The sequence below is a fragment of the Rhinoderma darwinii genome, chromosome 6 (assembly GCF_050947455.1).
Source record: "Rhinoderma darwinii isolate aRhiDar2 chromosome 6, aRhiDar2.hap1, whole genome shotgun sequence".
NCBI lineage: Eukaryota > Metazoa > Chordata > Amphibia > Anura > Rhinodermatidae > Rhinoderma > Rhinoderma darwinii.
Window position 1 is genome coordinate 39,581,227 of NC_134692.1, and position 125,954 is coordinate 39,707,180.

General features: G+C 41.6%; 1 protein-coding gene across 2 annotated transcripts; it reads left to right on the forward strand.

The window, feature by feature from the left end:
• Positions 1–44,970: 44,970 nt before the first annotated feature.
• Positions 44,971–118,539, forward strand: ITPRID2 (ITPR interacting domain containing 2). 2 transcript variants are annotated; one of them, XM_075829540.1, is made up of 19 exons: positions 44,971–45,062; positions 45,746–45,974; positions 58,220–58,265; positions 63,495–63,550; positions 67,632–67,688; positions 70,644–70,686; positions 70,780–70,878; positions 73,762–73,970; positions 75,840–76,525; positions 94,166–94,238; positions 95,474–95,565; positions 98,093–99,289; positions 99,822–99,896; positions 99,976–100,103; positions 100,813–100,963; positions 101,589–101,657; positions 101,884–102,312; positions 109,595–109,708; positions 116,249–118,539. In XM_075829540.1, the coding sequence occupies exons 2-18, from the start codon at positions 45,803–45,805 to the stop codon at positions 109,703–109,705; spliced, it is 3,693 nt and encodes a 1,230-aa protein (XP_075685655.1). In that variant the 5' UTR covers positions 44,971–45,062; positions 45,746–45,802; the 3' UTR covers positions 109,706–109,708; positions 116,249–118,539. The 2 variants fall into 2 exon arrangements, with proteins under 2 accessions (XP_075685655.1, XP_075685654.1); XM_075829539.1 differs by lacking the exon at positions 44,971–45,062 and adding an exon at positions 45,202–45,640.
• The last annotated feature ends 7,415 nt before the right edge of the window (positions 118,540–125,954 follow it).

Here is a 125,954-nt window from a genome sequence, read left to right on the forward strand (position 1 = left end):
CCTGCATCGTGTCGGCCACATCGGCACCAGAGGCTACAGTTGATTCTGCAGCAGCATCAGCGTTTGCAGGTAAGTAGCTACATCGACTTACCTGCTAACGCCGATGCTGCTGCAGAATCAACTGAAGCCTCTGGTGCCGATGTGTCCTCGCTCGTCTGACACGATGCAGGACCTGTGAGTGACGTCACAGCGTGATCTGGCAGAAGCTGGGCGTTCTGAAGAGAAGTGGATGATACTTCTCTTCAGAGCGCCCAGCTAGTAAAAGTATTAAAAACGCCCCGATGTACGCACATAATACACGCCCAGTTGGACTTTTACTTTTAAACACACCCACTTGGACTTTTGCAAGCCTCATTTGCATAACTACAAAAATGGTCATAACTTGGCCAAAAATGCTCGTTTTTTAAAAATAAAAACGTTACTGTCATCTACATTGCAGCGCCTATCTGCTGCAATAGCAGATAGGGGTTGCAAAATCTGGTGACAGAGCCTCTTTAAGGACAAGAAACATGACTTACCTCTAGGATAGTATGTAACGTAAAGCTCCATGTGGAGTCACTTAAATAATGAACAAAAAAATATACAAATTTGCAATGAAGCAAAATGGATGCCTTTATTTCCAGTCAAGCTATAAGAATATGTGATGTATATGTAAATAAAATATAACTTTTAATGGTTAGGATTAAATATAATTAGAACAAAGACAAGAATCAAAATCTAAAATTTAGCCAGAGTTCACTGACAGGTGGATTTGTATCGATCAGATGCAAACAGTGTGTAGTGTAAACTGTCTGCCTTTGTGTCTCCTGCGGCGTCTGCAGAACACCGGGCGACACAATTGAGTGGCGTATATATCTTAGTCAGTGGAGACTCTGAAGTTAAAAATATTATGGAGGCCCCCCCGACATGTTTCGCTGCATACGCAGCGTCTTCAGGGGTTCAAATGGGGCATCTAACGGCGCGTGAAAGGTCCGTCCCTCTTAAGCCCTCGGGCCGCCATGACAGTGGGCGTGGCCAATAATAGGCCAATTGGAGAGGTCAACACAGTCTGGCCGTGATGTGTATGACTGACATCCAAGTCAGCCATACAGTAGTTAGAAAAGAATGCACCAATCACGCAGGGGCAAGCGCGCCTGCGTGATTGATGTTAGAATGCGATGAAGGAGAAATTAAACTAAGTGTGGGGAAACGCGACTGCGCATGTCACCACACTTAGAAGATAGAGAGGTAAATACTGATTGTCAGCGGAGCATTTAACAAAAGGTGAGCGAGAGGGTACATTCCCTATGTGTCTAGGAGATGTATAGGAGGGACCATATAGTAGATAAGAATAGTTAAAAGTGGGAATGTGAAAGATTTAAAGTATTAGAACTGTGAGCGCTAAAAGAATATTAAACAACGTTAAAGGTGTGAGTGAGACATGACTATCATGTATGTATAAACATGACAGAAATTCAGTGGCTAGGGTGAAAAATAAACATAGTGAGAGGAAGGGGAGAAAGAGGGAGAACCATGATATATGGTATATGCTAGGGAAATGATAAAAATGTGTGGTGCTGGGGAATAAGGGATGTGGTGGCTAGAGTGAGGACATGAAGTGAATATATGAAAATAAGGGGAAGGGGAGGGAAAGGGGGATAAAGTATCGTGTATTGTAAATATATGGTCCTGAAAGAAATACAAGGGATATATTGCTGGCATAAGCGAAAAGTAATTTTGATGTAAAAGAAATTTTTGAATGGTAATGGTGCTAAAAATAAAATCAGATGATAATGAAAATAAGATTAAACATGAAATAATAAGAATAACTAAAGTTGAGAAACGGAACATTGTAAATAATACATAAAGCTTAGTAGCATATGAAATACGCCGTATAAATAAGTAAATAAATTTATTTAAGAAAAATGTCCAAGTTGTCAGAGTATTAATTCATAAGTATCAGTATTTTTTAACTATAGAGTCACACATATAAATAGAAATGTGTAAAGTGGCGATCTGAAGAAAATTATCCAAGACTGAAGTAAATATTAAATAGAAGGTATAGTACCTATTGAAGAAAAGCTGTGTAAGTGAAGCCTTCATTAAGACCAAGGGGACTCAATGAGCTCAACCTATGGATCCAACGGGCCTCTTCTTGAAGTAATTTCCTATCAAGATTACCAGCTCTGGGTCCCAATTGTAATTGGGTAATACCCCAAATTTGGAGATTCTTGGTATTACCATCATGTATGGATCTGATGTGTCTGGCGAGTGGAGTGTCCTCATCATTAACAACTGTACTCAAATGTTTTGAAATACGTCTTCGTAGTTGCTGTATGGTTTTACCTACATATAATTTCGGACAGGGGCATTGTATAGCATAAACAACTCCACTGCTTAGTTTAATTTCTCCTTCATCGCATTCTAACATCAATCACGCAGGCGCGCTTGCCCCTGCGTGATTGGTGCATTCTTTTCTAACTACTGTATGGCTGACTTGGATGTCAGTCATACACATCACGGCCAGACTGTGTTGACCTCTCCAATTGGCCTATTATTGGCCACGCCCACTGTCATGGCGGCCCGAGGGCTTAAGAGGGACGGACCTTTCACGCGCCGTTAGATGCCCCATTTGAACCCCTGAAGACGCTGCGTATGCAGCGAAACATGTCGGGGGGGCCTCCATAATATTTTTAACTTCAGAGTCTCCACTGACTAAGATATATACGCCACTCAATTGTGTCGCCCGGTGTTCTGCAGACGCCGCAGGAGACACAAAGGCAGACAGTTTACACTACACACTGTTTGCATCTGATCGATACAAATCCACCTGTCAGTGAACTCTGGCTAAATTTTAGATTTTGATTCTTGTCTTTGTTCTAATTATATTTAATCCTAACCATTAAAAGTTATATTTTATTTACATATACATCACATATTCTTATAGCTTGACTGGAAATAAAGGCATCCATTTTGCTTCATTGCAAATTTGTATATTTTTTTGTGACAATTTAATGCCTGCCAGCCTGCTGGGTCTCTTCTCATTCATACCTGCCACTTAAATAATGAAATCACTTAACAAACGATTACCTGATATTTTTATTATCAGCATCCGTTCCTATATAAGCAGGTGCAATGGAGCTATTGAATAAGAGCCACTGAAGGGTATTTTACGCAAACACCATTTTACAGTTTCCATATGGAATTAATCTACACAACAATTAGTAAGTTTGTAAATACATTACTTATGTTGTATTGATCTTTTCTGAATTACAGCCTGTATTATAGTCCAGTGCAGCATTTACAATTCTGCAGGCTTTAGAGCTGAAATGCTCAGACATTCCTTACTGACTCAAAGCCTGTATAAAGCTTGCTCTACGGACTTGCATTCTGCAACTTTTCTGTTGCATTACAGTTGCACTGTTAGGGATGTGTCTGGCTACAAGCTTATTGACGGTTTCCAAAAACAGCCAGCAGAGTTATGAATGCAGCTCTGGAATAATATACAGACTGTATATCATGATCAGTGCAAGTTAAGAAGTGTAATGATTTTACAAAGTTACACAATTCACTACGTAGATTGTAATATTAAGTTCCAATGTGAACAAACTCTTTAAAGTAGCTCCAACTTTGTGTGCCCTTGGACACTGTGTATGAAAACAGCCAAGATTTATATTTATCCCTTTGATACTGTCGTGCGTTATTATCTAACACCTACAACTACTGCCAGAATGTTAGTGATACAGTTAGCATACTCCAATTTCAGTGCTGGCCTAGACACTTGCCTACATTGCCTATACAAACCTACTTACCTATAAACAGATCTTAAGCAAATTAACTAAAACATCTTGTGAGTTAGTACTTTGCATTTCTTTCATATGTACAGTATTTCAATGCATTAAACATATTCTTGTGTATGATCTTTATCATGCAAACAACATTCCAGTCTGTTAAGTTACTCTGGCGGACTGTTTAATGCTTCGTATTGTTTGTATGGCATACATATAGACACACAGGGATTATGACCTTGCATTAATGTCCACAACTGTGGAATCTTACTTTATTTGCCAATGACTGTTTGTAGACAGTACGTTTCATGTGACGCAAGTTCTCGGTTATTTGTTCTAGTTATAGCTGAAAGTTAGCCAGAGGCTAATTTACCTGTTACTTGAGATACTGATCTGTAGACTATAAAACACTTTCCCTTTGTTAAATGAATGTTATCATTGTGAATCTATATAATATGTTACTTAAAGGATGCTGAATTCTCTTCCTAGTTTTGTTCAAATGAGGCTGTGTTCAATCCCTCTTTTCCCCAATGGCAGAGAGATCATTGATTAGACCCCACAGATATGAGATTGTTGCCAGTTCCAGATAAAAATCAAAAATTTGAATCTCATGTGTATGGATAATTTAAAGTGGAACTTAACTCACACCTGAAATGTTGTAAAATGTTATCTAGTTACATTATCTGCCAAGAAAGGATAACCTATGCTTATCCCTTACTTGTTAAAAAAATTACATCATATTTAATAGCATTCAGATCTGGTGCGTAGGAGATGAGGACGTAACTGGGAGTGGGGCTGATGTGGGTCTAACATATTCATTCTTTTAACATCCCATTGTCGACATTTTAACATCCAAAAGAATGTACAGCTGGATATTTCCTTTACCACATAAGTGCTCTATTTGCATATAAAAATATCATACACATATAGATGTGCTCAAAACATCATGCACATACAGTAGTAAATGTTCAACTTATATCTGGTGCCTTCATTAAGCAATTTTAAATATTATTAAATAAACCTCTGGACATCCTGTTTTACAAGTTTGACCACTCAGCACTAAGTTGGCCAGGGGGTATCCATCTGCTGGAAGACTTCACGATCGCCTGAATATGGCGTATATATGTTGCGGCATAAAAGGGGTTTCAAACTCATAACAATTCCATTCTACAAGCTTGCAATGTAACAAAAAACTTTATAATATGCTTTATCATTTATTATATAGTTTTACAATTCATTGCCATTCCTGCGCTACCAGTCATTGGGGTCCCCTGCTTGACATTACAACATTATGATGGCATATCAGATGACCGAGGCAGCCAAAACCTTTCCATTTACTTGGTTAGGGTATGTTCGCACGCACTAATTACGGACGTAATTCGGGCGTTTTTGCCCCGAATTACGTCCAAAAATGTGCCTCGATAGCGCTGACAAACATCTGCCCATTGAAAGCAATGGGCTGACGTTTGTCTGTTCACACGAGGCGTATATTTACGCGCCGCTGTCAAAGAAGTGACCTGTCACTTCTTGGGGCGTAATTGGAGCCGTTATTCATTGACTCCAATGAAAAGCAGCGCCAATTATGTCCGTAATGGACGCGGCGTTCAAGCGCCTGCACATGCCGTTACGGCTGAAATTACGGGGATGTTTCCTCCTGAAAACATCCCCGTAATTTCAGCCGTTACGGACGCTGTCGTGTGAACATACCCTTACAGCTAAAAAGCCAAACCTACACCTAAGCAAATGAATTAACACGCTTTCATAACAGTGTTTAATAATATGTTTGTGTGTATCCGTAATGAACATAAAATACTCATGTCTTAAAATCTAAATTTGCTTGCCAACGGTGGCCCAATAGCAAGAACAAAACATGGCCATTTTTGTTTGAAGGTTCCTAAGTGGACAAACAAATCTCACCCTATCCCACTTGTCCCTTGGCTAGCTGATAATTTCCAGAAGATATTGACAGACAGAGACATAACAAGGGTGACCTGGGGCAAAAGCCCAACCACCCATGGGCTAAGGTTGGGAATGAGGAACCAGTGTTTTACGAAGCTCCAGCTTGACGTCGGGCCACTCTTGCTTGTATATTTTATGTAACTTGATTCAAATGACTTGGATTTCTGTTTATCCTGGTACAATACTGCTGTACACACAAGATAACTGTGAGGCTCTTACGTCAGTTAGGAATTATCATAAGTATATCTCAGTAGACATATGTCGGCTTCACCAGCTGTTCATCTTAAATCAAAAATATAAAACGATCATTTACAGTAGCTGGTTTATAGCATTTAAAATAGCAATACTGTAATAAATGGAGCAGTCATTAAGAAAAAAACTTTAGAATAAGATTCAGGCATTGGTGCAAATTCAAAATATCATTTGTGATGAGGAAATACACTACTGTTAAATAGGATTTTACTATTTCTGAAGTAGCTGAATAAATTTGTTTATATTAAGAACCCAAAATTTGAGGCATGTACCGATGGAGTATTCTGGTTCCACCAAACAAATATTACAAATAAATGTAACTTTATATTATACAAAAAATAACATTTATTTGCGTAGGTTGGAATACATCTTTAAGGAGAAGGTATGGCACCCAGAAAAAAGCTGTGTAGTGACTATAAAACAGGTAATCCATGAAGTGCTAGATAGGTGTGCCCCTCTTATTTGATATACACTACCGTTCAAAACTTCAGGGTCACTTAGAAATTTCCTTATTTTTGAAAGAAAAGCACAGTTTTTTTCAATGAAGATAGCATTAAATTAATCAGAAATACACTCTATACATTGTTAATGTGCTAAATGACTATTCTAGCTGAAAACGTCTGGTTTTTAATGGAATATCTACATAGGTGTATAGAGGCCCATTTCCAGCAACCATCACTCCAGTGTTCTAATGGTACCTTGTGTTTGCTAACTGTGTTAGAAGGCTAATGGATGATTAGAAAACACTTGAAACCCCTTGTGCAATTATGTTAGCACCGCTGTAAACAGTTTTGCTGTTTAGAGGAGCTATAAAACTGACCTTCCTTTGAGCTAGTTGAGAATCTGGAGCATTACATTTGTGGGTTCGATTAAACTTTCAAAATGGCTAGAAAAAGAGAGCTTTCATGTGAAACTCGACAGTCTATTCTTGTTCTTAGAAATGAAGGCTATTCCATGCGAGAAATTGCCAAGAAACTGAAGATTTCCTACAACGGTGTGTACTACTCCCTTCAGAGGACAGCACAAACAGGCTCTAACCAGAGTAGAAAGTGGGAGGCCCCGCTGCACAACTGAGCAACAAGACAAGTACATTAGAGTCTCTAGTTTGAGAAATAGACGCCTCACAGGTCCTCAACTGGCAGCTTCATTAAATAGTACCCGCAAAACGCCAGTGTCAACGTCTACAGTGAAGAGGCGACTCCGGGATGCTGGCCTTCAGGGCAGAGTGGCAAAGAAAAAGCCATATCTGAGACTGGCTAATAAAAGGAAAAGATTGATATGGGCAAAAGCACACAGACATTGGACAGAGGAAGATTGGAAAAAAGTGTTATGGATAGACGAATCAAAGTTTGAGGTGTTTGGATCACACAGAAGAACATTTGTGAGACGCAGAACAACTGAAAAGATGCTGGAAGAGTGCATGACGCCATCTTTCAAGCATGGTGGAGGTAATGTGATGGTCTGGGGTTGCTTTGGTGCAGGTAATGTGGGAGATTTGTACAAGGTAAAAGGGATTTTGAATAAGGACGGCTATCACTCCATTTTGCAACGCCATGCCATACCCTCTGGACAGCGCTTGATTGGAGCCAATTTCATCCTACAACAGGACAATGACCCAAAGCACACCTCCAAATTATGCAAGAACTATTTAGGGAGGAAGAAGGCAGCTGGTATTCTATCTGTAATGAAGTGGCCAGCGCAGTCACCAGATCTCAACCCCATAGAGCTGTTGTGGGAGCAGCTTGACCGTATGGTACGCAAGAAGTGCCCATCAAGCCAATCCAACTTGTGGGAGGGGCTTCTGGAAGCATGGGGTGAAATTTCTCCCGATTACCTCAGCAAATTAACAGCTAGAATGCCAAAGGTCTGCAATGCTGTAATTGCTGCAAATGGAGCATTCTTTGACGAAAGCAAAGTTTGAAGGAGAAAATTATTATTTCTAATAAAAATCATTATTTCTAACCTTGTCAATGTCTTGACTATATTTTCTAGTCATTTTGCAACTAATTTCATAAATATAAGTGTGAGTTTTCATGGAAAACACAAAATTGTCTGGGTGACCCCAAACTTTTGAACGGTAGTGTATATATATATATATATATATATATATATATATATATATATATATATATATATATTATTATTTTTTTTAATTATTTTTTTTAACAATATTTTGTCATTTTTATTGAAAGAAAGAAAAGTTGACATAACAGATCGTTTTTACAGAAATTGATCTGATTGTACATCGGTTTACATGTCATGCGGATACAATCAACAAGAAAAATATAATTCACATATCTGTTCCAACAATTCAGTTTTATATACTAATATACAGAGCTATGTAAAGCAGGAACGGATATTATATATGCATGTCATACGGTTGCACTGTTAGTTTAGAATACAGATAGGTTTTTTTTCCTTTTCCAAAGAACACGTAAATTCCATTGTCTCTTGAGAGTAAATTGAACAAATCTACGAACTACAATAAACAAATTTAACGGAGGTTGTTTCTCATTTATGCAATAAATGATAGTATATATATTGAGTATTTTCTTTAGTGTTTTTAATCAGTACCACTTTCTATAATGGGTCTGCTAAGCCTGAGTCAGTCCAAATATCCCAATTATTTTTGAATTTATGTACTGTTTGTTTGTTTGTTTGTTTGTTTGTTTGTTTCTAGCTTATTTGACATATTTTTAAGGGGACATTTGGATCAGGAAAAGGCTGACTAATAGGTTTATTCATGTTATGTGTTAATAACTATGACTAAGGCCCCATGCACACGAACGTAAAAACGCCCGTAATTACGGGCCGTAATTACGGCACGTTTTTACGGGCCCATGGACTTCTATTGGCCACGGGTACCTCCCTGTATGCTTACGGGAAGGTGCCCGTGCCGTTGAAAAATATAGAACATGTCCTATTTCAGGCCATAATTACGGCACTGGCAGGCCCATAGAAGTCTATGGGGCTCCCGTAATTACGGGATACTACGTGTGTGCACCCGTAATTACGGGAGCGTTGCTAGGCGACGTCAGTAAATAGTCACTGTCCAGGGTGCTGAAAGAGTTAACGATCGGCAGTAACTGTTTCAGCACCCTGGACAGTGACTTCCGATCACAATATAGAGCTACCTGTAAAAAAAAAAAAGACGTTCATACTTACCCAGAACTCCCTGCTCCTTCCTCCAGTCCTGCCTCCTGGGATGACGTTTCAGCCCATGTGGCCGCTGCAGCCAATCACAGGCCAATCACAGGCTGCAGCGGTCAAATGGACTGCCGCGTCATCCAGGGAGGTCGGTCTGGATGTCAAGAGAGGGACGCGTCACCAAGGCAACGGCCGGGTTGTATGAATTTCTCTTACTTTTTCTGCGGAAAGGGCTGTCCTTTCTCTCTATCTTGCACTGATAGAGAGAAGGGGCTGCCGATTACTTTTGCAGCGAAAACGTGCCCATAAATACTGGTGGAATACAGGTGACACCGGACCCGTATTTACGGGCACGGGTCCATAAATACTGGTGCAATATGGGTCGAATACGTGTGACCAAAGACCCGTATTTACGCCAGTATTTACGGGTGGACAAAAATACGGTCGTTTGCATGGGGCCTAAGGGTGAGTTCACACGTACAGTAAATACTGCGGATTTTCCGCAATGGATTTAGTTGTGGAAATACCACAGCATTATACAGTAGAGGCAGAGTGGATGAGGTTTGAACAAATCTCATCCACACGCTGCGTAAATGATGAGTGGAATAAATGCTCAGAAATTGACCCGCGGTGCGTTTTTTTGATCCGCAGCATGTCAATTGTATTTGTGTAAACGCTGCTTATTTGTTACGGGTTTTCCCCATTGAATTCAATGGGGAGGTAAATCCCGCAACAAATAGCAGATGTTGCGTTTTTTTTGTGTGGTGGAAAATCAGCGATTCCATTGCAAAAAAACGCAACTCCGAAAAAAATTATCTTGTGCTTACCCAGAATTCTGTGTTTCCTCGTCCAGGGCAACCACATGGGATGAAACATCACCCCAGGTGGCCAGGTTGCTGGACGGCGGAGGGTTGCGTTGCTATGGCTATGTAGGTCTAAAACTTTTTTTTTATGTGCAGTTTTCCACAGTGGACATTCTGACCGAAAAACTGCACCACAATTTGGTGCGGTTTTTCTGCCAAAATTCCCTGCGGCGCACAGGGCGGATACGCTGTGTGATTTTACGCAGCATATCCGCCCTGTGTGAACATAGCCTAAGAATACTTGTCAATTTTCAAAATGCTATGTGTTGGTCCAAGAAGCATAAGGAATTGGAAATGCCATTTATTAGATTACTGGCAAGGCAGACATAGTATAGAAGCAGTTCCTGGAGCTGCTATAAGGCTTGGCATTTTGAGAGGAGGGCACCAACTCAGGTTGGCACCTTCTTCATGGGTGGGCTAATTTCCACAGGGATTCTCTTTGTTAGCAAACAAGAGAGGTAAGTGGGGGAGGGGCAGTGTGAGTCCTTCTGCTATTGTTTCTAATGATGAGAAGGTAACATAAGGGCTGGGAACAGGCAACAATGCCCTGCACCCAGGGTGATAATATTGGTGGTGGGTGATCATTTTGATATTCACTATAATACTAGCCTAACTTGTATTGACTGAAATGAAATAACTTTCTGTAGAAGTGGATTTGATGAGTAATAAATGCTTATAAATTTAATGTGAGTAAAATACAGCATTATGTGCACTATATAATCACCAGGTTTATAACATAGCACATATTAATTGCGAGGAAAGTATTAAAGCATTTGTGCAGGACGTGTCTGAGCGAAACACTGTGAGAACTGAATTATCAGATGTGATATGACAATAGTCTAGTCTAAAAAGCCTCCACCTATATCTGGCAAAAGCCATAAAACATCAACACCCATTAAAATAGACCTTAAAATAGCTTTTGGCTCAGCCCTATTCATGAAAACATTCTAATAATCATTTTTAAGGTGCAGAGAATCATTATCATAATTATAAAAACAATCACATCAACAGGAGAAAATTTGCATTGTGTGTGACAGACCGAGGAACAACACTGGAACAATTGTGTTATTAAGTGATTACTTGCTCGGTGGCAGAGACACAACTGTACCAAGCCTATTATACACTTAATCTCTACTGTTCGCTCTAATAATAAAGTGTCAAAGTTACTGCTGTTTATTATAAAAAATCAATCTTTATTCAAAATTATAATCCTATTTCTTTTTAAATATACCCTCAGGTTATGGAGATTTTAATATGATAACTTGTTGGAGCAACACTCTGGTATTATACTACTGGGATCACAAAAGTCACGTTCACAATTTCCTTTTTTTAAACAAAAAAAACCTAAATGCAGGTCCTTGAAATGTCCTCCCCTGCCAATTTGTTAAACATTAAGGGTATGTGCACACACACTAATTACGTCCGTAATTGACGGACGTATTTCGGCCGCAAGTACCGGACCGAACACAGTGCAGGGAGCCGGGCTCCTAGCACCATAGTTATGTACGACGCTAGGAGTCCCTGCCTCGCTGCAGGACAACTGTCCCGTATTGTAATCATGTTTTCAGTACGGGACAGTAGTTCCACGGAGAGGCAGGGACTCCTAGCATCGTACATAACTATGATGCTAGGAGCCCGGCTCCCTGCAGTGTGTTCGGTCCGGGACTTGCGGCCGAAATACGTCCGTCAATTACGGACGTAATTAGTGTGTGTGCACATACCCTAAGACTGCAGAGAACATTATACCTAGTCTTCTATGCTCCCTAAACTAGGGCCACCAATAGCATATTGACACCTAGTAGTCCATGTTGACTTTCACATGTAAACAAAAACATTTTTCATCCATACTTTCACTTTATTTTAAAAAAAATATATAATAATAATAAAAATAAATAAAAAAATGAAATACAAAATAAATATATATTTTTTTTTCTCGTGTGCTGTATATATATATATATATATATATATATATATATATATATATATATATATAGTCTCCTTTTTATTTATATATTTTGTTAAAAAGTAAACAATCAGTAAAAAAATACAACAATAAAGGACACATAATGGGGGAATGGTAGGCAGGCAATTATACGGCTGGCTTTAAAAAAAAAGACCAGCCAACTAATCAGGGGCACTTAGGGTATGTTCACACGGCAGCGTCCGTAACGGCCGAAATTACGTGGCTGTTTTCAGGAGAAAACAGCCCCGTCATTTCAGCCGTAACGGCATGTGCAGGCGCTTGAACGCCGCGTCCATTACGGACGTAATTGGCCCTGCTTTTCATTGGAGTCAATTAATAACGGCTCCAATTACGCCCCAAGAAGTGACAGGTCACTTCTTTGATGCGGGCGTCTATTTACGCGCCGTCTTTTGACAGCAGCGCGTAAATATACGTCTCGTGTGAACAGACAAACGTCAGCCCATTGCTTTCAATGGGCAGATGTTTGTCAACGCATTCAAGCCGTAATTTCGGACATAATTCGGGGCTTAATACACCCGATTTACGTCCGTAATTAGTGTGTGTGAACATACCCTCAAAGCTACTAAGGTAACTCAATCTGACCCCACCCCAGCTAACCACGGAATGGGCTTTCCACCAGCTCTCCTGTTAAACCCTCCATGGTCATACACATCAGATGTATGTCGGCCGATTTAGCCGGGACTGGCCGACCATCTAATGTGTATGGCGGTGTCCCGATTCTCCTCCGACGGCAGATTGTTTTGCTCGTTATGAGATAAATCGCTGCCAGAGGAGTATGGCAGCAGCTTTCTCTCTGAGAACATATGCACACTCAGCTGAGCCGAGCATACATGTGTATGGGAGTAGTCGGGCAGAATAGCTGACGCCAAACAGCTATTCAAAATGTATGGTCAGCCTTATCCCCCACAAATTTAGCCATTTCTTAGTTTACATGATTTTTGGTAAAGTTCGGTGGCAAACGATACGTCTGCAGTTATAGCTTCTACATGAGTTATCATCTAACTTCCCTGAATAGTTCATTACCTTCAAATGAAAAAGTCATAGATGAATGCTGCTCTAATGCAAGTTGTTAACCTGACTCAAGTGCATGATAACTATGATGGTTTGTAATATTTCCCAGACATGCAGACCATTCTACGTCTACACATGCATGCAGTACTTGTGTATTTTGGATGGAACTTTCTAGCAATGGCTCGTACTTTCACTTCCCACTACCCCTAAACTAATCATATATTCTTCATCTTTATGAAAATTAAGCTTTTAGCTGTTGTTGATTTACAATGTGCTGGGACATAAAGTGTATTCAGTTCACATGTTATTATTGGAACATTTCAGCTAAAGGGATTGTTTTCAATAATAACATTGCACTGAGGACGGCTAATTATGCAATCCCCTAATACAGCGGGTTATGGAAAACCCCAGTGTTTCTTCAAGGGTTTCAGTGCTTGCCTACACAACCATGATCCATGATATTTCCCAATCTACAAGTAAGGCTTCGTTCACATCTGTGTCGGGACTCAGTTCATGGGTTCCGTCTGAGCTTTCTGTCAGGGGAATCCATGAACGGGATCCAAACGGAAACAAATAAAAACAATAGGTTTCTGTTTGCATCATCATTGATTTCAATTGTGACGAATCCAGCACATATGGCTTCTGTTTGTCACCGTTGGGTAAGGGTTCCGTAGTCGACTGCGCTATTCATTCCATCAAAACGACGGAACCCTTACACAACGGTGACCAACGGAAACCATTTGCACCGGATCCGTCACCATTGAAGTCAATGGTGATGCAAACGGAAGCCTATGGTGTCCGTTTAGATTCCGTTAATTTGTTAATGGCTCAGACGAAACCCAGGAACGGAGGCCCGACGCAGATGTGAACGAAGCCTAACTCTGACACCACTATGCAGCTCCACATTGGTGTGATATACAGTATGACTATTAATCCAAACTCCATCACAGTAACCAGGTTGATTTATAAGAGTTGTGCTGTAATTTGCTGCCATTAAAAGGGCTTGTCTCATGAAGATAATCCATCTTTAAAAAGAAACCCCAGCCATGTGTGGCAGAAAAACATTCACGCTGTTGAAGATTTTAAACAGGCAATAGCTCGCTCCTCAACGCGATCATATTGTAGTTACATAGTAAGGGTCCTCTTACACAGCCCGACGTGGGCCGTGTAAACGAGCGCTGATCAATGAGACAGCTCGTTGATCGGTGCTCGTTTGCTACTTTCACAAGGAGCTAGTATGCGGACGAGCGATTGTTACTACGATTGCTTGTCCCCATACATTTCTATCATGTCAGCAGCACGTCTCCCTGTGTTATAATATTTTCGGCTGGATAAGCGATACAATCAGTTGATGAACGAGCGTTTACACAGGGCAACGATCGGTAATTGGCCGAATAATTGGCCCATGTAAAAGGGCCTTTACACAGTTAGTTTGGTTGACAAAAGACACATGTCCATCATGTTTAACCTGGAGATGATTGAATTAAGGTGTAGTGTACATTTTAATTGGATCAATTGGTACTATGTTAAATCTAATTTTAATTGGATCATGATGAATGAACACCTCTTAGTCATTCGTCTTGATAAGAACAAACAATATGAATTTGATAAATATGGTCTATTTGGATTTTATGTCTAAAGCTTTTCATAGACATGAGACTTTTGACAGCAGATCCTTTGAATTTGACTTTATCCACCAACAATCTTGTGACTTTAGTGACCAGTAGTAATGCCATAGGTACATGACAGTCGCTTATCTCTGCTCCAGCTATAGGAACGACTTGCCATTTGTTTGACCTATCTAAGCCATGTTTATGAGAAAGACAGCAGAGATAGCTGTCGGACAATTCGAACAATCTCATGTCTATAGCCGGCTTCGTTACAGACTGTGGGTTCTCCCCAGCCTGTGGCCTCTCCTCCACTCTCCTCCCATGTTTTGTTATTTGTCACTTTTACCTCCGTACCAATTCCCTACCCAAAGTACCCTCTAATGCTAGGTACCCTACTTTGGTGTCTATCCTTCCTCTTGAAACATTTATGATATCGGTCTATTACTGAGGTGTTTTTTTCCCCCTTCTTTTACGTTCTATTGCTGTGATTGGATGTAAACCTTTGGTGATTTTTTTTTTATTGTTGATCAACTTAGATTTGATCAGTATTAGGGTTATATTGTGTCAGAGGCACACAGTAGCTGCAGTAGGTCGTGCCGTCATTCAGCTCACTGACGTATTCGGTTTACAGCAGCGTGATGCAGCTTTTATGTAAAGTAGATAGATAGAAGTGTCAGTGCTAAAACGGTCTAACATTTTGAATAAATGTATATTAGAAAAGTGTTTACAATCACAATATACATTACAATAAAACATGTCAGCATAGGTTTACATAGCCTTTAAACCTCCTAAATCTCAAATTAAAACATAATCTAATGTGCGATGTGTGATCACGCTCTTTACATCTCTTTAGAAACGAGCACATCAACACATATTTCATCTCTATTAAGTAAAGTTCATCCACAAGACTGAATAGCCATGGTGTCAAATAAGTAAACTAAAATGCGTGAGAGATCAGGCTTGGTTCAGTACTGTTTATTTACGCAAGAAATGATATAATAAATGCTGTGTCCACAACAGAAAAGCACTCAGGATATGCAGAAAGAATACATAATGCCATGTTTTCCCCATTACAGACCGAAAATAATGTGCGTCACAGGAGTGTACATTTCTATTGTAAGGCTACACACACGAGACAATAACTGTTTGCATCGTAACATTCCATGCACTCCCTCTACATTAGGCAGGAATAAAAGGGAACCTGTACTGAGATCATGTTGCCGTATCTGAGGTCAGTATGAGCTATTGACAAGGACGTGCAACATAGGCAGTAAGGTTTTTTAAATTTTTCAAAGACGAGACGTTTTTCCTCAGCACATCCGCAAAATATGGTATTAAAAAAGAGCTTTACTTCATCATCTTAAAAAGTCCATAGAGGACACGGGTAAGGCGTGTCACAGCTTACTGAAGGTTTTTTTTAAGCCCTTATTGCAGAATCACGCGCATGTACGTCATTTACAGAGGTTAGTTGCTGCAGAATCCCATACATGCACGTCCTTCTGATTGTGTAAGCACGATCGCTGCGGGAGCCCCTTAAACCCCCTTAAATGCTGCGGTCAGTAGCAACCACTGCATTTAAGTGGTTTGTCAGAGGGAGGTGGCTCAATCTGTCACTTATCGGCGGCGCACGAAAGCGAATGTGGGTCGCCAATAAAATGCCCATGGCAGCCGGAGGCCTAGCAAAGGCCCCCAGGCCTGCCATTACTCTATGCATCAGCAGGGTCTAAAATAGGTTGACAGACAATAATGCTTGGGTATACTATGTATGCAGAAGCAGTATAAAAGTGAACAAAAGATCGCACTGTGACGTTTTCTAGTGAGACTTTATTAATTGAAGTAAAATGAAATTTATTACAAGAAAAGTTCACACAAAAAGTGCTTGAGCGCAAGATACATCTTCTATGTATACAGGAGACGTAGAAGCTGTATCTGAAAAAGTAAAAACTTTTTTAATAAAAAACAATAAAAAAGTTGCTTAAAACACCATGATCCATTGTTTTAATTAAAAAAAAAAAGTGTTCAAAAGTTTACATCTAAAGCCAAAATAGGCCTGGTCATTAAGGGGTTAAAGATCACACCGGTGCCATATATAAATTATTTCATACTTTGTACACTGGATTGGGTTTAATGCAATTTGCTGGCCTCGGATCTATCTGATGGGCAGTTCTCCCCTGCCTTTCCTTTCCCTCTTCCCTGTGATTGATATATTTCTCCCCCTATCTATGTAATGTACAGATAAAGATCTGTCAATCACAGGTGGATAAGTATTGGGGTGGGGATTGTAGATCCCTATCGGACACATTTCCCTAAGGCCTCATGCACACGACCGTATTTTTTCCCACCCGTAAATACTGGCGTAAATACGGGTCCGGTGTCACACGTATTCCACCCGTTTTGCACCAGTATTTACGAACCCGTGCCCGTAAATATGGGTCCGGTGTCACCCGTATTACACCCGTATTTACGGGCACGTTTTTGGCGGCAAAATAGCGCTGCACTAATCGGCAGCCCCTTCTCTCTATCAGTGCAGGATAGAGAGAAGGGACAGCCTTTTCTGTAATAAAAGTTAAAGAAATTCATACTTACCCGGCCGTTGTCTTGGTGACGCGTCCCTCTCTTCACATCCAGCCCGACATCCCTGGATGACGCGGCAGTCCATGTGACCGCTGCAGCCTGTGATTGACCTGTGATTGGCTGCAGCGGTCACATGGCCTGAAACGTCATCCAGGACTTCGGGCCGGATGTCGCGAGGGACGCGTCACCAAGGCAACGGGCGGGAGACCGGACTGGAGGAAGCAGGAAGTTCTCGGTAAGTATGAACGTCTTTTATTTTTTACAGGTTTATACTGATCGGTAGTCACTGTCCAGGGTGCTGAAAGAGTTACTGCCGATCAGTTAACTCTTTCAGCTCCCTGGACAGTGACTATTTACTGACGTCGCTTAGCAACGCTGCCGTAATGACGGGTGCACACATGTAGCCACCCGTCATTACGAGAGCTCCATAGACTTCTATGGACTGTCCGTGCCGTTATTACGGCCTGAAATAGGACATGTTCTATCTTTTTCAACGGCACGGGCACCTTCCCGTGAGAAAACGGGAAGGCACCCGTCGCCAATAGAAGTCTATGAGCCCGTTATTACGGGTCGTGATTACGACCCGTAATAACGGGCGTTTTTACGGTCGTGTGCATGAGGCGGTTAGAAAAATTTCAATAGGCTTATAGGCTTCTACAGTTTATCTCTGTCTAGCAGCAGCCTTTATTCATTTGATGGGATTGTTGACAGGATAGACCTGGGAAATTTGACAATCCCCACAGTCCTACAGGTTATTTTCAGGTCACACCACAGTATTAAGGATGCACTTATAATATAATCTCCATGATATGCCCTAAAACACTAAGCCAAAGGGTGCAACTTAATGGCCCTCGAAATACCTGATCAAGGAGCTGTCATTGGCCTTGTCCTGTGTGTAAAACAGAATCTCCGTCTTGCTGAGTTTATTCAATTGTCCTGGGGTGTCAGTGTAGAAGAAATGCTACATTTAAATCAATGGGCTGGTGTTCATTTAAATCAACTGGCTGCCCATGAAATGCATGGACATGCTGGGTCTTCCAGAGTCCTAAAAAGGCTTTCCTTCGCCTGGGGCAAAAAATCAGTTTGTTGCCCTAGCTGCACTGTATTTAAATACCTGGCCAAGGTAGAATATTATTTTGGAACCCCCTTTGCACGTGCCCCACCCCTTAGCTAAACCCCTGCTTCAGAGTGAGAGATGAACTTATGCCACCTCATTGTTGCCCTAATATAGAGGTCTGTCTGTTGGCAGATTTTCTTTAAATATACTTTGTAATCATCATTAATAGCTCATTAATTACAGTTTCTGAGATGTGTCACCTAAAACAGTTAAATATTATTGCCGAAATTAACTAAATCAGTTACATTTACTGTATGTGCAAACTATTTATGAAAGTAGGTCCATATTTTTACTAAGTGGCACTTGTAGTGCAAGCACTGGGTAAGTAAAAAAATGTCTAAAAAATGTGGACATTTCATTGTATTTTGACATAGTACATTCCTTAAACCATTATTCATTCCAAGAAGGTTTTGACTGTTTTAGGAAATGGATGGACATGCTGGCAAGTGCTGCTGTTATAATTAAGTTGTACCATCCTGAAGAAAGATGTTTTTCATTGTTGATGCATTTAACGGTCTAAATGTCTGGCTTTTTTCCACAGTATAATTTATTAGGATAGGAATTCATATGTCAAACCATTGTAATATCTTTCTTTGCCTCAAATGATCATTTACCAGGTAACTATTAAACTTGATATTTGCATTTCATCTTTGTATATGGATTAAAAGCTCTGTTGCTGCCCAAGGTGGGGGTTTTAGAATGCGGCACACCACCCCTGGTCGCTGAAGCTCAGATGGACTATAATTTATTTAATTGCCCCCGAATGCACATTTCCTCACCAATTTCTAGTTTTCTTATTTATACAGGGAAACACTAAAAAGGCAGAACATTGTTTAACATAAACTGCCCTTAATGGTGCCTTAGCTGACTGCCTACTCCACCTTCCTCTTGTACCGTTCCTACCACCAAAAATTTCAGATGGTTGAAGTGGAAGTCTTTAGCTAAACGCTAAGTAATCTTGGACACTCGACTTAGGCACTAGAACTAGACACAGATACAGGATTCAAGATACGAGATACAGGATACAGCTAAGGAACCATTTGCTAGACAAACATAGGAAAGACACAACATTGCTCAGGCACTGGGGAATAGGGCAGGCCAGATTATATATACCAGGGTGTACAGGGATAGGTTAGGGAAACTTTTAGTGGTGCGCGAGCTGGCCCTTTAAGAGACCACCTGAGCGCGCGTTCACCCTACGGGAGCGAGGACCAGGGGGCAACACATGGCGGCGTCCCTGGGGAGGAGGGAGACGCTGGCATAGGGTTGAGAGGCGCCAGCGGCTGCCAGGGTAGGTAGGATGGTGCTGGTCGGCGGGCGTCAGCATTACAGTAGGTAGCCTTCTCCTGGCATCCTCCAAAACCTGATTTGTCCATCACACTGCCAAACATTGAAGCATGATTCATCACTCTAGAGAACATATTTCCACTACTCCAGGGTCCAGTGACGGCATGCTTTACACCTCTCCATCTGACGCATGGCATTGCACATGAGGATCTTAGACTTGTATGCAGCTGCTCGTGCATGAAAACATGTTTTATGAAGCTCACGACGCACAGATCTTGTGCTGATGTCACTTCCTGAGGCAGTTTAGAACTCTGTAGTGAGTGATGTAACAGAGGATAGGGGATTTTTACAGGCCACGCGCTTCAGCACTTGGAGGACCTTATATGTAAGTTTGAGTGGTGTACCGCTTCGTGGCTGAGCTGTCGTGGCTGAGCTGCTGCTTCTCCTAGACGCTTGCACTTCACAATAATAGCACAAAAATCTAGCAGATCAGAAATTTCACAAACTGACTTTGTAGCAAATGCGGTATCCCTGAGCTCTTCAGTATGACCCATACTACTACCAATGTTTATTTATAGACATTGCATGGCTGTGTGCTTGATTTTATGCATCTGTTTCCAATGGGTGTGGCTGTAACACCTGAACGCAATAATATAGAGGGGTGTCCAGATACTTTAGGCCATATGGTCTAAGTTAATATGAGAAAATAAATATTCAAGCCCAGGTTTTGTGTCATCTGCAAATACACTTATTGAGGTATTGTTATTGGCTTTATTGCGCTGCTTCTCAATTTCGAAATAACAAAGTCAATGGTACTTATTATAGTATTAACTGTTTGAATCAAACAAGCATTGCAGTCAGAATTTCCTGTGGCATTATCTAATTATGAAATTACAAATACAAATGGCTGAGAAAATAAAACAAGGAAAGCTTTCCAGACAAAGTAAATATGATTGCACAAAAAAGGAAGAATAAAATCCTCAAAGACCCAAAGCAATAAGACTTATGAATCATAAAGATTAAATCGTCTTGCTGTGTTCTCCCCTCTAGCTATAAATACTTAGATCATGGATAAACTTTTCCTGTGTAGGTAATTTGCCTAAACAAAACATGTTTTGATGAAAAAAACTAGTTTACTCGAAGTAATGATTAATGTAAGATTTTGTACATTGAAACGGAAATCCGTTTTGTGCTTCGTTCACATCTGCATTTGTCGTCCCTGTCAGTACTTTTGTCTCTTTTGATGGCAAGACTAACGTAGCCATCAAACCACGACTCCAACGAACTCTTTTGCAAGTCAACGCCGTACGACAGATTTTCCCTGTGCTATGGCGGCAGTTGTGGCTCCCTGTGCATAGGAAGAAAGCCATAGAGCGGCAGGTTAGCAGGAATAGCGACGGGTGGGCAGGAATAGCCACTGCTTATGAACATTGAGGACTACACAGCACGCTCCTTGTAGTCCTCGATATTCATGATACGCACAGTATTTACTTTACCTCTCTAACGGTCCATATAACTAGGAATGTCCAACCTACCCCTTCCGATTTTATTATGATCTGTACTCCACCAGCAACAAGTGGATGTGCAGCAGTACACATATTTTTTTTCTGTTTGTAATCCTGCTGGGACTTGTAGTTCCAACTAGAGCTTTCCTTCCAGATGCGATGTCCACTCCCAACAGTATGTCATGTACCTTTAAAGATTAACAATACATAGAGCAATGCTGCAAGATGGTTTTAGTAAAAAAAAAAAAAAAATTGAGTTTTATCCCCCCAAAAAATACTGATCATTGAAAAGTAAGTAATATAGCGATGGAATCAGGATCTCTGTAACTCTTTAACGCAGATCGTGTAGCATAAACCTGGTGACAGATTCCCTTAAATATCTTTTTGTGTGCAGGATGCTGGAAGGAGGCGCACCGTGTAAAAAGTGAAATGTTTTAACTTCTTTTATGAAGTCAACGGTATTGTGGCATAAATACACTTCTGCTATGTTTGAGATCTATTTTACACCATTCAGAAGTTAACATTGCTTTTAGTTTTTGTTTGCTCTGTTGGAAATGTTAGGATCTGGCGTGGAAAAAGCATAAACAAAGTCGTAGACAGTGTTCATCTGGTATAAACAGTCACTCCAGGTGCAAGGGACATGTTCACTGCATGAGAAACACAGAAAGATATGCAAACCCAGACCATTTTAACCAGTGGCACAGCTATAGGGGTCGCAACGGTTGCAGTTGCGACTGGGCCCCTAAGCCCCGATACCTTAGGATGCAGATACAGTTGAATTCAATGCTGGAGCAAGGAGCTGACAGCTCCTTCCTCCAGCATTCACTGTGCCGTGAGCCATGACCAGCTCGGCGCAGACAGGCGTGATGTAGTGACGTCATTGCGCCTGTCTGTGCCGAATCTCTCACAGCACAGGCCAAAGGAGGAGAAGGATCTCCTCCACTCGTCGTGGGAACGGGGATAGGTAAGTTATTATTTTATTATTTTTCTATTAGGCACACATGGGAGCATTATACTGGGTATATGAGGTGGGCTGATATGGTGGCAGCTATGGAAGCATTATACTGTATGGGGCAGCTATGGGAACATTATACAGGTGTGGGAGATTTATACTGTATGAGGGGCATTATACTGTATGGCGGGCATTATATTGTATGGGGCAGCTATGGCTGGCATTATACTGTGGGGGCAGCTATGGGAGGCATTATACTGTGGGGGCAGCTATGAGGAGCATTATACTGTGGGGGCAGCTATGGGGGGCATTATACTGTATGGGGCAGCTATGGGGAGCCTTATACTGTGTGGTGGCATTATACTGTGGGGGCAGCTATGAGGGGCATATTACTGTGGGGGCAGCTATTGGTGGCAATCTACAATGGGGGCTGCTATGGGAGGCATTATACTGTGGGGGCAGCTATGGAGGGCATTATACTGCGGTGGTCAGCTATGGGGCATTATACTGTGTGGGGGACATTATACTGTGTGGGGGGCAGCTATGGGGGAGCATTATACTGTTTGGGGCATTATACTGTGGAGGCAGCTATGGGGGGCATTATACAGTGGGAACGGCATCCATGGTGGCTGTTGGGCAAGGCGGCTGGGCATAGGTGCATGCAGGGGTCTGGTGGTGTTGGGGAGGGGAAGGGGGCCCAAGCTGAATTCTTGCACCACGGCCCATGAGCCTTTAGCTACGCCCCTGATTTTAATGTATGTATATACTGTACTGATGACATTTACTTTTCTCCTACAACCTGGAGGCAATAAGATGGGGGTGTCTGCCTTGGGGTTACTGCCGTACATGGTTCTTTTATTCATTACAATTGATGGACCTGCTGTGAGATAAAAATAAAGTTGTGACGTAGAGCTCTTCTTGCTGACTGAATTGTGGGGTCATATCATTTTAAACAAAAAACATCAAATGATGGCATCTGCACAGTATTCTAGCCACATTACAGAACAGGAAATCCACAAAGCAGTTGGCCAAGAACTGATATACTGTCCAAAGTCATAAAGCCAGTAACTGACACAAGCAGGAAGTTATTTAAGACTTCGATAATGCAAGTATCCCACAGCACACAATTAATATACTGAGTATTTTGGTGTAAAATATATAAAATATCATTGATATGACAAAGAGAGGATAAAAAAACGAAGATGTAATGAGATATGGCTGAGATATATCTTCAGATGACTTGCCGTCAAAACATTTGAAATGTACACCTAAAAAATTATATATGTAAATAGGTAGTGTTTTCCTGCAATTTCATTTTTTTGGTGTTGAATACTTGGCTTTTATTTAGTTTCTTTCCTGCATTAGGGCAAGATCAATAACTACAGCTGAGATGCAATGGAAGTTTTTAAGGGGTTTTTCGGGACTTTGATATTGATAGCCTATTCTAAGGATATGCCATCAATATCAAATTGGTGAGGGACCGAATCCTGGCACCACTCCGATCAGCTGACTGAAGGGGCGGCAGTGCTCTGATGAATGCCACCTCCCTTCATTGTTTACAAGGAACAGCGCCGTACATTTACATATATTGGCTGTGCCTGGTATTTTATTTGAATGGGACTCAGCTGCTACAAAGTATACAGTGCTGTACCTGGTAAACAACGAAGGGAATGCGTCGCTGTTGATCCTCGGGGTGCGAGTAGTCAGACCCCCACTGATCTAATATTGATGGCCTATCCTACAGATAGACCATCAATATCAAAGCCCCCGAAAACTGAATCCATTGAGGCCAAATCAAGGGATAAGAGAGGTAGACAACTGTCTTACTAGCCTGGAGATGTACATCATAATTCACTCTAATACTCTCCTGCCAATAAACGATCGCCTCACATATACTCCAGAGATGTGACAGGTCAAGAGTAGGTTGGTGGGCAGCAGCAAGAGAAGAAAGAGAGAGCAGGAGTGGTCAGAAAATGCCATCTTTTGTGCAAACTAAAAAAGTGCATCCCTGTATACTGCAGCAAACAGAACCACCAGCTGACCACCATTAAGGATTGGGTATGTAATATATTAAATGTCTGGAGGCACAATAAATGGGCAAAAGTATTGGGACAGACCTCTTAATCATTGAATTCAGGTGTTTCATTCAGTCCCACAGGTGTATAAAATCCAGCATTTAGCCACGCAGTCCGCCTTTACATAAATTTGTGAAAAAATGGGTCGTTCTTTAGTGCTCACTAAATGCGAGCATGGTAGTGTAATAATATGCCACCATTGCAACAAGTCAGTTTTTGAGATTTCTTCTCTCTTAGGTTTTTCACAATCAACTGTGAGTGGTATTACTGCAAAGTTGAAGTGTTTAGTAACCACAGTAACTTGGCCATGAAGAGTACGTAACGTTAAAGAGAGGAGTCACAGAGTTCTGAGGCGCATACTGCATAAAAGTCGCCAACGATCTGCTGACTCAATAACTGCAGAGTTCCAAACCTTCTCTGGCATTAACATCAGCAAAAAAACTGCACCGGGAGCTTCATGGCATGGGTTTCCATGGCCGAACAGCTGCATGTAAGCCTTACATCACCAAGCACATTCCCTAGGGTCAGATGGAGTGGTGGTAAGAGAACGCCACCAGTGGACTCTGGAGCAGTGGGAACATTCTGTGGAGTGACAAATCACCCTTCTCTATCTGGCAGTCTGATGGACGAATCTGGATTTGGCGAATGCCAGGAGAATGTTATCTGTCTGACTGCATTGTGCCAATTGTAAAGTTTGCTGAAGGAGTGATAATGCTATGGAGTGGTTTTTCAGGATTGGCCTAGGCCCCTTAGTTCCAGTGAAGGTAAATCTTAATGCTTTAGCATACCAAGACATTTTGGAGAATTGTATGCTTCTAACTTTGCGGGAACAGTTTAGGGAAGGCCCTTTTCTGTTCCAACATGACTGTGCCCCAGTGCACAATGCAAGGTCCATAAAAGCATGGTTGGGTGAGTTTAGTGTGGAAGAACTTGACTGGCTCGCACAGAGCCCTGACCACAACCCCATTGAACAGCTTTGGGATGAAGTAGAATGAAGATTGCGAGCCAGACCCTCTCCTCCAAGATCAGTGTCTGACCTCACAAATGCTCTTCTGGATGAATGAACAACAATACCCACAGTCACACTCCATAATCTTGTAGAAAGCCTTCCCAGAATTGGAAGCTATTTTAGCTGCAAAGGGGGGACCTATTCCATATTAATGCCTATGGATTTAGAATAGGATGTCATAAAAGCTCCTGTAGATGTAATGTAAATCTACTTGTTCAGACTGGCTGTTGTGTATTAAGGCAGAATGTAAGCACCAGGGTAGCAGGCATACATGTTGAGGGGGTCTTCCTTTTGTGTTAACCCCTTCCCGTCTTTATTTTTCCATCGATATAGTACTATGAGGGCTTCATTTTTGCGGGACGAGTTGTAGTTTTTCGTAGCTCCATTTATTTTTCCGTACTAGGAAACGGGAAAAAAATATTTGTAGGACAGAAAATGAAAAAAACAGCGATTCCTCCATGTTTTTTTGTGCGCCGTTTTTACGGAATTCACTGTGCAATTAAAACAACATGTTAACTTTATTCTGTGGGTCAATACGATTATGGCGATACCAAATATATATAGTTTTTTCTATATTTTACTACTTTTACAGTGTAAAAAAGAAAATTTATTTTGCATTGCCAAATTCCGAGAGCCATAAGTTTTTGATTTTTCCGTCGATTACGTGGTATGAGGGCTTATTTTTTGCGGGATAAGCTGTAGTTTTCAATAATACCATTTGGTGTACATGCGACGGTTTGATCACTTTTTATTTAATTTTTTGTGGGAGATTAGGTGACGAAAAAATAGACATTCTGGTGTTTGCATATTTAGTTTTTACGGCGTTCACCGTGCAGGTTAAATAATGATATATTGTAATAGTTCAGACTTTTACGGACGCGGCGATACCAATTATGTTTATTTATTTCTTTTTTTACTATGCTCTAGGGGGAAAATAGGAAAAGGGGGGTTGTTTTGAACTTTTAATTTATTTTTTTTACACAAAGAAAAACTTTATTTAACTCATTTTTACTTTTTTTATTAGTCCCTCCTCTTTCTGATGATTTAAATGCTGCGGTCGGTATTGACCGCAGTATTTAACTAAACTAGCGGGATCGCGCTCAAGCGCGATGCCGCTAGTTACTCTGAAGTGTCGGCTGTAACATACAGCCGACACCGGCATCGTATGGAGCGAGCTCACTGCGTGAGCTTGCTCCATACTTCCCCTACCCGACTTTGGCATATGGATACGTCAAATGTCGGGAAGGGGTTAAAGGAGCAAAAAACATAAACATAAAGGTAAAGGGAGTACGGTGAGAGAGAGCCTAAGAGCACAAGGAAAAAGGATAAGTGAGATTTTAAGCGAGAGGGAAAAACAATCAAAGGACTAAATCATCGGTCAGTGTATGGAGAGCTGATTTCCATTACAACACGTACAGAATATTAATATTCATGACAAGCAGCTCAGTCAGTGCGAGAAAAATGTAAATATATATATATATATATATATACATATATGAAATACATATATTAGAGGAAGTCAAGAAGCGCTACTCCATCCGGAGGTGGAAAGAAATTGAGTTAAGTATTTAAGGAGTATTTATTAAGATAACACGTTTCAACGCCGGACTGGCACCTTCATCAGACCTAATACATATAATGAGCACACATGAACCTCAACTTGAAAACACTGGGACCCAAAGCTGTCTCAGAGAAAAGGGACTTAGTTGCCCAACCAATCAAAGCCCATCTTTTCCAATGAAGTTTAGAAAGCAGAAGATGACCTTTTATTGGTTGCTCTGGTCCATATGGCCATGATGCTCAAGGATGAACCAGACAGGCTGCTGCTGTAAAATTTTACTCATTCATATTAATGAACATAGGGTGAGAAGCTATCATAAAAGCCAAATCGGTAGTCTAAGTTGTTGTACTGCACTAGGAGGCGCCACATCTTTTTCTTTAGTTATTTGGATATGGTTTTGCCTGGCCCGCTAGTGCTCTCTCTACCCTCACCCTGCAGCCTTACCTGTTTTATAAATGTACTACGACCTTCCTTCTAACCAGGCACCTAATTAAACAGCGCTCCATGTAGGCTGCAGGAAAATGGTTAAATTCAGGTGACAAGCCTTTTATTACTGTGAGAACTGTGAATCTGTGGAATAGCCTAGCGCAGGAGCTGTCACAGCAGCAACAGCAGATGGCTTCAAAAAAGTCTTCGATAATTTCCTAGAACTAAAATATAGCAGCTCCTTTGTTAATGTGTAGAATTCTTGTTTGAATGTTGATCCAGTCAAATTGACACCTGGGATCAGGAGGGAATTTTTCATTTTTAGGGAAGATTGGTTAATGCCTTATGGGTAATATTTATTTATTTAATATATATAGATATATATATTTAAATATATATATTATTTTTTTTAAACCTTCCTCTGGATCAATAGGGGTAAAATAAAAGTCTATAATTTCTCCCATCCCTTCCCCTTCTCCAATCCCTTGGTTGAGCTTGATGGACATATGCCTTTTTTCAACTGTGCTAACTATGTAACTATGTGATTAGGTAACATGGAATATGACATGCTCCATACACACTGTTTTGTGTGTAATACAAAGTCTATGAAGCATGTCTCTTTAAAAGAGCATCCCTGGTCACAATTTAAAAAAAAATCTTTACATTCATATGTATCTTAGATAACATAAATACAAGTATTGCCATGCTGCCAGATTACCAGTAAATAGTGTCTTACTTTGGTTTCTGTCCAACATAAAACTGGATCTGAAAATGATTACTGACTTTATATTGTTTCCATATATGTTTCACTGTAGCAAAAATGCAAGCAGTTCATTCTGCACCTCAACATTTGGTATTTCTAGCCCTACGTGACAAATATTTGCACCAAAAAGTAATTTGTATTCTTCCATATTACACAAGCTTTCCATATGTTTATAGTGAATACACTGCTGTGTCTTAAGTGATATTTTCAAGTGGACAGTCTCCATACAATCTCAGCACAATATAAACTGTAATCCAGACTCTGCTGATAGTAGATTTTGCTCTAGAGTTTTTCGTTTGGTTAAGTGTGAGTGTTCACTGAGTGAGTGTTCACTAGACCTGCTAAACCCATGTTCTACAGACATAAGATAGCAAAGTAATTGAAAGCTAGAAAGAGGAAGCAAATTTTCGTTATTTTGCTTTTACATTAGCTTACAATATCCCATTGTTTTATGCCACAACGTCACTACTCAGTCTGTTATTAATTTATTAACCAATAGGCAATATTTACACTGAAAAGTGTGTCACTAAAACACATATTCTAACAACTTGTTACTGCTATATATACTATTGCTTGTATGTTACAGGTCTATCTACATTTGCAACTATTTTCTATTGCAGCCATACCTCCCAACCGTTTCGGATTCAGCGGGTCAGTCCCAGATTTCGGGCAGTGTCCCACTGTCTCGGGTGGCTGGTGGTATATCCCAAACTCCCGGTGTGAACTGTGTCTGCGTTCTCAGGACGCAGATACAGTTGAACCCAATGCTGAAGCAGGGAACCGTCAGCTCCCTGCTTAATCATTAGAAGAGAGGACTCTCCGGGCACAGCGCTACTTTAAGTGCTGAGCCCGGGGAAGCCCTTGACATCACTGCCCACATATTGACAGTGTAGTGGCTCCTCCTGTAGCAGAATCCCCGGCCAGAGCATTGCCGATGCTATTGTCGAGGATTCCGCTTCTAGAGGGAATCCGTGACATCACTGTCCATATATGAACAGTGACGTCAGTTTCTTCTCCTGGAGTGGAATCCCCGGCCATGGCGTTGTCGACGCTCTGGCTGGGGATTACACCCCTAAAGGGAGTCCCTATGGCTACAGGGGGGTGGGATCGCAATCTACAGGGGGGTGGCACTGTATTTAAGGGGGGTGTGGCACTATCTACATGGGCACTGTGGCACTATCTACAGGGGACACTGTAGCGCTATCTACATGGGCACTGGGTGTGGCACTATCTACATGGGCACTGTGGTACTATGTGGGCACTGGCACTTTATATGTGGGCACAGGCACTAGGGGCAGATAAGGGGGCATTATACTGTATGGGGGCAGCTATGGGGCATTATACTGTATGGTGGGAGCTAAAGGGCATTATAATGTATGGGGCAGCTAGAGGGGCATTATACTGTATGAGGGCAGCTATGGGGCATTATACTGTATGGGAAAGCTACAGGGGCATTATAGTGTATGGGGCAGCTAAGGGAGCATTATAGTGTATTGTGGTAGCTATGGGGGCATTATACTGTATGGGGAAATCTATAGGGGCATTATACTGTATGGGGCAGCTGTGGGGGCATTATACTGTATAAGAGCATTATACTGTATGGGTCAGCTATGGAGGCATTATGCTGTATGGGGGCACCTATGCGGCATTATACTGTATGGGGGCAGCTATGGGGCATTATACTGTATGGGGGCATCTGTGTGGGCATTATACTGTATGTGGACATCTGTGTGGGCATTATATTGTATGGGTGCATCTATGGGGGCATTATACTGTGTGGGGGCAGCTATTTGGCATTATAATGTGTGGGAGGCACTATGGGAGCATGATACTGTGTGGGTTGAAACGGGTGTGTATTGGCGGGGATTGGGCAGGATTAGAGGCGAGGCTTAAAAGGGAAAAAAATTGCCTGAGGACGCAGATACAATTGAATAAGGCAGTTGCCGGGACACGTCCGGGACAGTAATTTGCTGGGACTGTCTCTGTAAATTCGGGACAGTCTCAGCAAATTCGGGACTGTTGGCAACTGTGTACATTGGATTTGGGGCTATACTGCGACTGCTCCTGTATGGCAAGAGAAAACATGCAATGATCATAGCCTGTTGTGGCCATTTACTAACAGTGGTTAGCACTGTTGGCTTGTAGCATTGGGGTCCTCAGTTTGAATTTGACCAATGGCGACATCTGCATGGAGTTTGTATGTTCTTCCTTGTATTTTCATGGGTTTCCTCCTAGTACTCTGGTTTCCTCCCACACTCCAAAAAAAACCCACATACAGATAAAGAATTTAAATTGTGGGGACAGTGAGTGATAACTTCTAAAAATAGCGCTGTGGAATACATTGACGCTATATAAGAAACTTAAGGACTTTTAGGCCGGGACCTTTCACTGATCGCAAGAACATGGAGATGTGGCACAGATTGATTTTGTATGATGTACATTCTAAATGTAAATCCCTCTCAGTTTAAAACGTTGTTGTTCAGCAATTGCTGTGTGTATTATATGGTACTATACCCCAGCTGCTGCAGAACATCATCATACCTCAGGTGTTACAGACCTTCTTTATGAAAAGTAGGGCCTTTAATATCTATCACTATTGGACAGGAATATTAATCTCACTCCCTAAAAATAGTTTGTGCAGCAGCTGAGATGTGTATGATACGGGATAATGTACTTCCTACTATAAATTATTCAAAAACTTACAAGTGACCTTGGAATTTCATGATCTGTATAAATGTACATATACTGTATAGTATGTAACAGCAGATCCTTTAAGTCCTGAGTTGTAAGGTTGGGCCTCCGTGGAACGAACTTGTTTTTCCAGCACGTCCCACAGATACTTGATCAGATTGGGATCTGTGGAAATTAAGGCTGTCAGCACCTTGATCACGTTCCTCAAATCATTCATGAACTATTTTTGCATTGTGGCAGGGTGCATTATTTTGCTGAAAGAGAATAGGGAATACCATTGTCATGAAGGGATGTACTTGGTCAGGTAGGTGGTACGTGTCAAAGTAACATCCATGAATGCCAGTAACCAAGGTTTCCTAGCAGAACATTGCCTAGAGCATCACACTGCCTCTGCCGATTTGCCTTCTTCCCATAGTTCATCCTGGTGCCATCTCTTCCCCAGATAAGCAATGCACTCGCACCTGGCTGTTCACATGACGTAAAAAAAAACATGATTCATTGGACGAGGGCACTTCCTTCCATTGCTCAATCGTCCAGTTCTGATGCTCACGTGCTCATTTTAGGCACTTTTGGAAGTGGACAGGGATCTGCATGGGCACTATGACCAGTCTGCAGCTACACAACCCCAAATGTAGCAAGCTGCAATGCACTGCATGCTCTGATGCCTTTCCATGATAGCCAGCATTATTTTTTTTCAGCAATTTGTGCTACAGCAGCTCTTTTGTGGTATCAGACCAGATGGACTAGACTTCACTCCACACGCGCATTAATGTGCCTTGTGCGCTTATGACCCTGTTGCCGATTCAACGACTGTCTTTCCTTGGACCAATTTTTGTAGGTACAAACCACTGTGTGCCGCAAACATCCCACAAGACCTGCCATTTTGAGGATGCTCTGACCCAGTCATCTATCCATCACATTTTGGTCCTTATTAGCAAGCTGTGTGGCAATGGCTTAGGGGCCCGGTCGCAACTACGACCCCTATAGCTACGCCACTATAGAGACGCATTAATCTTGAAAAGGCTTCATGAGCATTGCTACAGACAGGGGTGTACATCAATCCGCAGTTAGACAAATTGTCTACAAATAGAGACTGTTGCTACTCTCGTTAGGAGTGGGTGTCCTGTTAAGATCACTCCAAGAGCACAAATGACAATCCTGGAAAAGGTGAGAAAGAACCCAAGGGTAACAGCAAAATGCCTACTGAAGACTGAAGACCTCTGTTCATGTGTCCAATATTAGAAAATTACTGGACAAGAATGGTGTTTAGGGAAGGAAATCACAAAAAAGCCGCTGCTGTGCAAAACAAATCATTGCGGTCTGTCTCAAGTTTGCCCGAGACCACCTGGATGTTCCACAATGCTTCTAAGAAAATGTTCTATGGAGAGATGAGACAAAAGTGGCACTTTTTAGTACAAATGCAAAACGATATGTTTGAAAGAAAAAGAACGCTACACACCAACACCAAAACCTCATACCAAATGTTAAAGGAACAGTGTCATCACAAATTATTTTTTTATATGTTAAAGATGTTAGTGCTTTATTAAAAACGTTTATATTTATTTGTGTGTTTGTGTTTTACTTTTTCTTATTTTTACACTTTTTCTTCCCTATGGGGGCTGCCATTTTTTGCTCCATTTCTGTATGTGTCGATTAACGACACATACAGACATGGAATACGGCAGCCACAGTCCCATAGGGACTGCGAACGGCTCCCGTCCCATTCACTTGTGTGTACGGCGTCTGTGTGGGAACTGCGCATGCGCCGCTCCCACACAGTCCAATTTGAAATTGGCGCCGTCCGGCGCCATTTTCCTGTGGACCGGAAGTCGCGGCCGGACAGTAATATTACTACTTCCGGTCGCGGCTTCCGGACTTGTGCACTTGGACCAGCGGCAGCAGACGGAGCGGACGGGCCGGAGGGAGCCGCGGCGGCAGGAGCAGGTAAGAGATTTCAATGTATGTTCGTGTTTGTGTGTGTTTACTACTGTATGTAAACCTACTACACTGTGTGTTAGCTCAAAAAATGGCGACACACAGTGTAGGAGGTTACACCGTTCAAACCCCTCGTTTATCCCGGCACTAGCCAGGATAAAGGAGGGGGGGGATGCTGAGAGCTCACTAGAGCGAGGGCTTTTTACCCAATTTTGCAATGCTGCAATTTTGGGAATAGCTCCATCTAGTGACCAGAAATGGGAAATATTATAAATTAGAATTAATTTATAATATTTCCTGACTCGTGAAAAAAAATAAAAAAATTTGAACAATGTTTAATCACCCACACACTAAATGTTTAATTAAAAAAAAACAAAACATGTTTTTCTGGCAACACATTCCCTTTAAGCATCAGGACGGGAGCATCATTGTTTGGGGTTGCTTTTCTGCCTCAGGGCCAGGACGCTGCGATCATTGAGGGAACAATGAATTTACAGGTGTATCAAAACATTTTACAGGATAATGTAAGGACAGCAGTCCATGACCTCAAGCTGAAGAGATGCTGGGTGATGCAACAAGACAATGACCCAAAGCACACAAGTAAATTAACTAAAGAATAGTTAAAAAAAAAAGTTGATTTTTGTTCTAGAATGGCCTAGTCCTGACCTTAAGGGGGTTCTTCTGGACTTTATATTTATGTCCTATTCTTAGAATAAGTCACCAATATCAGATCGTTGGGGGTCTGACTGCCGGCACCGTCCCCAATCAGCTGACTCTTTTTCGTTTACCCAGCACAGCGCTGTACACTTCTGTAGCGGTTTTGCCTGAGATTGCATCTTTCTACTGCCTGGTCCCCTTTACTTTAATGGTACTGGAACAGCCAGGGCCGCCATCAGGAATTTCAGGGCCCCATACAGCTCAATTTTCTGGGCCCCCCTACCGTGGCACCGCCTGTTAACGGTACTCCGTCCAGCACTATATCATGCTACCCCTTCATTTCTACTTGCTCTCTGAGAATCGTCGACACAGATGTAGTGCAAATCAGAGTATTGCAGCCTTCTCACATTCACTTCATTGTGAGAAGGCTGCAATACTGTGAATCGCCGCTACATCCGTGACGACGATTCACAGTGAGCAAGTAGAAATGAAGAGGAAGCAGCGCTCGGATCGACCCATCAGCTATTGATGGCCTATCCTGAGGATGTAACTACATTGTACTGAGACACACGCCACACGAACGTATTTCGGCCGCAAGTCCCGGACCGAATGCACTGCAGGGAGCCGGGCTCCTAGCATCATAGTTATGTACGACGCTAGGAGTCCCTGCCTCGCTGCCAGACAACTGTCCCGTACTGAAAACATGTTTTCAGTATGGGACAGTAGTTCCACGGAGAGGCCGGGACTCCTAGCATCGTACATAACTATGATGCTAGGAGCCCGGCTCCCTGCAGTGTGTTCGGTCCGGGACTGGCGGCCGAAATACGTTCCGTCCTTTACGGACCGAACATGCTCGTGTGAATCCAGCAGCCTCACACAAAAGTTTTGTATTTTTTTTAAGCTGGTTCACAGAAAAAAATAATTGCAAATTCTACAGGACCAACTGCCTATGTAGAGACAGGCAGCAGCTCCAGGAGCACATCATAAGGAACACACTAGGCGGATACGCTGAGTAAAACTCCACAGCTTATCCGCCGCGCTAGCCGCAGGGAATTCCGTGAGCAAAACCGCACCAAATAGTGGCGCAGGTTTCGTGAGGCATGTCCGCTGCGGGAATCCTGCAGGGAAAAAAAAGTTTAGACTTGCCCCGGCCGTAGTCTAGGCGACGCGTCTCTCTTCTGAACGAAGCCCGGCCTCCTGGGATGACGCTGTAGACCATGTGACCGCTGCAGCAGTCACATGGGATGAAACGTCATGACAGGAGGCCGGGCTGCGCTAAGAATAGAGGATCGCGTCGCCAGGACTACGGTCTAAACTTTTTTATAAATTAAAAAAAATACCTTTTTTTTTCTCATTTGTGATTTTTGCGGCAGAACCGCAGCATTTCCGCAACAGAGGAGCAGCGATTCTGCAGCATAAATTGACTTAAAAAACCACACCGCAGGTCAATTTTTTTGCAGCGTGTGGATGAGATTTGTTCAAATCTCATCCACTCTGCTGCGACTGTAATACGCTGCGGATTTTCCGCAATAAAACGTGTTGCATAAAATCTGCAGTGTTCACGCCTAGTGTGTTCCTACCCTAACAATAAAGCCCAGTTCACAGAGTTTTTGGGCCTTGATATTGACTCGGACACTGCGTCGGAATCAGGGCCACAAAACATCCAAAACCGCCTCACATTGATTTAATCTGAAATCAATGGGAGCCAGTCGCGGAAAAAATAAAAAGCGGCATGTCCTTTCTTGCCGCGGTTCCGCCTCTGACCTCCCATCGAAATCAATGGGAGGCAGAAAATGCATTTTTCGCTGCGTTTTTTGTCTGCTGTCCTCAATCGCCGCAGGCAAAAAACGCAGCAAAAAACGCAGCAAGATAGTGTGGGCAGGTCAAAATCTGCCTCAAAATTCTTTAAGGAATATTGAGGCAGATTTTTTCTGCCTGCAAAATACTCTGTGTGAAAAGGGCCATACATAATCAGCCCTTTCTGACACTTTACTCACTGTGTCAGAAGAGCTGCTGGCTCCCACTCCAGTCCTCGTTATCAGGCGATGTCTTCCAGGCGATGTCTTCGGTCCAGACGTTCAGTCCTTCACTGCCAGCGAGGCTCCAGAAATGGCGGGGATCGTAGAACGCCTGCCGCCGCGCTACATTTGGACTCCCCCCCCTCTCCTTACACAGCTACGCGGAGGAGGAGGAGGTGGAGGCGGAGGAGGACGAGGAGGAGGCGGCTTAGGAGGCGGAGAAGGACGAAGAAGGCGAGGCAAGGAGGACGAGGCGGAGTCGGACGAGGCGGAGGACGAGGAGGACGAGGCGGCGGAGGAGGACGAGGCGGCGGAGGAGGACGAGGCTTAGGAGGACGAGGCGGAGGAGGAGGACAAGGCTTAGGAGGCGGAGGAAGACGAGGCGGAGGAGGCGGCGGAGGAGGCGGAGGAGGACGAGGCTTAGGAGGCGGAGGAGGAGGCTTAGGAGTACGAGGCGGAGGAGGACGAGGCTTAGGAGGTGGAGGAGGACGAGGCGGCGGAGGAGGACGAGGTGGCGGAGGCAGAGGAGGAGGCTTAGGAGGACGAGGCGGAGGAGGACGAGGCGGAGGAGGACGAGGCTTAGGAGGCGGAGGAGGATGAGGCTTAGGAGGCGGAGGACGAAGCTTAGGAGGACGAGGCTTAGGAGGACGAGGAGGAGGACGAGGCTTAGGAGGCGGAAGAGGACGAAGCTTAGGAGGCGGAGGACGAGGCTTAGGAGGACGAGGCTTAGGAGGACGAGGCGGAGGAGGAGGACGAGGCTTAGGAGGCGGAGGAGGATGAGGCTTAGGAGGACGAGGCTTAGGAGTCGGAGGAGGAGGAGGAGGCGGAGGAGGAGGCTTAGGAGGAGGCTTAGGAGGACGAGGCGGAGGAGGACGAGGCTTAGGAGGCGGCGGAGGACGAGGCTTAGGAGGCGGAGGCGGAGGAGGAGGCTTAGGAGGACAAGGCGGAGGAGGACGAGGCTTAGGAGGCGGAGGAGGACAAGGCTTAGGAGGCTTAGGAGGACGAGGCGGAGGAGGACGAGGCTTAGGAGGCGGAGGAGGACGAGGCTTAGGAGGCGGAGGACGAGGCTTAGGTGGACGAGGCGGAGGAGGACGAGGCTTAGGAGGCGGAGGAGGAGGCGGTGGAGCACGAAGCTTAGGAGGCGGAGGAGGACGAGGCTTAGGAGGCGGAGGAGGACGAGGAGGAGGAGGCGGCGGAGGAGGCGGCGGAGGAGGCGGCGGAGGAGGAAGAGGCTTAGGAGGAGGAGGAGGACGAGGCTTAGGAGGAGGCGGAGGAGAAGGAGGCTTAGGAGGCAGAGGAGGACGAGGAGGAGGAGGAGGCAGAGGAGGACGAGGAGGAGGAGGAGGAGGAGGAGGCAGAGGAGGAGGAGGAGGCAGAGGAGGACAAGGAGGACGAGGCTTAGGAGGAGGAGGAGGACGAGGCTTAGGAGGAGGAGGAGGCTTAGGAGGAGGAGGCGGCCCAGGTAAGCTGTCTCTGCGTCGCTGTCCATGTGTGCCCGTTGGTGCGTCTCGCTCGCGGGTGTGCGCTCCGGCGCTCGCGGACACGCGGGCGGGCACGCGCGCAAGCGGGCGGTGTTTGACGGCCCCCACGACGAGAGGGGGGGCCCGCAGCTCACGACATTACTTTGGTGAAAAAAACAGGCCCCATTACAGGGGCCTGTTTTTTCTACCAAATGCAAGTCGTGGCAGTTGCCGGGCCCCCCTTTCAATTAGGTTTGGCCGGGCCCCTTACAGAAGTACCCCTAATAGCCCCCTGATGGCGGCCCTGGGAACAGCAATCCCAGGCACAGCTGCTACGGAAATGTATGGTGCAGTGTGGTGAACTATAAAGACACCACGGCCCCTTTAGTCAGCTGAATGATGGGAGTGCCAGGAGCTGGACCACCCCTGATGTGATATCCTAAGGATAGGCCATCAATATTAAAGACCTGGAGATCCCCTTTAACCCCATCGAGAAGCTGTGGCATGACCTGAAGAGGGCTGTGCAGTGTGCACACAAGGCAGCCCAGAAATATTGAGGAACTGAAACACATTTGCAGAGAGAATGGTTCAAAATTCCTCCTCAACGTTGTGCAAATGTTATTTTCAGATACAGGAAACATTTGATGGAGGTGATTGCTGCTAAAGAGGGATCTACCTAAATTCATGTACGTTTATTACCTGCACTTCGGATGTTTACTCAATGTGCTCAATAAAATACATTAACAGTACAACTGTGTGTGTGTTATTAGTTTAGTTAGATTGTGCTTGTCTATAATGGTGACTTGGATAACGATCAGACCACATTTTATTAGTAATCAATGCAGAAATCCAGGGAATTCTAAAAGGTTCTCCTCTATCTCTCTTGTACCAGTCTCCTTAATCGCATCTCCATTTATGATTCATCAGCAGCTGTTGATCAAATAGAATCTACATGCCCCTCCTGAAAATAATCTATGATTCTTAAAGAACATTTACCCGTAGAATTAAAATGTCATCAAGGTATACAGGACACTGGAATGAAGATATCAGAAACAGGTCCCTATAAGCTTGAGGGAGCTCCATAGTCATGGACAGACATGCTATTAATAAAGAAAGCTGTGCCCCGGTGTAAGGTTTATTTGAACCCTTTTACGTCCCCCTTTTAGAGTCACAAGGTTCAGGGGTTTTCCCAAAATCATTTTTTATCACCCACTCATAGGATTGGTGAGAAATATCTGATAGGTGGGGGACCGACCGTTGGGACCCCCAACGATCACGAGAACGGGCTTACCTTGTTATTCCAGAGAGCCCCTTAGGAATGGAGCAGTATGTGCATGCTCGACCACTGCTCCATTCATTTCTATGGGGCTGCCGCTACGCTATCTTTGGGAGCCCCATAGAAATGGATGGAGTGCTGGCCAGAATGCGCACTACTGCTCGATTCCTATGGGGCTCCAAGGAACGGCAAGGTAAGCCCGTTCTCATGATCAGTGAGGGGCCCGCGGTCGGACCCCACCGATCATATATATTTCACCTATCCTGTGGATGGGTGATAAAAATTGATTATGAGAAAACACCTTTAATAGCAGCTGCATCTACAATTGTAGTTACATGTACATGTACACTACTGTTCAAAAGTTTAGGGTCACTTTCCTTATTTTTGAAAGAGAAGCACAGTTTTTTTCAATGAAGATAACATTAAATTAATCAGAAATACACTCTTTACATTGTTAATGTGCTAAATCACTATTCTAGCTGCAAACGTCTGGTTTTTAATGCAATATCTACATAGGTGTATAGAGGCCCATTTCCAGCAACCATTACTCCAGTGTTCTAATGGTACATTGTGTTTGCTAACTGTGTTAGAAGGCTAATGGATGATTAGAAAACACTTGAAAACCCTTGTGCAATTATGTTAGCACCGCTGTAAACAGTTTTGCTGTTTAGAGGAGTTATAAAACTGACTTTCCTTTGAGCTAGTTGAGAATCTGGAGCATTACATTTGTGAGTTCGATTAAACTCTCAAAATGGCTAGAAAAAGAGAGCTTTCATGTGAAACTCAACAGTCTATTCTTGTTCTTAGAAATGAAGGCTATTCCATGCGAGAAATTGCCAAGAAACTGAAGATTTCCTACAACGGTGTGTATTACTCCCTTCAGAGGACAGCACAAACAGGCTCTAACCAGAGTAGAAAGAGAAGTGGGAGGCCCCGCTGCACAACTGAGCAACAAGACAAGTACATTAGAGTCTCTAGTTTGAGAAATAGACGCCTCACAGGTCCTCAACTGGCAGCTTCATTAAATAGTACCCGCAAAACGCCAGTGTCAACGTCTACAGTGAAGAGGCGACTCCGGGATGCTGGCCTTCAGGGCAGAGTGGCAAAGAAAAAGCCATATCTGAGACTGGTTAATAAAAGGAAAAGATTAATATGGGCAAAAGCACACAGACATTGGACAGAGGAAGATTGGAAAAAAGTGTTATGGACAGACGAATCGAAGTTTGAGGTGTTTGGATCACACAGAAGAGCATTTGTGAGACGCAGAACAACTGAAAAGATGCTGGAAGAGTGCCTGACGCTATCTGTCAAGCATGGTGGAGGTAATGTGATGGTCTGGGGTTGCTTTGGTGCTGGTAAAGTGGGAGATTTGTACAAGGTAAAAGGGATTTTGAATAAGGAAGGCTATCACTCCATTTTGCAACGCCATGCCATACCCTGTGGACAGCGCTTGATTGGAGCCAATTTCATCCTACAACAGGACAATGACCCAAAGCACACCTCCAAATTATGCAAGAACTATTTAGGGAAGAAGCAGGCAGCTGGTATTCTATCTGTAATGGAGTGGCCAGCGCAGTCACCAGATCTCAACCCCATAGAGCTGTTGTGGGAGCAGCTTGACTGTATGATACGTAAGAAGTGCCCATCAAGCCAATCCAACTTGTGGGAGGGGCTTCTGGAAGCATGAGGTGAAATTTCTCCCGATTACCTCAGCAAATTAACAGCTAAAATGCCAAAGCTATGCAATGCTGTAATTGCTGCAAATGGAGCATTCTTTGACGAAAGCAAAGTTTGAAAGAGAAAATTATTATTTCAAATAAAAATCATTATTTCTAACCTTGTCAATGTCTTGACTATATTTTCTAGTCATTTTGCAACTCATTTGATAAATATAAGTGTGAGTTTTCATGGAAAACACAAAATTGTCTGGGTGACCCCAAACTTTTGAACGGTAGTGTAACTGTAAAGGAATCAGTACTTGAGCAATTCCCAAGAGTGCAAGTTTATGGAATTGCTATACAAGCAATTCCCGAAAGACAGCTAGAGACTGTCTGGATCAACATGCAGGAAAATCAGCTACCTCAAGTCCATCACCACTCTGGTCAGCAGAGTCTAAGGCTACTCTATGGTCTTCACCAGAGCCCACCGCAAGGCAGGTTGGATTTGGCTGCATAGAACCCAGGTTGCTTTTGCAGAATATGGTGTTGGGCAGGAGGTGCAACTGCAGGCAATACTAGAACAGATAACCAGACAAGTCAGAGGAGTAATCAGCAAGCAGAGTAAAAAAACAGGGGATACTAAAAGTCCAAATAGTCAAGGTGATACAGGGAGTAACCAGGAGCTTGATCAGACACATGAATACACAAGAAATCACAAGCAACAATGAGAAAACTGAACAGATTCAAATACTCTAACCTTGGCCCTGATAGATGCAGAATGAGAAATAGGAGTGGCTCTGCAACTCAAACCAGGGCCACCCAGAAGCTTGACTAGTAGTCATGACAACCTAAAAGTGACAGACGTTTCCTAACAGTAACAATGCACACAGTACGAACCGGTATTGCAGTCTGTGCTCCACAGTATTCGGCATGCATGAGAATATAATAATAATTTTAAAAAACTCTGTGTACCACCATGTGAAAATCAGAGGCACAAGAAGACTGGGGACAACAGAATACAATGGGCCGTGTGTTTTCGAGCCATACAGCTCACGTCCTGATATTGCTTATATACATAAGGTCTAATCATCATTTACCTAAATGACTTTATGATGGATGTTCTGAAAGGAAACAAAATTATACTAAAGTATGACCTCCCCCGCCCCCCACAAAAAGCACTTACGGTTAGGTCCAGAATTATTTGGACAGTGACACAAGTTTTGCCATTCTAGCTGTTTACCAAAAAAAAATTAATAAACAGTTATATAATCAATATGGGTTTAAAGTGTAGATTCTCAGCTTTAATTTAAGGGTATTCACATCCTAAATTGAAGAAGGGTTTAGGAATTACAGCTCTTTAATATGTAGCTGCCTCTTTTTCAAGGGACCAAAAGTAATTGGACAATTATCTCAAAAGCTATTTAATGGGCTGCAGGGTCTATCCCCTCGTTAATCCATCATCAATTAAGCAGGTACAAGGTCTGCAGTTCATTCCGGGTGTGGCATTTGAATTTGGAAGCTGTTGCTGTGAACCCACAACATGAGGTCAAAGGAGCTCTCAATGCAAGTGAAACAGACCATCGTTAGGCTGAAAAAAATGAAGAAATCCATCAGAGAGATAGCACAAACGTTAGGAGTGGCCAAATCAACAGTTTGGTACATTCTTGAAAAAAAAGAGCGCACTGCTGATCCACGAAAGACAACAGTGGTGGATGATCACAGAATCCTTTCCATGGTGAAGAAAATCCCCTTCACAACATCTACCCAAATGAAGAATAATCTCCTGGAAGTAGGTGTATCTATCTAAGTCTACCATAAAGAGAAGACTTCATGAGAGCAAATACAGAGGGTTCACCACAAAGTGCAAACCATAAATCAGCCTAAAAAATAAAAAGGCCAGATTAGACTTTGCCAAACAACATCTAAAGAAGCCAGCCCAGTTCTGGAACAGCATTCTATGGACAGAAGAAACTAATATCAACCTGTACCAGAATGATGGGAGGAAGAAAGTATGAAGAAGGCTTGGAACGGCCCATGATCCAAAGCACACCACATCATCTATAAAACATGGTGGACGTAGTGTGATGGCATGGGCATGCATGGCTGCCAAAGGCACTGGGTCACTAGTGTTTATTGATGATGTGACTGAAGACAGAAGCAGCCGGATGAATCTGAAGTGTTCAGGGATATACTTTCTGCTCAGATTCAACCAAATGCAGCAAGGTTGATTGGACGTCGCTTCACAGTACAGATGGACGATGACCCAAAACATGCTGCGAAAGCAACCCAGGAATTTTTTAAGGCAAAGAAGTGGAATATTCTGCAATGGCCAAGTCAATCACCAGATCTCAACCCAATCGAGCATGCATTTCACTTGCTTAAGACAAAACTTAAGGCAGAAAGACCCACAAACAAGCAACAACTGAAGACGCCACAGTAAAGGCCGGGCAAAGCATCACAAAGGAGGAAACCCAGCGTTTGGGGATGTCCATGGGTTCCAGACTTCAGGCAGTCATTGCCTGCAAAGGATTCTCTACAAAATATTTTTAAAAAAAAACATTTTATTTATGGTAATGTTAATTTGTTCAATTACTTTTGAGCCCCTGAAATGAGGAGGCTGTGTAGAAAAATGGTTGCAATTCCTAAACGTTTTACAGGATATTTTTGTTCAACCCCTTGAATTAAACTTGAAAGTTTACAATTCAATTGCATCTCAGTTGTTTAATTTCAAATCCAATGTGGTGGCAGCGGAGCCCAAATCATGAAGATTGTGTCACTGCCCAAATAATTCTGGACCTAACTGTATGTCAAGCTTGGCCATCACCCTAGTCCTAGAAATTTTGCGCCAAATATCGCACATTATTTACTAAAAAAATAAAAGATCATGGTGAACACATATTTAATGGGGTTGTCTGATTTGGACAACTCTTTCCTGTATTTCAGTTACTCCAACGATGAGTTTTTATGAAGCCGCCAGTGAGTCCTCAATAAAGGGTTAAATGGGTTTTCCCATCCCCAAGAACGGTAGATCACTAGTATCCTGAGAATGAAGGGGCCACAGTGGTGCGGCCCCATCACACTTCCCTTTACAGCGGGTTCCCTTTTGCCATGCAGAGAAAAACTTTGAAGGGAATGCAGCGCCTTTTATCAAGAGCCAGGACTCCTTTATTTAGGATATTGATGTAGGACCCAGAATCAGGAATGCAAAAGATATAGTCATTAGAGACTGTTGGCTGCTCTATATCTGCATGTATACACGGCAGTCATCAGACATTGGGGAGAGGGGCAGAGGAGCGCACCCCTCATGAATACAGTGGACGGTGAACTAGGAGTCTGCTGTACTCTTTGTTAGTTGCTATGAGTCCAATTGCACACTATTTTGTGCCGTTTTGGCTTATAGTGCAGTGGACCTGTCCTCATGCTATGTTGCCCTTAAACAGTGTACCATAGTATGATGACAAATCCGCTTTAAAGCTTTGTAGCAATAACCACCATGTCCGTGGTACCAAAAATACATATCACAAGGGTTCAGTTTGGTTGCCAGTCTTTACTACTAGTATTGCAGCGACAAAATTCAGATGAAAATTTCTCAATGGCAGGTAATGATTTTTGCAATAATGAGAGATTCCGTTGGAAAATGACTCCCATCATATAAATTTACTCTTGCATGTTTGCCCTTACAGAAGATCCGGTCTGATAATAAATGGGCAACATTTTGTTTCTACACAACAATAATTTGGTTCCTTACATCTATATCATACTTTCCCAGATTGTCCAGTAGTCTCTATAAATTGGGGAAATCTCCCAGGTTCTGGCCATGATGACTGCCCCTAATTTCACCCTCCAATCACCCTGGCACCAGCCGTGGACGAAAGCAGGAGAGCCATACCAATAAGAGTTACATCAAAAGTAACCTACCATATCTGATCTTAAGGGGGTTTTCCCCTACCAGACAACTGATGACCTATCCACCGGATAGGACATCAGTACATCACCGGTGCGGGTCCAACACCTGGACCTCGCACCGATCAGCTTCTCCGGCTGCCTCCGGGCACCGGATGTCATTGCACACTATGCAGTGTACGGAGCCGGAAGCAGTTGGCTCCGTACATTGCATAGCGGCCCTGCTGCAGAACTGCAGCCCTGCTCCTATTCACTTGAAAAGGAACAGAGCTGCAGTACAACAGCTCAGCCGCTATTCCGTGTCTGGAGCCATCTGCTTACGGCATGGACGTCCGGTGCCTGGAGGCAGCCGGAGCAGCTGATCAGTGCGGGTGTCGGACACGTACCGATCGTATAGTGATGTCGACCTATCCGCTGCATAGGTCATCGGTTGTCTGGTAGTGGAAAACCCCTTTAAATTGTTCCCTTGAAGTAATGTAATATTGACATACACAAGAGAGATGTAACAATCTTTATGTTCTCATCTAATGGTATTTACAGTAACTGCAACATTATCGTAGTCCTGTCTTTCTTTGGCTATGTTCACACTGTGCATTTTAAAGGGGTTGTCTGGTTTAATCAAATATTATTTTTTTAAGTTATCAAATTTCCCATTATACTTTCCGCATTAATTCCTCACGGTTTTCAAGATCTCTACTTGCTGTTATTCAGAAGGAAAATTCATTGTTTACTTCCAGCGGATAAAATTCTGTCCATGGTCATGTGATGATCACACAGGTGCACGACTTGTTACAATACACAGCTCTGATCCACATACTGTAACGAGCCCTGCACCTGCGTGTCCATCACATGACCATGGACAGAACTTTATCCACTGGAAATAACTAAATGTTCCTACTGAATAACAAGAAGCAGAGATCTTAAAACTGTGAGGAATTAATACAGAAAGTATATTGGAAAATTATATAACTTTCACTTATATTAAAATTAATATTAATTTGCGGTAAGCGGACAAACCCTCTAACGTTTTTTTGTTTTGATTGATGAGTTGCCATTGAAGTTTATCTATCAAAACAAAAAAATTGAATGTTAAAAACGTAACAAAAACGAACAGTGTGAACCCAGATACTCTGTGAGTACTATGGTTTATTGGGGCACCCTGATGGTCCTTTCAGAACAGGCCCGGCTTCCATCACCCACCAGCAAGAGGCCAGTTTTGCCAGGGGAAGCCATGTTCAGCCAGGTGTATTAATTGCATACTATTCAGATGAATGACGGTGTATGTAATATAGATGGCTCGAGATCGCCACAACAGGAGCCGCTACTACAGCGCTCTGAATCGTGGCTCATAAAGGGGGTCCTGAGTGAGGGAACCCCCCTCTACCACATCCATTGGGCATATAGACAGGGGTGGTCTTTAGGAGGCAGCATTTTGGGGGTGTGGCCTGTACATTTGGGGGCGGGATTTACAGTGAAAAAACTTTGCATCTCAAGTCTACCTGCAAAAACCGCTAATATAGGGACGTCGCACACTCGTGGCAGTTATGGCAGACGTCCTCATCAGCCATTACTACCTGCATTGTCATCTACTGTAATTCTCAGGTAAAACAAAAAGTGACTCACAGAATATACAGTCCACACCCAACTACTCATTAACTTCTTATTTGCGAAAACTGCAGGTTATTAGGTGTGTATTGCAGATAACTAGCACAACTTGGCTTCAATTAAGACACATAGGCTCCATAATGTAACGCCCTCATTAAATACTGCACATAATCTCTGATACTGGACGGCTCCTGAGCTAAAACCGCATTTTTCTTGCTGCAGAGCCGCCCTCCCTGTGGACGTACATTCCTAGTCTGACCCTTATTCTGTCACTGAGCCCGAGGAGAGGGGCGGGTCACACATCTCTGCCCCCTCCTATTTCAGGTGTTGTTTTAATATACTCCAGACAAGGAGCGCCTGCGCGCTAGTTTCCTCTCTGTGATGGCTTCGTAAAAAAAAAGTTTTAGTTGCTGCAGTTTAACAATTGATAAAAAAAAGCTGAGTGGAAAAGGCGGGGGCGAGCGGAGCAGGAAAGCAAAAAAAGACGCTTGGCCGGGAACGTTACACAAACTAAAGTGCGGGCTGAGACGGGTCAGTAAAGTTTTCAGCGCCGCGCAGTATGGAATGATTGACATGTAAGTATCTGGAGTAATGGTACAGACTGGTGGGTTTTGTGTTTGGCGTTACTTCCGCTGCTCGGGATACAGGCAGGGGGTCATGTTTCTACTTTGACTCTACAGGTTGCTTGAGTGCTAAGAAGGCGACGAGGAAGAGGCTGAATAAGAGCGGCGCTCGCTATGGATGAAGCAGCCCTGGAGGAGGCTCAGAACAGGGCGATAGTGACTGAGAAGAGGAAGGCCTGGGCGAAAAGCAGAGATTCCTGGCAAGCATCGGAGGATGTCTCAGCGGAAGCCAGACACATTTCCCAGGCTGTACAGGGGAAGCTACAGCTGGGAGGAGAGGGCTCCGGTCAGTGATCACTTGTTCTTATAAGTTCTGCAAACTTTCCAGCTCTAGTAATGTGACAGGCGGGCAGTAACCTTCAGGAAATCAGTAGCCCCCATACTTCCTCATTCTGCTCCTGCAAGTGCTTGCTCAATAGTTATGTTATTATATAGTACTATACATGTCACTATGGTGCCGGTCCCCCACTAGGATCGGTATGTGCCCAATTTATGCCATTGATGGTTCCACCATTTTTCTGGGGTATATGTTAAAGTATTGACAGACTGAGGGAGAGCTACAAAACTGGTGTTACAGTTGCCCCTAGCAACCAATCATGTGCAAGCTCTCATTTTTCAGAAGCCCTTTGGAAAATGAAAGCCGCAACCTGATTGGTTGCGTTGGGCATCTACTACCCCTTTTCCTTTTGTAGTAATTTTTATTAATCTCACCCATTGCCAGTTGTTGCCCCCACATGAGACCGACTGTTAGGGTGTGCCAGGGCACTGACAGTCCCCAACATTGATTAAAATGTCCCTTCTAAAGTCTGTTCTCAATAATCTGTGTTGGGGTACACTGTACCCACATACTTATACTAGTGATAGTTTTGATGGATGGTGCCCTGGTGCGGAGTCCGTCGTGTAAAACCTGAAAATCCAAAGGTGTTGTATATGTTTATATAAATGTGGCTTGTTTTGAAACATGTCCATATAAACTGATCTACATGGATACAATATAGTGTATTATTAATATATATTTTGGATTTGTAAAACTGTGTTGATCTCTTGTGTGTATTGAGTTTTTGTAAAAACCCTTTTACAACCAGATCAGTAGTAAGGGATCAAATTATGCCGTTATTGCTCTACATGTGTATAAACCTATTACACCACTCTGTAATGCATCTAATAAGGCTGCCTGTAGGATTTTATATTCCTTAGATTATTGGGTGGTAGAAATAATTTTTAGGACTTTATGGCTTGTAGTGTTCTTCACTCTGGGACATGTTGGCACCACTTAACTATGGACCGTCATTAACGCCTACCTGCTGTGTGCTTGACTCTCGTGGGCACCAGTTAAATATATATATATATACTTCTCCTAGGCTGATTTCTATAGGCTTTAAAGTCTCCTGAGTGATCCGTTCATTAATCCCCTTCATGTTTGGGACAGTTTGTTTATGTTCACCCAGTTTGTATTTGTTTTTTTGTTTCTTCATTAGGTTATGTTGTTGCATATGCTGTTGTTTTGAGAATAATAACGTATTAAAACTGGCACAGCGGGAGGAATCTGGATTGAAAGAAGCTTGTGTAGTAGAAATCAGTTGTGCGACCGTGCACTTGGCAAAGCGTATTCAAGTATATGGCAAAGAGCTTGTATATGTTCTACGGAGCTTATAGACTGATGGAGAACGGTGCTGAACTAATGTCTCAGATTATGATTATTTTTTTTCTTTATGAGAAACTGTATTATGCAGGAATTGTCCTCTAGAATCTCTGCTTCCTGGTGGTAATACATCGCCTCCTGAGAGGCACCATACAGTGCACACGGAATGATTACGGTTCCGTAATTCAAAATCATATGGACTATGTGCCGCCGCATAGATTTTGTGTGCCCGACTTAGGGTATGTTCACACGCAGTGACCAGAAACGTCAGAAAATATTTTCAGAAGTTTTTTTTTAACAACTCCCATTTTTCGCAGCATTTTTTACGGCAGTTTTTGGAGCTGTTTTTCAATGGAGTCAATGAAAAACGCCTCCAAAAACATCCCAAGAAGTGTCCTGCACTTCTTTTGACGTGCCGTCATTTTACGTGCCGTATTTTGACAGCGACGCGTAAAATAAAGGCTCGTGGGAACAGAACATCGTAATTCCCATTGAAAGCAATGGGCAGATGTTTGTAGGCGTATTAGGGGCGTTTTTTCAGCCGTAATTCGATGCGTAAAACGCCCGAATTACGTCTGAAACCACTGCGTGTGAACATACCTTTATAAGGCCACACGTACACAGCTGATATAGACTGAAAAGGATCAAACTCTTAGGTCCCCTGCACATTTCTTTGACCGAAAATCTGTTGCATTCATCTGAATGGGAGGGTTTCTGCTTTATATGGATTTCTGCAAAAGAAAATTCTGCAGTGTGTGCAGGGAGTCTTGCTGTGCAGGTGGTGCTGCCAGAACAGCAGTGAATATGATTCCAGTGAGATGTTATACCCCCCCCCCCCCCCCCCCAGAAGGCTATAACCCCCAAATGATGTGGACTAAGGCATCTTGCGCACACATGGGATTCTCTTCAGCATTTCTTCAATGTTTCTGCAGCAAAATCTGTGCTTCGTGCAGATTTCACCCCTTCTGCATTGAAATGGGGTGAAATTCACAGTGAACATCCAGAACCGTATGAGCATGCGCACTGGGATGAGATTTTTGTTTGCAGCTTTCTTCCGTTGGGGATTTTACACCTGCAAATCTGGACAGAAAATCCACAACAAATCCACTGCGTGTGACGGGGGCTTTAAATGATGTTCACTGCAATTATTTGGGGTTCAGCAGAAGACCATCATAGACTTCAGTATCTTGACCATGTTATATAAAAGTGCCCATGTCTCTTCCCATATTACCGAACTTTTATGTACAATGTGTACTTGGGACGACCTATTTAGTGATACGGGAACGTGCGCAAATTAATTTTCTACCACTACTTTTTACCACTGATAATTAGTTTATATAGTGGGAAATATTTGCATTTTTGTTCTCCCCTCACACAATTAAATAGACACTACAATCTTGAGGTTAAACTGATCACAACTTGTCATTTTTATCATATATATATCGTTTTTTTGGTTGTACCACCCAGGACCCTTATTATCACTGTAAATTTGTTTGTATTGTTAAAGGGGTATTCCCATCTTCTAAAGTGATGTGATATGCCATTGTGTTATGAACGTGGGGATCTGAACTCGGGAACCCCTACAGGTCCTGAAAATGAAGGGGCCACTGTGCAGGGAACTGCATTCAAGCCCGGTGGCTGCTGTGCAGGGAAAACTTTGAAGGGGGTGCAGCACTAAATCAGCACTGCAGCCCTTTTTATATATGGGATCAGTGGGGGTCCCAGAATTTGGACCCTACAGATCATAATGTGAAGGCATATCCTAACTTTATAATATGGGAATAACCCTTTAATTATAGTTTCTGCGTCTAACTGGTTTTGAGACCATACGCTCTTGTTGCAAAGGGAGTAAAAAAAAAAAAAAAAAAAGTTTTTCAAAAAATTGAGGAATTACAAAACAAGAAAAAAGTGGCAATCTAATAAAAAGAGGGGAAAAAAAAGTAGTCTAGGAACCTGACTTTAAGACAACTGCATATTTGGGTTTCCTGTTAGGGTATTCTGAGTCTTCTGGTCAGTACCCCCTGAGGCCAGAGCAGAAAAAACTGCTACAAGTGGGGTACGTTAAATGAGCCTTTACATTGCAGGGCCCACATGATGGTAGCTTCCCATTAGAAAGGGGGTTGGTCCAATAATGTATAGAAGTTTGTCAATGTGATACACTTGTGGAGAGGAGCCCCACGGTGCGGCATTGACCCGACCACGATGCGTCCAGGAAACCATGCCAACTCGTCCATTTATACAATGAATACATTCAAATACGGGACTTATGTTAATCTTGTAAGGCAGTACATGTGTTGGCACAATTAAAATACATTATACAATTTGTTTTAAGAAATTTGCTTTATTGAAATAGATTGTTAGATCGATGTGTTTTATAAATGATGTGACCTTGCTGAAAACTGGGCATACTCAGTCATTGTAGTTTAGGGAGGGTCCTATAACCCGCTGAGTAGTTAGTGTATACTATATAATGCCCCATGGGGCAATATGATGTCTAGACGACTTGTAGCCCCTGTGTACAATGCATCTGCATGTAGTCTCCTTGTATTATTTAGAAATGCCTTGTCTGTGTTTTTTGTTTTTTGTCTTTTTCCTGCATGACCAGTTGGTACGGCAGCCACAGGGTGGTACTTTTTAGTATATCCTATTATACAGACTTTTACATCATAAATATCTTACTGGTTTTCTTTCTCAGCCAGATTTACAAGATAAACAGGAAGATGTGTCACAAATTTAGATTCCTTGGAAAAGGCATATAAACCTGTGTGACCCCTGGAGCAAAAGTAATGGGCGAATTTACATTTTTGAGAAGGATTGTGGATATGTTGGGAAAATAAATTTCAGCGCTCATGCACCAAGCAATGTCATGTGCGTGGACCCTATAGGGTGGCAAACCAATTCCCTATAGGTTCATATTATGGACGTGTGTGCTTCTGTATGGTGACACCCTGAGGCACCATACTCTCCCCTACAAGCAATGCTTCTAGGGGAGAAATCCTCCATAATAGTGTTTGTGTTGACAAACAAATTATATTTGTTTGCTCCTGAATGTATACAGAATAGCAAGCTATGGCATTACAGGGTTGTCTCTACTAGGCAGCCCTTGTCCATGTGTCCTATTATGGCATATATACGTCATGGGGGCGGTGGGTACCCTAGTTCAAGTCCCCCTTCTATTTAGCCACAGTGGAGAGCCATTGTTTCAGGACTGTGGTCTTTGCCCCATTCACAGACAACTCTAAATGTTGGCCTGTGTTATGCAAGTCAATGGAGGAGAATATGAAATTCCATGTGCATCTCTATTTGCTATATTTGTGACCGTCGCCACCTGCCCCCAACCCTTTACTTCAATATGTCACATTACCTTGTTAATAAATGTAGCACATTTCTTTTTTTAAAGTGTCCCTGTTTAAACGGAGATCTGATAATTGACCATAAACTGTTATATAATTGTTAAAAAAAAAAAGTATTGACTTAGTCATCCTTATACATAAATCCTCATATCATCTTTTATCCTAGCCAGTGTGTATAGCTGAAGGTAGTTTCCAAAGCGGACATTATAGTTGACCTGTCGGGCCCTGTGGTGTCTGTTATGTGATTTGATCCAGCCTGTCGTTATCTTTGTTTTTTTGCTTTCTGTGATGGAACAGAAAAAGGAAAATATGAGTTGAACCTAGCCTATTGAATGCGATTTAACACACAAGTCTCTATTCACATCTGCATCTGTCATTTCCGTTCTACTGTCACCGGCACCAACTGAGCCTATTGACTATAAGCGGGTCCATCAGGTTTCAGTCATGGTGTCTGTCAAGTTACCGGAGAATTATTTTTTTCTTGGTTTCTACCATGCCGTACTCTCTCTTTGCTGCATCTTTCAGCGGCAAATGAAAATGTGGAAAAGTTAAGTTTCTGCAATTTTATTGGTAAAATGTTTTTATTTTTATTACCATGTACTCATGGTAATTTAACCCCTTAGTGACCAGCCCATTTTAGGCCCTAATGACCAAGCTATTTTATTCGTTTTTCTATAGTCTCATTCAAAGAGCTATAACTTTTTTTTATTTTTTTAGTCTACATAGCTGTATGAGGACTTGTTTTTTGCGGGATTAGTTGTAATTTTTAATAGCACCATTTTTTGGTACATATAATTTTTTGGGGGGATTATAAAAAAAAAAAACCTGAAATGTCACCATTGTTATATGCGTTTTTAAATTGACGCCGTTCACTATGCGACGTAAATAACATGTTACCTTTATTCTATTGGTCGGTACGATTACGGCGATACCACATATGTAGAAGTTTTGTTATGTTTTACGACTTTTGCACAATAAAAACACTTTTGAACTAAAATTATTTGTTTTTGCATCGTTGCTTTCCAAGAGCCGTAACTTTTTTATTTTTCATCAATGTAGTGATTTTTTTGGGCTTGTTTTTTTGCGGGACAAGACGTAGTTTTAATTGATACTGTTTTGGGGTGCATGAGACTTATTGATTTTTATTATGACTTTTTTTGGGGAGCGATGGAAAAAAAATTGCAATTTCGCCATTGTTTTTTTTACGGTGTTCACTTTGCGGTTTAAATTACATATTAACTTTATTAATTGAGTAATTACTGTTGCGGCGATACCATATATGTGTACTTTTTATTTATTTTTTTACACTTTTACTAAGACCACTTTTTATGGAAGAAAATAGTTTTATTTATTTTACTGTCATTTTTATTAGTAATCTTTATTTCACATTTATTACTTATTTTATTAGTCCCACTAGGCGACTTTACTGTGCGATCTTCAGATCGCTGCTATAATGCTTTGGTATACTTCGTATACCAGAGCATTATTGCCTGTCAGTGTAAATCTGACAGGCAATCTATTAGGACGTGCCTCTGGTGCGTCCTAGCAGGCATATGTCCAGGGCAGACCTGGGGGCTTTTATCAAGCCCCCGGCTGCCATGACACCCCATCGGAGACCCGCGATTGCATTTGCGGGCCGCCGATGGGTGACAGAGGGAGCTCACTCACTCTGTAAACAAGTTAAATGCCGCGGTCGCTATTGACGGCGGCATTTAACAGGTTAAACGGCCGCGATCGAAGTAAACTTCGATCGCGGGTGTTGGAGCAGGAGCCCAGCTGTCATCAGACAGCAGAGCCCCGGCACCAGCCTGCACGGGAGACCCGAGCAGGACTTAGACTAGGCCAACGTGAAAAGGCGTCAGCCTAGCCTAAGGCCCCTTAGTGACGAACATGAAAAGGCGTATTGGTGGTGACTGAGGGGTTAAATGCTGACATTTGGTCCTTTTAGACCAAATCTGGTCATCGCTTCTAAGACACATTCCTGCTGTACTGGTTTATCAACTAGTTAATTACTTTTTTTTTTTTTTCTTTCCAGGTGTTTAGTCTGCGGACATTTTTCTTTGCCATTTGTTTTGTAAACATGCTAAATATATAGGTTGACCGGCCTGTAGTAACTACTTTCTGCAGATTCGGAAATCTTTTATGAATGTACAGTGGGAAACACATATCCATGACTTGTATTTATTTTACTGTCCTGCATATACAAGTGGCCGTCCACATGGCTAGGTTATTCTCCTCATTACAGATGGCTAACATATGCCACAGTTCATAAGATACTACAGACAGTGTTTTTCGGTAGAAATGGAGTTGAAAATGGTACAAACCCACGTGCCAAAGTTAAAGAGTCTCTGTCACCACATTATAAGTGCCCTATCTTGTAAATAATGTGATCGACGCTGTAATGTAGAAAACAGCAGTGGTTTTTATTTAGAAAAACTATCTATTTTCACCAAGGTATGACCTATTTTAGCTTTATGCTAATGACTTTCTTAAAAGACAACTGGGTGTGTTTTTACTTTTGACCAAGTGGACATTGTGGAGAGAAGTGTATGACACTGACCAATCGGCGTCATACACTTCACCCCATTCATTTACACCGCACATAGTGAATCTGTGTTGTTCACTATGTGCAGTCACATACACAAATACATTAACGTTACTGAAGTGTCCTGACAGTGAATAGACATCACTATCAGCCAGGACGATGTCTATTCACAATCCTGACACATCACTAACATTTGTGTGTGACTTACTCACACAGCACATCGAGATCACGCTGTGCTGTCATTTACAGCGAGATTACGCTTGCTGTGCTGTAAGTCACACACAAACGTTACCGAAGTGTCTGGATTGTGAATAGACATCCCGTCCTGGCTGGAAGTGATGTCTATTTACTGTCAAGACACTTCATTAACGTTAATGTGTGAGTATGTGATGCACATAGTGATCCTGCATTGTTCACGATGTGCAGAGTAAATGAATGGAGAGAAGTGTATGATGCTGATTGGTCACTGATTGGTCAGCGTCATGCACTTCTCTCCACAACGCCCACTTGGTCAAAAAGTAAAACGCCCAGTGGTCTATTAAGAAAGTAATTAGCATAAAGCTAAAATAGGTCATAACTTGGTGAAAATAGATTGTTTTTCTAAATAAAAAACACTGCTGTAATCTACATTACGGCGCCGATCACATTATATACAAGATAGGGCACTTATAATGTGGTGACAGAGCCTCTTTAAGAAGCACCAGGCCAACTGGCTTCAGTTTCAGCATGTGGCCTTATGTTTGCACCAAATTTGAAAAGCAAATGCTACATTTTCTAAGCTAACGAGGTCTGTCTGACCCAGAAGTGTCTCTTGAAGAAATATTGTTGTGCAAAATTTACAACTGCCGAAGTGACTTTGGTGCACCTAATCAACAATAGCGCCATTTTTGCAAAATGACTACATAACAATGTAGAGAGAGGGCAAAAACCACGGCGCCACTTGGTGTGGATCAAAGAAGGTGTAGGTGAGAAATAAAAATAATAAATGCTCACCGTGAGGTTAGAGGAGTTGAATGTAGAAATCCACGTATTAGCTGCTGCCAGATCCGATGCCGGTTGCCGAGGTAACCGCTTGATTGTGATGAGTGCAGAGGAAATAAAATTAGGATCTATGTTGGCGCTGCTGCGTGGTGTAGAAAGGATGAAGATCCAAAAGCCAGATAAAAGTAAAATGATTTATTGCTATGCAACGCGTTTCAACGCCGAACTGGCGTTTTCATCAGGCATGGGGAACATAAAAGAAAGGGCATGCCTGATGAAAACGCCAGTTCGGCGTTGAAACGCATTGCATAGCAATAAATCATTTTACTTTTATCTGGCTTTTGGATCTTCATCCTTTCTACACCACGCAGCAGCGCCAACATAGATCCTAATTTTATTTCCTCTGCACTCATTACATAACAATGTATCATCATGATGTGATGTTATAGGGAGAGCCTCATTGTGCCTTTTACCTCTACTAGAAGAAAAAGGGAAACTGTTCCTTATTTCCATAAATTTGTTTAGATCACAGTAATGTTTACTGGAGCTGGTTGAGCACGTTCTAGAGAACCTGTCACCAGCATTTCACCTATTAAACCAGCAATACCTGGTGGTAGTGGGTGAAAAATCATTTCTATATAACCTATAATTGTCGTCTTAGTTGGCTCTGTAGCTTTAGTATTCAGCTTTTTAGTATTCCCGCACCGTATGCTAATGAGCATAAGAGTCAAATCTTTATTCTTCAAGTCTTTCCGAGTTTACCCCGCCTCCTTACTTTTGATTGACAGCTCCTCGCCTTCCCCCAGCACACACAATCCTGCGCTTGTGCATTGATGTCCTCTTCTGGGGTGTGAGCATAAAGTGACACCGGATTATTACGATAAAAGGCGCAAAATATTTGCAGACCGTTATTTACAGTCGGAGGAGTTTAGGAGAGGGGATAACGGCAATGAACTTTTGATAGCAGCGGCCAGTGAGGGATATGTAAAGTTCAATAGGTGAAATGCTGGTGACAGGTTCCTTTTAAAGTATCTCTCAACTAGGGATGCACGATGCATCGAAACCTCGATACTGGGCATCCCCAAACGATTCGATACCGTTATTTCAGGTATTTCGATACTAAGCTGTGCGGCCACATAGCTAAGTATAGTAATACATGAATGTATGAGAGCGGGGCTGCATCTATGTAATACAGCCATTGCCCCACTCCGGAGCACTGACAAGTGCGCGCTGGCAGGATGATGCGATGCGGCCAGCGCTGCACTAATGAGCGGCGGCACTGGAGACAGAGAACATGGCGGGCACGCTATAAAACACCCCCATGTTCTGTCCTCAGTGCCTGAACCGACGCTCATTAGTGCAGCGCCGGCCACATCTCCTCATGCTGACAACGCACTTACAGTCATTGTCCAGCTCCTGACATTATTACACAGCTGCAGCCCCGCTCTATAACGGCGGAGATCAGAGAAACCTCTTATTTCCGCCATTATTCCACTGAATGCTGTGATCAAAGCTGAATGCAGCATTCAAGAGGAAGTGAGAAGGGGGGATGCCCCTTGGATCGCATCACAGGAATCCCTATGACACGATTGAGAGACACCATATATGGGCAGACAGCCCAGGGTCCATTGAAGGACGCCAGGGCTGTCTTACCATATTTCCTGTTGTTGGGGCATACTTGGGTATGTCCTAACAACTGCCTGTGTACTATCCGTGCATGGGTAATGTACTAGCATATAGATATATGCCAGTACATTAAAGTAAAAACATAAAGTAATATTAAATTTAAAAAAACACACCTTTTTTTTTTACAATAAATATTAAAATAAGTCTCAATACATAAAATACACACATTCGGTATTGGTGCGGCCGTAATAACCTGCACAACTATTTTTTTGCATCATTTATGTGTACGCTGTAAAATAAAATAAAAACTGCATTCTTTCACTCATTAATGTGAGGCACGAGGTGTGATAGAATTTAACCTCCATGTGCCTCACATTAATAGTAATTAACCCCATCATGTACCTTACACATTAACCCATTAGGACTGACAAACATGATGGGGTTAATTACTATTAATGTGAGGCACATTCAAAATTCATCACACGTCGCGCCTCACATCAGAAAATGGAAGAACTTTTTTTTTAATTTTTTTTTATTATAACTGTTGGCAAAGTATCGTTATGGTATCGACATGGCAATACTACACGAAGTATCGGAATCAAAGCCCAAATTCTGGTATCGTGACAACCCTACTCTCAACTCTTTTGGGCGTTCAGCAAAATATTGTATAATTAGTCCATGGGGTTATATTGAAATCTGTTTATGCTTCACATTAGTTCCGTTTAGAAATGTCTTAGCATTTAAAAGGATGGTGGGGATTCCTGTGATGGAAAGCTTCAAAAGTTATCAGGTGGGTTTGGCTACTCTATACCAACCCAGAAGGCAGGTTCAGTGTTAATGCTGAGACGTTGCAGATTTTTTTTATTTTTCTGTGGGACAACACATGTTTGTCCTCTCACCCCTGCTCTTTGCCCTGGCAATTGAGCCTTTGGCAATAATAGATTGAGCAGGAGGGAGAAATGACAAAATATCCCTGTACACCGGTTACTTTTTGCCATTCTTAGAGTATGGTCCCATCAGGTGGCGTCCACATGGCAGCCAAAACCCTGCTCACTTGCATTGGCCAATGGCTGCACAACTTTGCTAGTATTTACACCAAAATTGTGATGCCATTAGCCCCTGCAAGACAGCGGAGTTTAGTCCGCACGTGGACGTCTCTCTATGTGGGACCGTACCCTTAGAGTACCTGAATAATGCAGTGGGCAGGGTTCAGGGCTTATAGAAACTGGAGATGAAAAGGTAAAATAAGTACAGCTACTACTTTTATTGAGAAAATTTTTAAATTACTCCAACCAGATGATGGCTTTAAACATTTCTGGATTGAAGTAATCTGCGAGAAACTGGACTAAAGGGTGCCTAATTTCTCTCCACAGGTTGGAGAAAATTTTAGGGTATGGGTTGGCCTCCCCATCTCAAGAGCAGATTAAATTGCTATTGTCAAGACAATCATTTTGCCCAAAAAGTTTTCCTTTCTGCACAAAGGTCATGTAGAAAAAATAATTTAAACTCTGAACTCAAATGGGGACAAATAAGGGTCGAAATGAAGCCGTAGTACTTGAGCTTCCCGGCAGAGACAGGTGGAATAGACCTCGTGGACAGAATGCATTTTTATTTCTTCAAGTCCAATATCTAATCAATGGTGATAGCGATACGTTAATCGAGGTCTATGTACATACTTACCAATTTTAATGTAGCATTGTGGGGAGTATAATCAAGGTTTATTAAACAAGAACCTTTTAGTAAATTCTTGCATTACAACTAAACAAAAGACCATGCACGTTTTCTTAGAACTCTGCTGTTCCTCTGTCATTCCTCCTGAAAATGTATGAATATCTTGACAATTGAGGGGTTACCATTCTCCTTGTCTTGTGGATATGCCATAAGTGTGAATACCCCTTTTAAAGTAGAGGTTTTACATTGTATGGCACAGGTTCCGATTTTATTAGCCAAAGCATATTCAAGAGAACATGGTAATACAGCAAATATGTATCCTGGAGGGGTCTGTCAGGAGTTGTTTCAGTGGTTAGAGTAGGACAAGCTACTGTCAAACACCTGGCATTTTTTTTTTTTTTGGGCAGTGGGGAGGGTTTGTACAGGATCCGATATCAAACCTGTGTTCTCTAATAAGATATTGGGAGTTTTCTGCTTCTTATCCTGATGATCTTGGCCGTGGTCTGCCACCATAACCGTCCTGCTGGCAAATATGTCATGTCAATGACCAGCCTAATACAGTGGTTCTCCTAAATTATATTCTGAATTGAGTAGCTAGGCCGTCTTATCTGGGAGGAAGTTCTAGGACTAATGTACTTGTTTCCGTAATGATTCTATCAGCAAATTAGTCATAAATTGGGTGTATTTTATGTTGTTTTTTTTTCTATTTGCAGGTCACATACCTAATGAAAAGATTGCAATATGGTTAAATGACTGTAGGTAAGAAGTAAAATGTTTTTTTCTTTTTAAAATAAATAAAACTTTTTTTACTTCTGGTGAGTCTTATCGCTTTTCTATCTAATTCAGACTCTTGTACGTCCTGACTACCCTTCTGAACGTCTATCTTTTGGTGATTGTCTTAGTATGAAATGACTGCTTACAGGTAACAATAGATTGCATTATACTGCATGGCAACTGAAGGGTTGGAAAGATGGGTATATTTTTCTACTACTATATCCACAACTCGTGTTGCAGTGCCAATTGTGTTTTTTTTCCCCCAGTTCCACCCTAACAAACCGTAATCATATGTAATAAAGATATATATATATATAATTTTTTTTTTTATTATTTTTTCCTTCCCTCCATCATGGCACCTTTCTGCAAGCTAAGTGCAAAGATGTTATTTTATGGCCCCTAACTGTGTGTGTGCGTTTAGATTATTATAGGTGGACAAATGACTGTAGATTTTAGGAGCCAGTTATGCTACTGGAGCCCATTTCGCTTTCTTACTAATGGCCAGAGAACTTCCATAAACCTCAATAGAAAACAACCCAAAACCTTAGGATCTGGTGGCAATTTTCTAGGGACAGTCTGCAGTCTGCTACTATTAGATCAATGGCTTACAAGTGTAGATTCACCAATGGAGGACCAATGTGTCTTCTGACTAAATATTAATGGGTAAACTCTGTATAGTCTAATTCTATATTCCTTGTCCCTTCCATCTGTCCACTACTTCTTGCTAACCTATTGACTTGTAATGGAATGTATGACTGCAGAATCGGACTACAGTGTTTTTGTCGTATGTAAGCAATCTGTATGAATCCTAAAAAAATTATTGTATCCTGCTCCAACAGATTGATTTCTCCCGTAGAAACATTAAGATGAACACTTTAGGCCAAATGCATGCTATGTGTATTACGTGTGGTAAATCTGCAGTGTAATACAGTTACTAGCAAAGTTAATGAGATCTCCAGAAATCTCATCTACATGTTGCGTGGTTTTTTTTTTTTTTTTTTTCTGCAGGTAAATTGGCCTGCTGTGTGTGTGTGTGTGTGTGTGTGTGTGTGTATATATATATATATATATATATATATATATATATTAAAATCGCAGCATGTCAAGTTTATCTTGCATTTCCACTTGTGAATTGTATCTGACTAGTTTTAAGAAAAAATGCACCAAAATACGCAGCATAAAACGCACCTATTTCTGCATCAAAATGTTAAAACCGCATCTAAAAAGACACTATTAGATGCGTATTACCTGCAGTTTTGATGCAGACTTTCTACACCAGATTCCACAACGCGTACATGTAGCCTTAATGGGAACGGGAATGTGACAGACCTCTTACACCTGGCATAATAAGTAGTAGCAAGCATAACTACTAGGTGGCGCTCTATTGTATAAACTGTGCTAGTTTATTGCTGCCAGTGAGGCATAACCTGTGCGCTACGAAATCTTAGGATTCCTGTATAGAAACCCTACGGCCATGTTTACGCGTTGCACCTCTAATCCAATGCCCTCAAAAAAACTTGCCAGTGAATAGGCAAGGTCGGATGTTTTTGCTTGTTTGTTTTTTGGTTTTGTTTAATTTTCAGTACACTGCAATATTGTTTTTGCAGTATATTGTGTGTGTGTTTTTTTTTTTGTTTTTTTTTTTTGTTCTCCAATAAAAAGTTCCTAAACTCTTACAAGCCTTTTTGATCTGTCAAAGAGCCATGTCAGAAGTTTTGATTGGTGGGGGTCCAGGTGCTTTACCTGATCGTTGGCCCCTGTAAAAGCGCGTTAAAGGGGGAGATGTGCTGCCAATGTTATGCAAATACATGGGGACAAACTATTGAATTAATATACATTAACTATCGTTGCTTCTTGTGAATGAGCGCAGATTGACGTGCTGTAACGTTGTTTATTTCGGTTAGTATCGCAGGCGTAAGAGCACCCTTAGTCAGGTTTAGGAGTCGGCAACAACACGCTGTAGGGTGGTGTCCACAGAACCAATGGTATTTGCCACTCACTTCACTTCCCAAATCAGAGCAGGCCTTCTACTTCCCCAGTAGTTGTAGTAGTCACTCAGAATAACGCTGTATTTGTATTCCCTCTATTGCTAAAATAGGAAGTTGTTTTTTTTAATCTACTGTCAGATGTATCGCTTTACAATAGTTATGTAATTCTTGTTCACTGAATGCACATAACTTGTTAATTTGCACTCCTGGAGATGTAGTCTTTACACTGTACAATACTCTGATTTAGGAAAACCTAAGTGTCCCACTTCACTTCAGGAGCTCCGCTAAGCTTCTGGAGATGTCTGACAAGCTTGTTGATGGAACCAGCAGACCTTTGAATGAAGCTCTGGATTATAATACAGGCCAGAAGCATTTATTAAACTCTTCATTCTGGGTAGGCATGATTTTTGAACCGATGTGGTGGGATAGATTTTATATATATATATATATATATCCCACCACATCGGTTCAAAAATCGTATGTATATACAGTGAAGGAAATAAGTATTTGATCCCTTGCTGATTTTGTAAGTTTGCCCACTGTCAAAGACATGAACAGTCTAGAATTTTTAGGCTAGGTTAATTTTACCAGTGAGAGATAGATTATATAAAAAAAAAACAACAGAAAATCACATTGTCAAAATTATATCTATTTATTTGCATTTTGCACAGAGAAATAAGTATTTGATCCCTTTGGCAAACAAGACTTAATACTTGGTGGCAAAACCCTTGTTGGCAAGCACAGCAGTCAGACATTTTTTGTAGTTGATGATGAGGTTTGCACACATGTTAGATGGAATTTTGGCCCACTCCTCTTTGCAGATCATCTGTAAATCATTACGATTTCGAGGCTGTCGCTTGGCAACTTGGATCTTCAGCTCCCTCCATAAATTTTCGATGGGATTAAGGTCTGGAGACTGGCTAGGCCACTCCATGAACTTAATGTGCTTCTTTTTGAGCCACTCCTTTGTTGCCTTGGCTGTATATTTCGGGTCATTGTCGTTCTGGAAGACCCAGCCACGAGCCATTTTTAATGTCCTGGTGGAGGGAAGGAGGTTGTCACTCAGAATTTGACAATACATGGCTCCATCCATTCTCCCATTGATGCGGTGAAGTAGTCCTGTGCCCTTAGTAGAGAAACACCCCCAAAACATAATGTTTCCACCTCCATGCTTGACACTGAGGACGGTGTTCTTTGGGTCATAGGCAGAATTTCTCTTCCTCCAAACACGGCGAGTTGAGTTAATGCCAAAGAGCTCAATTTTAGTCTCATCTGACCACAGCACCTTCTCCCAACCACTCTCAGAATCATCCAGATGTTCATTTGCAAACTTCAGACGGGCCTGTACATGTGCCTTCTTGAGCAGGGGGACCTTGCAGGCACTGCAGGATTTTAATCCATTACGGCGTAATGTGTTACCAATGGTTTTCTTGGTGACTGTGGTCCCAGCTGCCTTGAGATCATTAACCAGTTCCCCCCGTGTAGTTTTCGGCTGAGCTCTCACCTTCCTCAGGATCAAGGATACCCCACGAGGTGAGATTTTCCATGGAGCCCCAGATCGATGTCGATTGACAGTCATTTTGTATGTCTTCCATTTTCTTACTATTGCACCAACAGTTGTCTCCTTCTCACCCAGCGTCTTACTTATGGTTTTGTAGCCCATTCCAGCCTTGTGCAGGTCTATGATCTTGTCCCTGACATCCTTAGAAAGCTCTTTGGTCTTGTCCATGTTGTAGAGGTTAGAGTCAGACTGATTAATTGAGTCTGTGGACAGGAGTCTTTTATACAGGTGACCATGTAAGAGCTGTCTATAATGCAGGCACCAAGTTGATTTGGAGCGTGTAACTGGTCTGGAGGAGGCTGAACTCTTAATGGTTGGTAGGGGATCAAATACTTATTTCTCTGTGCACAATGCAAATAAATATATATAATTTTGACTATTTTTTTTTTTTATATAATCTATCTCTCACTGGTAAAATTAACCTAGCCTAAAAATTCTAAACTGTTCATGACTTTGACAGTGGGCAAACTTACAAAATCAGCAAGGCATCAAATACTTATTTCTTTCACTGTGTGTGTGTGTGTGTGTGTGTGTGTGTGTGTGTGTCTGGTTCCAAACAGAAGTTATCCAGTAATAGACTGGTGCCAGCTGATAGTCCTGATCAAAAGACCATATAGATATCCCAAAAGTAAATCCAGCAGCACTCCGAGCACTCAAGCATAAGCTTGAAAAAGGTCCCAAGGTGGGACGGAAACGTTGCATTGTACCTGCCATGCTGGCATAATAAACCACTTTTTTTTCACTTTTGAACATCGGAGTGCTGCTGGATTTACTTTTGGGATATCTATATGGTCTTTTGATCAGGACTATCAGCTGGCACCAGTCTATTACTGGATAACTTCTGTTTGGAACCAGAGTGCAGCTGCTTCTCTTTGCTGGTGTGTATATATGTGTATATATATATATATATATATATATATATATATATATACACATATACATACATAATGGATTTGCTCCTAGCTTTTTCCTGGCAAAGATTACATGAGTGTCCCAGCCGTGCTGGGACTATGGCACAAAAGGTCCTGTTTATAGAGCACCAACATGTTCTGCAGCACTGTACAAAATCACTAAAATAGGGCTCGCTATTTTTTTATTTTTTTTTAAAACACCCATGCATACACGATAACATACGAACTCCATGTGGATAGTGCCCTTGGTCATATTCCAGCCACTGTGCTGCCCCAGTCTTTATTTATTGGGCCTTATGTACCTTCCTCTTGCAAAGAAGTAATGGGAATTGTTCCACAGATTGTGTTAAAGAAACGTACAGGAAGAAAATCATACAACCAGGTATGAGGCTGTGTAAGACGTTGTTCAACGTCAACGAATCCTATTCATTTCTATGGGTCAGAACCTGGGGCCGCAGTGAACTTTCATTTAAATAAATGGGGAACTCCTCAACTTACATGAGTGACAGGGGGAAAATTTTTATAGGAACTTGCAAGTTTGTGCAAGCAGCACATTGTGTAGATGTTTACGTGTGTTTGTATACTGTTGGTGCTATAGATTCTTTTCTTCTGTGCCATGTTCCACTTTGGCTTGCTGTGACAAGATGATTGGTCATCCACCCTTTATCACATGTTTACTGTGTAACAGAGGAAGGATATGAAACCATTATCTGGACTTGAGAAAAACTAAGTTGGGTAATCTTGTGGTTTTCAGAACACCACTGGGAGCGTCCCTAGATGAACAGAGCGCCCCGCCAGGCTTTCCAAAGGGTAAGTGATCACTCTGCTTATTGCTCACTAGGTTTACAAACATGCCAATTAATAGCAACTGTTTAGTCTGTGTCTTATGCAAACGTGCAGCGGGATTGGATCACTGGACTAGTGTTCTACCCTAGGACAGGTGTGGATTCTCTCACGTTTGACCTATAAAATGTCTTGTTAGGGTTAAACTAAACTTGCATGTTTTTTGATTTTAGACATGTATGGTTTTTATAGTGACAAGGGAGGGAGCAGATCATTTTAGAGCTCCGTGCCAACGGTCCTTTTAATAATTGTTGCTTCTCTCCACATATAGTATAACTGTTTATTACTTGATGTTCCTCTCTAACATCAAGCCAACATTTTACGTACAAAATCCTGTTCACTACAAGGTCAGCTCTCGACTCTGCATTAAAATACTGCAGCACCAAAAAAAGCCTTAGGAAAAAGATTGTCAAATCTCTAAGGGTACTTTTACACGGCGTGACGTGGGCAGTGTAAAGGATCGCTGATCGATGAGACCGCTCGTTGATCAGCGCTCGTTTGCTCCTTTCACAATGAGCTACTATGGGGAGAGATCGTTACTCTGATTGCTCGTCCCCATACATTTCTATCATGACCGCAGCACGTCTCTCTGTTTACGCAGGGATATGTGCTGCAGACAACGATAATATTTTGGGCCTCTAAAATTATACGATCAGCTGACGAACGAGTGTTTGCTTGTTCATCGGCTAACAGTTGCCCTGTTTACACTGGGCAATTATAGGGAAGCCTGATAATTATCCGGTGTAAAGGGCCCTAAATCTAGTCTCCCACCATGTTTTATGCTGAGCGTTCGACATATATGTCTGGAAAATCTTCTGGCGTATACGTTAGACGTAGGCTATGACAGATGTCCTAACCGCAGCATTAGTAACTATAGACTATTATTTGTATTCATTTTAACGAATACTTCATTGACTTATAACTTATCCAAGAAAAATCAGTCCAGCACCCCATTCCGCTGGAACTAATATTCGTTTATTGCAATTAAACCCAATAAGAAGACCTCACAAAACAAGTTTTAAAATCCAGTGGCGGTCCGATACCAGAACCAGCACGTTAGGAGAAAAGCTCTAGCAGACACAGGGCGGAAAGACAATACTGCACAAAAAACTGATGTGCTAATCTGCCCTGTCACAATATACATTCCTCTGAAGAAACGTTCTATATAAAACATGGACGTGGAAACGCGTTAGGCGTTCAATCTTTGTTCAGTGTGAATGCACACTCTTGTTATCAGGTGGACAATATTTATCTGTTGTGAATGCACACGATCAATATAGGTGTTACGCTGACTTGAGGAGTGTGTATGCCACTACCTGCATGTGCTGACGCTCATCTCAGCGACAAAGTACTCTGTGTTGTAGATATTGCTGACTAGTGTGAATGCACTCTTAATATACCCTATTTAGTTGGTGTGAATGCACACTTGGTATATTATATTCATCTAGTGTGAATGCGCACGTTTGTACATAACCAGTCCCTTGTTAGTGTGAATGCATAGTATTGCTTGAGGTGCTGCACTTTGTCATGGGTGTTAATGCACAGGGAATTGAGGTGCTGTGGCTCATTTCAGCGTGAATTCACACTGTCGCAGGTGCTGCGTTTTTATTACTGAGTGTTCATACACACTCTGCTAGGTATCAGATCTTTACTCGGTGTGAATGCACACTTTGCTATTTAGTCCAGGTAGCGACAGTATTTATATGTTTTTATTAAATATTTGGAGTAGTTTCATTACCATTTAAAGCGATATATTGGCACCCTTATCTAGTCTTGCCTACCTGGTTAGCCTGGTATCTATAGAAATTATTGGCTTGAGTAGCCCATCTTAAAGAGTAAATAAAAATATTTTTTAAGCGTTCTTGTACAGGCGATACCTTCCGCAGATCGATTATCAAGCGCCACCTCCACTCTTCGTCACTATGAATAAGAGCGCCAGTTGCGCTTGAAACCCTTTAAAGAGACTCTGTCACCACATTCTAAGTGCCCTATCTCCTATATAAGGATATCGGTGCTGTAATGTAGGTGACCGTAATGCTTTTTATTTAGAAAAATTATCTATTTTTACCACTTTATGAGCGATTTTTAGCTTTATGCTAATTCGTTTCATAATGCCCAAGTGGGCGTGTTTTTACTTTAGACCAAGTGGGCGTTGTACAGAGAAGTGTATGACGCTGACCAATCAGCATCATGCACTTCTCTCCATTCATTTACACAGCACTAGCAATATAGCTATATCGCTAGGTGCAGCCACATACATACACACACACACACACACACACACACACACACACACACACACACACTATAACCTTACTGCATAGCCAGGACGTGATGTTTATTCAGAATCCTGACACTTCTGAATCTTTTCTGTGAGTTTTCCAACAAGGCAAACTTAATCTCGTTTGAAATGACAGGTTACATCGTAATCTTGCGAGATTACGCTTGCCTTGCTGGAAATCTCACAGAAAAGATTCAGATGTGTCAGGATTCTGAATACACATCACGTCCTGACTGGAGGTAATGTATATTCTTTGTCAGTACACTGCAGTAACGTTAGTCTTTGTGTATGTAGCTGCACATAGCGACATAGCTATATCGCTAGTGCTGTGTAAATGAATGGAGAGAAGTGTATGATGCTGATTGTTCAGAGTCCTACACTCCTCTGTACAACGCCCACTTGGGCATTAAGAAACTAATTAGCATAAAGCTAAAAATCGCTCAAAGTGGTAAGAATAGATTGTTTTTCTTAATAAAAACAACCCACTGCTGTCACCTACATTATAGCGCTGATCTCCTTATGTAGGAGATAGGGCACTTATAATGTGGTGACAGAGCCTCTTTAAAGGACTGGATTTAAAAACTTGTCTTATTGGTTTTAATTGTAATAAACGAATATTGGTTCCAGCAGAACGGAGTGCTGGACTAATTTTTCTTGAACAAGTACCTGCACCCACGGAGGTGATACATGCACCTGTTTCAATACCGATCTGTGAGCCACGGAATATGCAGCCTTTGGAGCTGGGTCAGCTGAGCTTGCTTTCTATTTTGCTCACTCTTTCATGACGTATACCATTATAGCCTATAGGTGACGGATGCCACTATTAGACATCCTCTAATATAGACAACAATGGCATCAGTTTAACGAATGCCTCATGAGTATTTTTCATAAATTATACGTTAAACGTATTCCGTACAGTGGCATATGTCACCCGTAGACTTCTCACGTTAGGAAAAAAAACATATACCGGTCTATATAAGTTTGCGGGATCTCACGAGATGGAACAGACTAGTCTGCTACGGTACTCCATCCTTCACAAGAAAAAGGTATACATACACGCTAAGTGTAGGGCCAAAACGTGGTATGCACAGAATGAATGTACGCTCCTTTTAGTACTGTCCACCAGAATAACACACTATACTGTGCCTTTGTGCTCTGGCTGATGAAGGGGAACGCTAAGTAGGTGACCTCCCTTCTTTAGGTTCATGTTCCATAATGGGGCACTGGACAGGGGGTTTTCTCTTTGTTGAAATTTTATGAAACACATGAACTGATTACAAAATGAGCATCAGTATATTTATTGCATATCTTTTGACTACTGGAAGTCTATGTAATATTGGTGATGTGATTGAACTCGTTTGCACTTTACTAAACTAAGAAAACCCTATTATGGTGCGTACGCGGAGCCCTTTTTACATTTAGGTGAAAACTTTTTCCCATAGCAATACTGTTTGCAGAGCCTACCCTGTATCATCTGACTATTACACCGGTCTTATTTTCCAGAAGAGCTATAGTACAGTAAGGAGTCACACACTTATAGGAGCCTCCCCCCCCCCCCCCCCCCCAGTCTTGACTTTAGCTTTACAATACGGAAGTGAAACATGTTGCATTAGCATTTGTGTTTTTTTTTTTTTTTCCTGGTCTTGTTTGAGCTGTGCTTAGTTTAGCTGAACACTGACCTTCAGTACGCTACAGGCATCTGATATGGTAACAAGAAAAACATGTGGCACTTCTGCTGAGCGGTCATTTTACACTTTTCTCTCCTAGGAATGATTTTGAAAAATGGCAGCAGTTTTGAAGATGACTTGTCCCTTGGAGCAGAAGGTCAGTATAGCACCTTGGTGTGTTACTAGAGGGGCTAGTGGCGGTGCAAGGCCTCTTCATATTTAATGGTCTCCTGGTAGGATCTCTGCATATGGAGTTTTTTTAAATTATTTTTATTGTATTTAGATGCATAATAGATGGAGTTATTGGTAAAAACTGTTGGTGGAATAAATTGTTAGAAGTGGATTGGCTACTTTAAGACCTAATGTGCTGTTTTATATACCAGCTGTTTAAGTTGTTCAACCACTATACATATTGGCAGATACTAAGGCTTACTGCTCTCCATAAGGTTAGGGGACCCTCTTGTTCTCAGCAGTGGTACCCCAACCATTTTTAACTGTATGGCATGTCTGGTGCTTCTTAGAAGTCTTTTGCTTGAAACCCCTTTTAAGGAGCAAGTTTTATGTGTATCGGAATAATCTTTCAGGGCGTAATTGTGCTACATTGTGCAGAAAACTACAACGCAGTGTCGGTTATTAGATTTAATTAACCTTTACAGCGTAAAATCCTCCTGTATGGACATGCCGGTTGTGTTCACTGTCAAAATAATTCAGTCTTATGTAATCGGGATATAGAGTTCAGCATTCTGGTTTTCTCAGCTACAGGTTGGGTTGTACTTCTATTTGAAGGAAAACGCCATCTATGGTAAACTCCACTGTATTATATACTTTAGTAAGGTGTTTTTTATAGGCTATAGTCCATGGGACCTGAAGTTGGCATACAACCTATATTGTCCAAAGTAGCCTTCATGCTAAATATACAGCCATTTTAATCGATAAACCAAACTACTTGCATTTTTAGAAGCAGCTTTTTACCTTGTAAACCTGCATAAGTGTATTGACACGCATATTGTGGCAAGTGTATAGAGACGTGATCTACTAAGGTCTGATCGCTTAGAAGTTCTCTAACAAAACCAGCAGTACATGTAACACTAATGTACTCTTAGACAGATTGTCTACTGCTGCAAGTTGTGGCAAGCTCTGATATAGCGTCGAGTTAGATGTGGAACTGGGAGGAAAGTCGTCTAGAGCTTTAGTGTGTTGTAATGGTTGTTGTTTAGTTTGTGTATTAGCACAAGAACCAGATCTGTCAATTTGTTCCTTTTGTGTTGAGCATTAACTTCCTAGCAACCTCACGGGTGCCACACTATTGACTCTGATCCGGTGTGTGACAAGTTTTCTTTGGTCGTCATGTTAAATATGGTTGGTCTTGGTTAGATCAATGTAGATTGTGTACCTAGGCACAAACATTCGGTATGAATTCACAAAGATTTTTTTATTTTTTATTTAGTTTTTAAATGCAAGATACAAATGACTGGTGTGATTTGCCCTCTAGGAAACTGGTGCCTAGGCCTAATTTTAAAATAAACTCGCCGGTAAATTGAAGTCTGATTTAATATATATATTTTTTTGTGTCCGGTTTATTAGGGTATGTTTGCAATGTATATTTTTGCAGGCCTATTCTGTAGCGTAAAATGCTCACAATTTTGCTTTGAAATACGCCTTAAGGCTGTGTTCACACAGAGTTTTTTGCAGGAGGAAAATTCCTCCTGCAAAAACTGCTCCAGTAGGTTTTTGCACAGTGATTTGACAAAACCTTGTCAAAACACTCGTCGAGGTTTTTTTTTCCTCTTTCTGACTGATTGAAATGGGGTTTTGGAGGCGGAAACCGCCTCAAGATGGGTCATGACGCTTCTTTTTACCGGTACGCGTTTTTTTTTACTCGCGGTAAAAAAACTCATCCAACTCCCATTGAAATCAATGGGAGGCATTTTCGGGTGGTTTTTGAGGAGTTTTTTGGCGCAGTTTCCGCGTCAAACTCGTCAAAAAACTCTGTGTGAACAGGGCCTAATAAATAACACGGCATAAAAATATGCCTGGTAAAAGAAGTGCATGTCGCTTCTTGAGGCAGATTTTTAACATTTCCTTTAGACTCTGCCTCAAACGCCTGGTTTATGGGTCCTGTTTGTAGGCTTTATTTGGGTCATATTATGAGGTGTAATGTACGCCTGCAATATGCCCGTGTGAACGTACTCTTAAAAATTAGGACTAAAAAGAAGAATGAATTTATATCTGCTTCTGGGAGAGCGGTGTTACAACTCCAAGGGTTGTTCAAAAAGGTTTTTCCAATCTTCCGACTGGCATGACTGCCTGATTTTACACCAGTATGGGAGCAAGGGATGATTAGACGGATTGGGCCCATCCGTGTATTACATGACTGGCTTCTTGCAGCAGGCAAATGTATGGCCACAAGGGGCTTCCCCTGGGAATAACCGCTGTTTCGCTCTTGGCTGGGTTGGTTACAGATTTTACTTTTTTTCTTTTAATTGGTTTTATTTGGTAGGGCTCTTTTGTATGGGAATTAAACTTAGCGTACATCACATTAGGACTGTAATATTGAGCTTGGTTAGTTGTCCTGTGCTGAGATTTAGTCTACAAATGTACAGGAAAAGCTCATCATTGGGTCAGAATTCATAAAGGTTATATTTGTAATATTAGTAATTACATTGTAAACTTTTTTTTATTAATATTGATGATATTCTAGCCCAACACAAGGAATAAAATATAGTTTGTCATGGGAGTGATTTACATATGCAATTCCAGTGGAAAACGCACTTGTATTGACACGTACAAGTCATCCACTGTGTAATGACGAAGATGAATGTTGTGTATCATCCCATAAAAGGAATTCAGTGTTTGTTAAATCAATTACAGGATTTATTTCTGAAACAAAAATGGACTATTGGAGACTTAAGTCTCGTCCTATGAATGAAGCAGCTGCTGCTAATTGTTTAAAATCTGTAAAAGAATTTTAGAAGTGGCATGTACCTGCAAATCTGACAGGTTGGGCATTTAGAGAGAAATCTTTAGCTGGCGAGGGCTTAGATCACAGAATAAAGCTGCATTACTCTATAGTAACTTGGCATGACTAACTTCTCCTCTTTATTGTTTCAAGCTAATCATCTCCATCAAAGGTTCCTGCCGATGGAGCCCACCTTGTAAGTAACATTTCATGGTGCTTCCGCGTATCCCTCTCCATCTGAACTGATATCATTATTAATTGTTCACGCTCGTGTCTTTCTGCTTTAAAGCAATGGCATGCTGGCAAAAGATCGACGATTTCAGTTTCACCAGAAAGGGAGAAGCATGAACTCGACTGGATCTGGAAAAAGCAGTGCAACTGTATCAAGGTAGGTGGCGTTCTTCATACTTCTGCTTGTAATGTGTGTAAGGATATTAAGGGAAAGTCTTCATTTTCATTTTCTAATCTCTCGACTGATAAATTGACTCATTAATGTTACCGAATGGATAAATTGTCTGCTCCGTTTGTGGGTCCTGACTGAATGGAAGCATTTTGGGACCAGATTGAATCCCATGAAAATGAATAGTCCCTAGAATAGGAATGAAAACACTAGTGCGAACTCTTCCTTTAACATTGCTTTCTATTCAGCGTACTTGCCTATTGTCAGTTGTTGCCTGGCAATTATTAGTAGTGCAAAATCTCTCCTTCGCGATGGCTCTTTAGAGAATTGTTTAAGGATTGCGCAGCACGTCTAATTTTTCCGGTTTTATGAAGCATTTGTCTGGATTTTGTAAATCAATTCAGCTGACAATCTAAAATCTAATTTTCTTTTCTTGGGCACCTACTCGAGGGCCATTCTCTTAAGCCCCTTTTGCACGGGCCAACGATCATATGAACGCTCGTTCCTGGTCATTGCTGTTTGTAAATAGGACCATGATGAACGAACAAATGCTCAGTCATCTGATCGTATCGTTTATGCAGTAATATATATTATCGTTGTTGTCAGCACATCTCCTGGCGTAGTAACGATCGCTTGTGCCCATATATAACCCAGCATTGCTCCTTGTGAATGGAGCAAACTTGTGCCGATTAACAAGCTGTCTCATTGATCGGCGCCTGTTTTCACAGCCCATATCGGGCCTTGTGATGGAGCCTTTAAAAAAGCCAAGAAACCTTCATTTTGGAATGTGGGGAGAATCCTATTAAACACTAGGTTTAGATAAAAACTCCATGCAGATGTTGAACCCAGGACACCAGTGCTGCTAGGCAACAGTATAACCATTGAGCCATGTTACCATGTACATTTATATAGTGGAGTTTTGAATAGTAGTATTTTCCAGAACTTGTCCCAAAAAAATACCGCTGTCTGTTGGTTATGTGATATGAATGCTATTTGTGATTAACTCCTCTGCTGGGACCAGTCTTTTCCTCTTTTTTTTTTTTTCTAAAAAAAATTAACTAGATAATCCTTAAAGAGGCTCTGTCACCAGATTTTGCAACCCCTATCTGCTATTGCAGCAGATCGGCGCTGCAATGTAGATTACAGTAACGTTTTTATTTTTAAAAAACGAGCATTTTTGGCCAAGTTATGACCATTTTCGTATTTATGCAAATGAGGCTTGCAAAAGTACAACTGGGCGTGTTGAAAAGTAAAAGTACAACTGGGCGTGTATTATGTGTGTACATCGGGGCGTGTTTACTACTTTTACTAGCTGGGCGTTGTGTATAGAAGTGTCATCCACTTCTCTTCACAACGCCCAGCTTCTGGCAGTGCAGCACTGTGACGTCACTCACAGGTCCTGCATCGTGTCGGCACCAGAGGCTACAGATGATTCTGCAGCAGCATCGGCGTTTGCAGGTAAGTCGATGTAGCTACTTACCTGCAAATGCTGATGCTGCTGCAGAATCAAGTGTAGCCTCTGGTGCCGACACGATGCAGGACCTGTGAGTGACGTCACAGTGCTGCACTGCCAGAAGCTGGGCGTTGTGAAGAGAAGTGGATGACACTTCTATACACAACGCCCAGCTAGTAAAAGTAGTAAACACGCCCCGATGTACGCACATAATACACGCCCAGTTGTACTTTTACTTTTCAACACGCCCAGTTGTACTTTTGCAAGCCTCATTTGCATAAATACGAAAATGGTCATAACTTGGCCAAAAATGCTCGTTTTTTAAAAATAAAAACGTTACTGTAATCTACATTGCAGCGCCTATCTGCTGCAATAGCAGATAGGGGCTGCAAAATCTGGTGACAGAGCCTCTTTAAGGGCAAAGCCACACGTGGCGGAATTGCTCTTGAATTCCGCTGCGGACACTCCGCAGCGTTAATCCGCAGCGGAGCCGTTTCTCCATTGACTTCCACTTCTATTTAGTAGGGTTCGTTTAGACGATGCGGACAATTCCGCTGCGGAGCATAGGCTGCGGTGCGGAATTTGGTGTCCGCAGCATGCAATGGCTGTTGCGGAGTTGTGGCGGACTGGTTGCGGACTCATGGCGGAATTTCTCCATTGACTTCAATGGAGATTCTAAATTCCGCAATGAAGTCCGCAGATGTTATGTGTGCTGCGGAGCGTATTGGTTTTACTAACATGACATTTCTTCATTCTGGCTGGACCTATGTATTTCTAGGTCTACAGCCAGACTGAGGAAGTCAATGGGGCTCCCGTAATTACGGGAGCGTTGCTAGGCGACGTCAGTAAATAGTCACTGTCCAGGGTGCTGAAAGAGTTAAGCGATCGGCAGTAACTGTTTCTGCACCCTGGACAGTGACTACCGATCCCAATATACAGCAACCTGTCAAAAAAAATAGAAGTTCATACTTACCGAGAACTCCCTGCTTCTGTCTCCAGTCCGGCTTCCCAGGATGACGTTTCAGTCTAAGTGACGGCTGCAGCAAATCACAGGCTGCAGCGGTCACATGGACTGCCGCGTCATCCAGGGAGGTCGGGCTGGATGCCGAAAGAGGGACGCGTCACCAAGACAATGGCCGGTAAGTATGAAATTCGTTTACTTTCACTAGGGAAAGTGCTGTCCCTTCTCTCTATCCTGCACTGATAGAGAGAAGGGAAGCACTTTTACCGCAGTCCGCAGCAGCTAGTCCGCATCAATTTACTGCACATTTTGGGCAGATCCGCCGCAGAATCTGCAACGCAGATTCTGTGCGGCATTGATGCGGACAGTTGCAGAGGAAATCCGCCACGTGTGGGCATGCCCTAATAGTTCATAAATTCTCTCATTATTTTACTTTTTTTTTTAATTTTTGTTCTAGTGTTTCAGAACTTTTAGACCTCTATGAAGAAGATCCTGAAGAAATTCTTTACAACCTTGGGTTTGGAAGGGATGAACCAGATATTGCTTCAAAAATACCATCCAGGTTTTTCAACAATTCCTCTTTTGCCCATGGGATTGATATCAAAGTATTTTTAAATGCACAAATGCAACGGTTAGAGTTGGAAAGTCCAAACTATGCCTTAACAAGTAAGTTTCCTAAAACTGCTGTGTACGTCCGTGCTCTCTGTGCGGTTGTGTTTTGTTATTTTTTAGTTTGTTTTTTTTTTAGTTCTGCAACTCTCTCTGGTAAGCTTACAAGTGCTTTGTGCGTGCACAAATGATGCCTCTAGTCATTCAATAGACCATTGTTGTAACTTAAAATTCCAGGCCTTCTTGGCATCAGCCACATGCTGGTTAAACTATAGTGGAATACTTTACAGAAGTCTCTGCCAAATCTCAGTCTCTTAATTGAATTTAATGCATTTCCTTATTCATGCTGAGCATTTCACCCTGTTCTCTTGGACTTGTGTAAAGTAGCAGGGTCACTAAGTGTTTTCTAATTTTTGTTTATATATTTAAATATATAATTTTTTTTTATTGCGATAATGACTTGCCTCTGGATGCTGTGTACAAGAAGGTAACCTATAACCACATGAAGGGTAATGTCTCCAGGTGACTTCCTAGATTCCGTTCTGTAGATCTAGTCTATCTATGGAAAAGTGTGGTTTTTTTACACCCCCCCCCCCCCCCACACCCGGACCCGGACCATGAAAATGAGTGTCTGTCACAATTAATAGGCTGTACAATTGGTGTTTTAGTCTGATGGATCTATCTCTTGAATGTGTCAAGGCTAGGATAAACTACCACAAATTAGTAGAGTAAAATAAAATTCTGTATTTTGGATGGCAGATTTTTTTTGTTGTCCTTTTTTTAAAGAGGTCTTCTGAGTTCATGCAAAATTTATCTGGGAAAGAATTAAATAAAACAAAAGGCTTTAACTTGCCCGACAAATCTTCCACTCGTTCTAGCACGGGCCTTCCGGTCCTCCCTCCTCTGTCTGTGGACATGGCTGCAGCGATGATATGGACATGTCATCGCTGCAGCCATGTTAACCAACTTCGTGGAAGGACTGGAACGGACACACTGTATCATCCATGGGATTTGTCGGGGGTGTAAAAGCTTTTTTTTTAATTTTGTTGCATTCACCCCCACTCGGCTAGATTTTGGATGAACTCCAAAATCCCCTTTTAAGTTGGCAAAAGAAAATACAAAGGCAAAATTTAATGTTAAAGGGATTTTCCGGTTTTGTATTAATAAAGCTTAATCACTGTATAAATGAAAAGCTCTACAAATTTCTAACATACTTTTTGTTTTAATTCCTTACCATTTTCAATATATTTGTTTTGCGTTCAGTGATATTCAGATGCTGCAAACCCCCTGTACATAGCTAGTTCTGCTCTCAGCTGAGCGCGGGATATAATTGTATGTTGTCTTCTAGACCATGCACTGTGGGTGAAATGCATCAGCAGCTGCACAAATCTCTGCTAGTTTGTTACAATGTATCCGTTTGCAGTCCAGGCTGTTTAGCTCACAGATCATTGCCTAGACTGGATACAATTGTACCTACTTCTCAGCTGACAGTATAACTAGGTATTTACCTGCAGCCTCTGAATGTAAACGAGAAAGTTCTCATTCACTGACTGCAAACCAATATCTTGAAAATGGTAAGGAATTGAAAAACAAAGTATATTGAAAGTCGTGTAACTTCATTCCTTATAGGGGTTAAGCTTTATTTATATAAAGCCGGAGTACTTCTTTAATTGTTTATCAAATGTTTGAGGGTTTTCAAGGTAATTTGAAAAACAAGGCTGATTTCTTCCAAAAACGGTGTCACTCTTGTGTATGGACTCTGCCATGTATGGTATTCCAGCTAGTGCTCATTCACTTGAGTATGGCTGAACAGAAAATACCAGGAATGGTGCTGGAAGAAACATGTTTTTTCTAAAATCTTACAACCCCTTTAAGGTTTTGTCAGAGAACCCGATTTTTCCTTTAATTTTTTTCTTCTCCAACCAGGTCGTTTTCGGCAGATTAAAGTCCTCACTGATGTTGCAAATGCCTTTTCTTCATTATACTCTCAAGTTTCTGGAACTCCACTCCAACAAATCGGCAGCTCTAAATCTTTAACTATTTCTACTACTGTTGAACCTAAACCAGCCCCTCTTACCAGGTCTTCTAGTCAGACGGCAGCTCGTCTTATGGAGACGCTATCCAAACTTAATTTATGTGGGACACGGTCCTTTGGAGAAACAAACAGTATTTCTCAGTCTCTAGAAGACAAAGGACCACATCAAAATTGTAATGATGATGAATCCAATAAAAATGATCAAAAAGTACTGAAACCCTTCAAAAAGACTTCTCCTCCTCTTGCAACAGTTAAAGAGGAGGTATCTAATGCTTTCGTCACAGACCCCAACTTTGATGTCTCTGCCCTTCCAAAAGAAAATGGTGTTACAGGGCCTGCAGCCATTTCCGGCATAAATAAACAGGAACTCACTTCAGAAAACGTAAATGAATGTGATACTTGTATTATGGATTCCCCTACTAATAAGGATTTGAGTGTATCTACTGATCAGGATTGTGAACACTACTTGCCAGAAAAAAATCCATCCACTTCTACACCAGAGTGGAAACACCGTGTGACGAACCCTTCCATATCAAGCCTTCTGAAGCAAGAGAAAGAATCCTTTGAACTGGAAGAGGTATTTATTAATATTGTCTCTTCTTTGTCAAACTATAGTAATGTCAAATACGTACGTTTTGGTACGTGAGAAGAGGGAAATAAGCGCCTTGGAAATTTTAACGTCCTGCCTTCTAAACCAGATAATCTAAATCTATCATAAATTAGTAAATTGAACGTGTGGGTTTTACCTTGGCATAGATTAGTTGTTCTTCCCTTGAACACATTGGGTTCCTGTAGCTGTACAGATGCCTAGTTTGCTACAGTACCTAGTCGGGCACTGTCAGGAGTTTAGCAGTGCCAGATTTGTCATGCAGCCCCATTCACTTGAGGGAATTTTGCAATTTCCGACACAGCCGAAGTGGGAGTGGCCCAGCGTCCCAGTTCCTCTTTGAGAAATACTTTAATGGTTTAAGGATGATATCAGTTCCTTCTGTAAAATATGGCACGGGGCCTATAGGCCCATGCACACTTTTCAATTGCTTTAACACTGGGAAATCATCATTCATACATAAAAATTATAATTTTGTAAAGATGTATGATATAAAGCTCTTTAAAAACCCTGCCGCAACGATCGCCCTTTCGTTAAAAAAAGGCAGCATATGCCGATCCAATGTTCGTGACAATTTTATGAACCACTGATCGTTCATCTGTGGTTTGGCAAAATTGTAGCATGTAAATGAGCCTTTAGTCTAATGCTTTGCACAGCGTTGTGTTGGCTAATGATTAACACCGATATCGCCATTGTAATCTGACAAGCCAGTGAGGGAAAGGCAAAACTGCTGAGATGACACCTTCGTTTTTTCTATGTAGATAAGAATATTGCTTAAACAATTGTCATCGGATCGAGTACATGAGTTACATAATTTTATATGCGGGTTATAGCAGAAAAGCCAACAGCTCTAGTATACTCATTTGACTTTCCATATATGCAGCTTGAATTAATGTGCACAAAAAGCTCTGATTACACACATTCTCAACTCCGATACTAGTTAGTACACAAGCATACACATGAATTCGTGTGATCAGAGCTTTTGAAGAGTAGGTTCACTCGGTTTGGGTTGATAGAAAGGGTTTGTCGTAAATGTGTTCTGGGCCGCCCTCTTCACAGGTGCCATAGTAGGCATGTCCATGTTTTCCCATCTTGGACATTTATGGGATATTAGATAAATGTCCAATAGATCAAGGTATATGCGTCAAAATTCTGTTTGACAAAAAGGCAGTGTGATCATACCTGAAAATTGCTGCTGGCGCCTAACTATTTGGCTAACATTTTTATTGCAAGGCCGCTGTCAAATTCTGATTGACTATTGAACTGGTATGACTTACAAAGTATACAGCATTTTGTTCATCTTTGTATTTGCCTCATACCTGGAAACTATTTCTATATACGACTCCCAAACTACCCCAATTCCCAGCATGTCCTGTGTTTTTTTTTTTTTGTAATTTTTTTTTTTACAAATGCTGGAAATCCATAGGTTACAGTCCGCTGTTCTACAGTCTAAACCTCATACATCCACAGCAATAAATGACTGAATAGATTTTGCCTTAAACTATGCAGGATTATCCTCTAGAACAAGCAGTTTATTTTAACCTAGTCTGTTAGAAAAAGCACACAATGAAACCGAATGTGTGGGTGGAAATGACATCCTTGTGGGTATAAATATCTTATCACTTGCTGCCACCCACTTGTCCCCCTCCCCCTTAGTTATGGGCATTGTTTTCCTTAGGTCTTATCTGTACTTGCCATTACTCCGCCCTTCCTAAAAAAGAACAAGTGAGGGTTTCATAATTGTGGTAAGTTTAGCTTCTGTTTTAAGGGACGTTATCTCTTGTTAAATGTTAAGCCCTTGTGTGAAGGGTGCGCTTCATGTAATTGGAGGAATGCTCTATGAAAAGAACAGTTTCAAGCCCTTCTTCAAACTAAGCAGAGAGGGCGCTAGTGTGACGACGGATTAGTGAGGCTCTGACCAGGCCATACTCGCACACTGTAAGCTGTGTGTAGCGATTCAGAGGACTGACATGATATTTAAATTTAATGGTCATAAGTGCCGACCTCTAGTAAGATAAGCATATCATTGCATGTTTCCTTCTTATACTTGTAGAATTCCCAAAACGGACTGGTGACCGCATGCAAAGTAGACCCCCCCGTATCGCTTGTGTCCTCTTGTAAATACACAACAGTTTCTAATGCTGTAATTGGTCAATGTAGTTTGCAATGAATACTGTGTGATCAAACCCCTAAAGGGGTATGTCCATATTATTTTTAGTAATATTTATGGCATAACATGGCCTATGCCATAATGTTGTGTCAGTTGAGGACACCATTGTTCCTGTCTCCTGGGACAAAAGAGGAGGACCAGTGATTCTGCTGTGCTTTCTGTGCACTGCCTACTCCATTGAGTTCTGTTGGGAGTAGTAACAGCAGACCCAGTGGTAGGACCCCTACTATTCAGACATTGTGACATATCCTGTAGAACTATACAAAGACCGAAAAAGTTAGGTGCAAGCTGTAAATTTGCTACCTACAGAGGGGGAGTAGGTGGAAGGAGCAGAGTGAGAAGAGGCACGCACAGACACTGCTTCCCATAGTAGTCTATAGGCACGGGGGGGGGGGGGCGGGCAGAAGGATGAAGCAGAGAGAGGGAGTAGACAAAGGTAATGTGCAGTGTATATAGGATGTCAGGCTCCGCCCACTAGCTCAGAGAAAACTGTGAAATAGAGACCGAGCCTGCAGAGGGAAACTGCTAAATAATGCCACATACAAGTCATATAATGGCCAGAAATAGTGTTGTAACTCACGTACATACACATGACTGGTTATTCTGGTATGCTTAAAGTGTTTGTCTTAAATGGAGCAATTGCAGCTTTTAACTGGGATATTCGCCAGTCAGCAGAACTGCAGATTTTTCTGGTTTGTCTGATCTGTACTCTTGATGAATTGTTGTGTACTTCTGTAGCATCCGCATTTATTGGCGCTTGATGAAATCACCCTATAAACGTTATTTTCTTGATGGTGATTTTCTGTTGTAGTACATGTAGATTCAACCTTTTATTTACAGCTGCATGTGTTTCAATCCTGACATGTACACAGTAAAGCCGGACTACCTGCTGTGTTAATTACAAACTTTTGTTGCATAGTGCAATATAACAGATGAGCATGTATCTCTGACTGCACCTAGATAGGATCATCCTGATTATATGCTTGCGTAAGAAAAGAAAGCAAACACTGACTGACCTAGAACACCTCCTACGCAGTTGTGGCAAGAAAATTAATGTTTAAAGGGCAAAGAAAAAGCTAGTACACAATAGCTTTATAGTAGTAATACTTTTCCTCATTATTTTTTTTTTTTTTTTCAATTGTTTTACGTTGCCCTTCGTTCGACAAATTTTTTTTTTCTTGGGGTAGAGGTGTGGTTAAACAGCCGAAGTTTTACTACAGCAAAGTCTAGACGAGTGATACCCAACTTGTGACGTGCCAAATGTGTGGCCCCTGGTCCCCAGGAGAAGGGAAATTCATATGGCGCAGTTGTCTTCACAAGATAATGATCAGACATGATCGCTCCTAGGTGTGCAGTTTTTTGCCCAACCATAATGAACAAAAGGGCTCCTCTGTTATGGCGGTGGTCTTTCCCATCTCAAAACTGTCCAAAATTATGTGTGCCACAATACCTCCCAACCGTCCCGGATCCGGCTGGACAGCCCTGGTTTCTCACCGCTGTCCCACCGTCCCGGTGGTCTGCAAAATGTCCCACTGGTCGCTGCATTCAAACAGCTGATCGCTGCTGACTGCAGCAGCGATCGGAAGAAGGCAGGAGTCTTGCGGCGGTGTTCTCGCTGCGATCGATGCCGGCACGGGAGTGGACCAGTACGGTCACCTGACCTGTCATCTGACCTCACTGGTCAGGTGACTGGTCTGGTCCACTCCCGGGCCGGCATCGACACCTGTGAGAACGCCACTGCAAGACTCCTGACTTCTGACGGTGAGTGACGTCAAAAGCAGAGCGGAGAGTGGCAGCAGTAGGGTCGGCTACCTCTACCGCTCTCCGCTCTAGCGGCAATGTGGCGCTATCTACAGGGGGGCTGTGTGTGGCGCTATCTACAGGGGGGCTGTGTGTGGCTCTATCTACAGGGGTGCTGTGTGTGGCGCTATCTACAGGGGGGGCTGTGTCTGTGGCGCTATCTACAGGGGGGCTCTGGTGGATGATTTTTCCATTAACTGGTAGCCGTTACACAACTGAAAAAAAAAAAAATCCCCATCATGTAGCTCTGCTACCTGTCAATTGAAAAGTCATCCACCACAGGGTCTCCCTCTTGACTTACATTGTTCTTAGCCTTTTGGTTTGTCCTGCAGCTGCTGCCGCCGTGATGAGCAAATGTTATACCCAAGATCGGAAAAGTAACATAAAGACGATATAACCGGATCCATAATATCTGTGATATCCAGACAGTCTAGAGATCTGCAGTGAGAATGTGCGCAGATTATTTACATAAGGATCTGGCCGTGATTTGATGTTTGTGTGATATTCGGCGTGGTTAGGGGCGTGGCTTAAAATGTCCCTCTTTTCCGAATTCAGAAGTTGGGAGGTATGTGTGTGCATCTTTATTGGCATGGAGAAATCTTAGCCAGATCTAAGAGCCAGCTTTGAAGTAAGAAGCCTTCAAATGCACAAAAATATAAAATGTGTCTGGCAAATGCCCCCCCCCCCCTTCAGTAATTGGAATACATCTCCCACTTCATTGTAGCGCCATCAGTGACCTGTCCCCTAGTAGTAAAACGTATGTTCCTCGCTCCACTTCCTCAGTTGTAGCGGCAGCTTTCACCACAACTTCCCTTGTCTGTTTTTGTTACCCATCCCCCTCCCTTTTTATTCCCGTATTTGTGGTCTATTAACCTTTCCATAGCAGATCTTTGGAAATATGAAGGGTTGTCAACGCCTGGAGCAGTCTGAATATGCTGAGAGTTGTAGTCTTCCCCCGAGCCACAAGTTTCAAATCACTGGTCTAGACCATTATGTGGAGATGATTCTGCATATAAAGAGCCCCCCCCCCCCCCCCAAGAAATGTAGAAGGATTGAGTATGTATTTCATCACCAGTAAGATAGGGATACATGCCGTTTCTATGTATTCTATACTATACTATACTTGATGAAACCAATGTCTAAATACCATGCAACTAAGGAATGAGGAAGTTCTGAGGTCTAGAGAATTTTTTACTTGCATTCTTTTCAGATAAATATGATCTTTTCTAAGGTTGGGTATTTTTTTAAACAGGCAATCCAATAAACCTGTCTTATTAAAGGCCTTGCAAATAATGCAATGTTAGCATTAATTCTGCTTCTAATTAGGGTTGCACGATGCATCGAAATATCAATACTATTTAGATACTGTGCACCCTGAAACGGTTCAATACCATTAATTCATGTATTTCGATACTAAGCTGTGCGGTCGCACAGCTTACTATTGTAACACATGAATTTAGTCAGAGTGCGGCTGTGTGATACATGTGATACAGCCATTGCCCTGCTCCTGAGAAGTGTGCGTGCGCATTCAGCATGATGTGTTGTGGCCGGCGCTGCACTAATGAGCGCTGGCACTACAGACAGAACAGGGCGGGCGCACTGCAATGCACCCCCATGTTCTCTGTCTTCAGGGCCGGCTCCACCGTTCATCAGTGCAGCGCTGACCGCGCGCAGTTGTTGTCAGGTGCAGGGCAATGGCTGTATTACACAGCCGTAGTCCCGCTCTAACGGCGGATATCAGAGAAACCTCTGACCTCTACCGCTATTCCCTTGAATGCTGCGATCAATGCTGACCCCAGCATTCAAGGAAAAAATGGGAAGGGGGGATGCCCCTTTGATCGCATCACAGGGAATCCCTGTGACGCGATCGAGGGACATACCATATATGGGCAGACAGCCCAGGCTCCATTGACGGACCCCAGGGTTGGCTGACCATATTTCCTGTTAGGACATATCCAAGTATGCCCTAACAACTGCCTGTGTAATATCAGTACACAGGCTAATGTACCGGCATATAGATATGACTACATTTAAAGTTTAAAAATCAAAGTAAAAAAAATAAAGTAATATTAAATAAAAAAAAGAAACTATTTTTTTACAATAAACATTAAAATAAAAGGCTCAATACATAAAATATACACATTCGGTATCGTCGCGACCATAATAAATGACGCTATAATTTTTTTGTGCAGGTTAAGATGTTTACGTTGTAAATAAAAACTGCTTTCTCATTTATTAATGTGAGGCACGAGGTATTATGAATTTTGAACCTCCATGTGCCTCACATTAATAGTCAATAGCCCCATCATGTACCTCACACTAACTCAATGTTGTCCATTATGACAGTGAGAAACATGATGGGGTTAAATACTATTAATTTGAGGCACATGTGCCTCACATCAGAAAACGTAAGAACTTTTTTTTATTTCTTATTATTCGAAAAGCATAGTTTTGGTTTTGAGAATCGCAATACTACACAAAGTATCAGTATCGAAGTCCAAGTTCTGGTATCGTGACAACCCTACTTCTAATACAGCTGTGTTCTGCGGCATGTAAGAATATTCACAAATATGTAAATGCTTCTGAAGGTGGTCAAAACTGGCCATACACAAGAGCTAGCTGTTAGCTGCGTGATTGATCAGCCCTAGCTCTCCAATAAACATGCATGTTCGTTCAGTAGTGGGAAGGTAGATAAGTGGCTGACAAACACCTCTGGGAGCCACTGCGCTCCACAGCACCCAATGAATCTGACATATTGAAAATCGTATCTGCCTAGCACATGCTTTCCTTGGACAGTCATCAGTGGACCGGATTTCCCCATGCACATTAGATTACCGTATTCTTACATTTTTCAAATCTTCAATGTATATGGACAACTTTTTTAGGCCTTATTCACACAAACCTATTTCATGTACTGTGCTTTCCGTTTAAATAACTGACCGCACACTGACTAATGCAATTCAATGGCGCTATTCACAAATCCTTGTTGTTTTTCATGGAGCGTGTTTGCTGCGTTAAACTCACAAAGTCCTATTGTGTTCCGTTTTTGTGGATCAGGCTCGCCCATTCGAGTCTACAGGTGCGTTAAAAACACGGACAGCACACAGACAACGTCCGTGTTTCACACATCAGTTGCTAAAGAAACGCAGAGGAAAAAAGTGAAACCAGCGTTGCAGAGGAGAAACCCGTACAATGAAAACAGATGATGCATGGAAACCACGCTGACACAACAGTCATGTGCATGAAAAACAGCCAGTTTTTTTTGCAGACGCGAATCGGACAAGCTCGTGTGACTAAGTCCTTACTTTTTGAAATGTGTAGTTTCCTGTAATTGACCTCAGTATCCTTCACACTCCTGGCGGTCCAAAAGGCTGAGGTCTGTGCTACATGGCAAGGTCTTTGTTGTGCAGCTTTACCTGTCCATCTCTCACATCGTGTTTTTTATCAATTTCTCCCAGGTCACTAAGGGACAATTTATCTAAACCAGAAACAGTTAGTCTGTTTACCACGTGTTGACTTTTGTCTTAGGTTTATCAAAGAATCTGCGACAAGTCTAAGGCTGGGTTCACACTGAGTTTTTTTGCAGGAGGCAAATCTGCCTCAAAATTCAGTTTGGAATTTTGCGGCAGATTTTCCTCTGCCTGCACGCCGATTTTCGCAGCGTTTTTCACCATTTAGCGCCGCGGGCATAAAACACAGCGAAATACGCTTCCTATGCCTTCCATTGATGTCCCACTCGCGGGAAAAAAACGCCTTCACCTTTTGGCGCATTTTCCGACGTAGTTTCCGCGTCAAACGTGTCAAAAAAACTCAGTGTGAACTGGCCCTTAGGCTGAAACTCCGATTTCTGTGTGTTATCTGCACAAATAATTGGGCAGATTTACTAATGTGTCTGCACCTAGAATGTTCTGAGAACAGATCTTTACACCTCTCGAAACTTTAAAAGTTCTGAAAATGGGCGTGGCTTAAATTTTGCCAAAGATCTTACATAAAATTTAAGCCAAATCACAGGTGGTATGAGGAGGAGAAAAGTGTCTAGTTAGACTCACCATATGTATCATATATAGCATGCACCACTGTGATTAAAATTTGGTGTTTCTTCTGACTGCCATGTCTAAGTTTAAAACATACACAGTTTAGTAAATCTACCTGTGTGGTGTTTTTTTTATATTTAACTTTTTATATATATTTTTTTTAATATATATTCCAAAGTGCATTCGTTTATTTCTCGCTGGTTATTACAAAACCCCCAGTTATTTGCTTTAGATGCGGAATGTCCGTGTATTTGGTGAAGATTTAGGTGTAGAATTTGCGCTGACCTCCTTAAATACTGAACGTGGCCAAAACTTATCAAATATCTTCTCGATCTACATCAAGGTAAATATAATTGGGTATTACACAAGTTTCCATTTGAAACCAGCAAGTTGATCCTCAAGTTTCGGTCTATTTTATCTTCATGGACTTATATTCTATTATGCAAAACTTTGAACATTATTCCTGTTGACAAGTCGCATCACTAATTCCCAAACAGAATTAACGTGACTGCCCGGCAAATGAGTTTCCTTGTACAACTTTTATGTTTGCAACAAATGACTTTCTCTTTCTCATCCTAACATGTTAAAGAAAAAGTAAAACCGTTGTGCAACATTTCTATTAAGTCCCCAATCACACCATCTTCATTCACGTCGGGAAAGCTCTCCGCGCTAAACGTGTACATAAGGCTCCGTTAGTCCAACTGAGACCAAGAGTGTCCTTTTTTTTTTTTTTTTTTTTGGCTATGCTATTTCTTCCCGCAGGATCCCACAAAAAAAAACTTCTGACTCGCAGTGTTTTTTAAAATACGAGTTTATGGGTGACATATGCCATACGCCATGGGATTTTTAATATTTGTATACCGTTATAGTCTATGGGTAAGAGATACCACTATTAGGCATCCGTTTAACGTATCAGTCACACAGGCTAAAATGGTATATGTTTAACGGAAATGTCATGAACTCTCATGACCCCAGTTCCAGGCGTTTCTGTTTAACGAATACCAATATAGTCTATGGTGATGAATACCACTGTTAGGGCATCTGTCATAGCCGGCGTTTTAACTTGTATGGCGGGAGCTTTTCACAGCGTATGTGTCACGCGTAGTGCAATAACCTGTCGTGAAGCTGGCCTTTTCCGAATTTTAGCAGCTAGCTGACAACTATGCATCTAAGGCTATGTTCACACCTGCGTTGTCATTCTGTTCTGCTCCACCTGTTCGGTTCCGTTGCACAACAGACACTGCCGGTGGCTGATAGAACCCATTGACTTTATTAGGTCTTGTCAAGTTGTCCGTGATCTGTCGAATCTGCAACGGAGGCCCCTAACGGAGCCTCCAACACTGATGTGAACGAGGCCTTATGAATTGCATGCATTCGATTAGTTTCTGCTGCAGAGTGAGCCTGAACTTTGCGGCAAATTTGCATTTGTAGTTTCTGAACTTTTAAAAACGAGCATATCCATTAAAACATAAAACATGCGAGAGATGAGGCAAGCTGGGGATTTTAACATCCCGCAAGTCGTTGGGGTGACCTATAATTGTTGGACCAGGCAGATGTGCACTGTGCACTCGGTCACACTCGGTCCACAAAAGCAAAGCTCACTATGAAAAACCTTTATGGGATTTACTTAAAATCAAATCCACTTTAAAAGTACAAATTCACCGTAATAGGGTAGACGTCCTGATGTGACAGGTGACCATAAATTAAATCAAGAGTCCCCGTCACACACTATACCAGGCTATAACCATTAATATCCCATTCCAAAACGTTCATTATCCATATAAGCAACATTTATTATTATTTTTTATTTATTTATTTTTTTATCCAATCCGGCAATATCATTCTTGCTCTTGACCGATCCTTGATTCCACGTTACCATGAGGGGTCATCGGTACAAGAGGAGTTTTAGATAGGGACGAGAGTATTAAGAGGACACCTTTCGCTATAATAGCTCTCACCCAAGCACCTGCCTAAAAGCAGAGGTATTGCCTCCAAAAGGGCACCCCTACTTGCCATCTGTCCCTAGTTACTCCTAAGGTTATGTTCACACGGCAAACAAAAAACGGCTGTAAAATACGGAGCTGTTTTCAAGGGAATACAGCCTCTGATTTTCAGAGGTCTTTAAAACCACAAACGTTTTTTGGGGAGTTTGCAGCCTTTTTTTTTTTAAGCTGTTTTTCAAACGGCGGCGTAAAAAAAATGCCCCGTTTGGAACGAAACACCATTTTTCCCATTTGAAAATGGGCAGATGTTTGGAGACGTTCAGCTTACATATTTTCAGCGGCATTTATGGCATGAAAAACGGCTGAAAATAAGCCATGTGAACATACCCTTTAGACTGTCCTGACGTGTTTTTTTTTTTTTTTTTTTTTTTTTTTAGGAGGTGCATATGTAGAACCAAATGACGAAAGAATGAAAAAATACCACAAACATGATTATCAATAATGGCTCATTTGATGATGTAAAGGCAATGATGGCATAAAGGATTTAAAAGTAGGATTGATTGTAATGCATTGGGGATCTAATAAAACATGGTTCATTTAAGCCCCTTGGATTTGCTGAACACATCCAGTAATTCCATTGGGGTTCTTGACGTAAGATTTTATTGTTCCAGTTGCCACCTCTTGGTCCAGAATATGCCTTCTAAATCTATATGTTCCAGAATATGCCTTCTAAATCTTTGTTCACATTAGGGCTAGGTTTTTCCATTCTTCTGTTCAGTTTATTCGCTCTTCTGTTCCCCTAACGGAAGTGCTGTAGCCATTGCATCACTGGTACTAACTGTGCTATTTGTTTGAGTATTTTTTTTTACCGGAACTGCACCAGAAGTCACTAACTGAGCCTCCAACGCACATCTAAACAGAACCTAAGCTATCCCCTGGTCTACATAAGATACCCATTGTTTTGTCAGTTTCATTGTCAAAAGTACCTATTCGGCGTATTGGCTGTCTGGTTGTGTTCTGCTTCGAAATGAACATTAAGCCTCCCTTGCTATTGGCTGCACATTTTAAACGCCCTGTTTAGTACAGGTAATGAGTATCCTCTTTTTGTGTGAAGTGATCTCTTAACTCTAAGTTGTAATTCTGGGAAACGCTACAGTTTCTTCTAATACTCGAGTATTGTTCCTTTGGCTATCCTATCTTTACTACGCTGAGAAATTCATTGCCCTGAAAGTTTAAAACTGTTGCTGTGGGTTTTTGCTAAGTATTTGTTTGTAAACAATCTTGGTCATCTTTATAGATTTGAGATTCATATTTGGTATTGATTTCAGAGGTAAATCCTAGACCAACCTCATTGATTTTTCAAGTAGTCCATGAATTTCTTAAAGCTAGTCGGCAAACTGACAATCAGGATGTTATCTATATAGTGCCCCCAGAATAACATCGGGGGGGAGGGGGGCTCCACTTAATATCCCCATCCTAAACATGCTAGGTCATCCCAAAAATGCTAGGTGGATATTTAATACACCTGTTAAATCCGTCAGTCTCCTGGTGACAACATGAAACAAGGATGGGCCAGTGTATCTTGTGAGTAGGAATATAGATATATTAGGACTGGGCGATTATGACCTAAATCAAAAGCACGATTATTTAGGACACACTCATTGCATACCACTCCCCCTATTTGCATGCTAAACCATTGAATTAATATTTAGTGAATGGCAGAGCAGGGACCTTACGGCTCCTTGTTCTACCCTTAGTTTCAACTGTATCTGCATCCTGAGCACACAGATACATTTGAAACCGTGAAAAATAATCAAAGTACCTGATCTGCACTGGGTGACGACTGTTGATTGCGCTGAGTTTCGTTTTGTTTTTTTTCATTGTGGTTTTGTAATGGTAGATACATATGATAGTACGAAGCGATGGCTAAAATACTTGCAGGTTCGGTAACATACCTTTAATTCAATGTGTAGTCCTCTGTCGCTTCACGGCGTCATCCATATCCTTGTGAATTGTATTTTATTTTATTTTTATAGTTTCTTTTCAATAGAAGTTTATAAATAACTTACTACATTATGGCTTGCATGCATTCATTACACTGCCATATTTCACTCCTCATCAAAGTGCAAGATTAATATAATATACACTGGGGACGTGCCGACCATCTGTAGATTCACGTCCTATCCGCATATACCCCGTGCGGCCAGGACGTGAATCTGCAGACCTCTACTTCTGCCGGCATAGCACTGAGGAGAGCGCTCTGACGCCGGCGGTGTCCGTGTCCCCGACTCCCCAGCAACCTGTCCTCTGACAGCCGAACCGATTGGTTCGGCTACAGAGCATGTGATCTCCATTATTAAACGCGGTTTCAGAGACATTGGCATCTATAATGACATTGTCAGGATGGTGAAAACAACAAGCTGCAAAGAACACAATTACTTCTAATTTGATAGCAGAAGACCGACCATTTTGAATGCCACTAATCTTTGTAGTTCTGCATTAACATCCCTGAAACTCACAGCATTTCCTATCGCCCATTAAAGTCTACGGATGCGTGAAACAAGACTGCACGCAGACTACATGTGCCATCCATTTTTCACTGATCAGTTTTTTGTTTTTTTTTGCGGATGACGCGCTTGTATGAATATTTATTTTCTTGCACTACTTGGGAAGACTTGCTGTTCTCAATAATACTGTTACTCTGAAAATGACACGGGTATTGCTGACAGGAAACAGGCGTTTAGGTTGGTAGGCGACTTTTAAACAAAGGAAGACTTCTCCCTTATTTCTGTGTTTTTTAATTATTCCAGAAACTGTAAATGTCACTTGTTTTTCATATGGGTTTGGTCACTCAATGCCATGTGTTCCCTGTAACATTAGATAAGCATACATTTCCTTTTTAATATACCACGGAAAAAAATTAAGACTTACTGATGTCATAGACTTGAAAATAACCCACACCGAGCACAATGAGTTCTACATAGATAAATGTTTGCGTTTGACAGTTTTACCTAAAAGTTGTTACCATTTGTGATCCAAGAACTTGAATACGATGTCCTTTTTATGTCTGGTTAGTTTAGTATGAAGCACATTAGGGACTTTCAATGGGTTAATAAACAACTTCAGCAAAACTGAAAATTGCTTTGGACAGGATGACCGTCTATTTCCTTGTGCCGGCAGACCCTGTGAGATAAAGAAATAAATTGATGGACCTAGTGTATACTTTTTAATCTAGTTTAATATTGCCAAATCGGCTTACAGTTACCATTTGGCAGCAAAGGAACCATCAACTCGGGAATACTGACTAATAGGGGGTCTGTAAACTGGCAAATATCTCCGTCTGTTTGAAACATTTGTCCAGCAACATTCTCCACTACCACTAGTGAGATCTTGTAGGTTTCATTGTTTAAAGGCAATGTCGGTCTTCGGAGCAATTTTATTTTTTTCTTATCCTAGTGTAATGAAAATAGAAGCAACTTTGTGAATTTTCTATCCTATTTTGTTTAATCTGCTCCTATTTAAATGTCCTATACAGACTGATTTATCTCTCTCTAATCTATATAAAAAAATATACATTCTCATAAACTAACAATTAGCAGTATATTGGTACTTTAATCTTTACATCATGCTATTGTACATTGAGGTACAGTTCTCTCCCAATCGTATGTATTTCCATCTAAAATATCATAAGAACATATTTTTTGTTCTTCATTATTGGCGACAAAAGGCAAAGACAACTGTGTTAAACCACTAATGGTGCCGATGGTTGCCATTCCCTATCCCTGAGTGACTTGAGTGTGACCCACTAATGATACGAAACGCACTGGTAAAGCATCTGCACGTTTGTATTGAGGGCGCATGTACAGGAGATGACAAAAGGTCATTTGACACCTGTCTAATTGAGGTAGTGCCCGGAGCTCTGTGCGTGGTTTACCCTAGTTGAATGGCATCAATGGTTGACATATCAGCGGATTGGCACGTCATCAGAAGGGAAGTTGTTTAATGGGTCTGCACTGTAATTTAAATAGAGCAGTGAGACTTGGCATCCTCGCTCACACGTGTGGCGCTACCAATCCTTTTTAGTGCATTACAATAAGGGTATGTCCACACGTTTAACAAAATACAGCTGAAAATACAGAGCTGTTTTCCCCTGATTTTTCAGCCGTTAAGCAACTGGCGTTTTTTGCGGCAGTTTTTGGAGCTGTTTTTTTCTATTGAGTCAATAAAAAACTGCTCAAGAAGTGACATGCACTTCTTTTTACGAGGCTTTTTTTACGCTAATTTTTTTTGAAAATGAAGCGTAAAAGAAATGCCCCGTCGGAACAGAACTCTGTATTTCCCATTGAAATCAATGGCCAAATGTTTGTAGGCATTCTGTTTCCGATTTTTATTTTTATTTTTTTTAAACGTCCCAAAAAAACGGCTGAAAATAGCCCGTGTGAACATACCCTTTGGGTTACTCCACTTATCACTATTGAATGGCTCTTCCTTACCTGCTCAGTTTGTTGGGAGTAACTAAGCCTACGGGCTTCTGTATCTCTGACTGCTGTATATGTGCAGCTCTATAGAGATTCCAATCCCGCATTAGTCCATATGCTATATTGTGTATCTTTTAGCTACCATTTGTTTTACTCTTTGCATTTTTTTTATTTGGTCTAAATCTTGTTGCCTACTTGACCGGTCACTATGACTTTAGTAACTTTTACGTACTGATGCTGTATGCGGGGAAAACATGTTGGAGCCCTGTATATAGGTGAAACTCTGACTATACATCTAATGTTAAGTGCTAATCCTTGTTGCCGGTTCATGTGTGGTGTTTGAGTAAATCTGTTTGCTTGGTGTTATTCATTCTACTCCCTTTGATTACTCTAGCCCTACTATGTTTTGTTGTTTTTTTTTTTTTAACAAATATCCCCAAAATTTCTTTTACTGGCTGTTTTTTTTTGTTTTTTTTTTTTAGTCTGTGATTGGTGCAACTTTCAAAACGCTTTTTATTAAATGTTTTTACTTTTTGAGATACAGCTGCTTTATATACAGAGCAGCTTTATCTAGTTCTGAAACCTGTATCTTTCAGGTCAGCGGCACTGACTTGTTCACTGATACAGGTTTTATTGCTAGATACAGCTGCTCTGTATACAATATACAAAGCAACTGTATCTCAAAGTAAAAATTTGTAATAAAAAGCATTTTGAAAGTTGCACCAATCACACTGAAGCATATTTATTAAAAAAATGTAAAGGTGCCTTTTTAATATGTTTCACCTAAATACTTTAAGCAATAGGTCATTTTCCGATGACACATTTGCCTTTAATAAAGACCTCTCGGGACAGGTTGGAGATTGGAATCGCCCATTGCGGGGTCTGTGTGCAGTAAAGGTAGGAAGGTACTAGGGTTTTTTTTTTGTTTTGTTTTTTGTCATCCTGTCTGAGTCTTTTTAATTAAGTTCTCTTTATTTTTGTTTGGACTAGTGGACTTTTAGGGCTTACTCAGACAGGGAAAGTTGGCTGAGTGACGGCCGTTTTTTTTTTGTTTTTTTTTCATGGCTGTTACATTAAAATGAATACATGTCTGGGGCTATTCACACAGCTGTTTCTTTTCAACGGACCACGTGAACGGTCTGGGGAAAATAATAGGACTTGTCATCACTCAATAAACAAGTCTATGATGGATCCGTGAAAACGCGACCCGCACAGGTGATTTGTCACCCGGTCGTGTTGATATAGCCTTATTGTCTGTGGTTAGTTTCCAAAGAGACTCCAATTCACAAACCCCTGTAGTCCGTTCCTGCAGCCCTGCTACGTTTAATCTGCCCGTCACTTCTTCCTAAACTGCCGAATGTATGGGAGTATGACTGCAGGATTAGACGGCAGTGTTTGTCTGATTTCATGGATGCATGATATTAATAACTAGAAAGGGAAAATCTCTAAACTGCCTGATGGCCGACTACACCTTCTAATGTGGGGAGTTATAAATGTAGCTTTAGTTCGGCGATGGAAGAATTACTGTAGACTTTAGCAGCCAGTCGGAGTATTTTTATTCTATAGCCAGACTATTTAGATCCTTCTTATAGTCATTGATCGAAAATAAACCCAAACGGTAATTGACAACAGAAAATGTCTAGGTGCGTTTTTAGTAATCTGTCCCCTGAGATTTTTCTAACCATGTTTTAATGTATGACCAGGCTTAAAAGTTCTTCATTAAATCTGGCCTTTCCATTTTCTGGGATGTTTGATTGGAAGCCCCTCTGCCGTTCTGTATGAGCTGCATTACTACGATGCATTCTCTTTATAGTCTGCATTTCCATGGGGACATGTGCAGCCATAGTAGATAAGCTGTTGACTAGTGGTTTTTGTTTTTTCTGCCGGGGGCTGTAGCAGGTCTTGCTATTTAAAACTTTTATCATTTGGGAGTTTTCCCATCTGTCGGATTTTTCTGCTTAGACAGAGCGGCTTCATTGCTGATCTCTTCTAAAGAAAGCCCTTACATTTCCAGGTGAACACTGCTATCTTGTGGCTGTGATGTGGAAACTTTATTTTTTCTTTATTCCCTCTTGGCTGCGTGAACATTGAGCGAATAAGGTTTTTACATTACTCTGTTGGTGTTGTGCAAGAAGGACACCTAATGTATACATACAAATGATGTGTAATGCATGTGTGTATCGTTTTTTTACTTCCCAAATGGGACATGAAAAATAAATCTATTAAGAGAACGTTTCAAAAAGATTTCGCTTTTAGTATTTTTTTTTAATGGCCGCATGTTCTTAGGGTAAGTCCAAACAGGGTTTGCCATGGATTTCTCCCTATGCATTGTGGATCTGGCACCGAATATCCATGGTGTGTGAATTTACTTTATTATGAAAAAAAATAAAAATATCAGAACCCCTGCCATAAAGAATAACGCTCGTGATCAAAGCCCTAAGTATATTAGATTGTGGTATTGCTTTGTTGTGTATAGAGGTCATTGCTGTTGCTAAGTTCATGTTTCTTTATCGCTTTCATATGTTTTGTTGCTATGTTTACTTTCTATACATCTGAGTAACCTGGTTTATCGGAGTGTGTAGCACATATATATTTTTCCATTTGTGTGCTCTTATGTTTTTGTTTTTTTCCTCTACGACCTAATGTTTACGCAGCTTCTGAAATGTCCCGTTTTTTTGCTGTTCACCTTTTCTTGGATTTCAGACCTAGATTCATATTTCCAAAGTGCAATAATATAAACACTACACCGAGCACATTGGAAGCTTTTACTGCCCACAATGAAGGTTTACCTCCTAGATCTTACAGCTGCCAAGCTATTGTAAGACCTCTCTTTGCAGTACAGGAAATTGGTGCGTGATTCATATTTTCGGTAACTGCTTTTTACAACGGGATTTCTTTGTTTAACACGTCACAAGGTGCTTCCTCTTTACTTTGGAAAATATTGTGCAGGTCTATTCCTTTTTTTTTTATTTTATTTTTTTTATTCACACGGTTACATATTTGTCTCGTGGGTTGATCAAAGTTGAGGTTTACTGCAAGGAAGACGTTCTCTTTCTGCATAGCCCTGATACGTTTTTATCTTTTTAACAGCTGATTTTTCAAGCATCTTAAAATAGCCTAGCTCTCTAGAACATATTGCCGTACTAACACATGAGCATCGCTCCTAACCATCTTATTCCTTTCAGTTGCAGAGTGCAGAGGAGGAACCTCACCAAGTTCCACCCATAATGAATCTGGTATTAGAAAAAATAGGCAAAGGTAAGAAGTGCATGTTTCCGTAAATCTCCTATATTTAGTTTTCGAATTAAAAACCGATACTGAGGGGAAAAAAAAAAAATATATAAATATATATATATATATGTTTGTATGTGTAACTTTTTTTTTTCTTCCGTACATTGTTGAGGGCAGCCATCTTGTCCGGGCTATGAGCAGCAGTTTAGAGAATTTCTTTACAGCAGCCCCATTGACATTCGAAACCTCCCACTCCCAATACAATGACCTATGCATAGAGAATGCTCAATGACTTCTGCATACTTCTCAAAATTTAAGTATGTCTTTATGCCATTTTTGTTGTCATTAAAAAGTCTTAAATTATGGCGCCATATTTGTGCAATTATTTGCAGCTTTTTGCTGTTCTACTCCACTCGCCACTTAAATAAAGCTGTGCATGGTTTACCTGACAGATTTAATATAATTTCCACCAGAACTTGGTGGAAATTATAGCGGAAATTACCCCGGGTCATAGATGCCGTAGATTTTTCTCCAACACATGGGAAGTCGCTGTTTCAACATTTTATTGTCACTGCTTTCTCCTCGTGAAACCCCGCCAGTCTTAGAAAACAACCTATTGGGGAAGCTTTACGGACTGAGGTTTATGTCCAGGTTCCGGCGGAAAAATGAAGCTCAGGAAAAAAATATGCAATTAAAAAACGTCGTTTTTAAGTACTTTTTTATTTAAAAAAAAAAAAAGTTATTCCCTCTAAAAATAAACTAAAACGTCCTAAGTTTGCGAGTCCCTAGCAAAAATAAAATCTATTTTTGACTTTTTGAATGAAAATGTTGGCTATTGCTTAGTAACATGCACCGTCAGGTGACTGCTGGATCTCCATGATCCTGTGAATCGCTGGTGGCACACATTGCTCAGGGATAGATAGGAGCACCGCACAGAGGAACTCTTACAGCTGTGGATTAGAAAAGGGCCCTGGGGAGAAGTGGCAGAAGAGACGGCCTGACTATTTCTTATTCAAAATGGCTCCTTCAGTCTCTACTTTGTAGTCCGTTTGCTTGCGCTTTGCACATTAAGGGTATGATAAATTTACTTTTTACAACCGTTTTCATGGATAAGCTGTTTAATCTAGTTCAATGTAAATGGTAGATCCGAATGATCACCCACAAGTAAAACAAGGGTGAGTTTCACAGTGAATTATGAAGAAGCCATTTTTTTTAAAATTCAATGATTTCTGATAATAGAGACCTAATTTTATCATTTTTAGATAATCTGCTGAGGACTGCTAGCCAGCATTCTGATAGCAGTGGATTTGCTGAAGATACATCCGGTGACTGTCTACTGACAAATTCTCTTCCGGTAAGTATTCATCATTGCTCCAAGTTAAATCCAACAAAGACTTTTTAGTTTGTTCCACTAGACACTCAATTCTTCTGCAGCTCAGCAGGCAGAATAACAAATATAAAACGTCTTATCGAGCTATTCTTTATCTAATAATCCTTCTCCACTGTTCATTTGTCTATAGGTTTCCTTGCACTGTACTTTAAGGGCTTGTCCACACACAACGGAATTGTTGCAGAAAATGTCTGCAGCAATTAGTTGAAAGTCAAAGGCTTTCCGCTGCGGCAAAAACACACCAGTACCTCCGGTTTTTACGGCAGAAAATGGTGCGCAAATTGCTGCGTTTTTCCCACTGTTAGGAAATGAAGACATCTCCTCTGACAAACGCAGCAATTCTGGACACTTTCCGCTGCAGGAATTGACATGCTGCGGTCTGAGAAATACGCACCGCAGGTCAATTTTGGTTCGGAAATTTTATGCAGCATGTGGATGAGATTTGTTAAATCTCATCCGCTATGCTGCTACTGTGTTCTGTGTTTTTTTCCGTCCGAATTTCCGCCCATAAACGCGGCAATTCCGCGGAGTGTGGACGAGCCCTAAGGGTTTATACAAGAGGTTTGACTGTTTTAAAGTCCTGTTTGGAAGGAAACCTGCCGCTCAGTGTCTCAGGAGTTGGTTATATTGCAATGGCAGTTGTTGCTGTAGTCGCTGTCCATAAGGAATCTTGCACTCGACTGTTGTGCCACTCGGGCTGTTTTTGACGGCATCCGAGTGGCACCTGATAGTCCTCACAGACCCATTCACTTTAACAGTCGTGTGTGTGTGTGTGTGTGTGTGTGTGTGTGTGTACATACAAAGCACACAAACATACATGCACGCACGCACGCATGCACGCACACAAACATACATGCACGCACACAAACATACACACATACATACATACATACATACATACATACACACACATACATACATACATACATACACACAAACATACATACACGCACACAAACATACATACATACACGCACACATACATACATACATACATACACGCACACAAAAATACATACATACACGCACACAAACATACATGCATACACGCACACATGCATGCATGCATACATACATACATGCATACATACATACGCGCACACAAACATGATGTATCTCTATTTGGAGATCATTACTATAAATGTTGATGTTAAAATGTAAGATGTCCTAAGGGCATGTCCACACACAATGGAATTGCTGCATAAAATTTCTGCAGCACTTCCGTTGAAAGTCAAAGGCTTTCCTCTGTGGCAAAAACGCACCATTCCTGCGGTTTTTACGACAAAGTGGTGTGGAAATTGCGTTTTTACAAATGTTAGGAGATGGAGACATCTCCTCTGAAAAACACAGCAATTCAGTCCACTTTCCGTAGCAGGAATTTACATGCTGCGGTCCAAATAACACGCACCAATACGCATCAATTTCGGCTGGAAGTTTTACGCAGCATGTGGATGAGATTTGTTCAATCTTATCCACTATGCTGCTACTGTATTCTGCTGCGTTTTTTCAGGCCGAAATCCCGGCCAGGAAAAAACGCAGCAATTCCACAGCGTGTGGACGGGCCCTTAGTGTCCTAAGAGGCAATGCATGTACTTACGAGCTCCAGAGATGACTAGATTAAAGGGGCTACAGTGCTGGTAAGGTAGAGAGGCCCCTTGCACAGTCTAGTCTGCACTATGCAGAGCATGCAAATTATAAAGCCGTAACCTAGTGATCAACAATGTTGAAAAACTCCATACAGGTTGTTTTTTTATTTTAATATTAAATGGATGATGCATCACAATTTTTCCTCACTATGTTGAAGTATGCACATTTTGTTCTGCAAAGATGATCTGCTGATCCGAAGAGAGGAGGTTTTTTTTGTGTTTTTCAATGATTCACAAATAAGGGAGAACAGTTCGCTTAACTCTTTTTGTACCGTCGCCACATTCTTAAAACATACAACTCATGTTCTTGCGGGTTGAGGCTCTCCTTTGCTGAGTGGTTAAATTATGATGCAGACTTTCTTTTGTGCATGTTTGATCTAGTACAATATTTCATTACTTTTAATACAAATGTGTTACTGACTCTTTTTGGGTGAAGGTTGACTTTCCTCTGCAGGTGCTTATTGTTCTACAAAACATCTTGCTTATTTCTTTTGACCCGATTTTCTTTGTTTACGCCGTAAACTCCTTGAGGAGTTTATGCCATAGATATTTTCAAAATATCCAACTTCCTAAAGAGATTTTCCTTACAGGAAAGATCAATCTGGCTTCTGTTGTGTAGTGTTTTTTGATTTTTCTGTTTTTGATTTTTGCCACCCTAGGTCATAGGGATTCACTTTTTATTTTATTTATCTGATAACCCAAACTCGCAAGAGAATAAGCACAGATAATCTTTTAAAATGATTGTCCTTTTTAAGTGTGTCTGTAGGTATTATCTTGTCAGGTCTATACACCTTGCTATTAGACTTTTTTGTAATGATATTATATTTCTGCATTTTGTTTTTAAGGTTCAAGATTCTTTGCAGGCAATGGGGAGTAGTGCAGATAGCTATGACAGTGAAACTACTGTAACCTCCATAGGAGAAGACCTAAGGACTCCCCTAGCACTTCACCAAAGGGAATCCATTGACCTTGATGAAGAGTTCCTGACACCTGTTGGCTTGGAAAGACAAGTCTTCTTTACAGAAAAAGAACCGGATATACATAATGGAAATGTTGAAGTCCAAAATAATCAAAATGTGGAGCTCAAGTCTAGTGAAGATTTTAACGCTGCTGTAGATGACACTCATGATCTAAGCGAAGAAGACTCTGATTTACAACATGAATGTACAGTTGATAGTGAGTTGGAAACAAACAGCGAATATGAATCCCTTTCTTACACCACTCATCACATATCCGAAGCATTGGACCATTTTCCTGCGTATGATAGATTTCCTGGTTTGGGTAGTTCAGATTCACGGTCAGTGGATCGTGTTAATGTGGCATTACAGCGGGCACAAAAGAAAATGTTTGGTTCAGAGACGGCAGAATCCAGAACTGGCCGTAGCGTAATCACCTCAAAAGAACTGTTGAAGCGGAGGCACAAGTACACAAGTTCTGGGTACCCACTGAGAAGGACTCAATCCCTGCCCACTCCACTGTTAAGTCCTGTACGAGTGGTTTCCAAAGTAAACATTGTTTTAAATTCTGGGAAGGCAACTGTGTGTAGCCCTCCATCATTTTCTTACAAATTTACACCAGAGGAGGATGATGAATTATCTGAACAAGCAGAGGAACTTTACACTACCAGTAAATCTACTGTTTTCAGGTCTCCGGTTTCTGATACAAGAGATGCCCAGAAAAGTGGCACCGGGCGAATAGCAGATCAAACGAGAAGACCACAGTCATGCACTGCCCATGCCCCATCCCACCGGTCACATTCTTCATGTTCACTTCATTCTTTACAGTCTGACTGGCATGAGAGGCCACTATGTGAACATGCTAGAGCCTGGAGCACGCACAGTGTCCCAAACTTTTCTGGTGCATCATGTGGCTCTCTGATATCCCAGTTTTCCTGTCCAGTTAACCAGAGGTTTGGCTATGGATCTCTTCACAGATCATGTTCTGGGTGTACTTTACCTTTAAGTTCTCCACCATCCACTACTGAAATGCAGCTTCGCAGAGTACTTCATGATATAAGAAGCTCACTTCAAAATCTTTCACAGGTAATGGGAAGTTAATGGTTAGTGGAAGAAGTCCATAGTAGGGAGACTTATTTTAGACTTTTTTTTTTTTTTTTTTGTGTGTGTATCCTCTAGTACAGTCCCTTTACATTGTGTCACATAAGGATAGTTTCAAATTTGTTTCTGGCACTATGAGGGGGGAAAACCTGGAAGTCTAATTTTGTCTTCCAATGAAAGAATATTTTTGTGAGCCTTGTGTTCCTGACCTCTACTAAATAAACACCCATTTTACAATACAATAAGGTAGACCACACAAGTGGCTAAAAGACGCACACCACAAATAGTTATGTATTTAAAAAATACAATTTTAGTATATTGTCAGGGATGCCGTATGAAACCGGATATTATATTTTTTGATATAATCTATGTAAAGCTTTTGACACACACTAAACTTCTAATGTGTATGTGATCTAACCTGGTCTTGAAGCCTTAGGTTGTTTTTTTGTGGTTTTTTTTGTTTTTGTTTTTTTAATTAAGTAAAGCCTTTAAGATTGGATTTTTTTTTAATTTTTAGTATCCGGTGATGCGTGGGCATGACTTGAGTGCTGGTGGTTATAACCAGAAATCTTCTATTCTGTCTCTTTATGAAGTGAGTTCTCTCTCAATAATTATTTTTGATCCATTATGAAGAAGTTGTGAGATGTGTGTAATTGTATGTTGTTCTTCAGAATACATTCCAGGAGCTACAGATCATGAGAAGAAGCTTAAATTTATTCCGTACCCAAATGATGGACTTGGAGCTGAACATGTTACGACAGCAGACTATGGTTTATCAACATCTCACTGAAGAAGAGAAGTAAATACCAGATTTTGTCCTTTTTAAACCATGCATGAGGGCTAGATTGGTTTTCCACCTTGAGGGAAAACTTCCCAAACTTGCGCAACATATTTTTACTAGTCCCATTTTGGTTATGTTGATGGTAAATCACTTGCAGCAGACTCCATTTGTTTCTATAGAGTTATAATGGTGGTCAAACTCCTCCAATCTGCATGTCGAGCCATAAGGAGACTGCTTTCCTATTTAACAATTCAATTCTTGCAAGCCTTCCAAACGATGTAAGCTTCTAGGTGATTATACCATTATACCTCCTATGAGGTATGCCACGATTTATATACTGTGTGATTTACATATGAAGCTGACAAAAAAAAACAGCCTAGGGAATCTGAGGCATTCGGAGGTACAGTTGTTCTCTATAGACTTATTTGGGTGCCTTATTACAGCTCTGTACAACCTGAAGCTTGCATGGTCCCATAATATGACCTTGTGGTGTGGTTGTACTCTAGGAATATCATCCAGGGTTTATTTAGGATAGAAGATCTTCCTAGCATTTGCCTGGATGGTTAGGCTTCCAATACTACAGGATATTCTTAGAATACATTTTTGTCTGTACAGGCAGACTGCCTAAAGCCTGGAAGAGCCAGGCTAGTTTATCTATGAAATTTCCATTCTCGTAATCACTTGGATGCAAGATTAAATTCGCTAAATGCTGTTTCGTGCTTTTTAGGTATGAAGCTGATCAACTGCAAGGTCTGAGGAACTCTGTACGAATAGAGCTGCATGACTTGGAGCTACAGCTGGATGAACGACTTCTGACGCTTGAAGAACAGCTTCGAAGTTTTCATGTTTCCTCCCCTTTTCAACGCCAGGCAGCAATGGTGCGTATATTTCATTATTTTTCTTTAAAGGCTATGTACACCTTTTGACATTTGTTTTTGGGGGTTTTTTTTATTATAAAATTGTCCATCAATCCGATTGGTGCAACCTCCTAAATACATTTTATTAAGAACGATTTTTACTTTTTGAGATGCAGCTGCTTTGTATTCTGTATACAGAGCAGCTGTATCTTGCATTGAATCCTGTATTTGTCAGATCCGCCGGACTGGCGTGTTCAGTGGCAGCGAGTTCTGTGTGTCTCTGACACGTAGAATCGAGCTGTTAACGATCACATTGAAGTACATAACTTAGATGTGATCGATTTACAGGTGGATCGTGCGTGTCCGACACGGAGGACCCGCTGTCACTGAACCCGCGGATCTGACGAATACAGCATTCGGAGCAAGATATAGCTGCTCTGTATACACAATACAATGCAGCTGTATCTCAAAAAGTAAAAATTGTTTTTAATAAAATATATTTAGGAGGTTGCACCAATCACACGGATTTGCAATTTTATAATAAAAAAAACAAACTGTCAAAGGTCTACATAGGCTTTAATTCTTTTACTCTCTCTTATGGCCACAAATACAACCGATAGTTTGTTCCATTACACTTTCTCTGTAGGGCATGTATGGTGGAAGAGGAAGTACAGACAGTTTAGTATTCTCCTCAATGTTGAATGTCATGGAGCCGGTAAGAACCATTTTATTTATCTTTTTTTTTTTTTGTGTGTGGTTTAATTCACGTTGGCAGTCAGCATTTTATCAAACTATCTTTTCATTGGAAAAGCTTAGGGGTGACCTATTTACGTGCTGGGAATAATATCTCATTATTTCTGTATAAATTTGGCATAAGTATAGGATTTTACCGATGACACACAGTATTTTGTTTTCATATATTTTTTTTTTCTCCTATATAGGTGAATGAGCTTATTCGAGAGCAGAGCCATCTAAAATCAGAGCTAGGCTTAGAAGACTCAAGACTAGAGCATGGAGTAGATCGTTGTGAATCTGTTTTATCTCAAGCACCTTCTGATTCTTCCTCCGTTTCATCCAGTCCACTTAAATATAGGAAAGGTCCACTAAAGTCTTCTGACTATAACGATAAACCAAAACTCCAAACTCAACCAGGAAAAGCTGTCTATCGTGCTTCTGTATCCTTGACACCAAGTCCTCCGACAAGAGCTGGAGCCAGTCAAAACTTTGTCGATGAGTCACCAGAAGAACATGTAAGCTTGAAATTAGAGTCCACAGAAAAGAGAGACACTGAATTTTATCCATCCATTTCTGAACAAGGTTCACGTTGGAGTCCTGAAGAAAACCAAGAATTGCAGCAAGTAATCAGAGAGGTAGGTTAAGTTCTCTCAAACATGAATTGGCTGCATTAAACTGGCTTAATATGTACGCTTGTCAAATTTGCAACAGATTATCGAGATACGGCACGTAATCACACTCGTCTGGAAGATTGCTTGTATTCCACTGACATCACCAGCTGAGAAAGTGCAGCCCCCTGATAAGTCCTATATTTGAGATCCCAACAATGTGGCAGGTTGACCACTATTGGCTTAGTGACAGTATTCAAATGACTCATGTTCATAGCGTTTTGAATGTCATACAGCCTTGATTCTATTCTGTAATTTTCATGGCCATCAAGGCTTTATGGTATATATCCATTTCATTTTTCACGGTTCTGGTTATACAGACTATTAATGACGGCTGCCAACAATGAGCCTGGGAAACAGGTCACTTTTCCATGTACGGTGCATTTGGGTAGTCTTTAGATCCTTTCACTTTTTTTCACATTTCATTATGTTGAGGCCTTGTGCTAAAATAAAAAGTCACCTTTTTTTTCCCCATCATTCTGCACTCCATACCCCATAATGACAAAGTGAAAACAGAATTTTAGACATTTTTGCAAATTTATTAAACAGGAAAAACTCAAATTTCGCTTGGACATAAGTATTCAGACCCTGCGCTATGACGCTTGAAATTTAGCTCTGGGGGCCTCCCATTTCTTTAGATTATCTTTGAAATGTTTCTATACCTTGATTGGAGTCCACCTGTAGTACACTAATTTGATTGGACATGATTTGGAAAAAGACACCCCTGTCTTGTAAGGTCTCACAGGTGACAATGCATATCAGAGCAAAAACCAAGCCATGAGGAGGAAAGAACTGAAGGTAGAACACAGACAGGATTGTGTGGAGGCACAGATCTGGAGAAGGGTACAAAAAAAATTGTTGCTGTACTGAAAGTTCCCAAGAGCACAGTGGCCTCCATAACTCATAAATGGAAGAAGTTTGGAACAACAAGGACTCTTCCTAGAGCTGGCCGTCCCACCAAACTAATCGGGGGAGAAGGGTCTTGGTAAGAGAAGTGACCAATAGCCCAATGGTCATCCTGGCTGAGCTTCAAAGATCCTGTGTGCAGAAACTTCCAGAAGGTCAACCATCACTGCAGCACTCAACCAATCTTGGCTTTAGGGCAGATGGCCAGAAAGAAGCCTCTCCTCAGTAAAAGACACGTGAATTCCTGCCTGGAGTTGGCAAAAAAGCACCTAAAGGACTCTGACTGCGCGAAACAAGATTCTGTTGTCTGAAACCAAGATTAGAATTGAGGCCAAAAAGTTTAAGCGTCGCATCTGGAGGAAACCAAGCACTGCTCGTCACCTGTCCAGTACCATCCCTACAGTAAAGCATAGTGGTGGCAGCATCATGCTGTGGGAGTGTTTTTCAGTGGCTGGGACAGGGAGACTGCTCCATTCACCTTTCCCTCAACCCTGACCAAGGTACAGAGATATGCTTAATGAAACCTGATTCAGGGAGCTCTGGGCCAAAGGTTCACCTTCTAACAAGACAATAAACCTAAGCACACATCCATGACAACACAGTAGTGGCTTTGGGACAACTCTGTGAATGTCCTCGAGTGGCCCAGCCAGAGCCCTGACGTGAACCCAATCGAACATCTCTGGAGAGACCTGAAATGGCTGTCCACCCACTGCCCCCATCCAACCTGACAGAACTTGAGAGGATCTGCAGAGAAGAATGGCAGAAAATCCCCAAATCCAGATGTGCAAACCTTGTGGCATCATACCCAAGAAAACTGGAGGCTGTTATCGCTGCCAAAGGTCCTTCAACTAAGTACTGAGTAAAGGGTCTGAATACTTATGTCAATGCAATATTTTTCATTTTTCCTTTTCAATAAATGAACCAAGATTACGAACATTCTGTTTTAGCTTTGTCATTGAGGTATTGAGTGCAGAACGATGGGGAAATATTCGATTTTTTTTTTTTTTCATTTTACCACAAAGCCTCAATCAACATAACAAAATGTAAAGGGTCTGAAGACTTTCCAAATGCATTGTATACTGTGGCATAATTTATTTTTTATCAAATTGAATATTTCTTTGGACTGCAAGATCAGGGTCTTCGTTATAATTTTGCAAAACTGTTATTTACTGGTGATATGCAAAACCAACTTGCTATCTGATGGTGGGAGTGTGATCACCATTCCTGTTAGAACAATGTGTAATTCAGATGACATTTTGTTGTTCTAATTTGAATCTAGATACAGTGATGAATAGTAGGTGACTGAAGAAATGTGTTGTAGTTCTTCTTACATGGCTTTCCTTGTTCCAGCCCTGGTTTAAACAGTGTCTTATTCATCTCCTAGATCATGTGTCTGTGTTTGGGTGGCATACATGATTGTAATGAGTGACCTGAGCGCTGCCTACTCTGTATTCCCACACTGGCTTAGTCATAGCTTGTACATGATCATATTTATAACTATTTACTCATGTCTGTGCTGCATACCCGATGGCAATACATTCCCCCCCCCCCCCCTTCCCATCCAAATGTAACAAAACAATCTATTGTTCTCAAGGAATATGGGCACTGGGAAAGAATTGGAAAGGGATCTTTTGCCCGAACAAGTGTTTGCCAGGCTGTACATTTCCAACTATTGCTTCGGGACATCTTTTTTAGCTTGACGTTCGAAGACATTTTATAGCCATTAGTAGAAAACCCTGCAGAAACATAGGCACCACTTTTCTCGGTGCATTGGCTAATAGAATTTTTAGATCATATGACCATATTGTGTGAATCCGGACTGAACAAGTCGAACTGAAAATTGCCTCTCGACTGGAATTTTGCCTTTCAAAATATTTGAAATTGTTTGCACATGCTGTATATGTTTCTGTGGGCGAACAGCAGTTGTGTTTAAATGGCTTTGACTTAATTTGTAGAAGACTCGATCCGTAAAATCAGCATTGTCCTGCAGACATGGGTGCATCCACCCATAAACTGGATTTATATTTTACGACTTGTTATTCCAATGTTATGTCATATTTCCGGCCAACAGCTATTCCTCCCAACCCCAACATATGCAGTCGAATGCGCATGTGTACTCAATGGGGAGAGGGCAAAAGTCGCTGCCAGACACCTTTGGTGGTGGCTTATCTCCCATGAGTTTTAAATTCAACATGCCTTATTTTTTACCCCCGACATCTGCCGTTGGGAGATTCGGGGCACACCCATACACACTCCCTCAAAATCTGTGGGTTCGGCCAACATTCATCTAATTTATATGGGCACCTTTTCAAAATTTGTCGTTTCTATTGGTGTAACATCAGAACTCCCTAGTGATTTGTACTCTACGTCTAATGCTTGCCGGGCTATGTGTCTACTACTTATCCTGTTTACCATCAAATGCTACATACGATAAAATTTATTTTTGTATTGAAACTTGAATTCACAAAGCAATGGAGGACTAGCACGTATACATGTATAAGGCTGGTCATGAAAGGTTTTAGCCCCTTCCCGCACAGCCCAGGTAGATTCACTTGCTGCAGCGCCGGTCCTTGTGCCTGCTGTCTGTTAATCTACATGTGCTCCTAAAGGAGCGCACAGGCATTCCCCGTAGCCCGGCAACTCTCAGTACTGGCTGCTACTAGCAGCCTTAGTGCTGAGGGAAGACATTGGGTGGGATCACAGTCGTGATCCCCGCCGATTAACCCCTTAAATGTGGCTGTCAATAGCGACCCCCACATTTAAGTAGTTACAACAACATCGGCACCCTGCGGCGTGATTGCGGGGTGCCGATGGTTGCTATGGCAGGCAGTTGCTACGGAAGGCGATTAATACGCTGCCTATCAGCGTCAAACTGACAGGTATAATACCCTGCGATACTTATGTATTGCAGGGTATTATTATAACAATGATCCAACAGTTGGATCTTCAAGACCCTAGTGGGACTACAAAAAAAAAAAGGTAAAAAAAATAAAATAAAAAATGTACAAATATAAAGTAAAAGTTCAGAGTAATAAAAATCGCCCTTTTTCCCTTACAAAGTTCTTTATTATAAAAAAATAAACTATGCATAATTTGTATCGCCGCCTTCGTAACGCCCTGAACTATAAAAATGTAATGATATTTATCCCGCACGGTGGGATATAAAAATAAGAAAAAACTATGCCAGAATCGCTATTTTTAGTCCCTTCAGCTCCTAAAAAAATTAATAAATAGGGATCAAAAAGTCGCATGTACCCAAAAATGGTACCAATAAAAACTAGTGTTCCGCAAAACACAAGCCCTAGCACAGCTTTCTTGATGTAAAAATAAAAAAGTTATAACTCTTACAATATGGCAACACAAGAACTAAGTTTATGAAACCGTGATTTTATCATGCAAACACCGTAAAACATAAAATAACTATATACATATGGTATCGCCGTAATCGCATCGACCCACAGAATTAAGTATATGTCATTTCTAGTGCACGGTGAACACCGTAAAAAACAATAGAAGTTTTCATTGCCTAACTCCACTAAATTCAGCAAGAAAACCTGTGTGATCAAAATGCTCACTATACCCCTAGATAAATTCTTTTAGGGCTGTAGTTTCCCAAATGGGGTCACCTTTGGTCTTCCACTGTTTTGGTCCCGCAGGGGCTTTGCAAATGCGACATGGTGCCTGAAAACCAATCCAGCAAACTTGAGCTCCAAAATCCAAATTACGCTCCTTCCCTTCTGAGCCCTGCCGTGTGTTCAAACAGCCGTTTATGACCACATGTGGGGTATTGTCGTAAGCTGGAGAAATTGCTTTCCAAATGCTGTAGCATTTTTTTTGTTGTTACGCCTTGTAAAAACTGATAATTTCTACGTTTTATTTGAAAGAATTTTGGAATTAGACCGTGAAAATGAATATCTAAGTTTAGCAAAATACCTGTGGGGTCAAAATGCTCACTATACCCCTCGATAAATTCCTTGAGTGGTGTAGCATACCAAATGGTGTCCTTTTTGGGGGTGTTTCCACTATTTTGGCCCCGCAAGACCTCTTCAAACTTGACATGGTGCCTAAAATATATTCTAATAAAAAGGAGGCCCCAAAATCCACTAGGTGCTCCTTTTTGCTTTTGAGGGCCACATGTGGGATATTTCTAAAAACTACAGAATCTGTGCAATAAATATTGCTTTGCCTTCCTCTGGTAAAATCCTCAGTATTACAGAAAAAAAATTGATTAAAATGGATTTTCTATAGAAAAAAATTAACTATATACATTTTACCTCCACTTTAATTCCTGTGAAACACCTAAAGGGTTATAAAACTTTCTAAATTCTGTTTTGAATACTTTGAGGGGTGCAGTTTTTAAAATTTGGTGACTTTTATATTTGTTTCTAATACAGAAGGCACAACTGAACAGGTCCACAAAAAAAATAGGTTTAGGAAATTTTCTTGAAAATTTGAGAAATCGCTGATTTAAAGTGGCTCTGTCACCACATTAAGTGCCCTATCTCCTACATAATGTGATCGGCGCTGTAATATAGATAACAAGTGTTTTTTATTTTGAAAAACGATAATTTTTGTGCAAGTTATGAGCAATTTTAGATTTATGCTAATTAGTTTCTTAATAGACAACTGGGCGTTTTTTACCTTTTTACCAAGTGGGCGTTGTAAAAAGAAGTGTAAGGGTATGTTCACACGACCTCTTTTCAGAAGTAATGGAGGCGTTTTATGCCTCGAATTACGCCTGAAAAGACGGCTTCAATACGTCGGCAAACATCTGCCCATTGCTTGCAATGGGTCTTATGATGTTCTGTGCAGACGAGCTGTCCTTTTACACGTCACTGTCAAAATACGGCGCGTAAAATGATGGCTCGTCAAAAGAAGTGCAGGACACTTCTTGGGACGTTTTTGGAGCCGTTTTCTCCTAGACTCTCTATTGAAAACCGCTCCAAAAAGTCCATAAAAATCGCCGCGAAATACGCTAGTTGCTCAAAAAAACGTCTTAAAAACAGGGGCTGTTTTCCCTTGAAAACAGCTCCGTATTTTGAGACGTTTTTGACTCTGCGTGTGAGCATACCCTTAGTACACTACCTGAGGAAGAGATCAGTACGAAACTTTTTTGTTGTATTTGTACCTGAATAAAGTCAGTTTTCTACTGAAACACCTCTCTTGAATGAAAGTACTCTTCACCGAAGGATGCGCCAGAGGGAAATTCCCTTTTTATCCGTCTATTCCCTATTGCTTAACATACCCTTAGAGGCTGACCAATCCGCGTCATACACGTCTCTCCATTCATGATTTTGCGAGATCGTGAGTTAAGTCCCACACAAACTTTACCAAAGTGTCGGGAGTGTGAATAGACATCACGTCCTGGCTGGACTCGAGACACTTCAGTAAAGTTAATGTGGGTGTATGTGACAGCACAGCATGATCTCGTGAGATCACACTATCAGTTGTGTACAAATGGACATGAATGGAGAGAAGTGTATGACGCTGATTGGTCAGCATCATACACTTCTCTTTACAACGCCCACTTGGTAAAAAAGGTAAATGCCCAGGTGTCTATTAAGACAGTCATTAGCATAAATCTAAAATTGCTCATAACTTGCTCAAAAATTGTTTTTTCAAAATAAAAAACTTCTCTACATTACAGCGCCAATCAGATTATGTAGGAGATAGGGCACTTATAATGTGGTGACAGAGCCTCTTTAAGTTCCAATCCTTGTAACGTCTTGGAAAAATAAAAGGATGTTCAAAAACTATGCCAACATAAAGTAGACATGTGGGAAATGTTACCTAGTAACTATTTTTTGTGGTATTACAATCTGTTTTACAAGCAGATACATTTAGATTTAGAACATTGCGAATTTTTGCACATTTTCATAATTTTGGTGTTTTTGCACAAATAAATACTGAATTTATCGACCAAATTTTTCCACTAAAATAAAGTACAATATGTCATAAGAAAACAATCTCAGAATCACTTGGATATGTAAAAGCATTCCCAAGTTATTACCACATAATGTGAGACATGTCAGATTTGAAAAAAATCTGTGTCCACAAGGCCAAAACAGGCTGTGTCACTGAAGGGGTTAAGCCATTCAATCAGTATTTTTTAACATTTCAAACTCTACTAGTGCAGGGTTTTGTGTTTTTATGGGTTTTTTTTTTTTTATATAATACACCTGCCAGCTATAAAGTTCCCAATTAATGATCCATATGCACAGGGTAGAGAACGATCAGACAAAATGTTCATATAATTGACTAATCTGTAATATTTATTAACACTGTTTATACTACCGTATATATGATGCTCAGCGAGACATTAATATATATTTTTCATTTTAAGATAAAAGAAGCCATTGTTGGAGACATTCGACGAGAAATAGTAAGTGGACTACTAGCAGCCGTATCTTCTCCAGTGCGATCAATGGATGGAAAAAACGATGGGAGGATTTAAATGGTAAGTTGTCATGTCTCCTTGTTTTAGGAAAATCAAAGTTTAACCGTGAAGTGGGAATGGTGCATATAGAACTTCTAATATTTCCGTTAATATCCCACCCCAGCCCGAACTACAAACCTAGCTTTATAATGCTGCTTATTAATGACATTTGTCATTAATATTATTGGGGGACAACGCACCAAGGGTATTGGCCCTAGCCAATGGGTGGCTGACACTAGGTAGGAAAAAGGCTGGACTCTGCCCAGACAGGCCTTATTATTCTTACGGACACTGGCTTATTCAGTTTTAGCCTAGTGTCAGTAGGAGGCAGACCTGACCTGATACTCTGGTCTACTGCACTTTTATTTTAGTTTTAATTATTTTATTTTTTTTCCTAATAACTGAAGGGTGTTGTCATCCTGCACTGACAGCCTAGTCAACCCCCTGTGGGTGCCCGGAAACCAGGCAATCCTCTGCATTGCCCTTCCCTCACCGCCGTTTACCTAATACTGATTTCTGTTTATGCAGATGGGGTGCCAGTACCCCCACTATATGTGAGACGTTTCTATAAACGTGAATTTGCGTGCACCCGATTAAGTCGGAGGGGGGAGTATATCCACCTTTCTCAAGAACAACAACGCTTCTCCTCAAGAAATATGCGCCGAGTCCTGGGGCCCCATATTACCCTCTTGCCTGAGGGAACCTTTTCCACCTCACGGCTGTGAGGGCATTTTTGGACTCTGTAACTGGGCTATGTCTAGCTGGTGGGGTTCCCTAGTCAGGGTTCTTATTTGGTAGTCTTGGTATTTTGTACTACTGTGTTGACCGAGTTCCGCCGCCGGCAGAGCCTTATAAAATTTTGTCCCGTCTTCCTGGAGGACTAGGCCGCCCACCAAAAGGTGGGCGTTTCTTCTCGCGGAGTCCTCTCCTATGGCGGACAATACATAATTTGCTCAGAAGACATTTTCTACAGTGAAGTTTCTGCCCTAATCTTCATGTTCTCCAGCCTCTGATCTGGCCATTTAGTGGTAAACCGCACCTTGGGTCCAGTAGACTAGTCCAGTGGGATAATTTTCTCTGGCACTTGTACCATGTCTTTCTCGGAAGGACCCCAGCAGACAGCCGGTCCAGGAGTTCCTGGTAATGTAGTATGCCTGCAGTGACTAAGAAAAATTTGACCTGCGGCCAGCCTACCCCAATCTGTCCACAGTGCCTGCAACCCAGGCCCATCCAGGATGTTGTCCCCTACAGGATCCGGCTCTCCCTGCCTGGGTGAGGTCTTCAGGGGGCATTTCAAGATTCTCCCACAATACGGTTGAGTCCCAAATAGTGGCCCAGATTAATGCCTTTTTAATGTCTGTAGAGGCCATGCAATCTTCTCGTGGTAGGTCAGAAAAGGCTTAAACCCCAAGGACAAGTCCCGCTCTTCGGATTCTTCCCAAGGGTACTCTGTTAGGATGAGTACTGAAAATCTGCTTCTCGGCAGGATCAGTCCGCCTCCATTAAGGTATCGTCTGACTCTGGTTTAGACCAGGACTCCCAATTCACATCTGCCATGCAGGAATTGATACAATCTGTCAGGGACACCTTAAATGTTAAGGATGACACTACCACTGCCTCTCAGGAAGAATTGTCTTTACACCGATAGTGCCTATTTTTCCCAAACTACAGCGAATGCGGAAATCTTATCTAAGTAATTCGAAGCACCCTGACAAGGCGCTTGGCTGTTTTGAAACGGCCAGATACGCCATTTCCTTTCCAAGATGATTGTCTCCTTATAGACCTATTTCTTCTTCAGTAGATCTGCAGCGATCTAAAAGCATTACCATCCCACTGTCTGAACCGCTTAGTGATTCTGTTGACAAGTAAGATTCCCTTGCCTGGTCTGCCTTCATAGTGGCAGAATTCTAATCTTCCTGGGTTAGAAAGGCCTGCTCTGTATGAGCTTAACAGCTTCAACATAGTATCTCAGAAGGAGCTCCGCAGGAGGAGCTAAGCAATCTCTGCTCTCAAATTATCCATGCTTCTAAGTTTTCGTTTGAGGCCTACCTGCAGTCGTCCCGTTTCTGCTGCCTGATGGCTAATTCGGTGGCAATCAGATGCTCAATTTGGATACAAATAAAAGCACTCATTGGACTTCCCTTTGCTGGGAGCAGAATCTTTGACAAGCGTCTGGATGAAATAATTTTTTAAGGTACTGGAGGCAATTCCCTTCTGCCTCAATACAGTCCTCGATGATTGCATACTTCTCACCACTCCTAACAATTTAGATCCTTTACTAATTTTTCTTCTCAGATCATTCTCCCTTCAGAGGTGAAACAAGAAGCTTAACCACCCCATGGAAACGTATCGTGAGGTATATCCGTGTCATGTGGCCTCGATGTCTTGTCCATATATACAGTGGTTCTTTTACAGCTTAGCGGCTGTGAGTCAAGGCAAGACTGGAATCTCTGCCCTCTTGACCCCAAGAGCCTACTGACATGCACAATATAGGTCATTGGATGAACAATGTCTTAGTGTTAGTACTGAATTTACAAGATCACACGATTCTACACTCCCCTGTGAGCACCCATTTAGCCGTTGGGGGGGAAAACGTGCATCTGTTAGTAAACTGTGCTCAGTGTATCCGATATATAATCAGATAGCCACAGTGTGCAACTGGACTTTGTGCTTGTGCATAACAGACTTACAGTGTCTCGATGCCACCAAAACAGGGAAGCTGGTGTCCACCAAAGCTAATGTTGCAAATATATCCATAACCGTTTCCACGTTTGGTACCTCATTCAGAAAAATCACTGTTTACCATCATAATTAATTAAGGAGCCACAAATACTGGTCACACTTCACTTTTCTTTCATGACAGAGTATGTACAAAGTCGAGCCACATTATTATGACCACCTCCTACATTCGATGTCGGCAGCGCGTAGCCTATGGAGCAAGTGATGTGTCCTGTGCTGGCTTGGTGGGTATATAAGGTGTGCGATAGGCTGTCTGAACTGTTTTATCAGTTGCAACAAAAAAAAAATTGGCTTTCGGGCCACGGGTGGCAATATTTCTCAAACCGCACAGACCTGTGAACTGTTTGCATACTGCTGTGGTGAAAGTATTGTGAGAGAACAAATGGCACCATTGGGAATAAACGTGAAAACTGCGGACCACCACGTGCCATTGATGTGAGAGGTGAACGTCGGATACGAAGTTGATCGAGGGCCAAACAGGCTACATTGAACCATCTCACCGTGAAAATCAACCAGGGGGCTACCAGATTTGTTTATAAAACAGTTCAGCGAACCCTATTGCGTATGGGGATCTGAAGCAGACGGATTGGTCACTGCTCCTATGCTAGCAAAGGTGCAAAGCTTCAATTTGAACAGCAGAATTGGGCCGACCACCAATGATTGCAAAGGGTTGCCTTCTCAGATGAGTCACGTCTTCTGCTTCATTGAACGGATGGACAGGCAAGAAACATCCGAGAATAAACACCTTGCAACCATTGCTGGAAGAACACAAGCTGGTAGTGGCAGCATTGTGGTCTGGGGAACTTTTTCATGGCATTCTCTGGGCCCACTTATCCATGTGGAAGGCACTCTGAACTGATTTGGGTATGAATCAATCATCGCAGGTCACGTCCACCCATACACGCTGTTTGTCTTCTCTGGGGCTGATGGAATCTTCCAGCAAGACAATGCAACATTTCACACGGCTAGAAATGTCCGACAGTGGTTGGAAGCGCACGACCAAGACTTCCAAGTACTTCACTGGCCCCCTAATTCGCCAGACTTTAACCCAATTGAGTAAATGTGGGACCAACTCTATCGTCTTGTTCGCTCTTTGGATCCTCCCACACGCACCCTCCTGCAAATGTGGGATGCACTGTAGTCCGCATGGCTCCAGATACCTGAGACCACCTATCAGCACCTTTTTGAGTCACTCCCAGCCCGTCTAGCTGCTGTCCGTGCTGCACAAGGTGGTTACTCTGGATATTAGCTGGTGGTCATAATAATGGGACTCTACTGTGTAGACTAACCACAGAAGATGATACATTTATCAATAATGTGTAAAAAAAAATAAATCCTTAAACGGTTAACCAAAACCCAGTTTGGATCAGCATAAAACACCGTGATCTAACGCTACTTGAGATATAGCGATCCATAGCCGGAGAGCTTGGTATGATCAAAAAAAGAATACCCTTTGTATCCTACCTATGTGCGATGAGTGGCAGGATTGCCCAGATAGATAGGAGAGAATGTGGACTATTGTTGTTTTCCAGGCTTAGGACCTTGGTTCTGGTTGGTGGTTTACTATTTTTTTGGGGGAGGGGGTTTCTCCCAGGATTGTGGACCATGCTGCGGTTTGTATTCTACTACTGCTTCTGTACAAACCCAATAAGCCTGTGTCTATGTGAAGGGTTTGGCCTGCCTGGGTGGAGCCAAGACTTTTTCCTACTGATTGTCAGCTCCATACCGAATAGGTCCCTTTACCCAAAAATACAAAAACAATCTTAAATTAGGGGTTAATAAAAGCATACTAATGACTTCAATATATATGACTATTTAGATGCTACATAGTGAGAGCAGACAGGTTCTCTATGCCCTAGGTTTTCAATCTGTGAGAAGCGTAACCCCGGAAAATGGGGGAAGGGGTCTTGTCATGTCTCTAGGGAATACTCGCATTGTGCTCATGCTGTGCTTTTAATAGTCTGCACAGTGTATGATCAAAGCCTTAAAGGGAACCTGTCACCAGCATTTCACCTATTAAACCAGCAATACCTCGTGGTAGTGGGTGAAAAATCATTTCTATATGACCTATAATTGTTTCTTAGTCGGCTCTGTATCTTTAGTATTCAGTTTTTTTGTGTTCCCACACCGTATGCTAATGAGCATAAGAGTCATATCTTCATTCCTCAAGTCTTTCCGAGTTTACCCCGCCTCCTTACTTTTGATTGACAGCTCCTCGCCTTCCCCCAGCACACATAATCCCGCGCTTGTGCATTGATGTCCTCTTCTGGTGTGACACCGGATTATTACGATAAAAGGTTTACAGACCGATTATTACGGTAAAACGCAAAATGTTTACAGTCTGAGGAGTAGTTTAGGAGAGGGGATAACGATAATGAACTTTTGATAGCAGAGGCCAGTGAGGGATAAGTAAAGTTCAATAGGTGAAATGCTGATGATCGGTTCCCTTTAAGGGTACCTTGATGTAATTTGTTTATGTAGGGGGTCCTTGGCTTGACATTGAGAACCCTACCCTATGCAGTGCAGGGGTTAGTTCATTTTAGCCAATAATATAAATCTTATGTTTGCTTGTTTGTTATGTGATTGTGTAAAATGCTATACTTACAAAAAAAAAAAAAAAACTTGATTGGCTTGGGACTCTGGCAAGCAGAATTTTAGTTGGCAGCAGAAAGTTTTACAAGTTGATCCATGGGTGACTGGACCCCAGAACCATTAGGGTAACCGTCAAGCGCATTTTTTGACCTATGCTTGCCTAAAGGGAAATGTGTTAAAAGGTTCTCTTTAAAGGAATGCTAAACCTAGAAATGAATTGTGAAAGTAAACCGGAAATAAATTTGCCTACAGTGTCAGTCTGCTGGATTTTCTGCATATTTCTGAAACAAACCGTTTTGTAGAAATCCTGCAAAGAGAACATATGATGATTTCCTGCCGATTTGTTCCGCTGTTGGGGGCAGGACTAAATGATCTGTGTCGTCCTGCAGACAGGGCAGTAGTAATTGTATAATGAGACCAAATGGGATCAAAAGAGCAGGAGATAAGGTTTTTTTTCTTTTTATGTTTAGTGTTCTTTTAAAAGTCTTTGTCCACCTTTTTTTGTACAACTTAATTGTTGGGTACAAAATTCTGTGCAAATTATTTTATTTCCTACACCGAGATTGCCAGTTTTCATTAGCTCCTGTGCCCAATGGGGCCCCACAATCGAATTTCCCAATCTCCGATACACACATACGCACTTGGGACAATTTTGTAGGAAGCTGATTTTCTATGCTTTTGGAGTGTGGAAGGAAACCTCACGGGTACAGAACGGATTAAGAAATCGTTGTTGATTTTGAAATGTGTTATCCCAATAAAGACACCTTGATACTATTTCCTTGACCACTGAAATATTTGCAGTCTGTGGCAGTGCTACTACAGTGCGCTCATATTTTTTATTACAACACAGTGAGGACATACAAACGTCCAATCAAATGTTCTCATTCAAACCAATTACCCCAGAGCTATAATTCAACAGTGCTGACCCCTGAGCCACCAGGCTGACTGATTAATTTCCAAATATATTTTAATAGGGGTCAAGGCTCTGTTTCTCCAGCTCCAAACCAATTTTTTTTCTCTTTCTCTTCCACACAGTTTTTTTTATTTAAGCAGAAGTATAATTGTTCATTCGCATAACTGTGAAAGGAAGCAGAGCCTTGCCCCATTAAATTCTGTGCTTTATTAATTTATCATATTTAGATATAAAAAAAACAACAATATTGTGTCTAACTTAACAGCTCAGTGACTGTCCACTTCTTAAACCTGCATTTTCCTTTTCTTTATACGTAGACCAGAGGTCACGTGAATCGGTTGAACTCTTGGCAACCTGTCAGAAGAATTTGGATGAAGCTACTATGCCAAGTTTAAGAATCCAGGAGGACTATCTGCTGCTGAAATATCTACTATTTATCTTGTATTCCTTCCCCCCAATATTTGACCATGTACTTTTTTTTTTTTGTGTAGTTTGGGCACTTTTCTTAGCTTTCTGTCAATAAGAGGACTGTGGAGGTTTCAAACAATATTTATTTTAATTGACATGTTTGCATTTTGTTTTGTTTTTTTAACCTGAACTTTTTCCTTTTATTCCTTGTTAAATTTTGCGTACTTGGGGGAATATACAAATGTTGCAAGGTAATGCATTTTTGGATGAATTAAGACTATTATTTAGGGCCTGTTCACATCAGCGTTGGGTTCCGTTTATGGGATTCGTCAGACCATTCCATCAGACGAACCCATCAACGGAAACCATAGCTTCCGTTTGCATTACCATCAATTTCAGTGGTAATGCCTCCGTTGCTAAAGGTTTCCCTTTTGTCTCTGTTCCGTAAGGTTTTTGTGCTTTGTTTTTTTTTTTTGGTTTTTTTTTCCGGAGACCATAGCGCAGTCGACTGGGTTCCCCTGATTGAAAGGTCTGACGGAACCCATCAACGGAACCTAATGCTGATGTGAACAGACCCTAAAGTGCGTATATTTAGCTTGGACACTGACCTCCATGAGGTATAGACTGTGCAATAAGTGATTCACTCTGAGCTAGTAAGGAACTTTTTTTTTTTTTTTTTCTTCTACTGTTGTGTAGTGCCACTTTAAAATATACCAGTCACCTGCACATAGTGGAAGGATCCATTTTAAGGACTGAACTATTGCAGATGCAACTTGGTCATTAAGAGATCACTGAGGCAGTGTGTAGGTGACCTGTACAACGTATACAAGCCTTTCCAAGAGTTACCTTAGCGGTTTTATTTTATTACCTGTGTGGTAGATTTCATGCATTTACCTTAAACTACTTTTTGAGGGGGTTGTAAGCTAACATAAAGTGCTCACACTAAGCAGAACAATAATAATACACTATGTATTGCAAACCGTGCTTCCTTCCTCATCCCAGTTCCTCTGTAGCCTGAGAGCCCCAACTCGCTGCAGCCTCGTATGTGTTTACAGCTCTAAGGCCAGGATCACACACCGTTTTGATGCCGTTGTTGTTGCAGATTTTTGCTGTAGATTTGGGCCAAACACGAGTGGAGATAAGAAATGATTTGCTTCAGTCTTTTTTTCTTTATACCCTTTTTTTCCCTTTTGGATTAATTTCTGACTTTGGCTCCAAGAATGAGCCAGTAACTGCATTTATAGTTTGTGTGTGTTTTCCTGGCATTGGCTGCTTGCACAGAAATCAATCTATGTCTTTAGATCCGTAAGGGCATAGGGCATTTTCACACGTAGCAGTTGAGGTGCCGTTAAAAACTGCATCTAAAAAAAACAAAACAAAAAGGGGAGTTAGAATGGCTACAGCTCGACACCGCTAGCACTGTGCCCATGTACCATCCAGAAACGTTCTCTCTATTTTTTGGGGCATGTGAAGTGCTGCTGATCTTTACACTTCTGAAAAAAACGCATGCGCTTTTACCGCGATTTGCACATTTTTAAATGCGATTTTTAACCGCAACCTCATCGAAAAATGCACTAAATCGTGGTAAAAACTTGTGGTTATTCAGAAAGTTTTTAATAGCCCCTTAACCACTACGCGTGACTATACCCTTAACATAAATGCAGGAGGCACTGTCGGAAGAAGACGTTTTGCAGTATATATTGTAAGATGTGAGCACTTTATGTACTCTGTCTAAAGCAAATAGACTTTTCTAGACCCCTTTTGAGTTCTTACACTGAAAGTTGTCAAGCTTGATGCACAGGATTATTTAAACGTTTGTCAGTTTCCCGTAGCTCGTAAACTACTCTCATGTGCCATATTTTAACACTAGAACTGGTTTTTGTTCCTGTACTTTTTTCCGGTGTAATTTACACACTGTAGAAAGGTATTTTTCTCTTCGTTTAGCCCTTTCTGGTTCTGTTTCCTTAACACCATCTGTTAATAGATGTTAAAATATTTATGTGAAAGTGACGTTCAGACCAGGCGTGTCCGGGCACATTGATTGGAGCACAAATGTTTGTTCTTTTTAGGTTTTTGTTTTCTTATGAGCTCTTATCGGAACAATATTCGATAACAAAGTCTATAGCTATATACATTTGTTACTCTATACACAAGGGCTGATTTCTAAAGCTATTAATAAAGTATTTATTTTGCATAAAAATCTTTTTTTCTTTGGTCCTGTGTTGTAGATAGAATATTTGACAGCTTTATATTCTGTCCTATGCTTTAAAGAGGTTTGCGGGCATTACGTAAACAGCTGTGAAATAAATGAGCACATGTAGCGATTCATCACGCTAATACAGGTTCTGTTAAGATTCAGTCCAAGAATGAAGATTCAGTCTTCCTCATGGTAGCATGTGGGACATTATTTATCTGTTGTAAGAATTTGACTCCTAATAGACAGGCCTAGACTCACTAATTTGTTTAGGCTGTACATCCATGTTTATGTCAATGCGTAGAGGGGATTAAGCTGCCGCCAGACACCTGCCCAACATGCCTGTTTGTTTTGTTTTTTTCCCTTGATCTTTGGGTGCCAGGAGAAATTTGTATTTCAACGCAACACTGTCGCTGGATATAGGATTTATGTTTTCAGAAGGGGGGCAGCGGCACAAATAACGTGGTCCTAGTATCTGTTAAGGCATAAATTGAAAAATAAAGGGATGTCTGTGCCTGCTGTAGTAGTTTAGCCAGTGTTTCAAAGTTAAAATGAACTATTGCACTCGCATTTAGGTAGATGTTAACCAGCCTTACAAGGCGAAGTGCAGACGTCGCTGTAAGGGTATGTTCACACGCTGAGTCAAAAACGTCTGAAAATACGGAGCTGTTTTCAAGGGAAAACGGCTCCTGATTTTCAGACGTTTTTTAAGCCACTCGTGATTTTCGCTGCGTTTTTCACGGACGTTTTTGGAGCTGTTTTTAATAGTCTATGAAAAGCTGCTCCAAAAATGTCCCAAGAAGTGACCTGCAGTTCTTCTTTTACGCAGCCGTTTTTCAAGAGGCCTGCGTAAAAAAAAACTGCCCGTCGGAACATAACATAGTTTTTCCCCTTTAAAATCAATGGGCAGATGTTTGGAGGTGTTCTGCTTCCGAAAATACGCCGTGTGAACATACCCTGAAAACGCATTTTTCTTCCCACGACTTTGCAAAAAAATAAATTAAAAAAATAATAATTTTGACACGGATGTGTGAACGCAACCCAACTCTCAAATTCAAGTTGTCCTGGATCTCCTCGTTTGATTACTTGCATCAACCTGCAGAGACTAGCAAGAGTATGTATCAGTATCCAGTTGACCGTCCTAGATACAGGGAGAACTGATACAAGGGCAGTATAAAATGCCAATTCCCAGCTAGTCTACCGGCTACTTTCAACAACCCGCTGAGACAAGCCACACAAGGATGAAGAGATTTGGGACCAAAGATCGAACCGGTGAAAAAAGTTGAATAATAAACTGATATAAATGGTCGCTTTGTTATCCATTGACGTGAATTGGTCACGTTATATATCTTAATTGTGTGATTTTTGGATGCTTGCGGTTATTGTGGCATAAACCACATTAGTGCAGTAATTTATATTTTTTTAAATGTAAATTTATTTGAGTGTTTACAGAAGAAGTTTGTGACTACGCGGCCAAAACAGTGACAGGCTGCGTTTATTACACAAACAGCATGCATATTTTTTTCAGCGTTTTATCCGGTCAAAATTTACTCCTTAAGCTTAAGTTCACACGGGCGGATACGCTGCGTAAAGGCACACCGAGTATCTTCCCCTGGAGGCTGCAGGGAACTTTGTTGAAAAATCATGTGGAATTTTTTCACAGTGCACAATATGTTATTTAAAGAACATGGGATTCAAAAATTCGTCATTGCAACGCATGATTTTTATTTTTTCCTAAAAAAAATAAAAAAATGCAACACTCTTTGACACATTTGTTTTTTGGATCAGTAAAAGGTCTATGGGAGGAAATACCACCACTTACTGGCTGAATAAAGGCCAAACCAATAAACGGCACTAACAAAAAAAAAACGCAGTTTGTAGTGAATTTTTACATATCTCCCCATCAACTTCAACCAATAAAAACACTGCAAGAAAGCCACAAATAACTTGGCGTTTGTTTCTTTATGGTGAATTGAGCATATGGGCCTGAGGTAAACTAACTGACCCTACGTTTGTAATTGCACTTCTCTAAAAAGAAGGGAAATTATGGTAACTCGGCACCTGTCCTATGGCAATCTGAATAATGACTTTAAGTAGCAGCTCCTCAGGCCAGAAAACATCAAACGATCGCAAAATTTTTGCATATAAACTGTGTAGTTATTTGCCAATGTTGTACAACTCGACTAAGAGGACTGCTAATGGCGTTCCTTTTCAAGGCTTGATAATTGCATATAGCAGAATTAATTTTAGTTTGGAGATGAAGAATAATCAGGAGAGGTTTTAAACCTGAAAATCAACATTCTGCTCTAAGGACCATGGGGTCAAAGCTCAAGTAAGTTTTGGAATTTATTATATGCATATGGGCTTCATCGTGGTCTATGTGAATCCACGTGTGGGACAGGGGTGCAGCTGCCATCATGCATAGTTGACAACATGCAGACATCCTTTTTGTCTCTAAATTTGAGACACAGAACTCCAGAAATTTATGGAGGGCCTCAAATCAGGGTCTGATCATAGTATTTCGGTACAGCGGACAATGATGTAAAATGTCTGGACCAGTAGGATCTCACTTTGGGCTTTTTAGTGAGACCCATGTTGAGGACTAACCCACAATATTTTTGCATTTCTGCACAATTCGTTAGTTGCCAACGATTGGCCTGGGCATTAATGGAGTTGGGTTGTTCGGAAATAAATGGATGGGCATAAATGTTGGTTTGGTCCACAATAAGCTGTATCAAATTGTCTGTGAAGAGCAATTTGAAAAAGCCGATTACAGGCAGCTCTTCCGTCTGCACATGAATTCCTGTCACAGCGGTAAATTCTGGGATTTGGGGGGGGGGGGGTGTGTAATTGGTTGGGGATGAGCAATTACTGCTGGCCGTACCAGTGTCAGGCAGAACCTAGGCACTAACCCTCCTGTGACTACGAGGAGGTTCCTCACGGTCACTGCAGTAGGACGAGAGAATGAACTCTGGTTCCTCAATGCTTGCTGTGTCTGTATCAGACGCGATCATGGCATACACCTCTTCAGCGGTGTAACGTCTTGCTGCCATTTTATAAATGTGTGTATCGTACATAACTATGATGCTAGGAGCCCGGCTCCCTGCACTGAGTTCGGTCCGGGACTTCCGTCCGAAATACGTCCGTCCATTACGGACGTTAATGTGGTTGTGTGAACCCAGCCTAAGGCTATGTTCACACGACCTATTTTCAGACGTATTGGAGGCGGTTTACGCCTGGAATTACGTCTGAAAAAACAGCTCCAATACGTTGGCAAACATCTGCCCATTAATTTCAATGGGCTTTACGATGTACTGTGCCGACGACGTAAAATTACAGCCTCGTCAAAAGAAGTGCAGGACACTTCTTGAGACTTTTTTGGAGCCGTTTTCTCATAGACTCCAATTAAAACAGCTCCAAAAATGGCCGAGAAAAATGCGAGTTGCTCAAAAAACGTCTGAAAATCAGGGGCTGTTTTCCCTTGAAAACAGCTCCATATTTTGAGACGTTTTTGACTCTACGTGTGAACATACCCTAACACTCACTAACTGACGCTGACGGATTGATGCTGACTAAAAGACAAGTGATGCGACTGACCGTGACTGACAAGTGACGCGACTGATGCTACGGATTGACACTGACAACTGACTCAACAGATTGATACTGACGTGAGGAATTAACGTAGACCAACTAGACCACTACCTAACTAAATCTAATTATTATTTTTAGTGCATTATGATGAAATTAAAAAAAAAAATGCACTAGGAGGTGGTGGGGTCACACATTGGGAACAGGGTAACTGAAACAGAGTAAAAAAACAGAATAAACTTTGAGGGGCACACAACACGACACAGGCTCTGATTTCTCCAACTTCTCTTCGCCAACAAAGAGATCTGAGCCTGTGTTCTGTATTTTTCATCCATCCTGAACAGACCCACCAATCGCCAATCAGGTCATAGTTACCATTCCTGGAATGAACTACGAGTCCCGGGAACGGTTTTTAAAACTTTTAATGTAGATACAATGTGATCTGGATCGATCGCCGGTATTGTACCGCTATTCTGAGTCCATTGCTGGTGACTCGGGAGTGTTGGCTGTCGGGGTCAGCTGCTCTCCAGGATCACGATGCACACTGTCACTCAGTGTGCACTGGGAACTTCTCAGTAACTGTATGTAATGGTGCGCAAAGTAACTTCCCGCCAGGACGTATAGTTGCGTCCTTGTGCGCCTAGGGGTTAAATCTTAAATATTTTTTTTTTTTTTATATACCATGCATCAAACTTGTGAGGTTATTAGAATTATGCATATCTTCAAATACTATATGTAGGTCAATTAATAAAGATTGTGCTATTAATAAAAAGGGGAAAAAGGGAAACATTTCAAATTCAGTGGGGTTTACAGGTCTTTTCAAATTTTGTTTTAGAAAAATCTAATTAAATGGGGTTTTCCACAGGATATGCCATAAAGGTCTGAGGACCTGCACCTACCTGGAGAACAAATACCCTGCTCCCATCCCTTTCCATTTGTTAGGGATGCCACATCTAGGCATAGAATGAATGGAGAGGGGGGGGGGGGGCACGCATCCCTTTCTCCATTTACATGGGAGATATATAAACAGCAGGGCATGCTTATGCTTCTGGCCGCCTCACCAGTTGGGTCGGGGACACCCTTCTCCAGATAAGTGGAGGTTCCAAAGGTGGAACCTGCCCATATCCAACATTTATAGTATATCCAGTGGATAAGTTGCATATTTGAGATTGGAATACCCCTTTAATAGCACAATCTCAGATGCGGAATGGCATGGTCACAAGATACTTTTGCCTTTCTCTGTTAGCATAATGCCAATACTGCTTTGGGCTAAACAATTTAATCATTTTAGACTTGTTTACATTGAGGCACTTCCCAATCGTGACATCCTTTTTATATGGGGGTCTAGCACCCATAGGAACCAGTTTGTCCCAGATTGCTTAAAGGGAATGTGTCGCTAGATTTTTTTTTTTTTTTTTTTTTTTTTTTAGTTAAACAATTATTATTAGTCAGGAACTATTATAAATTAGATTCTAATTTATAACATTTCCATGTGCTGGTCACTAGAGGGAGCAATTCCCAAAATTGCAGCATGGTCAATGTGGTAAAGCAACGTCATTGCTTTATGCTGCAAATTTGGGGTAGACACACTCGCTCTAGTGTCCTCACACAATCCCCCTTCCGTTATTCTGGCTAGTGCCAGGAGAAGGAGGGGTTTGAATCTGCAAACCTCCTACACTGTGTGCCGCCATTTTCTGAGTGACTGCACAGTGTAGGAGGATTAGATACAGTGCTAAGCAGACAGTATAACACGAACATAATACACACATCACATACACAAACATAAATTACCTGCTCCTGCCTCCACTGCCGCCTCCGCTCCTATTCCTTGCGCCTTCGCTTCCTTGAACATATGGCCGGAAGCCGTCATCTTACTGTCCGGCAGCGGCTTCCGGTCCACATGAAAATGGCGCCGAATTTCGCTCTGCTAACGAGCTTCGTTTTGGTCTGTGTGGGAGCGGTGCATGCGCCGTTCCCACACAGACGGAGTACGCTGCAGAGAATGGAACGGCTCCTGTTCGCATTCTCTATGGGGATGTATGTGCCGTATTCCATCTCTGTATGTGTCGTTAATCGACACATACAGAGATGAAAAAAAATGGCAGCCCCCATAGAGAAGTAAAAGTAAGAAAAAAGTAAAAAGTAGAACACAAAGACACAAATAAATAAAATGTATGTTCATATCATACTAAAAGCAATATGATAAAAAAAAAATTATTTCATGACACCTTCCCTTTAAGCTAAAGGCAAAACTGTCTATTTTTAGCTTAGTGCCAAACACTAAAACAACATTATCTCTTACTGCCATATTAATCCGATTCTTCTAAAAATGTATTAAAATAATTTTTCGTTCAATTAATATTACCCATACAGGTTCCAAGTCTTGGTTTCCATCTTCTCATATTCTTGTAATGTAAAAGAAAGCTTATCGTCCAATTTTGTTCTGACAGGGTGGACGATTCACACAGGAGCGACATCTATGTGTTTTCAGGGCCCCTAAGGGCGGGTTCACACATGGCGGAATTGCACTTAAATTCCGCTGCGGACACTCCGCAGCGTTAATCCGCAGCGGAGCCGTTTCTACATTGACTTTCACTTTAATTTCGCAGTGTTCGTTTACACGATGCGTACAATTCCGCTGCGGAGCATAGGCTGCGGAGCGGAATTTGGTGTCCGCAGCATGCTCTGTCTGTTGCGGAGCAGTGGCGGACTCATGGCGGAATTTCTCCATTGACTTCAATGGAGATTCAAAGTTCCGCAATGAAGTCCGCAGCTGTCATGCACATGTCATGTGTGCTGCGGATGCGTCTTGCTTTTTTTACTTGACATTTCTTCATTCTGGCTGGACCTATGTATTTCTAGGTCTACAGCCAGACTGAGGAAGTCAATGGGGCTCCCGTAATGACGGGAGCGTTGCTAGGAGACGTCAGTAAATAGTCACTGTCCAGGGTGCTGAAAGAGTTAAGCGATCGGCAGTAACTGTTTCTGCACCCGGGACAGTGACTACCGATCTCAATATACATGTATCTGTAAAAAAAAATGAAGTTCGTACTTACCGAGAACTCCCTGTTTCTGTCTCCAGTCCGGCCTCCCAGGATGACGTTTCAGAGTAAGTGACGGCTGCAGCCAATCACAGGCCAAGCACAGGCTGCAGCGGTCACATGGACTGGCGCGTCATCCAGGGAGGTCGGGCTGGATGCCGAAGGAGGGACGCGTCATAAAGACAACGGGCGGTAAGTATGAATTTCTTTTACTTTCACTAGGGAAAGTGCTGTCCCTTCTCTCTATCCTGCACTGATAGGGAGAAGGGAAGCACTTTTCCCGCAGTCCGCAGCAGCTAGTCCGCATCAATTTTCTGCACATTTTGTGCAGATCCGCAGCCGTAATCCGCAACCCGGATTAGGTGCGGCATTGATGCGGACAGTTGCGGAGGAATTCCGCCATGTGTGGTCATGCCCTAACTCTTTTCTGTATGATATAAAGGCTCCATGTACCTGCTGCTTACCCATATTGTGCAGAGGAAAAAAATACATTGCAACATACTTATCAGCATTAATAGGAAGATCTACAGTGATATTAATTTCTTCCCATATTGCAAACGTTTAGCTGGGGCACAGTCTGGCATGGTGCAGTCTGCATGCTGTTGAAACCACGCTGATCCATAGCAGCCATTTGCCACCGCGTGTGAGTGTTGTTTCAGCCGCATGTGGACCGTGCACTTATTACCAGTAGATTATTAATTGCCTGTGAATATTTCCATTATGTTGCTTATTTGTTGTCAAATAGGCACAGGGTAGAGTAGAAGTGGGACCACCCACTTCTCTAACTCCCTC

Excerpts from the sequence above, each read along its gene's own strand:
- ITPRID2 (XM_075829540.1), top strand. The coding sequence starts at position 45,803 with ATGGATGAAGCAGCCCTGGAGGAGGCTCAGAACAGGGCGATAGTGACT. Across the intron at positions 95,566-98,092 it reads TACTGACAAATTCTCTTCCG|GTTCAAGATTCTTTGCAGGC; the intron begins GTAAGTATTCAT and ends TTTGTTTTTAAG. Across the intron at positions 101,658-101,883 it reads TGTTGAATGTCATGGAGCCG|GTGAATGAGCTTATTCGAGA; the intron begins GTAAGAACCATT and ends TCTCCTATATAG.